The sequence below is a fragment of the Elgaria multicarinata genome, chromosome 4 (genome assembly GCF_023053635.1).
Source record: "Elgaria multicarinata webbii isolate HBS135686 ecotype San Diego chromosome 4, rElgMul1.1.pri, whole genome shotgun sequence".
In the NCBI taxonomy this organism is placed as follows: Eukaryota; Metazoa; Chordata; class Lepidosauria; order Squamata; family Anguidae; genus Elgaria; species Elgaria multicarinata.
Window position 1 is genome coordinate 68,061,453 of NC_086174.1, and position 117,434 is coordinate 68,178,886.

The 117,434-nt window shown below is 41.9% G+C and overlaps 1 protein-coding gene across 1 annotated transcript; it reads right to left on the reverse strand.

The window, feature by feature from the left end:
• Window positions 1–7,065: 7,065 nt before the first annotated feature.
• On the reverse strand, window positions 7,066–89,554 carry IGF2R (insulin like growth factor 2 receptor). The gene is made up of 48 exons (XM_063124476.1): window positions 89,341–89,554; window positions 83,364–83,494; window positions 73,832–73,956; window positions 71,357–71,455; window positions 69,799–69,931; window positions 66,108–66,228; window positions 65,306–65,423; window positions 64,376–64,538; window positions 62,751–62,922; window positions 60,360–60,463; window positions 59,116–59,280; window positions 57,721–57,861; window positions 56,998–57,144; window positions 55,636–55,773; window positions 54,643–54,784; window positions 51,859–52,036; window positions 50,258–50,373; window positions 49,623–49,788; window positions 48,144–48,320; window positions 44,756–44,857; window positions 43,880–43,981; window positions 43,066–43,225; window positions 40,790–40,957; window positions 39,853–39,996; window positions 38,814–38,992; window positions 37,582–37,669; window positions 36,184–36,402; window positions 33,158–33,291; window positions 31,910–32,007; window positions 31,377–31,513; window positions 30,079–30,269; window positions 29,311–29,437; window positions 27,991–28,119; window positions 26,918–27,183; window positions 25,296–25,502; window positions 23,369–23,518; window positions 20,869–21,030; window positions 19,833–20,040; window positions 18,869–19,015; window positions 17,350–17,584; window positions 15,679–15,818; window positions 15,046–15,163; window positions 14,687–14,833; window positions 13,224–13,408; window positions 11,773–11,959; window positions 11,067–11,222; window positions 10,153–10,222; window positions 7,066–8,955 (listed from the first exon to the last, which is right to left on the reverse strand). Exons 1-48 carry the CDS (start codon window positions 89,505–89,507, stop codon window positions 8,539–8,541), a joined length of 7,476 nt encoding a protein of 2,491 aa, XP_062980546.1. The 5' UTR covers window positions 89,508–89,554; the 3' UTR covers window positions 7,066–8,538.
• Between the last annotated feature and the right edge of the window lie 27,880 nt (window positions 89,555–117,434).

Here is a 117,434-nt window from a genome sequence, read left to right on the forward strand (position 1 = left end):
ATTCTGCTCCAGGTTTCAGTCAGAACACTGAAGGAGCTATCCAACTTCTTTGGAGTTCTGACTGCTTCTGACAGGAACCTGAAGTGGATTCACTGCTCCACTGACAATGGAACCACCAGCCACCACTGGATGGCCTTCAACCCGGACAGCCATCTGTTGGCGACGCTCTAGCTTTGGATTTCCTGCGCCAAGCAGGGGGTGGGCTAGACTGCCTCCAAGTTTGGTTTCTCTGCCCACGTTATTTTGGAAGATAGAACTGCAATCCTAAGTATCCACACTTGGAGGTAAATTCCATTTAAATGAATAGGACTTACTTTTGTGTAAATGTAGAATTGAATGTGGTAGTGGACAAAAAGAAAAAGTTAACTTTCTCTGAGGAAGCCCTTTATGATGGAGTGTGAGATCTCATGTTCGAGAGGCAGTATGCCTATGTACACCAGTTGCTGGGGAACATGGGCAAGAGGGTGCTATTGCACTCATTTCCTTCTTGGGGGTTTCCCGTGGGTAGCCTGTTGGCTACTATATGGATAGAATGCGAGATTAGATGCATCCTTGGTCTGATCCAGCAGGGCTCTTCTTATGTCCTTACGCTCAAGCAGGCAGTGTAGCCACTGATGTTGCTTGAGAGCTTTCTATGCAACCACATAGACCCACCGCAGCCTCCCCTCAAGTCGTTTCTAGTCCAACATACTTCAGCCCAGTTCAGAATATGATTTTTATGATCAGTTGACAGCCTAAATGGAAGGAGCAAGTCAGCACAATGACTTCCCTTGATACCAACCAGATTCTTTTAGTACTAAACAGGCAATTGATGGGAGCAGGTCCGTTCCAAGCATTTCATCCCCTGTCTCTCTCTGACCCTGCTCAGACAACATGCTAAGCCATGGTAGATAAGCATTTTGAGCTAAACATTATGGCTTAGCATGTGTGAACCATGGCTTAGCATGTCATGTGAACCATTCCTAACTATGATGGCTACATAACCATGGTTTAAATACACTCACTAACCATTTGCTGCAAAGGCTGTCCTGGGTTCAGACAACACGCTAATCTATGGTTCAACAAACAACATACACACAACCACTGGGTGGGGTTAGCATTTGTGCAAACCCTGTCAAAGAGTATATATACAGTAATTTCCATCTCCTTGAATTAGCAATGTTACACCTGTAAATCTGTGATAATTGAATTGTGTAATCATTAAGCAATTTGAAAGGTCACCTTCCCTTTGATGATAAAAGCACCTACCTGAGAAATGTTGAATACAATTCAGCATTGACAAAGCAAACCTTTTCAAAAACCATCGTGATTCCCAATCTGCCCAGGCAAGCTGCAGTAACCTTTAGCCACTGCATATCTGGAAAGTAAACAGTAATACATAATTTCTCAAACAGCTCATTGCAGGAAGATGATTAATACTGATGATATAATGGATTATAGTTCTCCAGGAAACTGGCTGTAAATACACACACACACACACACACACACTTCTGAGCAACGGAGAGCTCCAAGAACAGCATTACAATTATGATCAGATAATATTTTATTTCAATTGGATGAGAGCACATTGGAGTCTTGTGGCCACTTTGAAACATTGGATTATTATTTTTACAAATATATAAGAACACATTGGAAGCAAACAGGCATTCTTTCAGCAGGCAACAAATCCACCTGAGATAACAATTGCATCCAAGATGCTACATCTTCAGACAACTTATAGCTCCAAAAATGCATTCTGTCTGTCAAATGCTTTTAAGCTCAGATGGCTCTCTCATTGTACAATATTCCTCAAGACCTTGGATGCACTTTTTGCACCATAAACTGTTTTACTGTGTTTTCAGTGCAAAAGCCAAGAATTATGTCCCAAGATTCTCTGCAGGGAAACCAAGAGCACATGTCTCCAAATGTGCAGGACAACTGCCAATGTGCAACCCATAATCTGAGAGTTGCACCACAGCATCCTTTATGACGCTTTTTGAATCACAAGTGCATCCACTTCCATTGCCCACTTTGCACTGGACAGTCAGTACCAACTTAAATACAGTACCCCAAGTGATTGTTTCGAATGGACAGATGTATCCGAAAGCAGAGGGAGAATGGGAGAGAGAAAGAGTTTAAGGAGGCCCCCTCCATCCTCCTGCAGAAATGATGCGTGCAATTGCCATTCTGCAGATAGAGAATCTTACAATCTTTCTCCTCCACTGTTCTGGATCAGGGTAATCAAAATGTATCCGGTGGTGGTGGGGAACCTCTGGCCTGTGAAGGACCCCCCATTTAGCCCACTGAGGCTTGGGCTCCCTCTATAGGCCCCAGCCATTTCCCTCCCTAAGCCCTATCCCCTGGCCTGGGGGCTACCAGGAGCTTGGGGAGGAGTTGGGGAGGGAAATCCCCTTGTTATCTCTAATCACAGTCAAGCGAGAACATGGCGATTCCCCTTACTTCATTGGGAGGGGAAGTAATGCACTAAGTGCTTCTCCTGTCATCCCCAACGGGGGAAGGTGGTTTCTTTGATGAAGTGGCAGATGGAGAATGCTGCTCTTCCCAGCTCTGGCTGTTAGCAGGTAAAAGCTGGTGTTGTATCCCAGTAAGTACATAACATCAAATGGAATAGAGAAGTATGGATCAAAGTGGACTATCTTCAGCAATACAGTCAAATGGAAAATAGAAAATAGAAAGCTACACAAGAGTAGGATGAAATCAGCAACAGCCAGGTTGAGGATGAAGATGTTGAACTTTGTCTTTATCTTACGGAAGAGAAGGCAGAAGACAATCCCATTCCCCACCATTCCCAAGATGCAGATGGGGATACAAACAGATGCTAAAACCATGCCCAGATAAGTGATCTCTTCTGAAAAGCCTCCTGGTTGGGTCTCATTTTGCTCCACGGCTTCAGTGGTTTGAAAGGACAATGTGCTTAATTCTGTCATGTTGACGTATGTCTACAGTGAAATCACTCCCCTGGCCCTGTGAAAAATGGATACAAACATAAGGTTATTAACTCATTCTATTTTTGCATTTTGGTGGGTGGTGGGGGTGAGGACAAGGCCTGAAGCCCACAAATTGCCACACTTGGTCAAAAGAGGAGGGAAAGTCACTTCATCCATTAGGCCGGGGGTGTTGAACTGCTCCCAGATTGTGGAATGGCCTGCCAGGAGAGATTCGTCAACTTAACAGTCTTCCAGAATATAAGAAAGCCATAAAGACTGATCTCTTCCGGCAGGCCTACCCAGTTGAATTTTAAGATGTGCTTTTTAAAAATAATGTGCTGCTTTTAATAATGTATTAATTTTAAATGTTTTAATTATTTATATGTATTTTGTGGTGTTTGTATTTATGTTGTACCCTGCCTTGATCCAGAGGGATGGCAGGTAACAAAAATCACCATTATTATTATTATTATTATTATTATTATTATTATTATTATTATTATTATTGAATCTCTTTTAGTCAGAGGGTGGAATTCCATTTCAGAGGAGCTCTTGAGAGCTGCATTCCAGGGTGGGCAGGACTGACGGCAAAAGGCCAAGAGGCCCAGAATACCAGTATGTTTTTCTCTTAAACTCTTATTGCCAGTAACTAAGTATTTCAACCTTTTAGAGTTGAGGAAAAACCCTGCAAAAGCTAGAAAACTACCAGTCAGTGGTTGGGCAAAAGGGGGCTTGGCCATCTGAGGACCTTGGGAAGCCAGAATTAAACCTGGAATTTAACCCCAGAATTAAATAGAAGAAAACCCAGTTTTGCCCCAGTTCCCTCTTGGCCAGAAGAGTGGACATATTAAGGCTGTGAGTGCCAGAAGCACTCAAGTTAACTATTTTGTCTAAGGGGAAAGGAACTTCCTCTTTTACCCCTAGAGATAGAGTATTGGGAGGGGGGAGTTGAGGGGGTGATAGTGGTGGCAATTTAACTATTTATTGCATCCTAAGCTGTAAGGCAGGGGTGGGGGAACATTTTCCAGCTCATGGGCCTAATTGGTGCTGGGCAAGCACCTCAGAGGGTACTCCACTGCTGGCACACAGAGCCACCATGATTGCCTACGCCTTGTGTGCTCACACGCCGGAGGTTCCCTATCCCTGTTGGAAGGTGTGTGTTTTTTCTTTTTACTGGAAAATCAGAAAAGCTATAGACAGAAAAGGACCAGGTGAGAGAGTGGGGGGAAACTTCTACCGCTGCCATCTTTAGCCATGACCCACCCCTGTTGTACAGATTTATTTGCATCACAATTTTAAGCATTGAAGTTTAAACACACACACATCTCATTCCCCCCCTCCCCAATGTAATGTCAGGGTCAGAAAGGGCATAAATACTCATCTTTGCTTTTTATTGCAGGGATGAGGTGGGAAGGCTACTGCTGCTCAATCACAGCCGAAGGGCTGAATTTCTCCTTCATCTCCTTATGGGCAGAAATCATGCCACAAGCCAGAAAAAGAGCCAGTCAATAGTGGAGACAGAAAATCAAGGCATCCAGCCACCAGATACACACCAACTGCTTCACACGTGGAGACAACTTGTGCTAGTAGAAGATCCAAAGCAAACATACTAACCTTGCTTGTGGAGGGGATAATCCTTAAGGAAGATGGCAATGATTTTCGTGTCTCTGTTTTGGACACACTCTTTGCAGAAGGGTAGAGGAAGAATTGGCAGATAAGGTGAGCAGGCTTTTCAGCAGACTACTTCCTGTCATATCTGTGGTACAGATGCATGCTAATATACACATATAGTTCCTAGTTTCAGATGTGATGTTCCACTGAAATGGCTGGGGGCATTGAGAACTGAGGCAAAATTGGGCAAAGACACTGCTGGAAACTACGTCACTGGAAGTCGTCTCCTGGTATACACTTCTGCATTTTTGGGAACAGAGCTTTCAAATCCTAATTTATTTAGGCTACTTCTACATTACTTATATGATTAAGGAACTAAGAACTGAGAGTTTTTTTAATAGCCACTGGTGGCAGACTTGGTAACTTTTTCTACGCAGCTCTGAACTCCTTGTGGATGTGGAGACAAAATGTAATCAATGATAATTACCGCCTAGAAATTCTTTTCTGAGGCTTCCAGGTAATCGAACACTTCCCCCTCAAAAGAAATGTTCTTGCTCAGTTCTGCATCCATTCTTGTATTACTTAGAAGTGTGGTGACCCTACATCAGCCTTCCCCCAACCTGGTGGCCATCGTTTTTTGGACTTCACTCCCATCTGATGCCATGTTTCTCACCTGCCCAAGGGCCTCTACTTCCCTTGCTCGGCTTCGTCCATTTTCGTCTGCTGCCCCTTACGCCTGGAACGCTCTTCCAGAACATTTGAGAACTACAAGTTCAACCACAGCTTTTAAAGCTCAACTAAAAACTTTTCTTTTTCCTAAAGCTTTTAAAACTTGATGTTGTGCAGACTTCTACTGTTACTTTCTACTGTTAGTTTTTCCCTACCCAGTGCCTGCTTACCCTACCCTGTACCTGTTTGCATTCTCTTCCCCTCCTTATTGTTTTACTATGATTTTATTAGATTGTAAGCCTATGCGGCAGGGCCTTGCTATTTACTGTTTTACTCTGTACAGCACCATGTACATTGATGGTGCTATATAAATAAATAATAATAATAATAATAATCAGCATAGCCAATGGTTAAGAATGCTAAGAGCGGTGGTCCAAAAATCTGGAGGGCACCACGTTGGAAGAGGACTGTCCTACATCATATTAACATATTCATGACAATATGTGGCCCTCCAGAGGTTTGGGTTTACAACTGCCATCAGCCCTATTGAACATAGCCAATGGTGAGAATTATAGGCTAAAAACTCTGGAGGGCCACAAGTTTAGAAGAATGTATCACTTTCTTCAAAGCTAAACCCAGTGGTCTTCAACTGCTCCAGATCCAAGACCCACCTTGGACTCCCAACCTGCAACATGGGACCCACTATCACAATTACTCAACATGGCAGCAATAGCTTTGCCATGACCCACTTTGCTTTTGTGTGACTGCACAGATGGCCACTTGAACTATAATTACAGATAGCAACCTATTCTTCATAGTCTGTTCATCACACATGTACTTTTTAATGGAGGGGGAAACAGGTGGTCAAATTACTATAGATGCAAGTACTGCCTTTCTGAACGAGGCATCCTTCTTTGCTCATACATCAAGGCAGTAGTACATTGACAAACATTGTAGGCTGGAACAAAGTAGCAGCCCTGCATAATCTGTGAAGAGGAATGCCTCTTGAGAATGCAACTGAAGAAGCCACAGCCCTAGTAAAATGAGCCTGTACTGAACATGGTGCCAGAAGCCTGTCTAGAGCATAACAAGATTTAACTATGCCAGCAACTCAAATGGAGAGTCATTCCTTGGAAACGCAGCTCTTCTCCCCCCCGCCCCCTGTAGCAGACAAAGAGCTTCAGGATTTTCTAAAAGGAAGGCAATGAAACAATCGCTTTGCCAGGCCTTTGGCTTCTAAAATAGTATTTCAGGGTTTTTTGGGTTTTTAAAATAATCTCCTTTTGTTTTTTTATGTTGTGATTTTACTGGATGTTATTGTACAGCATGCTTTCAGGGGCCTGGTGGACAGCAAAAGTGATGCATAAATAAACAGCTTGAGTAGAGCACTCTGGCCAATCCTTTCTACAGCAAAAGTGAAACTGGTAACTTGGTGTATTGCCCCTTTCACCTGATTGGTGGAAGTCCGGAAACATATACTGAACAAAGAGGAAGCGGAGGGATCTTCCAGGTAAGCCGTGAGTCCTTACCATTGTAGCTTTATCGCCTGTAGAGTTAGCCTGGCTTATCACTGAAGATCTCCCCCATCCTTTTTCAAGTGGTTAGTAGTCAGTCCTCTGCAGAGCAGCCAGCCAGAACAATACTTAAATGAAGCCCTTCCATGGTAACGCAGTGGACTGTCTGTCTTTCAAATCATTTGACAATTTCATTCTAACTACATATTAGTGACTTGCCAGATCTTTAAACTGTGCTTTGCACTCAAGACTATAAAAATAATAATCCCGCCCCCCACTTTCCATATTTAAAGGCCCATTATAAAGACATTTAAAATTATGAAAAAATCATTTTAGCACATACATTCCTAGGGAAACATAATTCAGCTTTTATTGAAATTGTTTGAACACCTTTGTTACATTAAATCCAGTTCCCAAGTGGAAATCAACCTTAAGGAAACCAATGCAAATAGGAAAAGGTATAAACAAGGAAGAGCTTCTGGCCAGCACAAGTACTGGTACGTTGTCTATAGAAACTCACTCATCACCTGTGAGCCCCTTAAAAACATTGAGCAGATATGTCAAGTGCTGCGAGGAGCTCTTTGTTCAGTCTTGACAACAAGGTTGTTTAATTACCGTGGCTCCAGCATGTAATGGCTACTGGAATGTACAGTGATAGTACCCAAAGGATGCTCTTTTCGACTCTCGTTGTTAACGCACCTAGTACCAAAGGAAGAGTATGTGTCTGTGCAATTAAGGCTTTTGTGGGCCTGTGGCTTTAGAACAGACATAAATCTCTCTGGGGGGCAGTGAAGCTGATGTTACAGAAAGTCTGTAAGTGGCCTGGAATAAATCAGTTCCATGTTGGTCTGGTTATGAGCTTCTTCCAGAAGGGACGGAGTCTTTTTACAGCCCCTGAAGCAGTACCACATTTCAAAAAGGTACCAAGTTCTTTTCTCTCTCTCTCATCACAATGGCATTTGGTTAGCCATTGGAGCTGCAGCAGTGAACATCTGCCTTCCTCACTGCTCTTAAAGGGGCAGAAGGCCACCTGGAATGGCTCCACCCTTTGTTCGGCTCCACTAGTCTTACAGGGGAGCTCTGGGGTGTTTTACCAACAGTTCTGTAAATACTGATGAAAGACTTCATATGATTGCTACCAAAAAAGACTTATCATGCAAATAACAGCCACTGTTCCAAGGCTAAAGCTATAAAGGTCCGTACTTTCCAGGAAAAAACACTTTTCAAATCGTAACAAGCCATTTTAAGTTAGGATACAGGAATCAAATGTACAGGCGAGTTTAACAGACCAGCTCCAAAATGTACATCAAAGCAACCTACCAAACATACAGAGAACCCCCTCATCTCCGCTTCATGTGAATCTGTAGAACAAATACCCTGCCTGCAGGAAGAACACGTTGCCGGTTATTATTATCATCATCATTATTTCCGTGAACCTGAGTAGTGAGAGCAATAAATATAAAGGAGAGTGTTAAAACGCCAGTCTCATCTTGAAGCGGAGGGGTCTTCATTCAGATCTGATCCTACCTTTGGAAAGTGTTGCGTAGCCTCTACCATCTACAGAAGGGGAAGAGTGCAACTTCTGGCTGAGGAGGAGCCTTACCATCGTTCAGTTGGCTGACTGGATGCTAGAAATCTAGTCATCATTATATAGATCATTGGCTCGATCCTTCTTTTCTCTCCCCACCCCTGCTTTCCCTTTGAAACATTTCCCTGCAAAAGGCATCTGCAGCTACAGTCTTCATATTTGGTTGGAAGTGTTTTGTCGTCCCACCTTAATATATACACAAGGAATTTTGACTAGGCACAATAGAAGGTTAAACGTTCAACAGGTCCTCATCGCTATCATCATGGAAGGAGGCTGTGTTGTTCATTGAGTTCTGTAGTTTCCGTTGGCCAAAAGCGATTCTGCCTTTGCTATTCTTGCTGCCGTTAAGCAGACCAGCTTTATCACTGCTTGAAAGATTGAGAGCCTTGCTATGAGGAGGCTGACTTGTGTCCGAGCCTCTCGTCTGGGCGCCTCTGGCTGAATGAATCTTCACCTCTGGTATGGTTAGAACTTCATCCTCACTGTCCACGTCATCTATGTGGAAGGACGTGAGGGCGCTTGGTTTCACGGCTTTACTGGTGATGTGGCCGTTTTCTTGCCCTTCGTTTCCCAACTTCTGATTCGGCGCAGCAACTTCTTCCATGAGCCATTCTGTTTCAGCTTCGTTCACTTCTTCTGTGTTTATCTGTCATATTCAAGAAGGTGCAGTTAGTGAACAGCATTTGAAACACTTTCCATAACCGCTCTGCCAATGTCCATGGCAGATTTGGTCTTGGAGAGGATCTATCACTCGGGCTTTGTGTGCAGAAGATCCCAGGTTCAATTCCTGGCACTTCCAGTTTAAAAAAGGGTGTCAGGAACAAGTGATGGGAAGGGACGTCTGCCCCAAGCCCTAGAGTGCTGCTGCCAATCCAAGTAGACAATACTGGGATGGATGGATGGATGGACCACTGATTTGGTTCCATACAAGGCAGCATCATATGAACTACCATGTGTTTCATTTTCCTTCTACTGACAACTTATTTCTTACAGGTGTACAAAGGTTTAACTGAACCAATAGAAATTTGCTTCAAGTTAATTGTTCTTCAAAGGTTGCACTGTTAGAAACCCCTAAAACGGGGTAAGCAATCTGGTGCCTTCCAGGTCTTTTGGACTCCAGCTCCCACAAGTCACAGTCAACACGGCTAAGGATCAGAGATTATGGGGCTTGCAGTCCAAAACACTTGGGAGAGCACCAGGTTGCTTCCTTCTGCCATAGAGGAACACACAATTTAAACCAGAGGTGGACAGCTTGTGTCCCTCCAGGTGTTCTGACCTACATCTTCTGTCATCCCTTGCAATTGGCTATGCTGGTTAGGACTGATGAAAGTTGTATCCCTCCAAGATGCTCATGAAGACCATATTAGGAACTGGAATTATTTCAATAAATCTTTGTACACCTGTAGGCGTTTGGTCTGTTGATAATACCACGGTGTTTCTCTCTTGCTGTTGCACTTCTCTACCTTCCTATTACAAATACTTGTTAGCCTGGAAAATGAGCTCCTTAATAGTCACAGATTTGGCTAATATCTCCTAACACACAGTCTTATGAGATAGCCAGATGTTCGGAACATTTCCCCAGATACGAAGCTTGGATAGATGGAAAAACTTTCATAGGTTTCTTCCAGAATTGAGATGATATGGGGGATTAACAGTGGATCTCAGTAACAAGGTGTTCTGAACATTCAGGTTTAATATAATAGGATTCGATATGGGTATGTTTTGGGTAAATTACATCCAATCATTTAATTCCTGAAGCAATTCGTGCATACATGGAATTGCGCATCCATGTTTTCAAGCAGAGCAAAACCTCTGATACACCTATATGCATAGGAACAATTACCTTTGTATACTTATAGGAAACACTTGAAGTTCTCCGACAGCAGTTGGCTATTCTTTGCTTCATAGTCTCTCTAAAAAACAGGAAGTTAGTGTCACATACTTTGAGTAAGATATGAATTATAGATCCACTAGTTTATTTAGCTCCATTATTAACTGTGGGCCCAGTCCTGCTCCAGATTTTACAGCAAGAGCTGAAAAGTAGATATAGCTCACATTTCCACTGTAATGACTCAGAGGAAAGTTGCAGGATGTTTGGATGAAGTGAGCACTAGAAGGAGTTTATACCCGGAGCAAGCTCACCCACCACCCAATGCAAATATTGCCCCAGAAGTCAGTGAAGGAAAAAGGTGTAAGCAGGTGAACTTGCTGCAACTTCATGACGAGCTTGTGCATCTCCCCTATGCAAGATCCCAGCTGAGATGCCACAGGCTGTAAGAGAAGAGTGAGGCGGGGTGGGGGGTGGGGTGGAGAAGAGGAAGGGGAAAGCTGGTGTTCTAGGAAAGGGGTTGCAGGAAGACAGGAATAGATGCTTTTGAGGAAGGAGCTGAAAGAAGAGAGGAGGTTGGCTTGATGGTAGAGCAAAGGCGGAAGGCTGTTTGGCCACAGTAGAAAGAACACTTGTGCCAAAGGAAGAAGCATCCACTAGGATCTGGCCATTATGGGACTATTGTCGCTGGTTGCGCACTACAACTGTTATGGCACAAACGCTAGTCTGTTTGGATTAGCAGTGATCAGCATAATACCCGCATGCATTTGTGAATACTGAATACATGTCGCTCATATGTAACTTGTGAGCGACATGTACATATTTTGAATCCACATAAACTTCATTTATGTGGATTCAAAAGCAGCACGAAAAGCCAGGAAATTATGAAAAAGAATAAATCCCCCTACACTTCCCTCTTTCTGCCTTACCTCCTTTCCTTTTTGTAAAGCAACAGGACCACCAGGCAAACTGTGAGAACCACAAGGAGCAAACTCAGTAGCGCACCGACCGCTTGGCTTCTTCCTGAGAGGCCTTTATGGAAATTATCTTCCACGTATGTTTTGTCATTTGTAGTCTCAGAGCTTCTGCAGGAGATATAACAAACAATCTTGGGGTGACATATAGAGCGCAGAAAGGCCTTTCTGCTCAGCCAAAGCTCAGTCTTCCTGCTCAGTCCTGTTTCAATGTTTTACGTTTTAATTGATTGTTAAGTCTTTCTTTACTTTTACTGTTGGTTTGGATATTAAACTGTATTGCAAACTGCTCTTGGATAAATGTCTCTGAAAGACAATATGCGTTAAATAAATGTTTTAAATGTCTTAAACAAATAGGGTAGAGCTGGCCTCTGACTGACCCCCAACACCCAGGAGCAACAAGAGTAGGGGAAACTCTGCCAAAATTTAACATAAACATTGTTAAGTCCGTGGTATATGATTATTATTATTTTAACTAGGGGGATCAATCAAGGTTTGTCTTCATATGAGATCTGCCAATCAGAAGCTTATGAGAAAAATGACTAGATTACTATGGATACCACTGGATGTTATTCCAGATATGTTTCCAATGCGAACAAAACCTCTTCTATTCCTAGGAGTAAGTAGTTAGAAGTCTTGTTATTCTCAAGGGGTTACTTACACCAAAGGACAGACTGCAGAGGTGTACCAGGTAAACAAGTACTGGCAGTCTGATGACTCATGGAGGAATTCAGGTATGCCTTCTTTGGCCTGCTGACTGCACTGGAAGAAAATAGTGGAGGACACAGTCTTTGTTTGGTCTCTGCCACATTTGGAGTCGGAGGAGAACACAACATCCAAATCATCATCTACAAAAGGAGGAAAGGTTGAAATGGTTTGAAACTGCAAAATCACAATTTGAATATTAATGTGCTAGAACACTGTTCCCCAAACTGGTACCCTGCAGATGTTTTGGACTACAACTCCCATCTGTTTAGGAATGAGCTGGGAGTCTGAGATGATGGGCATTGTAATCCAAAACATCTGGCAGGCACCAGTTTGGGGAAGGCTGCTCTAGAGCCACAGAGAGGAGACAATGCCACATTACTGAAACTGTTTGGATTAAAACATCAAACCTAATTAAGATTATCTTAAAAATTAAGGGTGTTCCTTGGGCTTGCAGGTAACCAACACTGTGCTGACACCTGCCTTAGGATCTAGAAAGCACTTGTTGTATGCTTTCTAGATCCTAAGAAACCTGTATTAATGCCTTGATAGTACAACATCACTTGGACTACTTTACTTTTCTGGAGCATAGCCTGTAAGGTCAGCTTGAATGACCGGAGGAACAATTTCAAGAAAATGTGAAGCAAGATCTCCCAGTTTAGAGGAAATGAAAGGTGTTCCTTTGAACAGCTAAAGTGCCAAGGCCCACTTCTTAATTGGTACATCTCATATGCACTCCTAAAGATATATGGTTAACATCTGTGTGCACCTCAATAGGAATATTAACAAAAGTATATGCATTACAAAGGGTCTTACTCATAACAAAATCATGCTACTGACACCAACCATTTGATGTCATCATTGTACTTGTTCGCACAGGGAAAAAACTATACTGAACTCCAACCCAGCTGATCAAGTAATTTTACTAATGGGACACCTGGGGCTGGGTTGGGCTCCTTTCTTGGCTGGGAAAAAAAGGAGGAAGAAGTTTCTCTAGTCCAGCGAGCCGCCCTATCCTCACCCCCTGGGTCAGGGCCAGGTCAGAGAGTCAAAACAAAGGAGACAGACAGAAGAGGATATGAAAGGGGGGATTTGGTGTTTCCTGACCCAAACAGCTAGGAGAGTAGGTGGGGAAGTGCTTTGGCAACTGGAGGGGGGAAGGGCAGATGGTATTCTTCATGAGAGGTGCTGGATTAATGGCTCACCATTTCCTGAGCCCCAACATAAACCCTTTGACAGCTGTACTCTACTACTGCATGCAAAAGCTGTAGACTCATTGGAAGCCAAAAAGATAACGTTTGAAATATTTGGAAAGCAACAAATGAAAAGCCATGAAAAACCAAGGTATCTCTCACCACGGTTGTTATAATGTGATATAAATTATTCTTAGAGTAAATAGGTATTTACCTTGAATATAGTATTTAGCATTGCTAGAAGATGCAATTTTCCGAAAATAGGAACCTGATGTTTTAACCTGGCATATGCTGGCTGTCAAGCATTTCGGATGCTTTGAATCAGTGATAGCAGAAAGTTGAATCTCATAAATGTAGGTATCACCATTTGTTCTGATATCACCAGAAGCATTGTACAGTCTGAAACGGAGCAGGTTTGAAATTAAACACACATGCCACAAATGAAACCAGAAGTATAACTAAGAAGAAAAGCTTCAGGATTAGCCAGTCATTTCAAGCACCTCTTCTCGCACGCTGATTATAAAAATTTTTTATTCAAGATAGCCCACCACATGCTTCCAACTAAAATTTCATGGCCACTTCCACCTAACAAGGGGACTACCATGGCTCATCTCCAACTAAGCCAAACTGTCCTATATTTAGGGGTTTCCCACAGGCAACTGTTTGGCCACTGTGTAAACAGAATACTGTGCTGGATTGACATTTGGTCTGACCTAGCACAGCTCTTATATTTTTATACTTTCAGGTATGTTATGCTATCACTGAATGCTACAGCCATCTTGATCAGTGTTTGTAAGATTTTCACTAAATCCCATCCTTCACCTATGTACAGGAGTACAAATGTTTTATAAGCCTTGGGCCCAAGTTACAATAGTCTAGCTTTCATTTTCCCAAAATGTACTCCTGTGCCTCATGATATTAAAGCAGACACATTCTCTATCGTGGGATTATTCTTGACTTTTAATCAACAAGAGGATACTCAACTATGCCCCTCTGCCACTGACCCCCCCTTCCCAAATAAGTCCTTATTAAAACCAAATACATTTATCATGTCCTCAGTCTCTTTACAGCAAGCAACTGTCTTAAAAATGTTTAAACCAAGTACCACATGTACACCCTGTTCCAGTGTGGGCAGGGCCAACCTTTACTCAAGGTTATGACATAGATTTCAAAGGAGCTTACAATGACCTTGTACGAAAGTGCCCTTAAAAAATAACCCAACCATTTCAAATGTCTCTCTCTCCCAAATTTGCCTAAAATAGATTTTACTCATCAATATTACCAAGATAAAACAATGTTTAAGAATTAAATTTAGACACACATCTGTTCAACATAGATGAAGATCACCAGCATAAAAAATACATAAATGGGTTGATTTATTAATTAGAGCACAAAGTCCTTTTACTTAAAATCTAAATTAAAAAAATGACAATCATTCCTCTTCGATTCAAAATCCACTGGACCATTGAAAGCCCTTGTTTCCAATTACCTACTGTCGCCATCTGAAGCCTCATCCTGTTGTGACAGTTTGCTTACGTTTTGGTTGTCTGCTTCCGATTATTTTTTTATCTGACTCTCAGCCCATTTTAAAAAGTAACTAGTGGCAACTAGGTGATTGGATTTTAGTAGCCCTGCCTTTCCTACCAGCTATATTATATGCTGGGGGAGATTACTTACTTGTAATAAATGTCACCCAAACTGAAATTCTTTCCTGTTGCTGGATTTATAATCGTGCCATTATTTATTCTTACTTCTTGGGGCTTTATGGCACAAGCAGCCCGAGTTTCCCACGTGACGTAATAGGCGCAATTTTCTTCATCAATCCTAACAGGAAGTATTTGAAGAGCAAAACATTTCTCAGCAATAAACACAAGTAGCATGACAGAAAAACAACAGTTAAACTTTAAAAAAATCATATTTACTGAGACTAAGCTTAAACATCAGGCAATGTGTCCCTCCATTTTTATAAAATTGCACCTCCGTTAACAAGTTTTCTTATTAAAGAGAACAAGACGTCCACCAGCCCTATTACCTACCTACTGAATTTTGGCATGCCAACTGTTTTTCCACATTTCAGTTCTATCACGGTAGCTGCTGTTTTGTTCCTCTGTGGACATTCATGGCCATTGGAGTAACTGACAAGAATTTTACCATCTGAAATAAAGCACCAAGTACTTGTAAATTAATATTAAACGAAGTCTGAATCATGTTTCGGAAAGTGACAGGAAACATAGCAAGCAATGCTTTGAAACCAGAAATAAACCAAATTATTAAATCAGTTGCTTGTTCAATATTTGAGATTTTGGGGGATAGTTAGTTTTTTTCAAGTATTAATGGAATTAATCTCTATGCCTTTATACTGAGGAGGGGGCAGAGCCCACATCCTATGGAGCTCTTGCAGCAGAATTTCTACCAATTAAAATGGAACCGGATTGCACCGATTGATGTAGTTAACTATGGAAACATTTTTCCATGAGTCAGTTAAAAGTCTGTCCCAAGAAGCCCCACTGAGGAGAAATATAAAACTACGCATAACACAGATTTCAGATGTTTACAGAAATGAAGGCAGGTAAGCTTAATAAAATGCACACATTCTTTTTTACATTAAGGATTTGCTACAGCTGACCACTCAGTCATTCATGGGAAAGACGCAAAAAAAGATACTATACCTGCTGTCACATTAAGTTTCTGCGTATGTACTAATCCCAGAACTTGCACAGCCCCGCTGCGATTTTTCCGGCAAACACTTGCCCGTTCGGGGCAACCTGAGGGTCCTCCATGGACTCTCTGACAGAGATTCATGTAGTAACTATAAATAAGAGAAAGGAAAGAGGCAGCTTGACATTGTAACTTGTAGAGGCCCCATATCAAATTAAATAAGTCATTTATTTAAATAATTTCTACCCTCTGCTTCAACCAAATAAGATTCCAAAGGATATGTGCTCTGTACAATAACCAAGCTGAGATGCTGCACCAAGAAAAGATAAATACTGCAACCTATGTAAATTATTCCAAGTTTGCATAATTGCTCTAATTTTGCATAACTTATCCTGGTTTTGCCCTGTCACGGGGGAGGGGCAAAGAGCCATACAAACCCTCAAGCCTGGAAATTTTATTCAGCAGACTTCCCTGGCTTGGAGATTTCAGCAGCCCACTCACTTTTTTGCATATTTTAATGGTCATAGAGGTAGGAAAGTTGTTTTTGTTACTTAGGTAGCTGAATCTTGTACTCAGTTACTACATCCTGTGCTCTTATGCCACCTAGTGTGCATGCACACACATACATGCTCAGAATCCAGGGGCTTGGACCCCATCCTGCTTCGCCACTGCCACACCGCCAGATTCAGGTGATGTGGCGACCAAAGGGGCCACATTTTTAATTTAAAATAAAGAGTACAACTTGGGGGTGGCAGGGGCCACAAAACAGGCCAGAGGACCACATGTCGCCAGCTCCTGCCCTAGTCCCTGGGTATGGCTTTGCTTCCACTCCACTGAGCCAGGGAACAGGCAGATATGCAGGCCTGACTGTGCCATGTTGGCCAATGGGCCCTCTGGCTGAGACTGTCATATCGTACTCATAGCCTGTCCATGTATGGTAAATGAACTAAACCATACAGAAGCAGAAAGAAAGGATTAAAATGTTTTAAAATAAAAAAGCTTCTCCTTCAGGTGAATATTTGGCAATTTTTTTCTTGGACCTTTAGAAGAACTTCCAATAGCCTCCAAAAGTGGATTGTTCCATTAGTAAGGAGCGTTTAACACTTGAAACTTTTCCAGATTTAAATTTACCACCTCTTGTCTGGTTCTGAAGAACACTCCTCCACTTTACTTCTAATCATCTAGGCACTACTACCAACTGGCTTCATCACCATTCCTCCTAGACATAGCTTTTTCAGTCAATCATGCTATTTACCTCTTAAGCCTTCTATATATCTTCATCGTTCTCCTCTGAATTCTTTCCTGCCTGACCATTTTTTTAATCATGCCAAACACAGTATTCCAAGCAGCAAGCTGAATGGCACCAACATTTCTGGCTAATCTGTGCCCCTTTTCAATTGGTAAACTTCTGCTATGTCACCTTGAGATGCATGTTACTCCTACGTCCCCAGTTTGTTGAGACCAAATACTCAAGAGCTAGAGAAATCAGCTAATCAAAAGGAGTGCAACACTAGCGTTAAGCATGCCTTTGGCTCAACAATTTCAGTGTAATACAGGCAGCCTCTTCTGTTCAACCTGTTGCATTTACAAGATATGCAGCCACTTTGCAAATGTGGAAGTAAACTCCCCAATTAAAATGGACTAACGGGGTGGTTTCCATTAGAATTATAAAACAGACTCACGAGCTATCCTTGTCGGGGAAGATCCACGATCCTGTGAGGGAGGAAAGCATCCTCAAATCATAGGTTTTGTGGTTTTGAACAAACTTGCATTCCATTTTCCTTGGTGGACACACAACTTGTGTTTTCCATTCAAATGTTACAGCACAGCCAAGTGTCTCGCTCAAGAGCTGAGGGTTCCCATCACCAGCGCTGTCGTCACACTTGAAAATAATAGTCGATTCCCGGTACCCCGATCCTGCATGACATAACCAGAAGTTTACAAGCAATTGTAAATTTTATTTATTTATTACATTTATATACCACCCAATAGCCGGAGCTCTCTGGGCGGTTCACAAAAATAAAAAAACATTCAATCCATGCCTACCTTCTGTAGCCAAATTATAATTTTAAAGGACTTTAGCTATTTCTGTATAAATTCCTACAGAACTGGAGATAGTCCAGGCTGGGCTGAAGGATGCATCAATGTAGCACTCAGGAAAATAAGCGGATGTGTCATGTAATCCCAGGGACATCAAGTATCAAATCAAAATGCAACCTATTTGTGTTTATCACAACGCTGTTTTCTGTGCTGATTATACAATCTAAAAGCTGCTCAGTTGATATCTGCAACTGAATTTATCCATGCATAACAGAATAATAAGCAACTCTGAATATAGGAAGATGGGGTTGTTGACTTGAGTAAAACTCTAAGCACAGTTATGCAAGTATGCCCACAAGAACACCGGTTCACACAGTGGTACTGGCCTGCCTATCCACGTAGAATTTGTAGCACATTGGTAGCTGCATGTGGGTATGTCAGCTCTTCCTATTGTCAAAAGATTCCCTGCCTAGTTATTTGGAAGTGATTCTAACCTACTCATAGGTAAGTGCTTAATTTACAAGTCTGTAAGAAGGAAGTCAAACAAGATGAAATTAATGGTCACTGAGACAGCTGAACACAAGAGTATATGCAAGTGTTCAACATAATGGAATCACAGAAGGGAAGTGGATATAAGAATCCATGACAGCCCTTGGGCAAAGCCAGTGGCAGCACCGGGGGGGGGGGGAATCGGAGGAAAGCAAAACGGAGAAAGATGAATTTCTGTGGGAGGGAGGGTTTGGCCCATTTGAGATTTCTGAAAGGGAGATGGTTTATTTTACTTCATTTCCATCTTAAATACATTTTCTCCGAGATAAGTCCTCTTGGATTTTGATGGTATTCAATTTCAAGCATGTTTGAAATTTAGCCAGTAAACTAAAAACTGTACTCTGAGTGGACTCTAAATGGGCCTCAGTTCCATGCAGAGCCACCAGGAGTGCTTTATCAGATGACCTCAGTGACTGGGCAGGCTGGTACGGGAGAAGGCACGCTCTCAAATGTCTAAAAAAAGTTGAGCAGAAGTGCTGTAATATAGATGGCTGATTTTTCTTTCTTCCTGCAGTTGCTGCTGTATTCCTAGTTATTATTATTATTATTATTATTATTATTATTATTATTATTTATTATGAACTTGTTATAACAATGTGTACCCTTGCTTACCACTTACGCAGAAGCCCCATTTTTTGTCTCTCTCCAAGTTATCAGTAGTGGCACACCACAACTTCTCTTGCCCCTCTGTAGTGCACGTGTCATAACTTTTACCCTTGTGTTGGAAAGGGAAGACACAAAGCTCACCCATTTCAGTCACTGTAAAGAAAAGGAGGTTTGAATAAAACATGTTGTGAACTGTATTTGTGCTGTACAAAAGGGCTGCATAGAAAACAAACCTTTCATGAGCAGCCTATATCTTTCCACTTTTGACAGCCCCTACACCCAACATTAGGAAAAGCAGCAGTCCATAGTGACTAGTTATGCAACTGATGACTGGTAAGAGCAGTTTCTCATATCAAGCTCATGTATGATGAATGGCAATTATTCCATGTTTTTCATGTGAACTTTTCCTGAGATTGTTCCAGTTGTTCCTGTTGCTCACGTCTTCTGTCTTTGGGGAGGGGGGGGAATGGCCAACACACAAGATTTTGCAATGGCCAAAGAATGGAGGCACAAGCCTGCAACATGCATCTTGCCAACCTCTCAAGTGTAATCTGCAAGCTGCATGCATGCAGATATTCAGCATTATGAAGATGAGCACATGTGATGGTGTTTTCCTCCTCTCTTGTGCCTATAAGCATGGAGTCAGAGACTGGAAATGACCCAAGCAGCCCCTGGAGGTACACCTAACCCAGTGCACTCCAGCAAAGTTCAGCCTCAAAGTTTGCCAAGGAAATGTGCCAATGGCTACTTCAATCTGGTTAGTCCATGGGGCAAGCTGCCTTTCTCTCAAAACTGCTTCTTCAAAAAGGACTGGTACGAGGATGACTGAGCGACAGAAATGTTACCTATCTGGAGCTTTAGGGGCTGGTCAGCGCTCAGTCTAAATAAACAATGGTGTGACTTAAGAGCTGTCGCAGAGATAGTGGAGAAGCCTCTGCAATTCCTTGGTAGCCACTTTAGAGATCCTTACCTTGAGGGCACGCATCACCACCCTTATACTGCAGAATAACAGCTTCCTCTTGATGCCGGTAATCCATTTTCATTGCCTTTCTGTTGCCAAACGAAATAGCACTGTTGCCAGAGGCCAGGCATACGGCTGCATCTTTGCATTTTCCTTGGGGCACCGCTGCTGCTCCAGAACACACCCCTAGACTGTAAAACTGGTACCCAGATGAGACCTGTGTGGGCAGCCAAGGCCATACCATTAGCGAATTGCAACTAAGGTAAGTGAGAAATGCTGAAGTGTCTCCACAGACCAAAGGTCAGTTGATTGGGAGCAGAAACCTAGCCCTGCGTCAAATGGTCATGTATAGCTGCTTAAGGGCAAAGGAAGGAGAAGCACAGTGAAGACTGCCACAGACCATACATTTACTCTGGCTGGCTGCCATTTGTGGACAAATGATGGTTTCAGTTTCAAGCAAGCAATATTTTAAAACTGCATGCTGATGCAGCTACTCCCATACTAATTTAAGATGGTGGTTCTCCCCCCACCCCGGTTATTCCCACTGTTTACAAAAAGGGGTTTCCACTGCATTTCTTCTCTTCCACCTAGAAAAGCAGGCAATGCTCCAACCTGGAGTTTCCATCTTAGATGAACGAAAATATTTGTCCATACTGTGGTATCACCTAGGCAGGTACCCCAAGAAACATTACTAGGTCTTCTAGCATTAGTTTAGAAAGAACTTAGAACTAGCAGGTGCAAACTAGACTCATAAAGAGCTGCACATCCAGGGAAAGAGGCAGCACAAACTGAAGTTAGAAACAGTGCATCTGGATCCTTTTTGGGGAGGAGAAGTTGCCAAGAGTGGTGTATACTGCTATGACGACTCAACTGGAGGTGCTGAGGACTGAATCTGGGACCTGCTGCATTCAAAGCACACATTCTACCACTCAGCAACGGTGTTTAATTTAGCATGTAGCCATGACCAATTTCTCCTTTTACATCACAGAGGAAAAAAGGTGACATAGGCTATACAGCTCCCTGACCAGCCATGGGAATACATCACCTGGTAAGACTTTCCAGAAAGGCTGGATAGGTTGAAAGAGTAGTGCAACTGCTCATCCGTCACTGAGCAGCCCGAAACAGCCACTTTATCAGGGCATACAACTGGAGTGCTCCATTCAAATATGTATTCGCAGGTGGTCTGCTCTATCATTTTGGGCTTCCCCTGTTACCAAAACACAAACAAGATCTAGGTCTGAGAAACAGACGCCTAAAATAAGAACGATAGATACTAGCACGAAAGATCGTGGCCTTTAGAATATGAACATGCACAGTGAAGTAACGCATCATACTAAGTCAGGTTTAATGTATATTATATTGGGCTTTGTCTGATTTAAGCCTATCAGTTCATGCAAATCCTATTTTCTTCGCATGCATGAATACATCTGGTAAAGTATCTGGTCTGCATAGCTAATAAAAAGCTGATCTGTACCCATTATTCTCTCCTTCCACCACCAAAATGTTAATACAGTTAATACTCTGACTGTAGCTCCACTCTTATGCTAAGAGTCACAAGGGAACTCATGCACTCTGGCTTCTTCCCCATGTCCTCTGGAAGTGCAAGAAGCCTAAGATCATATATGGGAGGACTCAGTGATGCTACTTCCCACATCAGTGTTGCCCCCGCATGGAAGATGGACCACCACAAGAGTGGAAATCAACTTTTCCCATGTGACTGAGGTTCTTGCAATACCCACAGGTTCCTGGAAACGGTCATGCTGCAACTTTCCCCATGCCCTGATTTTTGCGGTTTTATGCTGACTTCACTGAAAATCACTTAGAGTTATGGGCACAGACTTTCTGCAATCTGCAGAGCTTACAGTCAGCGTCTCTGATTATATGCTCAGTTTTATATTGTGTTTTTAATGTTTTTATTAGTGCTTTTTTATTAAGTCATTTATTGTTGTACACTGCCTTGAGAGGGCTCCTGCCCTGAAAAGTGGCCAAGAAATATTTTAAAGAAATAAAGTATAGATGACTAAGTGTCAAGACATAAAGCACGTTGTTGAAAGTCTAGGCAGACAAGTGCAGCTGGCTTCGAAGTCTCATCTGCCTAGACTCTCATCACTCCCACGAGGTACAGAAAACACAGAGTTATGGAATTTGCTGCCCAGAGTTAAAAGGAGAGAGAATCCCCAAAACCAGATCTATGCAAGATCTCATGATCGCAGGAAATCTGGTGGGTACTCAACATTTCATGCACCTCGAGAAGATTTGGTGTGTTGCACATCTCCTTGTTTCTTTCCTATAACTGCTACTCCATATTCAATCCCCCACCCTGAAGCTTCACACCCCTCCTGTCCCCTCATTCTTCATTAAAATAATCAAATGCTTTGCAATCCTGAATTTTGCAAGAGCAGCAAATTATACAAGTTTCCTTTCTATAATGGGTTTTGTTTGCAGTATTGGGATATACATTGTGTTGCACCCTAGGAAGACGCCCTAACATTCCAATTTGGGGGAAGCTTCTCAGCTCTTCAGAGAGACATAACAATGCACTGTTATCTGAGAGACCAGAACAACATGGCAAGAATCAGACAGCTGTGCATTTGTTGACATATAAAACTGGCTTTGCGTGGTACCAGCTTTGGCATGTGACACAGCCTACTTAATTTCCTAGAAGCTGCTTTCTATATGTTAACAGAAGTTTCTATGCATTGATTAAGCTGTGTAGACCATGACTGTGGAAACTCACCATACTACTATACTCCTTGCCATGTCTTCCTGTGTAAACCACTCTCTCGAGCATCTCAGAGTGCAGGACACAGAATAATGTGCTCAAGTTACAGGAAACCAGATTCCAACTGGACAGCAGGAAGATGTTCCTGACTGTTAGAGCAGTACAACAATGGAACCAATTACCTAGGGAGGTTGTGGGCTCTCCCACACTAGAGGCATTCAAGAAGCAGCTGGACAGCCATCTGTCAGGTAAGCTTTAATGTGGATTAATGTATTGAGCAAGGGGTTGGACTTGATGGCCTTGTAGACCCCATCCATTTCTACTATTATATGATTCTATGATAAATTTATACCCAACTGGTGTCTAATAATACCCTAGGAAGACATAGGTTCACGTCTTCCATTCACAAGCACCTTCTATTGCAAATAGTCCATTAGATCTACTATTTGGGTGGGGAAGAGTCAAAGATGCTTGGCTGCAGCAAATGTTTCACTGTTAAGGAAGATTAACAGTGTTAATCTTTCACTATTAAGGAAGAGTCGTATCTGTACGCTGTCCTGAGATCTTAATGATATAGGGCAGGATACAAATGTTTTAAATAAATAAATAGTGTTGAGATGGGCAAGTAACTACAAAATTGACAAACTTTTCAAATTTCCACAGCAAACCCACCATAGGCTCTGAAGGTATCTTCCAACCAGTGTTTGGAATGGATTTCATCATCCTTTTGCCACCATGCTTGTGAAATTCTTTTTCCAGAACAATGACTTCTACCCGCCCCGTCTCCAGGCTTAGCAGTGAACAAAGTTAAGATGGTTCTTACCAAATTTTCTCCTCTGTTGCAATGAAACACAATGAGAGAGGAATAGTTGAGGCTTTTATCGTCTGGACATGGAGTGGTACTGTTAAAAGCAATATACACTTCATTCGTTGCAGTGTTGAGCTTGGGAGGTGCAGTGATGCGGCCAATATCCTATTTGAAAACAAAATAAATTAACCCGGTTATAGTAATTTAATGTATCGCTGACCTGACTTTTCAACAAGCAAGTTCCATTACTGTCAATGATCATAAGGCAATCTGAAATGTTTGCACGACAGGGCAAGGGATGACCTTAATTGCACTTTGGGGCAGTGATGGTCAGGGCTGGAAACAGGAATTAGAGATATTGATGAGTTGGAGGTGTTAAGAGCAGTTTAACAATCGATGAGGAATGAGATGGCAAAGGAGTTGGGCTACATACTATGTGAGATTACAGGCAGGCTATTGGATTTTTGAAGAAAAACCTGCTCCTCCTATTGAAAAACTAGTACCAGCAGGGATTTAGATTTAGATTAGTTCATCAGGGAGATAATTAATGTACTGCAGACAAGGAGATTTTAGCTGGGGAAGCATTCAAACAACGTCCTGTCCAACACATCCCTGCCCAGCAGCGAAATGGTCCAGAACGCCACTACTTCCGTCTCCCACCTCACGGCATGTGGACCAGTGAAAGCGATTTAATAGGAGGGGCTGATTCATGGTTTTCCGCCTTTCTGTGTTTAGCCCACTCCTTTGTTCCACAGTGTAAAAAGTGGATAAAGAGGTGCTCAAGGAACCTTTAGAAATACAGAGCCGGAACCAAGGAGTCCATGCTTCAGAACTGGTAGTGAAGCAAATTATTATTATTATTATTATTATTTATTTATATAGCACCATCAATGTACATGGTGCTGTACAGAGTAAAACAGTAAATAGCAAGACTCTGCCGCATAGGCTTACAATCTAATAAAACAAAGTTGGCACGTTTAGGGCAATGCCACTTTCACCTTCACCCCATAAGGAGTTGAAGGCATATTGTGCAAATAAGCCATTACAGTTTAGGACAACTAGACATTTCACAACTTCATTCAGGCTTAGGGTGAAATAATAGCCCCTTCTTTTCTTAAATGCTGTTGCAATGTTTATGGACTGCGATTCAAGAAGGTCTAGTTAAGGATTACCCAAGGGAATGACCACGCCAAAGAGACCTTTTCTTGCCATTTCTTTTTTTGGACATTTTTTAAATAGCAGACACAGGCTATATCAGAAATTGTTCCAAATAGTCCCATTTGGTTTTTGAAATGAGGCGTGGGGAGCTTCTGTTCAAAAAATAAAACACCCACGTCCAAAGCCGCCTTGAGTACAAGGATACAAATTGTGCAGTTCTTTGGCAACCGTGCACCACATGAGTCGCTTTGGGAAGGGAGGGGAACGTACTGATAACCAAACCTACCTCCCCACCCTCACACCACCAGATATTTCAGATTCTAAATGATAATAAATTAGGGTGACCATATGAAAAGGAGGACAGGGCTCCTGTATCTTTAAGTGTAATGTAGAAAAGGGAATTTCAGTAGGTGTCAACTGAAGAGGGTGAAATTCTCTCTTCATCAACACAGTTAAAGCTGCAGAAGCCCTGCCGTCTTTTGTATCTGGCCATTCTACTATAGCTAGTGTAGCTTTAACTGTTGTGATGAAGAGGGCATTTCACCCACTTCAGTTGACACCTGCTGCAATTCCCTTTTCTATATTACCATTAAAGATACAGGAGCCCTGTCCTCCTTTTCATATGGTCAGCCTATATAAATAATAGAACCAATGACCTGGCTAGAGAGAGGTCCTTCTGAGGAATAAAGAATCCGAATGAGCCAACGAACTAGGTATGCATTCCAAAATCGCAAACGCTTTTGCTAAAGGGGACTGTCTGATGCCAGCTGATGACAATACTTACCACAGGAGGAGCAGTCACTGGGACCATGCAGACAGCTACTCCAGGGGGACAGTTAACATCTTTGATGGAATTCAGGGGCTGGCAAATGCTTATATAGAAGTCTGGAGTAAGGTCAGACGAGTCATCAAATGCCTTGTAGGAATCCACTTGATGGTTCAAAGCAGAGAGGTCAATGATTGTGCTGCCATTTGTAACTGAGCATTCCACCTGTTTGGGGGCAGTGGGGGAAGGAAAGGAAGATTGATAAAGCAGCACTTACAGCCATTATTCGCAAGCAAAAACTGAAAATCATTTGAGTCGTCTGTAAGGAGCTCCTCTTCCCTTAGAGCTTCTTCCCTTCTATCACGGTACAGTACATGTCAATGTGACTATTTCATTCCAACTGGAATCTTCTCTCAAAAGTCTGGCTCCCACCACTTTGAACGTATGCTTCCAAAATCATTCCTGTATTAGTTTTAGACTAGATCTGGAAATACATGCTAGTGAAAGCAACTGACTTAACACACGATCAGGGGATGAGTCATAAACAAAGCCAGATATTTACTTTGCTGATAACATATTGGTCCAAACAAGAGCTACACACTTTGATTAGCCCATCCCTCATAATATCTCAGCTTCATAGGAGACTATGTATGGCTCAGAATATGATTCAATTCATATCAATCAGAATTTATATTATCCAAAACACAATGATACATGAATGTAAATAAGATCTCTGTTCAACTACCAATAAGACTCCTCCTCCCAACTTAGCGGTTGCAGCAAGAGTGGAGACATAATGTAATCCCTGAACCCCAGATGGCATTGTAGGGCTATGAGCCCTCACATCACCCTACTCGCTAGCATTCAAATTTCCTCTTCTCTCCTCCCCTGGATCATTGGGCCTGATTATAATTAATCTGGGTAAGGCTGGCAGTTCCAATTTCAATGGGGCAGAGATTTCATTCTGGATTTTAGTTACAACCATCCAAAAGTCATTTTGGAGATAGGGTCCAGCACTTGGATAGCTCCTTTAGATTTCTGGCTGGTTGCAACTAAAACTCAGAATGGAATCTCTGCCCCACCAAAATTGGAGCCACAGCCTTCCTTGTGGTTAAAATTAATCTAAACTCTGTTTAGGATTCTGTTACCTTAATCTTTGTATCTGCACTGTGCCAGAGTTATTGGCTAGAAACGCATTTGGCAAAAATGAATGTTGCAGAAAAATTTATACCATATCTGTTTTACTGTTGTCTTCTCAGACCTTCTTCCAAAAAAAAAAATGAAAAAGAAAAAAGGGGGGAAGCAACCACCAGCCTGCAACAAAAAGCACAAGGTAACATGGATCTCGTGCAGCCTTCTCCAATCCAGCACCCTCCAGAGGTTTTGTATTATTAGCTCCCAGCATTCCTGACTATTGGCTGAACTGTCTGGGGGCTGATGGGAGCTGAAGTCCAATACACCTGGAAGGCACCAAATCAGGGAAGGCTGAGTGGCCTGAGTTCTGCACGACCTCAGAACCTTTGCTGAAAGTGGAGGATTTAGCACTTGCTTTCCCCAACTTAAAACGCCATATGCAAACAAAGCCGCTAACTGTGCCATTTTCGGATAAAGGAACCTGAAGAAGTTGCCAATTCCCTTACCGCACTCTCTTCTTCACAGGCTAAAGCAGTGTGCCAAGAGAAATAGTAAGCACAAGTCGCCTCATCAAATGATAACAGGAATGGCTGGCTACCAGGCCCCACATCAGACCTGCACACAAAGCTGATATAGCTTGTGTAATTCAACCGTGGATCTGCAGGGCAGGAATCTCCTCCTCCATAGACAAGTTTCAAAACTTCATCTTCGTAAGTTAATGTTTTGCTCAGTCTTCCAGCATTAACGGGTGGTGCATTAGTGATGCAGACACCTGTTCACAAGTTCAAGAGGGCATCGTTAGTGGATTTTTGGGACAGAAGGAATTTTGAGTTTGAGTTCAGCAGTTTTGAGATCCTTTCCCAGTTTGAGAAATTTTGAATGCGACAAGACAGTGACTATACAAGTTCACAGCAAAATTAACTCTGAGGGCTTTAGTCAAAATGGGTGCTATCTATAAATCAGTGCAGTACAAACAGGACTACCTCTTAGAGCATTGGGTTGAAGTTATTCATGGACCCACTAGGCAGCCGTAGCGTAGTCACTTGCTCTCAGCCTCAATTCCCCATCTGTAAAATGGGCAGAAAAGTGGCCAATTGTCCAGGCTTATGAATACAGAAATGCAATGCTACCTAGCCTCTTAACACAGGCTGGATTGAATGCCTTCACCAGATCCACTGTCCTGTCAACAATGGTACTGGGCATTCAAGTGTGGGCATAATGTTAAAAGCATATGCATAGGTCCATATCAAACCATCCGTATCCCAGATATTGACTATGTGATCTGAGCGTATGTGCTGGATTTTACCCTTTAATAATGTTACGCCAGTGGGTACATGACTGGTAGCAGCAGATGTGGTACAGACGGGAAGGTATGCTCTTCTTGCCCACCACAAGGAAAAGAGTAGATCTGGGTCAAGAGTCCAATGTGTCCCATTAGGTACATAAAGTAGTAGACCTGTTAGTCAGATTACTCAAACCCAAGCTAAAGACAGTTTCATGATCCACTCCCTCCATCTTATTCTTCATGGGCTCAACACCAGCAACTGAGCAAGTTCCTGATGGGACAAACTGAGCTTACCAACTCCACTACCACATCGACTTCTGGCTTCATCATCACACACACTTAACCGGAGAGTTCTGCGGTTTCTGAAGTCAGACACAGCGTAGCCATCCTGCCTCTTTAGAGAATTAAGGTCAAAGTGGTGGCCTGGAGGAAAATGGATGAGGGAAAGGGAAGGGCATGGAAGAGATGAGAATAATGTTGCTTGTCTACAGAGAAAACCCAAATTTAGAATCAAATGTGTTAATCAAAGTCAGCAAAGATGCTCCAGAATTATCACCTTCCTTCCAGCAGGAGGAAGGAAACCAAATAAAACAAATAGAGGGGGATCCAGTCAAGACCACATGATTGTTGAGAAGTACATCTGTGATGCTTTAAGCATAATTGTGAATATGATACATGCACCATACAGGTACACGTATGAGGGAGCTGTGATTGGTTGCAGCTCCATGTAATCTGTGAAGTGGCCCACAAAGTAAATTCCACCGACAACGCTATTAATCTAGACAAGGAAAGGAAAGGAAAGGAACCTCTTGTGCAAGCACTTGAGTCATTGCTGACTCCTAGAGGGACGCCTGCTTTCACTGACGTTTTCTTGGCAGACTTTGTAGCGGGGTGGTTTGCCATTGCCTTCCCCAGTCGCAGTTACCTTTCCCCCAGCTAGCTGGGTACTCATTTTACCGACCTGGGAAGGATGGAAGGCTGAGTCAACCTGAGCCGGCTGCATGAGAACCAGCTTCCGCTGGGATCGAACTAAGGCCGTGGGGAGAGTTTCAGCTGTAGTAACTGCCGCTTACCACTCTGCGCCACACGAGGCTCATCTAGACAAGTAACATAAAAACTATTGTGGTAGTATCGATGGCTTATGCTTTCCTTCTTATCATTGGCCACAGTCTCCCCTTATCTGGAGGATCTATCCGACACCCCTACAAGTAGGACAGGAGGTTATTTGGGCATCTTGTCTTTCTCTCCCAGGGTAAACAGTCCTACCCTGCATAACCAATTTGATCAAGGAGGGTTGCAGCTCCATTCTTCCCACCTGGATGATATGGGTGCACAGATTTTCCCACAATCTGACAAGGCAACACATACAAAATCTTAGGAACACAGAGGCATGCACCAGTGGACACAAGCAAGAGCATGTTAACTGCCACAGGGATTTCTTTCACTCCTGCCCACATCCTTAAAGAAGATTCAGCACTGCAGGGCCAAAAAGGATCCTGCATTCAGATTGGCCTGCATTCAGAGGGACTGTGAGCCCAACGCCCATCCCTGCTCTCTCACTGCTTATTTCGGTTACTCCAACCTATCAGACCTACATTTGCACCAAAAACTTACCTGTGCGAGGGTTAGATACTGTGCAATTGTTGTGCACGTTGCTTTTCAGAGGACATGCCGCCGCTGTGAACCACATAAAAACGTACTCGCAATCTTCAATGGCTGTTATTAATTCTGGCTTGGAGTTCTAGACAAAAATTAGGAGAGTGTGTGAGCATTTGCAAAGCTTCTGCAGAGGGGTACTACTGATATTCCACAAAACAGCCTTACCATTTGGGGAAAGCAGCAAGAAATGGCCATGGTGACCACAGGGGAGTGGCCTCCCCCACCTTCTACAGAGGATCCTATTTATTTATTACATTTCTATACCGCCCAATAGCCAAAGCTCTGTGGGCGGTTCACAAAAATTAAAACCATAATAAAACAACCAACAGGTTAAAAGCACAAATACAAAATACAGTATAAAAAGCACAATATCTACGTTATTGTGGCCAACACTAATGAACTGGAGGATGCTGAGGGGTTAGTAGTGGAAGCCTATCACCAACAAGCCTATTCTGGACTATGCTCTCCATTTTTGTTTCCTACACATGCAACCCATATAGATAATTAGTTACCCTAGGATGAGTTCACATACCCCAGGATAGCTTAGACACAGCTTCATCCTTCCAATGGTAAATTTGTGGCCCAATATTGTCTGTATTTGCTCTACGTACAGCATGCAGGGAACCAATTCAATCCAAGGAGCTCTAGTTTACTTTGGAAGTCAGTGCAGCTCTTCCTCACCCTTTCCAAATGATAAAATCCAACCTACTGAGGCATACTTACAACTCTGTTTTCATCACACTTGAAGCGGATGATTGTAGATTTCTTCCGGATCTGGTCTGGACACTTGTCTCCATTGATGTATTTAAGAACAAAAACTTGATTTTGCCGTTCGAGTCCTTCTGCCACTTCACCCAAGTTTATATATTTAGGTCCATCCTTCAGGCAGGCTGCAGCATCTGGTGGACAAAAATCTAAATTTGGCAAGGGGAGGAGAAAAAGAGGGGCAGGGGGAGAGAAAAAAAAATAAGCAACATGGTATTGTTTGACATCCACACAAACACACTTGCTATTTTTCAGCATACGCCATGTGCTTACGTGCTTATAAAGATCTACCCAAACCACCCCACCTTACAACACCTCACAAGGAAGTTCACAAAAAAGTGTGAACTGGCTTCTGAAGGTCTGGATAGCCCTGAAAATTGGCATATGAGTAAAAGAAATGAGACCTTCTTTGGAGGACCCTTTCTGGGTGCCCCCCTTCAAACCTAGATGAGCAGGCACCAGAAAAAGAGCCTTTTCTGCTATGATATTCTGCTTGTGGAATTTTACAGACAAAGATGCTTGCCTAGTGCCTATGTTAGTGTATTTTAGGTACCAGGCAAAGATTACTGCATTTTTCCAAGGCTTGTGACTTCTGATGTGCTTTAATTTTTCCTGCAATTATTTTATTGTACTTTATGATCTTTTGTAAAACCACTCCTAAACTTTATTTATTTATTTATTACATTTTTATACCGCCTAATAGCGGAAGCTTTATAATTGAAAGATATATATATATATATAAAAATGAAGATATAGAAACATTTAAAATATATTTATTATTTTAAGTATGTAAGAGCTGTCAGTATTCCGAAATGTGCAGCCAATAAGGGGGGAAAGCCTCCAAATTTAGGCTTAATTTACACAATGTAATTCGGTGGCATACTTTGCTGCTGAACCTGAGATTCTTTTATGCGGAACATGGTGGCTGTTCTTTCAGAATTCCACCCAGTCTTTTCCACAAGGTTTCTGGGTAACAGCATGCTCTGCTTCTCTGCATTGAGAGCCACCGTGGTGCAGTGGTTAGAGTGTTGGACTAGGAGTCGGGAGATCGAGGTTCTAGTCCCCACTTGGCTACGAAAGCTCACTGGGTGACTTTGGGCCAGTCACAGACCCTCAGCCCAACCTACCTCATAAGGTTGTTGTTGTAAGGATAAAATGGAGGGGAGGAGGATTATGTATGTCACCTGGAGTTCCTTGGAGGAAAAAAGGTGGGATAAAAATGTAATAAATAAACAAACAAATAAATAAATTCTTACCGGCTCCTTTATGTGGCACTAAAGATTTACATATATTGATGTAATATTTCTCTGTAGATGTAGTTCCTGAAATGGCTTCCCAGTTTTCCTTATGTCGTGTCAGAGGAGAGAGATCATAAGATTTGCCAGTATTGTCTCTGCAACAAAACACAGGGCGTTTTATGGTAATAGTGCATTGAAGATGCCATGCAAAAATGCCTAAGAAGAGTATGAGAATGCTGAGGAAAGAATAAAACCAAATGTCCAGTCCCATCAATTTCAAACATATAACTTATCGTGTACCATAATGCCACCCAAATTCTTCTGATAACTGTGTTGAGCATGCCATCTCTTGCTGCCTGAAGCACCTGGATATCTTGGGATCCAGAATCTGTAGAACAGGCTGACTTTTGACATCCACCCATCTCTGCTCAACCCAGTTGTTAGGGATACCCTCTCTTATTATAAATATCATTAGATTGGCAAATGATAATGCCTAGTAAACAGAATGGACAGGATGCATTATTTGAGCACCATGGGGTTAAGCAACTTACTTATAGGAGCATTCGATAGATTTGAAAGGTGGGCACGCCAAAGGAGTGTTCCATTCGAACATATAGGTGCAATCCTCAGTTTCCTTCAGAAATACAGGCTAAGAAAATAAAGACAAAAACCCTTATTATGTATGCAGGCCAACATAACCATCAGGGCTGAAAGTTTGCAACTTGACCCATCAGTGCTCAAAGCGACTGATTAAAATGGTAATCATTTGCAATGGATGGAGCTGTAAAATTTCCGGAAATTTTGAAGCTGGGGGGGGACGGGGGACAGTTTTTTCCAAGGGGTTTCGGGGGGAAATGGAAATTTTCAGAAAAATTGAAAAAAAGAAGCAGCAATATTAGCACTTTTTACAGATTGAAAGTCACTTTGTTACTTTAAGAACATAAAATGTAATTATGTACAAGTTGGTTTGGCAGAAAATTATTACATTTGGTATATTAAAAGTACAGTGTATTCAAACAATTATTACGTTTTTTAATTTTTAACTTTTTTTGGTAACAAATGGAGCTACAAGCTCCTGAACTGTAAGGAACATCTAAACTGTAAGGAACCTCTTTGGTTTTGCCAGTTTATGAGCAGGCAATTTTTTTAAAAAAAAACAACAACAGAAGAAACCATCAACATTAGTAACAAAGGAAATTATTTACGTCTCCGCTAGTCCTCCACAGTGTCAAGCAGACATAAAGCACACATTCCCATAAAAAGAACTGAGAAAAAGGGGGGGGACCAAGACTCAGTAAATATGCATGAAATTTAATCAGACTCATTTTCTGAGCTATAGCCATCATTATCAGTTTCAGTCTCTGCTTCATGGCAGTGCCCCCTAGAGGCAGAAATGCATCTTGCTCCTGCATTTGAGAGTTGTAGTCTCAGTTTGCAACCTAGGACTTGCTTGTTCTCAGTGCACAAAAATTGTAATAATCTGATACTGAACATGGTTTTAGAAATCATTTGGAGAAGTCTGAACACCTTGTCTTAAACATTTTATTCATCATGCTAAAATAAAACATCCCATAATCCATTTTTCTTCACACACACACACCCAATTTTTCCAGTCTTTCAGAAAAAAACAAAAAAGACTTGGGGGGGGGAAACCTTTTTTTCTGGATTTTTCCATGTTTTTTCCATACTTTCATATCTCTAGTTCTCACACCTGGCACAATAGTTTGGTTACTGTCCTGTTCTATACAAATATGGCATCTCTCTCAATTATACAGTCTGAAAGACAAAAGTCTGCTTACCTCCAATTTTGGATTAGGATCACAATAGAAAAATATGGCTGTGGACCGCTTATATATCTTGTGGCATGTCTCCCCATTGGTGTAGTTAATTTTGATAAATCCATTTTCATAAGTCAGCTTTGTAGTATGCAAACCTAATAATAAATCATATAAACAGAGTATTAATTTTAAAAAAGCACAGTCTGGTTATGGAAACATTAACTGGACAGATTTAAGCTAGTGTCAAGGGTCTAGCAGGATTACTTTACATCTCTGCCAGCATCCAGTTTGCTAAGTACCACAATAAAGAAATGACAGCTCTAAAATAGGAAAGGGAAGCTTTTATTTAGACCCTACTCCCATTTCAGCATGTTATATATGAACTCCACTTCCACCCATATCCATGTTTTGTTTGCCAGAGACAGCATACAGAGTAGGGTCAGAGACAGCCTCCTCCCCACTGAGAGAAACACTAGGCAGATGTAGGTCAATTTGGGTCAATTTCTTCTGGAAGGAGACCTTGATGCTTCAGGCATCTATCTCTACAGAGTTGCGCAACTATCCTCTCTGATAGTTTGGATGGTTTTAAAAGGGGGTTGGATAAATTCCTGGAGGGGAGGGCTATCAATGGCTACTAGTCCTGATGACGATGATGATGATTTAGATTATTTATATACTGCTCCCCATTGAAAAATTTCAGAGCGGTGTACAAGATAAAATGAAAATAAAAACAGAATAAAAAAGTTAAAACAAAATTTAAAAGAAGCAAAAACAGAGATCCAAGGCTGCATATTAAGGAAAGGCTTCTTGGAATAAAGATGTTTTCAGGAGGCGCCGAAAGGAGTACAAGGTTGGCGCCTGCCTGACCTCCAGAGGCAGGGAATTCCACAGGAGGGGTGCCACCATGCTGAAGGCTCTTCCCCTGGTGGATTCCAATCGGAGGATGGATCTAGGTGGAACCACCAGGAGCAGGCCCTCGGATGACCTCAGTGACCGGGCAGGTTGGTAAGGGAGAAGGCGCTCTCTCAGGTATCCTGGTCCCAAGTTGTTTAGGGCTTTGTACACAAGTACAAGAACCTTAAACCTGGCCCGGTAGCGAATAGGCAGCCAGTGCAGTTCCCTCAGCAGAGGAGTTACATGCTGGAAAGGGGCAGCTCCAGACAACAGCCGAGCTGCAGCATTCTGCACTAGCTCCAGCTTCCGGAGCAGCTTCAAGGGCAGCCCCACATAGAGCGCATTGCAGTAATCCAATCTTGAGGTTACCAATGCCTGTACCACCGTGGCCAAGCTATCCCTGTCCAGGAGAGGCCGTAGTTGGCGAACCAACCGAAGATGGTAAAAGGCACTCCGAGCTGTGGCGGCTACTTGAGCCTCCAACGACAGAAATGGGTCTAAGAGTACCCCCAAACTACGAACCTGTTCTTTCAGAGGCAGAGCAACCCCATCCAGAACAGGCAATGAGCCTGTCTCCCGGACTCGGGAACCACTCACCCACAGGGCTTCTGTCTTGCCAGGATTCAGTCTCAGTTTATTGGCCCTCATCCAGCCCATTACTGAGACTAGGCACTGGTCCAGGACCTGCACAGCCTCACCTGATTCAGTTGTCACAGGGAGATAGAGCTGCGTGTCATCAGTGTATTGATGGCATTTAGCTCCAAATCCCCTAATGACCGCTCCCAATGGCTTCATATATATGTTAAATAACATTGGGGGCAAGATGGTGCCCTGCGGCACTCCATAGCTCAATTGCCAAGAGGCTGAGGACTGGTCACCCAATGCTACTCTCTGAAAACGACGCCGTAGGTAGGACCGGAACCACTGTAACACAGTGCCTCCGATGCCCATCCCACGGAGTCGATCCAGGAGGATACTATGGTCGATGGTATCAAACGCCGACGAGAGATCGAGCAGGATTAACAGGGTTGCATTCCCCCTGTCCCTCTCTCAATAAAGGTCATCCATCAGGGCGACCAAGGCTGATTCAGTCCCGTAACCAGATCAGAACCCAGACTGGAATGGGTCTAGATAATCAGTATCCTCCAAGAGTGCATGCAGTTGCTCCGCCACAACCCTCTCAAGTACCTTCCCTAAAAAAGGAGTGTTAGCAACTGGGCGGTAGTTGCCTAATACCATCGGGTCCAGGGTGGGCTTCTTCAGGAGTGGTCACACTACTGCCTCCTTAAGGACAGCAGGGAACTGATCCCACAAAATTGGGCAGATAGTGGCATTGGACCTCAACTGGAGCTGCGCTAACAACAACGTCAAGCTCGCTGCGGAGAGAAGCGATCTTGTCCTCAAAGTGTGATGCAAAAAGGTCACAGCGGGTCCTCGATGGGGCCAGGGGCCCATTTGCTGGGGAGGATGTTAGCAGCCCCCCGACCACCCGGAAGAGCTCCGCTGGACGGCTACTCAAGGACACAATGGAGGCAGCAAAATCAGCCTTCTTTGCTGCCCACACTGCCACGCAATAGGCACGATTATGCGCTCTACAACGTGCTCCGTCATCTTCGCTTCGAGTCTTGCGCCATTTGTGCTCTAGCCGACGTCCAGCCTGTTTCATTGACCGCAACTCCTTAGCATACCAAGGAACAGAGCTGGCTCTACAGGACTGGAGAGGGCACTCAGGTGCGATCAAGTCGATGGCTCTCCGCATTTCACCATTCCACAGTGAGGCTAGGGCCTCAGCTGGATCACCAGCTCTCTGCACTGGAAAATCCCCAAGAGCATTCAGAAATCCATTGGATTCCATCAGTCTCCTGGGGCAGACCATCCAAATGGGTCCCTCACCCTTGCAGGAGGGTAGTAACGCTGTGAGTTCGAATCTCACCAGGAAATGGTCAATGATGGCTATGTGCTACTTCCAGTATCAGCGGCAGTAAGCCTATATGCACCAGTTGCTGGGGAATATGTGCTGTTGCACTGTGTCCTCCTGCTTTGCCGACGGCTGGTTGGCCACTGTGTGAACAGAGTGCTGGACTAGATGGACCCTTGGTCTGATCCAGCATGGCATTTCTTATGTTCTTACGATAATCAAGTCAGAATTTTACCTGCTATCTTTTTAAAAGTGGTGTCTTTCTTCTTGATTTGGCATGAAGACACAACATCTGAATCTTGCTTTGGTTGGTTGCATTTTCCCGTAGGTAGCCCATCACAGACTCTGAAGTAGTAGTCATATTCATCAGTGCTTACTTGGATATCCTTCCCACGAAGCGATGTCAAGTCATACACATGATCGTACCTTGGATCTTTCACTTGACAGTTGTCACCTTAAAGAACCCCCACATCAGAAAAAATAAGCTTACGAAAAACAGCTACATACTCTTATCCTCAAATAAAAAGCAAAATCTACCAAAGATATGATTCACCGGAGATATCCAAGAACTCATTTTAACCCCTACGATCTATCTCACAGCTTGACTTTTGAAAGTCAAGCCACGAGAAAGATCTTTCCTACAAAGGTGCCCATCGGGTTGGATTGGAATCTGTGTTTGGTGCTTTTAAATTCATATAGGCTTCCGCAGGAATCTAAAGGTGCCCTGTGCTGATAATTGGGGGTGTGGGGGCAAATCTCCCAACCCCTTGCCTAGGACTGTATTGTAACAACAACCCTTGGCAGAGGTTTTTGAAATCATATAGCCAATGGTCAGTGGCTGTAGGCTCTAAGTAATTCCAGGACAGTAAAAAAAGAAGAAGCTAAACACTCCCACCATGACCAAGATCCTCCTCAACGTAGTTTGCCCACTGCCATCTCCATGGCTCTGAACGCAAAGGATGTGAAGGGACTCAGGATCCCTGACATAATCCAACCCTGGCAATCCATACACGAAGAGCCTAACTCTGGACAAGGAATGGGAATGATTCCTGGAATGATCCCTCCCAGGCAGTTAAAGGGATAGATTCTAGGGAGGAATAAGTGGACCGACATCCACAGAGATTGTCCAACTTTGAATCTTTTGTTGAAAACTTCAGTTTACATGGCCGAGGTCTTTCAAATCCAAGAATAAACCCACACAAGCACAGAGTTTCATTGCTTTTAATCAGGGCAAGGGGGAAAAACAAGCAACTGTAATCAACACAATTTCTTTGCCAGAATAATGCATCTACCTGTTCTGCAGTTAAAGGACTACTTTGAACTTCAAATTTCCCATATAGAAAGCACTTTGGCAAAAGACTGTGTGTTCATGGGGATAGTTGCACATGATGTGCTGCATACAGTTGTCATGTTCTCCCTTATAGAAAATGCTTCACAAGTAACCAGTTCTGTCATGGATCTGGAATTATAGTTGACGGAAGAACTGAAGGCAGATATTGCATTTCAGTTCAAGAAAGAATCTGCCTATATTCGCTCATTTCTTCTTGCATCCCAACTATAAAAATACTTTTACCCAAGAGGCTTAGATATACAAGGACGTTAAAGAAAATATTCTTCATTAAGCTCTACTTGCCTTCTGCTCTGCGCACAGGGCAAGCTGCTAGCGTTCTCCAAAGAAACACAAACTCACAATCCTCTTCATGTTGGAACACTGGTGACCCCTGGGCATAAAGATGAGCTTGTTGGCAAGTTTCCGCAAAACATGATGTTCTAGTGGTCGTCTTCTATACATTCTCTACAGAATCTCCACCCACCATTAAGCTATTTAACCAGCACACCCAATTCATTCAAATTCCATTTGGTGAGAAAACCTGTGATCCCAAAAGATTTGCCGTTCACGGGATCTTTGGCTGAACCAGTTTTGTTGTACAGTCAAGGCTGCTTGATACAGTTTGTGGAAATCTAAGTTTGGGGGGGGGGGGGCAGGGAGGAAATGTTGAGCTGCACTTCAGACTTTTAGCACACCTATGGTGGTGGTGGTGGTGCACCTGTCCTACATCAGGATGTAGCTGAAGACAGCTCTATATGGGTTGAACTGGGACAAGCCCATGAATCTACTGCAATTATGTGAAAGTTCAAAATGTCTGCAGGAGTGCTGTCCTCAACTTTCTGAATGAGCAGCAAGAACTAACACTGCTATTAATTACCATAATTAATTGTACTTCAAAAAGAAAACATTAAGAGTTCCTCATCAGCATTATTATTAGGGTTCTATGCATTGGCTTCCTAAATAAGCTGTTGTACTTTCCAAGCAGTTGGGGACATGCAACGCTATCCTAGATAACTGTACTGTTTAGCATCACATAACACATAAAATATTGTCATTATTTTTTTATTCCTTTAGACATTGGCTGGGGGGGAGGGGAGAAGAGGGTCAAATATTGTGGTTAAGGCAGCCTTGAAATTCCACCTTGTCTGCTCACATAAGCAGCAATGACTCCCAAGCAACCATCTGAGCAGCAAAAGATGCCGCTATGTGGCAGTGCTTCACATAAGTGCACTCAGTTCCTTCTAGCCCTAGAGGGCTACTAGCCCTTTGAGGCTAGAAGAGGGGAAAGGGCAGTGCATGCAAGCACAATTCAAATCTCTCTCTCTCTCTTTTTGGGGACAGAAATCCTGAGCTGCACATGTGCAATGAGTATAGGAACTACAGCAATGCTAACAAGTTTGAGATGGGGGTGGGGGGTGGAAGACAGCCCCTAAGTAAGCTTGCAAGATTGCTACAGGTAGTCAAATTATTACCTCCAGACATTTCAATATGAGATTTCACACACACCCCTCCAAAACACACACACACACACTTACTGTAGCTTGATCGCAGAGGAAGATGATCCGTGTTGAGTACTGCTGGTTATCTTTGCATTTCTCCCCACTTGAGTACACAATGCTAATGGACCCATCCGTGGCAGCTTGAGGACTTATCTGAATCATACCAAGACTCTGGCCCTTATCAGCATATTTCACACAAGATCCTATTATACCACCTGCAGCAAAAAGGAACATTTCAACATATGTTTCCATTAAACGCTGTACTGATCTTTTTAAAACAGGAAGTCAGAAATAATTTAGAGTGCTTTCTCTTTCTTAATGAAGTCAGCCATGTTTGGGCTGATCACCAATTTCGCTTGTTCAGCCAACAGGTCCTACTGAAGTGGGAACTTTTAAAACACTTCCCATGCAGACAACTCCTTTTAGCATAAAATTACCATAAAAGTTAGCTGTTTAAAACTGCTTATTTTAGCCATAACATTCACTCCATAATTTCAAAAATCCAATATATATTTGTCACTGTTTCTCCCTAGTAGAACATACATTCTAAACTTCGAAGTTTGATCCTAGGATGGCATGAAAGTAAAGGCAGTTTTGAAAGGCCAGTCACATCTATCCTGAAAACATATTAGGCTCCCCATAGCTCACTCAGTGCAGCTCTGTATGTCAGTATCTCTGCATCCATCAAAAGGCTCAGAAGCTGCTCAGTTGTATTTCATCAACATACTATTGCAGCCTTCCCCACCCGCTAAGGGCCATGCAGAGAATCATGGGAATTGCAGTCCAACATATCTGAAAGGGCTGGCCCACCATTTGAAGTGACAAATTAAAGTAAGGATCACCTTATCAGAGGTTACTCATGGTTGTGTGAATTTGAATCCCAAGTGCTCTTAGCACTCAATTGCCAGGTCCAGAGCTACAGATACACCCTGTAGTATGCTGGTGTTGAAGCTCTTTCAGCACAAGGGCCGAATTCCATTTTGGAGAAACTCTCAGGGGCCACATTTCAGCTTGTTGTACTGACAGTCCCTTAGTTAGCTCCAGTGCACTAGTCAGATCAGTTTAAGAGCCTTACCAGGGCACCCTGGTATGGGCGGAAGGGGTTTGCAAACGCTGAGATAAAAAGTTCGCGTTTTTGCATCTTTTGACGTATCCAAGGCAATCCAAGGTTCGCTCACTCTGCTTAAGTCTCTCAGGTCATACTCATTGCCAGCAGAATCTGAAAACACAATGAGGAACCGCAAAACACTTGATTAAACTAGGTCCACCTTATCCAGCAAACAGTTAGCAATCCATGTCAGATTGTCAAACAGCAATAATAATAATAATAATACCACCATATTGAGACACAAAAGAGGTACACTAATGAAGAAAGGCTCAAGTCCTGTAATACGTAAGGGGGTCAACAATAATTCAGTACCTCACTTTGCGCAACTGGACATTTTCCACTAGCACAGGACCACCATCATTGGATACAACCCAATGTCCCTACGCCATGCTACTCAAGCATGTTGCAAGGTTTAACACAATTATTTGGGAATTAAGTATTTTTGTGACCTCTCATGGCAGCCATTTTATGTCCACCGATAGCACCCTCTCAAAATTACAAACACGTCCACCAACCCAAAAGGAGCGGAAACTCCTAACCATTAACTACCATTCATGAAACATAAAATCACCCATTCTAGACTATGACCCAGCAAAATGTCTAACAAATGCTATTCAAACAACCCAGGTTTCAGCTGTGGGAGCAGATCAATCCAACTTCCAGAAAAAAATGCAAAATATGGTTTCAGAGGGCTACAGAGCTTCATGGGGCAGGGGATAAGGAATTCTTCTTTTTCCTACCCTGGACACAGTATATGCATTTTCAAAAGACCTCCAGAACATCCAAGAAACAAATTCCAGCACTTCTTGAATGAACAAAAAAAGTGCCATCTGTAGGATAGCTCTATCATCAAGGCAGGCTGAAATTAGCTTTCCAGGGGATCGTTCTACCTCAGTTTACTTACCTGTGACTTGGCAGGCAACTGGAGCAGGTGGGCAGGCTAAAGGTGTGCGAAACTCAAAGAAAGTATGATTAATATTCAGTGCTGAATTCACCTCTTCATGCACAAATGTGGGTTCTTGATGATAGGCTTTACTGCAGATAAAGGTAACTGTGAAAGTATCATTAGGTCCTAAAGAGAGAGAGGGGGAGAAAACTTTGAGTCAAGGCATTCCACCAGCTAATTATATGTCATTTTTTAAAAATTGCACACATACTTGTCACCCAGACCCTTATTCCCATGACACTCATATCCATTATTTCTTAGATTTATGAAATGCACCCTCTGCCTACCAGATTCCGGGGGTGATGTATATTGAAAATGTGGTGTGTTTTTGTGTGCGTACAAGAATCACAGGGGGAAAGCCATAGAATGAAATAAAAGCAACACTAAAAATAAAGAGTGAAACTTAAATAGCCCAATGGAACAGAAATATTTACTGCTTGTCTAAATAACGCACAGAGCCAACCTCATATCCTTCAGGAAGGTGCTCTACAGTTGGGGTGCTGCTACCAAAAAGGCCTTGTCTTGAGTACCCATCAACCTAGTCTCTAAGCTGAAGGACATATAACAGGGTTTCTGATGATAATCACAAATTTTGGGCAAGCTTGTATGGAAGGAGGTGGTCCTTCAGATATGCTGGCCCCAAACCATTAAAGATTTTGCAAGTTAGAGGGCAGCCCCATGTAGAGCAAGTTATAGTAATCTAAAAGAGAGGTAATTAAGACATGAATCACCAGGAACAGATCTTCTTTTGCCAAGAAAGGGTGCAGCTGACGAACCAGATGAAGTTGGGCAAAGGCACTCCCACCCACCATGAACACCTGACCAAGCAGCAGTGGCAGATCCAAGAACACCCCCAAGCTGTATACCTGATCTTTCAGAGGGAGTGCTACCCCCATCCAGAACTGGTTGTATTCATAATCCCAGGTTATATTGTCTAATGAGCAACAGGACCTTTGGATTGAGCCTCAGTTTGTTCACCCATTTCCAATCCCACATAGTTTAGGACTTCTACAGCCTCCTTCACATCAGTTGAAACTGACAGACAGAGCTGGGTATCATCAGCATATTGGTAAGGCCAAAACTCCCCAAATCAGGGAACTCCACAGACCAAGGGCCAAGAGGCTGAGCAATAGTCCTCCAGCACCACTTGCTCAGTACACCCACAGAATCAGAACCACTACAGAATGGTGCCCCCAAGCCTCATATTAACTGTGCATCACAGGAAAATACCACGGCGGATAGTATTGAATGCCGCTGAGAAATCCGGTAGAACCAACACAGTCACACTTTCCCTGTCCAGTTCCTGGCATAAGTCATCTATTAAGGCAACCAAGGCTAATTGTGTCCCAAAATCGAGCCTGAACTCAATCTTGTGCCCCATAAGCAATACGCGCATTCTACATCACATGTCGTAACTGCTTACAACTTAAACTCCACACTTTCCCTTGGTCTTTCAGCCCTAATCCTTTTCCTCTGCAGAAAAAAGCAGGGTGGGGAACAGAGGTGACACTGAAGTCCAGTGGCCAACAAGCTGCACCCAGTCCCTCTGCTTCCCTTGTATGCTTTCCCCTGGATTATAGAGAGCAGTACACGTTGTGATGTGCTGTAGATGTATACGATGGAGAAACAAGACTGATATACGGAGAATGCAGAGGCGGGCACAATACTGGGGACAGACTAGCATTTGAGAAAGTGCCGATCAGCTTGAAGAAGCAGAGAAGTTGTCAAGAGAGCGAGGGGCAGATGCAAACCCTACATTCATGACTAAACATGATTTGTTGCTTGTGACAACTGGCCTGATTTAAAATAAATAATAAATCTTTACTGTTTTACAAGCAGAGCAAAACTGATGTTCTGGTAATGCCTGAATGGTTACTTTCCTAGCTTTGCTTTTGGTTAAACATGTAAAAGACTGTTCTCTGGAACTTAATATAAACTTTGCAAGGTTATCGTCAAAATTAAGATACGGGCCTTTAACAATTCCAGAGACTGACATATCATGGTTGCCAACCTGCTGGGTAGCCCCCAACCTGCATTAAAAGAGGACTGCAGCCTGATCAGGATACAGTGTTTCTCCAGTCAAGGCCATCAGTATCCCCATATTCTAGCTTAAAACACGCTGAGATGAGCAGTGTATTGAGTGACAAAACTAAGCCACTTGAAACACTGCCTGCTGAGATAAACAGCACCAACAGCTATGATGTCAGTCCACATAAGTTTCACAGCAACTGTACCTGTGTAAGTAAGAGACAGATATCCTTCTGTAGAGAGTGTAAGAGTTTTGTTCAGTTTCACCAAAGGAATGTGACTCAGATCAGTCGTTTCACACCCACCAATTGAGTCATCTGGCTTATCCTTTGCCTCGCAATTTCTTGCTGGTCCACAAATATTTATCTAAAAGATTTAACATACAATCAATAGACTTTAGCATATGAATATTCATTAGCTGCCCTGAGGACTAACAATCTGCTAAACGGTGGGCACGATCTCAGGGCCTGGCTTCTCAAGGTCCGATTACCCCTGCTTGCATTTCCACTTGCCCCACTCTATGCATTGCTATCAGGACATTGAAAGAGCATCTTTTAGTGCTTGTTCAGCTGCTCCAAAATAATACAGAATGGATATTTGATATTTGAGTTTGCCAGCAAACACGGAAGATTCTGATTCTATTACAGGGGCACGGAAAACTTCCTTAGACCGAATCAGGCTATTGGTCCCCCTAGCTCAGGGTTGCCTTCCTTTACTCTGCTGGGCAGGGGCTCTCTAGGGCTTCAGGGAAGGGCTTCTTTCCTAGCCCTACCTGAGCATGCTGGGGACTGAGCCTGGGAACTTTTGCATGGAAACCACGTGCTCTACCACTGAGCGACAGCTCTTGCCAGGACTCCCATCTCACCATTTTCATCAGCACTGAAAGCAGTTTTGAATGCTTTCTATGCTTCCATCATTACAAGAGGCAGCAGCCCCACCCCACCCAATAACTAATTTAATGCTGAAAGAGAAGCCAGCTTAGGAACAGGAAATCTATTATTGGAAAAGAAAACGCATTACCATGTAACTCTTCTTAATTCCCTTGACTAAGTAGCCTTCTTCCGACGCTAACGGTTTCAGGTTAAACAGAAAGCCAGTATTGGGATCCTTTACAGAGCAGGTCTGCAGGGGGTGGAGGGAAGAGAGAAAAGTGACATTTTATCAAGAGGATAGACTTGACAAACAAGAGACACACTCAAAATACTTGCAGCCTTAGAAATAAGTCTGTTAAGGGAGAGGCACCTTCCATATCAGCTAAGGTTACCTACAGGCCAATCACAAGGTATTCTCCAGCAAATACGTTGTGTCATAAATACCTTATGACAGAGGTTTAGCATGCTACAACTCAAGAGAATTCAATGGAAGCATGATCACTGGTGACCAGAGGTTAAGTCTTCTCACAGCACTATTATCCAGAGACTGTGCTTTGTGAGTCACATCCACCATCTCTTTCTGAGTGCTCAAGGTTATGCCATCAGGGTCTCATGCCTTTCTCCAGACGCATGCAGTCAATGAAGTTTTTTAAAAATAGGATTTTCAAGTCATCATCCCCATCCACCCCCATCTGCAACACAATTAAACCTGCAATCCTTTAGGGACACTTCGAAGTAAGTCTCCTGTCCACTATCCCAGGGAAAGGGGCCAGTTCCAGAGGTGGGCACCCTTCCCGTCAAGGCTTTTGCAAGCAAAATCAAATGCTCACAAAGGGCTTGAACTTTTGCCAGTGTTCAAATTGGGCCCACTCAAGACTGCAACCCTGTTGAATCTCAGGATGCTCATGCACCCCTACTTTCAAGTAAGCGTGCAAAATGATTGGACTGCAAGGATTCATATGTAGCTATGCAAATGGCCTGTGGATAAAATCCACATATGGCCTGTATACTTCCTGCCTCTCACCTGAGATTCGCCTTTTGTTGTTGTAACTGGACAGGCAGCTTCAGTTTCCCACAGAAACGATGCAACGCACTCTTTTATCTCTGCGAATCTCGGGCTGCTATTCTGAAAATACAGGAGATCAGGAAGTCAAAGCAAGGAATACAAAGTACAGCTTAGGCTTCACAAGCACCATAAGAGCACATTCAGAGTTCGCTTCAATTCTGGTACCACCATTTGAGAGGGTACAACTTCACCTGTTCTTGCAGTAGCAAGAAGAGCACCATCTGTGATACTTTATGAGGATTATGGTGAACTGAAGCTTTTGCTATGACAAAAACCAACACATTCACATTGGCTTTGTGTCAACACCATGTCTTTTATTTTTGACATTAAATGACTTAGCAGACAGCTGAACATGGTAAATAAGTAAGCTGGCTTACTTACACCATGCTAGCTTTCAGGTGTGTAACACCATTCCACACAAACTTGCCAGGTTTCATGAGGAAAACCATTTTTAAATGGTCAAATCCAGTAAGCATCCTTTAAGATTGTGATTGTATATGGCAGAGGTGCAGAACTGAGGGCCAGAAACAACTCTTTGGGATTCTCCAGGAGGCCACGACCCCTTTGCCCAACCGCCAATCCTTGAGTGCTTTCCTGGCTTTTGAGTCGCTTCCCACCCCCACCCCCTTTTTAAAAGTAACTGGCAGTAAGAAGTTTAAGTTCAAATGTTCCGGTACTTTCGCCCTGCCCCTTTAACTTTTGGCCCTGCACACCACTGGAACGTGCCCCACCACCACAGAGTGCGTCTCCAAAATGGCCCTTGGGCTGAAAGAAATTCTGCACACCTGGTAAATGGTCATTCAATCTGTTCATAGGGATGGTACCGATTCTGCCTCAACCAAAGCCAGCTCAGCTAAAAGATCAGTTCCTTAAGGCTGAGGGTGTATGTGTGTGAGAGAGAGAGTACTCCAGCGTCTTTTCAACTGCCCCCAAACATACACATACATACACACACACACACACACACGTTTTTTCAGAAATCCAGAAAACTGAAGGACCTCCCCTATGATCAGTTTCATTTGGAATAGCCCTCCCAATATTGATGCTGGGTGGTTTTTTTCTGGGGTAGTTTAAGTTAAAAAGTATTTACATTTCCTATTTTAATATTGGTCAATCATACATATAAACAATTGGTGATGATTACATTTCAGCTTGAGTTACTGTTTAAACTGTGACTGAATAAAATAAATTTCATATTTAACTAGTAGAACTATGAAAAGACAACGCTGACATACTTAACATCTGCATGTCTGTAAAAGCTTGTTTGGATATCTTTACACAAACTCTTTCGAAACACCCATGGAATGGGGTCCAGTGAGCATTCACCTTTGTCTGTGATGACAGCGAAAACATTTTCAAGTATTCTCAGTAAGTTCAGTGGCTGGAATTGCAGTCCAATCTGACCTGCCCAAGGGGCAGTGAATTCCCTGATGTCAGTTTGTTTAGCTTGAACAGAAGGTTCATTTCTGAATCTCGAAATTGCTACTACTACTTGCTAAACAACGTATATAACTCACATTACATCTGTTTGGGGTAACTCAAAGAGAACTAGCTCCCTGCTCATTAGCTAGAATTTCCAGGAGGGAATAGTGGAAGGACACAGCACCATTTGCCCTTGCTGAAATGGTCTGCTACCAAATCCCACTGCCATATGGTCAGCCATTTCTCAAAACATGTAGGACCTGAAACTGAGGGAACAATCCAAGGCGTGTTTAGACAGGAAAAAAGCCCCTACAACTCCCAGCATGCCCGAGCCAGCTAGTGTTGTAGCATGAAGTGTTCCAGTTCAGCATTCCAGCCATGCCCTTTTGCAGGATGCACCATTCCATCTCTTCCCCTGTTGTTTTCCATTTTTCCCCATACAAGAGTCATCCAGCATTCTGGGCCCAGTGAGCATACTTAAACCTCACCGAGGTGCTTATGGTCTTTCCTAAAGCTATTTGTACTTCTGCAAACGTTGGGGTTCCTCCACACCTGCTAAATCCTCCCTTCTAGTGGGCAGATCATTTTGGCTACATAAGGATAGGCATTCTGACAACTGAGCTTACTGACAGAACGTATGATGCAGGGTGGGCCATCCGTGGTGGAGAGGGGAAGAAAGGAGGTATCATATTTGAAGGAGGGACAAGATTCTGAGGCAGGTAGGTCTTTCCTCTATGACAAGTCAAGACCCAAGTAAATTGAATGTCTCCTAGTAGCAGACCCTCACTGGATTTGGGGGGTGGGAGTGGTTCCCCATCAGGATTTGTCAAGAAGGGAGTTCAGAAAGAACAGCTGCTTTGTTTCAGAACTGGGCATGTTTAGTCTGGAGAAGATTGAGGAGACATGATAGCACTCTTAAAATACATGATAGCACTCTTAAAATACCACAGAGGAGGGCTAGGATCTCTTCCCAATCATCCCAGAGTGCAGGACATGGAATTATAGGCTCAAGTTACAGGAAGCCAGATTCCAGCTGGACATCAGGAAAAACTTCCTGACTGTTAGAGCAGTACGACAATAGAACCAATGACCTAGGGAGGTCATGGGCTCTCCCACACTAGAGGCCTTCAAGTGGCAGCTGGACAGCCATCTGTCAGGGATGCTTTAAGGTGGATTCCTGCATTAAGCAGGGGGTTGGACTCCTTATAGGACCCTTCCAACTCAACTATTCTATGGTTCTATGATTCACTGTGCTCGGCTTTAGAGAAGGTCAGGAAATAGCAAACATATGAATGACTAAAAGACTCTCCGCTCATGGACCAGTGGAATATACTGGTGCCAAGTTGCCCCCGCCAACGTTTAGAAACCCACACCCCACCCTGTTCAAAGAATGTTTGTCATGGATACTTCTTTTATCCACTCCTCTCTGATCACTCTGTGGCTAATTGAGAGGATTAATTACATAGTATCACTGATGGGGTCAGATTTGATCATGGACTGCCAGTTGTTTACCCTTAGATTACAAATTAAGGTGAGGGTCTTTTTTGTTTACTTAAATTTAAAGTAAAAATCCATTATTTCAAAGCATACAAACTGTCGTTATTTTCCTTAGAATTTATCCACTTTCTCTCCCAATAAATCTCCCCCCAAAAACCTAGATCATTACCACACCCTGCCCAACGTAACTTGGCAAATTCTCAAGAAAAACCAGACTCCACCCTTATGAGTTGTGCCATATTGACTTAAATTGTACTTAAACCACTGGCACGTGGAGATCATTCAGGTCCAAGCCATGCGACAAGAGAGACTCAAGAAAAGAACCCAGATATCTATCGACAAAATGCCCTCTGCTCTTACATATTGGTCACCAACTCAACACCCTGAAGCTACAGCGTGAAATGAAGGATGTTCACTGGGAACTTACAAGAGTGCCCGTGGAGCAGGTAAGATGGATGAGGCTTGAGAAAGGCACAGTCTTGCCATCCGCCCTGGTGCATAGAGAGCCATCTGTGTAGTTTAGAAGGATGCTGCCGTGCCCTTCGATAAATGGGCCTTCGCTGGCAATCCCAAGGTTACTGTTGGAAATTTCAAGGGAGCCCGTCTGAAAATAGAAAAAGAACGTCATTCTTGAGAAAAAAACCAATATATTAAAGATAGATCACATTGTTTTTAAATAACAGGTATAGGAATTGATGCAGTCATACTGTGAAGAGCTACTACCAGATTCCGAGTGCAGTTCTATGGGTTGAGCCCTCGATGATCGTAAACCCCTGAACCTGGAGGCTTGCAATCTCACCCTGCATTTTTGCTCTTGCCCTACGATTTTGCCCAGCTAGCTGGGGCTAAGCGGAGGTGGAGGGAAGAAGGCGGGGGGGGGATTCTTCATAGGACAGCTACCCTGGTCTCCTCCCCTCCCTGCCCACAGAACCACCTCCTTTCTCTCTCAACAAGCTTGTATTTAGGAATCCGAACAATCCTCTGACGTCCCAGACACTCCCTCTGCCAATCTTTTAATTTAGGAAATGTTCAAACTAACTAACACACTCAAAAGCCTTTCCTGCTGGGTTGCAATCAGAATTACATACATAAAGGAAGAGAAAGGAAGTTAAGGGAAAAGAGAAACGAGGAACTCCACAATAAGAGCACTGAATTGAGATTGATCTGAATTGAGATCTAACCCCAGTGAGATTAAATAAAATAAATAAGCTGTATTCAGCAAATTGTTGGAGAGGCTGCGGGGGGAAAAGGAACGTATTTACATATGTGGTGGGAATGCAAATATGTACAAAAACTGTGGGAAATGGTGTTTAATGAGATAAAAGAAATTGTTGGAATGAAGATTGATGAGACACCCAGTGTGGCACTACTATCACTATATGGAGATTTAAAGTGTAACAGAGGCTAAAGAATTGATAACAAACCTGCTGACAGCAGCGAGATTAATTCTATCTAGGAACTGGAAGGTTCAGGGAGATTATTGTATTGAAGAATGGTATAAGGAAATTTGGGATATTGCCATTAATGATAAATTGACATGTAATATTAAAGTAAGAAGAGGCATAACAAATACGAATGAATCTGAGGGAATTTGGAAACAGTTCCTGGTATATGTGTTCTCTAAGGGAAGTGGAAAACCACCACCAGAAGAAGTAATGAGATTTTGGAAGCAGGAATAGATCCCAAAGGGTGAAGGGGAGCAACTGTATTGTATTGTATTGTTTGATTATGAATATTGACAAATTACAAATGTTAATAGTTGAGCTTTGGTTTTTCTGTGTGTATTCAAAAATTTTTGATTGATTGTTTATGTTGATGTATTTTAATTTGTGTTAATATTTTTTTTAAAAAAAATGAATTGAGATTGAGTTTAGACTTTTTCCTTGATCAGCATGGATATACTCACACCCACTCCTTTCTTGTACGTCATTTCACAGACCGATGCCCGCATGTTACAGCCTGGGATGGGGTTCAAAGGCCGGCAGACATTTATGTAGTATTTTTTTAGTGCATCCTGGTCAGAGTTGTCCATTGCAAACCAATTTTGCTTTCTGTCTCCAGATAATGATAAACTGAAAATGTACAAGAAAGTATTGAGCTCTGAAACATCAGCTCATATTTTTTAATAAAATTAGAATAAGCAAAACCATTTTCTCAAAAGTAATGCATCACTCATTTACTTCACTATTCCTGCATCTTGACTTGTCTATTCACGCTTCTCATTGCAATGAACTAAGCAAACTAAACATCATGCTGGTTGCAGATTAAGGTTACAATGTGGAGCGGGGGGGAAGTTTGAGTTCAGGATACCTATTACTCAGGAATACCAGTTACATGACAACTAGAGCAACCTTGGACAATCCTTCGGAATAAGATGGCCAAAAATCTCTTCCATTTATTTCAAGATTGTGGAACTCAGTGACAGCACTGCTGATCTCTGTTAAGTATGAAACATAAGCTCATGCTTTTAGCTCAGAATAACATACTAGTCAAGAATTTCCATCCATGTTTTATGCTTAGAGTTATTGCTTTCTTACTTACCTTGAAAGATCATATTGCTCCATGGTATGAGGATCTGTTACAACACATTCTGTGGGCATCTCTGGACAGGCATACTGCGTGTACCACTTGAAGTTGTAGGTAAAGTTGCCTTCTTCCTAAGTTGTCATGATTATACACATGCACACAAATAAATAAATTAAACAGCTGTAGATGTTCAGCAACATTATGGCTAATTTGAAATTAGAAGTTGTAAGCAAGGTTTTGCCATTATACTTGAATGTTCAGGCTTCCGGAATTTAAGAAAGCCATGAAGACTGATCTCTTCCGGCAGGCCTACCCAGTTGAATTTTAAGCTGCCTTTTAATAATGTATTCATTTTATATGTTTTTAATCAATTATATGTATTTTATGATGTTTTGTATTTGTTGTTGTTGTTATTATTACCATCAGAAAGTCTATTAGAATCTTTGTCAATATATCCAGGTTTATAAATAACGCAATATGCAAAATGCAGCAGCTAGACTGCTGGCAAGTACATCTTACAGAGACCATATAACATCAGCCTTAAAGGAATTGCACTGGCTGCCTATATGCTTCCGGTCAGAATTCAAGGTGTTGTTAATGTCACTTAAAGCCCTAAATGGCTTGAGACCTTGATACGTAAGGGAATGCCTCTCCCTATATATGCCTGCCCGAGACCTGAGATCTGTTGAAGGAGCCCTTTTCCGCATCCCACCAACGCAACACATATGCTATCGTGGGACATGAGAGAGAGTTTTCTCTGTTGTGGCACCACGGCTGTGGACTGCCCTCCCCTTGGAGACCCGACCAGTACCAGAGCTGCCTTCATTTCAGCGCCAAGTAAAGATATGGCTTTTTAACAAAGCCTTTGATGGCTAAATTCACCAAGCTTGCACAGACCCTTTCAGCACTCTGTGATGCTAAAACAACTCATTTCTCCACTGAATTTGGCAATGCAGTTGCTGCAGGCCGTTGCCTGCCCGTCTTATTAATATCAGAGTCAATCTCTTGAAGCCACTAAATATATTAGTTCTAGTACTAGTGTACAATGCCCTAAACAATTTGGGACCAGGATACCCGAGAGAACACCTTTGCCCCTATCAACCTGCCTAGTCACTAAGGTCATATGAGTGCATGCTCCTGGTGGTTCCACATGGACCTATAGTCCGATTAGAGTCCACCACCAAAAGAGCCTTCAGTGTGGTGGCCCCTTCCTATGGAATTCCCTGCCTGTGGAAATCAGGCAGGCACCAACTTTGTATTCCTTCTGGCGCCTCCTGAAAATGTTGTCATTCCAGGAAGCCTTTCCTCAATGACCAGCTATGGTTTTATTTGCACTTTGTTTCTTTAAAAATGTATTTTAATGTGTTTTTATTCTTTTATTGTATTTGTTCACTGGTCCAAAATTCTTGAATGGGGAGCAATAAATATAGTAAATATAAAAATTGTAAATAAATACTACAGAAGGAAGATCTGGAAAACAAAACCCCACTGAACTGGAATCTCCCCTGAAAATACTTGCAGCAGGTTAATTTCCCATTAAGTTAAACTATAGGGGCTTAGCTAAGGATGCAGTACAAAAGCACAAAGATAAAAAATTACTCATATTCACTTCTTACCTGATATTCAGGTAAACCTGTGCCTGCATCACGATCACACAGGAAGGTTATATGGGTAGACCGCGGTGTTTGTTTCTTATCATTGTAAGGTGTACCATTTTGATAGTTCAACTGAATCATTCCATCATAATAGGTGAGTTCAGAGCTGGGCATTCCCAGACTCCATTTATCTTGACCACTAAAAGAATAAATTGTCACAACTTCATATAGGTTTCCTACATGTACCAAAGCATCTACAAGATCCTCTAGGACAACCGTGCATAACAGAAATGAGTGCGCTTTACAAAATCTGATTGATACATTAGATGACTGACAGTCCAATCCTATGACTCAGCTTTATCTGTCATTGTACAAACAACCATTTGTACCACTGTACACACAGGAGCAGTCTGCTGCCATTTGCACCATTGCTGCTCAAAACCAATTAAGCTGTACTGCTGGAGTGGCCCTGTACAGCAACAATTGAAAGGGAAGTTATCACCTCATGACAGCACTGAGAACTGATCGGCTATGCATTAGCAGTTTACCAGATTGTGCTACTCATGTGTAGAGATCTAAAATTTCTGGAAATTTCAAAGACATGGAAAAAAATCCATTTTTTCCAAGGGGTGTTTCCGGGGGAAACAAAATTTTTCGGAAAAATTGAAATAATGCAATATTAACACTTTTTACAGATTGAAAGTCACTTTGTTACTTTAGGAACATAAAATGTAATTAAGTTCAAGTTGGTCTGACATAAAATTATTACAATTGGTATATTAAAAGTACAGTGTATTCAAACAATTATTAAAAATTGAATTTACTTTTTTCTCTCTTTTTTTGGTAACAAATGGAGCTACAAGCTCCTGAACTGTTAGGAACACCTGAACTGTAAGGAACCTCTTTGGTTTTGCCAGTTTATGAGAAGCAGGCAAAAAATAATTTAGAAAAACAACAACAGAGGAAACCATTAACATTAGTAACGAAGAAAATTATTTATGTCTCCCAAAGTCTTCCACAGTGTCAAGCAGACATGAAGCACCCATTCCCATAAAAAGAACTGAGAAAAAAAAGGGGGGGAGACCAAGATTCAATGAATATGCATGACATTTAATCAGACTCATTTTCTGAGCTATAGCTATCACTATCAGTTTCAGTGTCTGCTTCAGTGACAGTGCCCCCTAGAGGAAAAAATGCATCTTGCTCTTGCATTTAAGAATTGTAGTCTCGGTTTGCAACCTAGGACTTGCTTGTCCTTGGTGCACAGAAATTGTGATAATATGATACTGTACATAGCTTTTAGAAACCATTTGGAGAAGTAAACATTTGAACACCTTGTCTTAAACATTTTATTCATCATGCTAAAATAAAACATCCCATAATTCATTTGTTTTCTTCATTTTTTTCAATTTTTCCAGAAAAATACCAAAAAAGGCTTTGGGGGGGGGGGGAGAAAAAACCCATCCCCCCACCCCTGAATTTTTCCAGCCCTTCTCATCTCTACTCATGTGCCAGAAACTGTTCCCCAGTTTTACAAGAGGTTTCCATCCAATATGCAGACCCACAAGCCAAAATCAACAGTGGGACAAGCTGGTCCTTGTTCACATGTGTATCGTAATTTCTGGTGATAGAGGGATGACATCTACAATACAAATGGTATTAGGACACTGCATATACAGTGGAGATTACAGATTGGTACTGAATGTCGCCCTGAGTGCTTCGGCTATAGGCCAACTCATAAATAATAGAAGGAAGTGCAATAGGATTCTATAAGGTACTTAATAAAAATCAGACTCCTCCAGTTTTCTGAATGCCACTGAAGTGTGTATCCAGGAATGCTTTAAACTTGCATTTCTTGAATACGTCTCTCCCCTACCCCTAAAAACTTCAAGAAAGAAGAATTTTGAAACTGAGAGGAGTTGCAAATGCAACTCATGAGATCGGGGCTGACTTGCTCTTTAAAGGAAAATATAAAAGTCAGCTGCAATCCAAACATCTACTTAAGGTAAGCCCAAGGGGTTGTGACAATGGGATGCTTGCCTTCAAAATAGTCTTCCTCTTGTGATTTAAGACAATGTATTTTTAAGGCCACAGCATCTAGCATAGTCTCAGCTCTTAGAAGGGATCCCAGGCACATTTTCTCAAAACTAAGTTCCATTAAATTCCCTAACAACTGTGTTATGGGGACAGAGGCTTTGCAGCGCAGTCTTATGCACGGTTACTCAGAAGACCGATTGTTCAATGAGGCTTACGCCCAGGAAACAGTATACAACAGTATATACTGGGATCTTTAGTACATTGCTGGCTGAAGAACAAAACTCAACAAGGGCTTGCCAATGGTTCCTCATCAAACTGGAGGAAGATATCAAGCAACAGAGATGATTGAGGACAAGAAACTAAGTCCTATAAGGGAAGATTGAAGGAATTGGTATATTAATACTAGAAAAGAGAAAACTGAAAGATAGGATAGCATGTTTCAAGTACCTAAAGTGTTGTCACATAAAAGAGGGCCACAACCTCTTCTCTATCACCCAAGGCTGTAGGACACGAAATAATAGGCTTAAGTCACAAGAAGGGAGATATAAGCCAAACATCAGGGAAAACTTCCTAACGTTCAAAGCACTCAGACAATGGAAGCAACTGCCTAGAGAGGTGGTGAGCTCTCCATCTCTGGAGATATTCAGGCAAAGAAAGGACAGCCATCTGTCAGGGATGCTTTAAACTTGATTCTTACACTGGACAAGGGCCCCCTTTCAATTCTGATTCTAGGCAGCCCACACAGGAAAAGGAATAAGCAATCCTTACTTTTTCTTTACTTGACATGCTGCAGACTGCAACTCACACGATGTGTTCGACACATTGCTACAAATACTGATGTAGAAGGTATAGCTAGTTGTATTTATTGTATAGGTCACATTCATCAGTGGCGATAAGTCAAAATAAACCCCTAAGTAGAAATAAAATCCTTGTTCAGTAAACAATGTATGAGTGCCCTTGATTCAAAGACAGTTCCCACAAGAGCAAATACATTCAAATGTGATTTAAGACTTCATGTCTTGTGTTGGTACTATTTATAGGTAACTGTTTAATATATACACTATATATGCACACACACAGTAGCCACAAACTTACAACAGTATCAAATGATGGCAGTCTGTCAGCAGTCATTAGCACTTGCTACAGCAACCCCAGAAACTAGCTCAAACAAACATTTCTCGGATGGGACTGTTCTGCAGAACTCTCTTCCACTCTGGAAACATCAGTTTGGCCTAGTTTCTGGGGTTTCTGTAGCAAGCGCAAGCTTCCCATTGTACTAGTAGTCATTCCTACCAGTGCAACAGCCTCATTGGATACTGTCCATTGTGACACTGTAAAGTTAAGAAAATGCCTAAAGCAATGTTTCGTTCCCAAGGCTCTACTGCTAGCTATGCACCAGCAGCCATTCATACATATTCAGTGTCAGAACAAAACTTATCCTCTTTAAAAAAAATAAATTAATAAATTTAAAGGATGGGGAAGAAAAGGATAAGTGAGGTTTAACCCACTTTAATTTGGTTTAGTAACTAGGGCTTAAATAGGATTCAGATTTCATTCTGGATCAAGCCTTCTTTTCTTTCTTTCTTTCTTTCTTTCTTTCTTTCTTTCTTTAAGGAGGTAGAAACAGCTCCAGCCTAGCTATAAAGGAAAAGTGATGCAAGATGAATAATGCAGCCAAATGAAAGGCTGAAGATGCTGAAATAGAGCAACAGTCCATGTCCCAGCCACTGCAAAATTATTTTGAACAGGTTAGTCACCTACCTGCTTGAGAATCAGAAACCCTGCAGTTGTTCCCTTTCGTTTTAGACAGGACACAGGCGGCAGCCGTATGCCATTCAAACTCATACAAGCAACCATCAGGACTAGAGTTAATCAAAATAGGAGCACTTTCCAGGTCACCTGGCAACAGAACAGTGAGAGAAATGCTGAACTCAATGGCCAGCCAGACATCCAATCATTTTCAAGAGGCTGATCAAAACGAAACAAAAATGACCAGAGGCTCCTCTGTTCAACTCACTTCTGAAACTACTTGATCCAGTTTACAATTAGTTATTGGCGCAAGCCAAGAGACTTGTTAACTCAGAGGAACCACTTGCTTCCATGACCTATGAGTGACCCCGATACAATTTTGAAAGATGGTCAGTGCCATATTATTTCCTACTTCATCTCCTCTCAACTGAGAAGCCCTAACCTTTTGATTCTCTCCACATGCAGAGACTCAAACAAACTGATGGCCATCTTTCACCCATCTCAGTTATATGAATTCCACATTTGAGATGGGGCAGCCAGAACTACATCCCATTTTAGGCACTGGTGTCCAGTTTTTGAAGATGTGGCTTCTGGGAGCAGCCACAGTTTGAGAATGGTTCAGAATTCAGACTTTAGAATCAGTTGTTTTTCATGGAATAGATGGGCCAAAGGAAACATCCAATTAATTCTCAATACTCCTGATGGAAAGTGTTTCTAGAAGAAGTTTAAAAAGAGTCAAGATGGTGGTAGTGTTTGATTTAGGAGACCTGGCTTCAAGTCCCTAGTCAGCCTAGTTTGGGCCAGTGAATGCTTTGGCTAGTCACTCTCTCAGCCTAGCCGATCTTAAAACATTGGGGAATACTGTGCCGAAGATGTGTGGGTGAAGGCTGGGGCTGTAATAGAAGTGGGTTAAATCCAACATCATGCAAGTGGAAGTCAGATAGCACAATGGGGTTTTTCTCCCTCTCTCCTCCCCTTCTGCAACCCTCCACACAACCCAGAAATCCACTCAGAAGGGCCTCTCATCCCAATTTTTAAGGGTGCATGATGGGAGGGGGAATCTTCCTCCTTCTGCTGAGGGAAGCAGTTTCATCAGCACAATGACCCCCACTGGACCCAGCCCAATGTATATTATAGGTGAAAGCAGAAAAAGAGGCAGCCATTTGGGCAGGTTTAGTGCAGCTCATGGGCCACATATTGAGCAGTGCAAAGCAGTCCTTGCAGTTGTGGAAAGGCAAACCAATTCTGGACACCAGCACTGATACTTTCACTGTTTTTCCAAACTTCGTGGAAGTCTCAAGTTTGCAAATGTATTAATAGATCTTGGTCTATTTGTGTGTGATTTTATTTTTTAAAACAACTCACAGTACTCACCAGGCTTGCATACAAGGAGTATCTTTGTTTCAGTTTTCTTGTTTAGTCCACATTTGTCACCATCTGAATAAAGAAGCTGAATATTCTCCCCAACTTTTGTGGGAGCAGACATAAAAGTCCCAAGATTTGTCGTACTATTGTCTTTTCCTAAAGCGCCATACACAAGAGAAAGACAGACATTTGCTTAAATCACAAGTTTTATGGAAATTTAAGTAGGAGGCTTAGTACAAAGACAAACCAAATCCCAAAACAAAACACCAAGTCAAACATATCCTATAAATCTAATGTGAAACCATTTTCTGCAGGAAGCTTTACACAACTTTCCCTAAAACATTTAATTGTCATCTCCAGCAGACATCCAGTACTTTCCTATTTTCTTTCACCACTTTGCCTGCTAATAGATTAAAATATCCATCGTTTCCTGTAATCAACAGTAGTTATAAGGATGTTAAAACCCTGTTTACTGAGCTTCTCAAAATACTTTTCAGGCAAGCTGCTTAAGGGGGCTTCATGCATTAGGACTTTTATGCAGAGACTGCACTGGTGACCCAAACATTTCATACAGTATTTTAGATATAAGAGGTGGAAGAAATGATAACATTAGAGATCACAAATTCTGCAGCATTTGTTCTGCACGCACAAAAACAAATGTCTATCAGTTCTGCAAGTAGATAAACAGCATAGCCTATATGCAGGGATGACCAGGTTCAATCATCAACTCACCAACAGAGCAAACAGATGCTTCTTTTGCACAGTTCATTGCGTCTCCCTTTTGAAGTACTTTGTGACAGACATTTATGAAAAAATGTTTCTTTTCTTCTTCAATGAGGTTACCATCTACAGCTTCCCAATTCTGCTCCAAATCTAGAATTAAGAAATCCCATTTTAGAATCTAAAATTTAGTTTAAAGCCCCTTTAAAGGCCATATTGTCTAGAGGATAAAATTGCACAAATGGTTTCCCAGCAAGAATGGCCACAAAGATGCTTGGCTGTGACAATCATGTTTGAGCAATGAGCAGAGTGAACTTCTGAAGGCTATTTAGTTTCTTCTTGTAAAGTGTTGTTGTTTTAAACACAAATGTAGCAGATAAAATGCATGTGTCATGCAGTTAGTAAAGCTGTTTAAGGACCCACCCAGAACCATCAGAGCAAAAGCTTGGTTTTTACTCCAGACAAGAGAAAAGATAGTCACAATTTGACAGATTCATTGACCTGGTTTATTTATTCATTTTTTTATATATTTAGAGTATTTTTATCCTGCACCTCAGCCAAAAAGGCTCCCGGAGAGGCTAACAATTGATCAGTAAAGGAGACTGGTTGAGTCAGTATGTTGACTGATGCAGCACATCCTTTACTGGTAAGGTACAGAGTTTATAGAATAGCAGTGGATAGGCCTTATTGCAAGCACCACATAAACTGGGGTACGATAAAACAGTAACAGCTTGAAACAAATTGGTAAATATTATATTAACCCATGACGAAGAGCATGAAGGCTATCTATCTGCCTACAAAGTCAAGTAACATCATGGGTTGGGTTGGGAGTGTTCTTTCCGGAGAGTTGTACACATCTTTTCTTCTCTCAAACCTAACTATTACTATAATCTCAGATCTTCACTGCCACTTTTGTCAAAGGTTGCAGCTAGGGCAAAACATGGTAGATCACTCTGAGCTATGGACAAGAGCAATATGCCAAGTATATTATATTAGGGCTTCAAGGGCTTGGCTGGTCTCTCTATAGGATTTTTCAGAATAGTTTAAATGCTTGTTTTAACTGCCTGTGATACATTCCTCAGAAAAACACTTGACTACTTTTGCGACCCTAAAGTTGCATTGAATGCATCCAATTGAATGCATCAAATCCACATGTGCACTGTGTTCAAATGGCCAGTGATACACCATAAATGACAAACTCTTTGTTTTGGAAGATTACCAAAGTCTGATTATTGGCCAAGCAGACACACTCTCTGGCATTATTTAGGATTGTTCTTAAAACCAGCTAGTTAAGTGTATATATTTTTTTACAGTTTTCAGTATTACCTATCAAGACATCTGAGGTAAGGCAAAACCAATAATTAAAAATGTAGTGTGTAACTTAACAACGTTCAAAGAGATCCGTACCAGAATGACGAATCAGCGGTGTCAAGTCATAGCGTTTCTTCTCATCAGCAACCATGCAAGGAATATCTTCCTTTTCTCCAACACACGCATATTTGGTCTGCCAGGTGAAGTAATACGAGCAGTCCGTTTCAACTGCAAATTCTGGCTTTCCTTTGCCATCGTTGTCTTTGATAAGTTCAGAAAAATACAGATTAAATGGATAAGCAAGAACAAGGAAAATATAAAAAATATAGAAGACCAACATATGAATTAACACAGAGCTTTATAGCTACAGACAATTCTGGAGGAGCTAAAAACCAGTCTAAAAAATATTAAAAACCTAAGAAAGACTATTCAACCTAGCATCTAAAAAGATGTGAAATTTGACGCTATGGACTCTCATCAGCTAGAACAGCTGATGAGGGTCCATAGCAGAAGTGCTACCAGCAATCTGGTGGCCATCCATCTGATCATCAAAAGTAGTGTAGCCAGAGATGGGCCTTTAATACTGCTCTTCATAACTGGGCAAATTAATGTGCAAGCACAGGGACACTGATCAACAGTCACTGCTTTCTACGCTTGCAAAGTACTCCTCCTGCTTGCAAGGGAAGCAGCAGCAACCACTTCCCTGCATGGCACAGGAGAGAAGAGCCATTGCAAGCACAGGCTTTACCTGGTGCCGACATGGTCATCTTTAGAGCACCAGGTAAAGACCACCCTCTACTCTCAGGCATTTAATGGTATATGATGAGGCATCTATGTCTGCTGGTTTAGAACAGGTCTATTAGAAAAAGCATTTTGCATTTATACTGTTTTAAGGTGTTTATATTGCTTTAATTTTTCTTTGTTATACATTTTAGACTATTTTTTATTATGTTGCATGTTGAAATTTTATGAATTGTTGTAATCCACCTGGAGAGCTTCGGTATAGAAATGAAATCTCTAAGTAAATACTATACGGTATGCAGAATGCAAAAAGAAGGAACACACATCTCAACTAATTCCTAGCCCTATAATTCTCACATTTCCCCACAATTTTCATATATGAATTCTTTTCGACCCTCCCCCTCACTCAAATGGTTTTAAAAAAAATAGAACGGAAATTTTGGCACAACACTAAGATAAATGTAACATATTTATTTATAAGTATCTATACTAGCACATGACTCTGGCCCTCTAAAAATACTGTTTCTAACATCCAAAGCAAAAGCAAACATGTTGCTCAAAGCAAACCATAGATATTAGGTAACTAGCTTGTTCATCACCTGCTGTTTGATTGCATTCAAAGTTTATGACAGTCATTCGCTGGAAACCAGAGCTGCAAGTATCTCCTCCAGGATAGGTTAGAATGAGGTCCCCATCAGAATACCTGATTTCAAAGCCACAAGATTCTAATTAGATAAGGACTTATCAGAAGCCCACCATAAAAGGAAACCAAATAAAAATGGCTTATATGAGATGAACAACTTGGACTTAAACAGCCACAAAGGTTCAACTTCGAAGCATTTATTATCCATTTTAAGCTCAAATTTTAGGAATCCGACTACATATTCACTAAAATTGTCACAGACTAAGTTCTCTAACTTGTGCACAGCTTCTTGAACTTGTCATGCTCAGGTCAGGTTAAAAAGCACAGTTGCATCAAAGCAATATTTTCAGACAGGCAAATGGAACAGTGTATCTTCTGGATTATCTTGCTTTATTCATCTATTGGACCTATATACTCTCCTTCTTGATACTCATTTCTGTCTGTGCCCTAGCTTTGTATTCTTAGATAGAAGAATTTCAGCTACTCCCTTCTACCACCACCACCACCAGTAAATTATATGAACATCAGTGCAATTCTATACATGTCTACTCTGACGCAAGCACCACTGAGCTCAATGGGAATTCCACTCATGCAAGCGGGTGTAGGATTGCAGTTCAAAGGATATATACTAGAAAAAGGACTATTGCTCATTATACAGTATTTATTCTCTGTAGTTTCAGGATTGCCAATGTTGCAGTTTTGCCATAAAGGTTTCATAATCCAGGGGAGATATGGCTGGCTCGATAGAGAATATATTCACACACACGTACATGTGTAGATATGCATGCACATGCATGTAGAGAGAGACAGAGATAATGCTACAATTTACTTTGAAAAGGAGGCAGCATGGCTTAGGTACTATGCCTGGCACAGCCCCCCCCCCTAAAAAAAAATTACATTCAGGGCCAAGAGTCTGAACACACGGACCTGGTGCAGTATAAGCAAGTTTCACCTTTGTTCCAGGCCTGAAGCATTGCTTCCACAGTGTTTTGTTGTTGTTTATAATGTACACTGAGAAAACACACATGGAATTTCATTTCTCAGATGAAGTTAAAGCACCAACACTTGCTGGTTCTTATTTTACTAAAAAAATATCCCTGCTTAATGTAGAAACCATTTCTCCCCTCATTAAGCTTCAATTAAGTCCACCGTTATTTATTTATTTATTTATTTATTTATTTATTTATAGTATTTCTATCCTGCTCCTCAGCCAAAAAAGGCTCCTGGAGTGGCTTACAATCAATCAGCAAAGACAACAATCGCTGCCCTCAGGTTTACAATCTAAAAAAGACAAAATACACAAAAAGGCGATGGGGAGGGAAAAGGAACTAAAAATTAAATAGACTGTCAGCAGGCCGGTTGGGAAGGCCCTGCTCCCCACTGACTACATCTCCCAGAGGAGAAGGCCCTGATGTTCCCTTTGCCTCCTCCCTCCCTCCTCTTACCCACATAGGGCATGTCTAGACCATTATTATTATTATTATTTATTTATATAGCACCATCAATGTACATGGTGCTGTACAGAGTAAAAGTAAATAGCAAGACTCTGCCGCATAGGCTTGGAGGATCTCATGATATTCTGCTCGAGAGATCCTCCTCTTTGTATAGACGCATGCGACATCCCAGGAGGAATGTTGCACCCGCCATTTTCTTTCTTTTCTTTTTTTTAACAGAGATGAGTGCACTTGCGCTCCAACAGAACTGTAAGTTCTGTGGATGCACAGGGATGATCCCGGGACGATCCCCGGGATGAACACTGTTCTAAACATGGCCACAGGCATTGTTGTCAGCCCTGTGAGGGTTGGGTGGGGATGGGAGTCCAATTGGAGCAGGCTCCCATGTTCCCTTTGCCTGATCCTTCGCTCCAGAAGTTTAAGACAGTGTACTGTTACCACATACTTCGGATTAACTAAGGGCTCATCAGATCCTCAACTCTCTGCTTGGGCCTTTACTTGGTTTATACTGCAGTTAAGAAAGAATAGGCACTCTGGGGGATGAACAAACAAAATGAAAGCCTCAAGGCAAGGACATAAAGGAAGAAATATTATAGTTCGTGTTTAGAGCAAAAGTGAACAGGTAACAAGGCTTTTTTTGAGGGCTGAACAGTTAAGTACAGCTTTCAGTGTCATGAAAATACCTTCATTCAGAAATATAATTATCTGCCTAATCAGGTTTTTTTTTCTTTTAAAACTTTAAGTGTCACAAACACGCAGCAGTGCCAATGTCTGGCAGGACTGTCCTTCACACGTAACTTTGGCAATTCCCTGAAGTCTCTGCACAGCATTAAAAAGCTTTTGCTTTTAACAGATAATGCTTATGAAATAGCTTCAGAGAATTAAGTACTGACCTGAGGGTTTGATTGGCAAACCTTCCTGCCACTTTGTGCTGTTTATTTTGAGGTTTGAATTGGCAGGATGAAACATATTCATCATTGCAGCTACCTCCAGTTGTTTTCCCACATACGTTCAGGTAATAGTGATACTCTTCATTGTGCTTAGCAATGTAAGGTGACACAGCATCTAAAGAAAGGGAGACTATGACTGAACCACATCTTCAGTACAAGTATGTAGGCAACTATACACACTGAAATAAGCAGTTAAAGCAATAACACTTGAATAATCAACCATTACATTGTTATGACCTACTTGTGTGTCACCGCATTTATCACTTTCCACATGGTTGCATCACTTTTCAGCTCCTTCCATTAGCTACTTCAAAAGCCCATGCAGACACACCCTTAAAGATTCAGCTGCAGGACGATCTAAGCCAGGGGTGGGCAGAAAGTAGATTCCCAGATGTTTTGGATTTCAAGTCCCAGTAGCCCATGCCAGCATGTCTAATGATCAGGAATGCTGGGTGTTGAAGTCCCAAGCATCTGGAGACTTGCCCCCCTAATTAAAGCCACACATTTTGTTTATGTAAACAAATATTGCAACTCCAGGTTCCTTCACAAACAGCATCTTTCTTTTTTCTTTCATACTCAAATTCAAACTATAAGCTATGAGCTACAGCAGATAGAAGAGCAACTCCAGCTTTAGTGAAGATAGGTAGTATAGTCCTGCATGGCATTGTACCCACTTGCATTGGCTTCCATATACGTTTCCGAGCCCGATTCAAGGTGCTAGTTTTAACCTATAAAGCCTTACACGGCTTGGGACCACAATACCTGATGGAACGCCTCTCCCGACATGAACCTACCCGTACACTGCATTCAACATCCAAGGTCCTACTCTGGGTGCCTACTCCAAGGGAAGCTTGGAGAACGGCAACAAGAGAGAGGACCTTTTCTGTGGTGGCCTCCCAATTGTGGCACAATCTCCCTGACGAGGCCCACCTGACGCTGACATTGTTATCTTTTCAGTGCCAGGTTAAGACTTTTCTCTTCTCCCAGGCATTTAGCAATATGTAATTAGCCTGGGTTTGTTTTTGTATGTTTCTGTGGTTTTAAGTTGTATGTTTTTGTGACTTAAAATTTTTGTATATTGTTTTTAAGTGTTTTTATCCTATGTAAACCTCCCAGAGAGCCTCAGCTATGGGGCGGTATACAAATGTAATAATGATAATGATGATGATGATAATAATAATAATAATAATAATAATAATAATAATAATAATAGAATTGTTTGTGTTAAGCATGTTCCTATCTATAATGTTCATTGTATAGGAATAGCTAACCTATCAAGGAGAAAGCTGAGTTAAAAGCCTTCTCACTGATCTACTAGTGCTGTATGAGCAGAAAGATACATAATGGAAACGAGTGTGTCCCCGTCCCCCCCAAATTTCCCTGTGAGTTCTAGTGGTGACACAATCCTTTGTGAACAGTACCACATGCCTGCATTAAACTTTCATTCCCTCAGAACTGGGGCTTGCTAAAAAGCAGGATGCTGCACAGCAGACATTGAAACAGCAGCTAGTGAGTTCTTATTTGCACAAATACCCTTGTTCCATCTTTAAGAGAAGGTGGATGCTTACCTGGAGGTTGTTGGAGGGCTGTCAAATTCACATAAATACCATGCTGTTCATTGGTCAGAACGCAGTTGTTACTCTCTAAGTAGTCCCGTTGACAGGCAGACTCTGTGACCCATTCAATCTCATACCGGCAGTTGCTTTGAGCAGTGAGCCTGGGCTGTGTGTCCTGATGAAAAGGGAAAGTATAAAATAAAAGTGCTTCATTTAGGCAGATCCAAGGCACAGCCCCATAATTCACAGTCTGAAGAATGAGGAAACATAGGCACACACCTGTTTCACACAAATAATAAGAACAATGTGCAACAAGATTGACCAGTGTCATAGATTGCATCAAAACTCTAAGGAGATGAGGTGCACCCTTATGGCTTAACTCGATCCTGAACTCCCCTGGTGGTGCAACACATATGCACCACTTGTGTCTAACATACACTCACGTAATACTTAATGTTTTTACTGAAGTGACAGAGCCAGCCCCACTATTAAGCAGTGACTTTAGACAGCTAATTTTGGGTGTCCTGAAAGGGAAGTTCAATTCATTATTGGCTCCATTCAGAAGTCACCTTAGACCATTGCTTTAACCACGGTGATTAAGCCAGAAAGCCAGGCCGTGTTGAGAAGACCCCCTAAAACCATGGTTTTAACCACGGTGAATAAGCCTTTTTGCCTTAGTCACTGTGGTTAAAGCCGTGGTTTAAGGTGTCTTCTGAACAGGGCCATTGTATTTTTACTGACAGGGAGACACAATGGCATTTTCTGTCTCAAATGCCAAAATAATCTGACCATCTTTGGGTACTGTGAACCTTGACTTGGGGGAATGGGGCACATTTGCCTCAGGCAGCAAAATGCCTTGGGAAGTGGAAATGCACCAGTTTGTTTATTTTAGGCCTTAGGAGTTGATGCATCAGTTTCTCTATCCAAGCAACAAGCCCCTACCTCTCTTCTCCTTCCCTGTGGGCACACAAAAGTAATCGTCACTGCCGGATCATGGTCGTCACAGAAGTCTGGCCTCTTGTCGCTATTTTCAAATTTTGTTTCATACCTCAGCAAAAGCCTGGAAGACAAAGCCACATTACATTCAACAAGAAAAAGTAGCAGTTCAAGATGGTAGATTCATGAAGAATATGACAGTGGAATGGAACAGAATACAGCTACTTTTGTAATATTTTCAAATAATTTTAGTTTAGGTGGTCGCTTGCATATTAGTTTGATACTGTTCTACCATTTGTAACAAATGCAGGGAGGGAGGGGAAGAGAATTGGACTGCTGTTTGGCATATAACTCCCAGAGTGGTGTAGAGTCAAAAATAGAATTACAACACACCAGCATAAAAATAATAACATAGAAGTACAGAAACAACAGCCATAAATCTAGTAACATCAGAAATGCTAGAAAATAAAACTAAAAATATTTATACAAACATGTTAATAACTTCTTTGGCACTATCTTCCCCTTACCCAGGAAGAGTAAAAAAAATAAATTTAAAGTGCAAAAAAAGTTTCTAGGCTGTTCTTATAGTGATTTTTAATTGTGCCCTAATGAACGTTAACATCTTTGGGCTAAATTAATTCCTGGGCTGTAAATTAAAGAAAGTTCACAAAAGAGAACTCTCAAGGCATCAACATTCCCAATAGCTGCACAAAAATTAGAGGACTGAACTTTACATTTTTACTTGTCTATTATGTGTCTTCGATCCAATGCTAATCTCTTAAAACTATCACAAGGACTTCAGACATACCTGTCTTTATCAAGCTTTTGGAGTGATTCTTTAGGATGCCCCAGGTCAAATGCATCGCTACCTTTCAACAGACACGCTGCACTGTCATCAGGACAATTCTTGTCTTTACCAGATGACTTCCCTGTTAATACAATGTCAGATATTACGCCAATACCATATTTTACATTATAGGAGAAATAAGACCTGAAGGGCACAATCCTATGCAAATTTAGACAGAAAAAGTCCTACAAATCTCAGCATTTCCCAGCCAGCATGGGGCATGCGTACAACTGTTCCCCAACACACATAGGTTGGAACCTTAGCATGTTAACTCCTCCCGCCCATGCTCCCCAGCCCTGCAACTATGTCTTCCAGCCAGAGAAACAAAATTCTCTACTCCAATCAGTGATCTGTTAAAGGTTTGAAATACAATTTATTCTCTCTGTTTGAGTAATACTTTTAATAGATCAACTCAAAAGATGCACAAAATGGGAGATTTCTTCACCAGGCAAGAAGTTACAAAAGGGTTGATTTGATGTTGAAGTCTGGAAGTCCACATCACACCAGCCTATCCTTGCTATTTCCTATCCCACCCACCCCCCAATCTGTTTTTTTGTAACATCTTGCCTGACAAAGAGATCTGGAGACTTCAAAAGCTTCAACATGTGGGACCTTTGGGTTGACCGAATAAAGCAGGGGTCCCCAACCTTTTTGGACCCATGGACACATTTGGGAATTTGAGAAACTGCTGTGGGCACCAAAACAAAACACCTAATCACTGGATCGCTGCTTTAGCTTCTACCTGTCATCTCTATGGAACTTAGGCTGCTTCCTGTTCAACAAAATGGTTGTTTCGTGTCTATTGGTCACCACAATGTCTCTTTAATAAAGGATTGTCTAACCTGGTTAATTGCTGGCGGCTAATGCTTCTTTGAAACACATGTTTTGGCAATGTTCAGGAGTTGCTTCTTTTTGAAGGGATGTTATTAAGCAGATAAATTTTGTACTTGAATAGTCTTTAATATTTACTGATATACATGCTCTTTTAAATAATTTATGTGCTTCATGGAAATTAACAAATGGATTCCCTGCACCCTTTTGACATCAATTACAAAATTATCATATAAATGCCACCTTCAAATATATAGTGATTTGGATATTTGGTTCTATTTTGCTGAGGCCTATGTAAAATTGCTAAAAAGTTGTATGCATTTCATATAAAGCCATGTACATATATTCAACACACACACAAGAATGGGTGCCCACGGGAACCACAGTGGGGATCCCTGGAATAAAGGCATTATCCTAATAGGGAAACTGGTTATGTTTGTAAGTCATCTAGAGAGATTATCCTGTAAGGCAGCCTAAAACTCCTTTAAATAGAATTGTAGACAAATCTTGAGTCCAGATATATTAACCCTATCAGGTATTATGCTTAGGGAAGATTTCGACTCTCAAGCTATTATTAATAACTCGGACAAGCGAGTCATGCTTGTTTCAATAAAAAGGGTTGATCTATGGATTAGCTATCAATTAATATTAGAATATAAGCAGCATCAAATATTTTGATTCAATATATTCAAGTGGGTCAGTTTGCACAAATAGCCCACTGTGGCTTACTTATTGTACGATGGTTAAACAGCCCTCACATAACCCAACAACAGACTATTGTTTATACTAGGGTTGTTCAACCTTCACATCACCCCTGCTGCCTGGGTTTGCAAAACATGACAACCTGCAGCTGGGCACTGAATTTTTAAATCCTGCACAGCACACACGGCAGCCCACTGTGGCTTAAATAAGCCATGATGGGCTATTTTGATGGTGCAAAATGAGTCATTATATTATAGGGAAAACGTCAGGAGAGAGGCTTAGAAAGCAAATTTATCTGAATAGCAAATCCTGTAAGAAGCAGGAACAAGAGGGAATGTACCTAGAACATTTAACATCTTAATGGAAAAGAAATACATGATGTAGTAGAATAATGGAAAAGAGACTGGGAGTCTGGCAATATATTTGGAACACATGGGAGGTGTTTCCTATAAAACTCATCTTAAGAAAAACTCAGTATAATTTTTATCTATATTATATCTCAGCCCAACCAGGTGTTGGTTTATGGTTTAAAAAAAAAGTAATACTAACATTTACACTTTGCAATTATTGCTTATATTCCTAATGTATTTGAAGTCTGATTGTTAGGACATATGTATGTGTTAGAAAGAAAAATCATGATTTATTCAACTCATGTTGCAAAGATACATACATCAAAAGTTTTGAAGAACACGAACACACATAATGTAAAGAACTGTCTGCTTAGATTTTGGAAGGTGGCTATAACAGAAAACCGAACTCTTTAAGTAAAATTAAACTAAACTAATATTCACATGGATTTGTTTTATATAACATGGTGATGAATTTTGCCTACATACCATAAATTGAGACAGGTATATGGGTTCAAAAATGTAGCTTTGAATACTGGAAAAAATATAATTATGATTTGAATGATCTATTGGATCCTCTTTCCTTAATGTTGCTGTTGCTTTTTATTATAAATAATTCATCTCACCCTTCCATTTATGTAATTGATGCAATAGCCAGTTTGGGATATACATCCCAAATGCAAATCTTAAATGTTGAAGGAGTTGTTTATTTCAGACAAGAGACATCAGGTAACTTTAGTGATTTGAGTCACTAGAGGTTGCAACTACTTAATACAAGAATTATTCAAGAAGTTTGGCAGAGATGGCCAAACTTATGCATTTGTAAGAGAAAAATCAACAGTTTCATTTGTATTGGACTGGAAACCTGATAGAATATTTGCAAGAGTTGGAAAAAAATGATTTATATGTCTTTGAATTCAATATATAATGTCGGGGGAGTTAGTACACAATACAGTGCTGGATGAGAGAAGTAATGATGATATAATGTTACTGTATTTAAGGAACTAACTAGTAAGAACAGATAGCCCATATGTCTGACATGAAGAATGTCTTAAATGTAATACGGCCTTGTATGTTGTGTATGTGTGATTTTAGTAGTAGTATTGTCTTGTTTGTTAAGTTTTGTCTTTTGGTGTAGAAAACAATAGAATTGTTGAAATAGCAAAAGAATTCTGCATGCATTATGCCAGAGCAATTCCTCATAGGAAAAAAAAACTTGGCCATGCCTGGCTCCTTTGTTAGCAAAGTTTCAAAATGGTTGGTGAATTGGCACAGGGCCAAATACCATTAGCAAGTCACTTGAAACAACTGCCTGGGGACTCACTACGGACTAGAAAACTCAGTACCCCAGCTGCCACCTTCGGCTCATAAATACAGGCTAAAAGCCTCTAAGTAGCAGACTTGAAGCCTTTTATGAGAGTTGGGATAAGCAGCGGAAAACCAATGGAAAGAAGCATAGCAATTATGAGGAATGAGAGACAGAGAAAGTACAAGCAAAGGAAGATTTTTAAAAAATGATAACATGGAGTATCTTGGATGGAACAGAGGATGTTTCTGAGCTTGGGGCTCTGAAACATGCCCGGATATTCTTTTACCACAGGAAGAAAACATGCTTCAACCTGGTTAATAAATATATACCAGACTGCTCTCAGAATGGCTACTTTCAAGTCAACACACATGCGTACACACAAACACAGACAAGTTCGAATCAGATTAAAAAAACAGAAAGCAGGCTAAACTATGGTATATTTCATGTACACTAAGGTTCAGACCTATGTTTCTACAGATATTGATGTACAGCTCCACGTCCTCATCCGAGTCCTCTACCAAGTAGCCACCAGAAGTCAAAATCAATGGGTTCAAATCACGTTTCTTCAAGTCTTCATCAAATACATAGCAGGGCACCTAAAAATGTAAACATACCAGTGACAAAGAGATTACACTATCTCAAAGACATTACAGGATGTAATTCTGTTTGTCAAACACATAGTCACTCCAGTCCAGCAACAGAGATCTGTCCATGTTTCAACATGCACTCATTCAACAGTATTGGGTAAAAGGCGGAATACTAATAAATGAATGAATAAATAAATAAATAAAGGGCACTCAAGCAAAGCTACTAGGTATTGCACACAACTAGAGCCAGGTTGAAAGGTCCTAGAAAGGACCACCACAACCTGGAACCCCCACCCCACCCCTGTGGCTCCTCTTTACTCACTAGCACAAACACAACAGCACTGAGAAGCAGTCACCTCTGCTACCTACATGGCTTGTGGCAGGCAGCTGTAGGGCACCTGCGGAAGTCACATGGACCCCTCCAGGGTCAACGGAGACTTCTGGATTGAGGCAGCAGCAGCCAATCACCCTGGGAAGCCAGCAATCACACGGAGCAGCAGCCGATCGCCCTGGGAAGCCGGCAATCGCGTGGGGAAGCCAGCAATTGTACTGAGGACAATAAGTTGTAATAAGTACAACTTATTACAACTGAGGAGTTGTAGGTTGTATGGTGAGCCTAGGGCTATGCAAGAAAATGGCGGATCCATCATAAAATGGCGGATCTGCCATGAAATGGCCTCCATGATTTGGACTTCCGAATCCAAGGCCTGAGGCTTGCACAGTCCTACTGCCAACTCTCTCCCTGCCTCCCGCCTCATACTCTCCCTTTGCCAGATTTACTTATCCTGTTGAAGGGGGGCAGGGAACTGCCAAGCTTAAGGCTTGGTAATTGTACTGAGCACCTTCAGAACTGGTCCCCAAAATGAATGGATAATTTAAAAGTGAAACAAGCAAAATTAAAGTTTTACATAATACTTTAGTTCAGGGATGGGCATCTTCTGAACCTCCAGATGTTTCAGCCTACTATTCCCATGATTCTTCACCACTGGCTATGCTGGCTACAGCAGAAGGGGGCTGTAGGCTGAAACATCTGGAGGGCCACATGTTGTCCACTGTGCTTCGGTTGAATCCATGACATCACTAGAAACCTGACAATAAATGGTTTTCAGAAGCACTGGTTTTAAACAAAATGGATCTTTGGATCTTTGAATTTGCAAGATAATGGGAAACTGAGACTGCAGTCATAAAACATACTAGGGCAACAATCCCCAATTGGTGTCCTTCAAGTGTATTGAACTACAACTTCCAGCATTCCTAGCCACTGGCCATGCTGGCTGGAACTGATGGGAGTTGACGTCCAAAACACCTGGAGGGCATTAGAAGGTGGTTCTAGTGTGTCAGGCCCCTTATTGAACCTAACTGGACTTACTTCTGAGTAAACATGCATAGGATTGCAATATACATCACTGAATGTTTGCCTAGAACTTGTATTACCTCTCCTGTTGATTTGAACAAATCCTTTTTGCAAGCAAGAAACGTTTTCCACTCAAAGTAGTGCACGCATTCAGTCGAAGTCACAAATTCTGGGGAACCCTAATTTAAAAAGTGGTGAGATAAAACATTTGACATTTCACACTTTGAAGCAGAAAACAAAGCTTAATTTCATCTAACAGCTAACACACTTTAAAAGAAACTAATCAACAAAAGCTAGAATAGTGCTCTAGCAGGTAATTCACTGTTGATTGATCTTTTTAGACATGAGCATATTTCATAACCAAATGTATAATGAAACTGGAATGTGGAAATACATACATACACACAGGCCAACAAGTAAGATACTTGGGAAAACAAGCCAGTGTAATCATCTGGGAACTTAAGTACAGAGCAACTATTCATTGCTCAATAACAATCATGCACCAATTTATCTCCAGTATTGTAGCAGTACTACTAGTAGTAATAATAATATTTCTTCTGGACTATCATTTTAAGCTGCTCTGGCAGCCAAGTGTAATTAAATTAAAATAAAATATGATGAATATTTAGCCAGTTAAGAGAGTGCAGTTTTTCAATACATTGTTCAATTAAAAACTGGAATATTCAGGTTGGCATGGATATGTTTGGGCAGTACATTTTTTAACTGAATTCACATAACGTAGAAGAGCTAACACAATATACATATAGATTTATAGAGGCGTGGTTTCTATTGGCATATGTTTAGAATAACAGACTTCATCATAATAGCTACCCATACCCTTTATTTTCTATTGCTTTAAATGCTCTTTTTAATCTAACTTCTTTGTATTTCTCAGTATGTTTGTATTTGCATATTTAGGTTGGTACTTAATAATGATATTTTAAAAAATATTTTAACAATTAAGACTAAGGTGTGGGTTTTTTTAAAAAATGAGAATGTTTGGGAACCCATGGGAAAATTTTCAGAAAGAGATATGCTGGAGCGTGTTCAGACGAGGGCAACCAGGATGATCAGGGGTCTGGAAACAAAGCCCTATGAAGAGAGACTGAAAGAACTGGGCATGTTTAGCCTGGAGAAGATAAGATTGAGGGGAGACATGATAGCACTCTTCAAATACTTAAAAGGTTGTCACACAGAGGAGGGCCAGGATCTCTTCTCGATCCTCCCAGAGTGCAGGACACAGAATAACGGGCTCAAGTTAAAGGAAGCCAGATTCCAGCTGGACATCAGGAAAAACTTCCTGACTGTTAGAGCAGTACGACAATGGAATCAGTTACTTAGGGAGGTTGTGGGCTGTTCCACACTAGAGGCCTTCAAGAGGCAGCTGGACAACCATCTGTCAGGGATGCTTTAGGGTGGATTCCTGCATTGAGCAGGGGGTTGGACTCGATGGCCTTGTAGGCCCCTTCCAACTCTGCTATTCTATGATTCTATGATTATTGTCCAAAGTATACGAAGAAGTAACAAGACATAGGTCATAATGGAAATGAATGAATGAAACAAAGCTGGGAAAGAGAATTCTCTGTATTTATTTATTTATTTTATTTATATGCCACCCCATAGCTGAAGCTCTCTGGGCAGTTTACAAAAGTTAGAAACAATGAACATTAAAAACTATACAAAATTTAAAACTATCAAAAAATATTAAAACAGTATAAAACAGTATCCATTTTAAACAACAGTTCTGGGGCCTATTAAAAACAAACAAACTTAGCATATGTTGTTAAATGCTGTTAAATGCCTGGGAGAAGAGAAAGGTCTTGACCTGGTGCCGAAAAGATAGCATTGTTGGCGCCAGGTGAGCCTCATCGGGGAGATCATTCCATAAATGGGGGGCCACCACTGAAAAGGCCCTCTCCCTTGATAGATATCAGATTATGTGTCTATAAATTCATGTACAAGCAATATTATACCCCTGCTGTAATGTCTACAATGGTTCTAGTGGTAACAAATACTTGCTGGACATTTAAGAACAGAATAGGGTCCATTGCTCACATGCGCCAATCTTCTTTTTAATGGAAGATTATTTGTTGTCTAAGAGAAATACAGGATGTGAGCTACAGCTAGCCCCAGTAATGTCCCTTGGGGGACGTTAAAGATCAGATCCCGAGAGAATTTGTTGTAATGGTGAGCTGTATGTTAATGGACACAAAGAATATGTTTGTGAAAGCCTGGCAAACAACTTCTATACCTTCAACTGAACAAAAGAAAAAGGAAATTTGGACGATCAAGTGGATGAGCAAGGTAACAACTTATAAACTGTTATGGGAGGGTAATATGACTCTGTACAGATCTGCCCAAAAAATTGGATGCTGTTCATTAGTTACTGGAACAGATACAGACTGGGTAATCTTATGACTTTGGATTTATTGAATATTTGTTGACTTGTATTTGGAAACCCATAGAAAAATGAATTAGGATTTGATTTATTGCAATCACATCAACATTCTTGCATATCTTTTGAAATAAGTATTTAGCAATGATGCCATACTTACTAGACTCTTTCCACAATAGAAATTGATGCTGCTTTGTAATGTGTGCTGAGCACCTTGTTGTGAACAAGCCTGGGTAGTGTTGAACTCCAAAAGCAGTTTAGAACTTTTCATCAGTGAAGTGTCACCTGAATCAGAAGAAGAGCAAAAAAAGAATATTATATATGTATAGTCTTGCCTTTTAGGCAAGTAATTTAGCAATAAATACAAAATGAAAATTAAGAACTAAAATACATACAAAGTCCCCAACAATACAATGCCAGAATAACAAAAAAAATAATTAAAGAATACTAAGCACACCATGAATAGTTTATGTACCAAGGCAAAATATTATGAAAACAAGTCCTTACTCCACCCTCAATGTGCTGGCCAGTATAAATGTGCACATATCAAAATGGAGAAATAACTCCCAGAGACAGATGCTGTTTAAAGGAAACTTGTAACTCCACCCTTATCACAGACTTTGCATATGCTCTGATTAGACTAGAATAGCATGTGCCTATTCAGACAACTATGACAAAGTTTGAGATGAATCATTTTCCTGGAATTGCCACCTTTCGTCCTTTCACATTTTACAAAGCATCCAGATAATGCTTCCAAATTGTTCACTCACCATGTTTTCTATGTTCCACTCCTCTATTTTTTTAAGATCCAATTTGTGGTGTTTCCTTAATATATACCTTATGAATATAGAAAAAATACAGGAAGGGAACACAGAACACACTGGGAGTGAATGATTTGAAAACATCATCTGGATTCTCTCTAAAATGTAAGAGGATGTGTGTGTGTGTGTGTGTGTGTGTGTGTGTGTGTGTATCTATATCTACATGAAAATCAAGACACAACCACAGTTCCAGCATGTCTAGTGTGGGCAAATTCCTCTTAATGCTTTGCAGGGTTCTTGCGCCTTTAAAAAAAAAAAACTCGTAGGAGGCTCATCCGGTTTATTGTATTTCTATTGATTGGTGGGAGGCAGGGAGAATTCAATGAACAACTCCTTATTGAAAGTCTCCCTGTGGATTGCCCCAGGTCAGCTTTTCCCCTGCTAGGGCTGAGAGAGGGATGCATCACTAGGCAGGTTCACAGTATCATTTTCCAGTGGTTCGCAGCACTGGTTGTGCTCCCATTCCATAACCCAATCCCCAACTCCTACTTTGTCATGTGGGTTGTTGCCATGGTTAACAAATCCCACAGAAAGTGTGCGCTGTTTTGGGTTGTGGGTAGTTTGCTAACCATGCCACCAGCCCATCCTCGCCAGGTTTGGATGTCACAACAACCTATGAGCAGGGGTTGGGTTATGGAAAGGGCATCTGTGGGTGCATAGCACATGTCACAAACCATGGTGGCTTAAGCCTCCATGGCTAAAAATTACCATGCAAACCAGGTCACTGATTTCGTCTTAGTTTTAAAATACTTCTGTAAAGTGGCATTATATCGCGATTAAAGAAAAAATATATAATAGAAAATAGACCACATTAGGAAAAGCATTAGGCAACTCAGAGAAGGGGGGAATGCTCAACAATTCCTCTACCCAGGATCGATTGGAAGCTATAAAACTGACTGAGCCTGCAAGCTATAAATGTATTACCAAGGAGCCTAACTGATTGGAGGTTAATTGTGAGCAGACATCACATAAGGGCACTGGTCATGTGGAAGGGATTACTAATGAATATAGTGCTATATGAAATGCTTTGCGCAACCCGTTTTAAATTCAACTTCCAGCTACTAGCAGAAAAGCAATGCCCCTGTAGCGCTCAATGGTAGTGCTCCTGGTATAGAAGCATCCATGATGCAATAACCTTGAAGGAGCTAAGCAGGTCAGGCAAAGTGCTTTGATGGGAGACCACCTAGGAACCCTGTCTATGCCACCCTGAGTTCCAAGTGCAAAAGCAAGGAAAACCTCATGGGGGTTAGGGTTAGGGTCTACAGTAGACAACTTCACGAATGCTATAAAGTCCTGAGGAAGAACGCAACTGCGTTCGAAACGCGTAGGCACCTTGGCACTTTAATAAAACTTTTGCTAATATTTATGTTTGAAGATTATTTGGTTCCACCCTTGCCTTTAGCTATCTTTTACTCACCCTGAGTTCCAAACCAGGGGTGAGGAAAGAAAAAGCAAGATGGTGACGATATTAAGTAGCACACTAGTTCTTAACACGATGAACCAAAATTGCACTAATCATATTCATTTCTCAGATCCCTTCATTTCAAGTTTTGATCACACTTGTATTCATTTAGACCAAACAGGTTAATAAATCATCTATGTACTAGCTGGCCATGCCTGTAACCAGAGGGCTGGAAGATTAGTCGGCTTATTTGCCTGAACATGACTGTTTGGAAGTTGTGGCAACACACCCTCATATAAAATCAATTGTTAAAGCAGTGATGGGTAGAAGCTGGGTCTGGATTTTCTGGTAGATCTCAGGATGATTTGTAATAGATCAGCCGGAATTTCTGACTCCCAATTTACAATGGGAGCAACTAAATCACACATACAATGCCTAAATCAGGAGTGACCCTCAGGGCCAGGATACATACTCCCTTCCCATGGCCCCATTCACTTTCTCCAAACAACAAATCGTTTGGTGGTTTCCTGGTTTTTGGGCCATTGCCCCCCCCCCATTCTGAAAGATTGAAATTATTATTTAAAACATTTCTTGTCCTCTTTTAAGGCTTAGGCTAGATCTACACTATTGCTTTACACTGGCATTACAGTGCACTGATAACAGTTGGGGCACATTAGGCATTCCATAAATTGCTTTTATGGTATTATTTCCTGCTTTTTATTCCACATTCCTGCTTTTTATTCCACATTATCCAAAATACCGCAACAAATGTCAATGTGTATAATTACGCAAGAGGGATGTAGCGTCACCATGGTGGCATCGTTATGATTTGACACAAGGGCCTGGTTCAGACAACACGCTCAACTATGCTGCTTAACCACAAAATGGTTAAGGGGATGCATGCATTCCCTTAACCATTTTGTAGTTAAGCAGCATGGTGTAGTGTGATGTCTGAACCAGGCCAAGGTGTAGGTCTGGCCTTCGTTACTGGCAGTAAGAGTATTATGTTAAAATATGCTGATACTTTTTATCTACGCGCTGTAGTAGAATTTCTAAGATGGGAATTACAGTAGAGTTTCTGGGATGTTGCAAAAAGCATGGGAAGGTGCCTCTTGCTACAAACAAGCAAGAATTTGTGTTACCTATAGCAAGCAAAGTCAGAACAGCCTAACAGCCTAAGCCTCCTGATAAGGCAGGCAAGCACCACTCCTTCTAGAAACTTTGACTGCCAGTATGTAACTTTAAAATTATAAGATAAAAGGGGAGGCTTGCAGAGGACTAGCTAGTTGTTTGTATAGCATTATAAATACAAAGAGCTTCAAGGTCTCCCTCCCTGCATGGATGGGAGCTCCGTCGCAACAGTGTTTTCTGACTTGCAAATAAAGGCCCTTAGCTTTGAGAATGCTACCTGAAGTCGTGTTGGTGTTTGGCCATTGCTAAGGAAAATCCACGACAACACCTTCTGCCTTTGGCTCTGAGAGCCTCTCTGAAACTAAATCTGGCCCTCTAACTTCAAGAGGTTCCCCACCCCTGCCCTAAATTATACTGCTAAAATGAAGGAAGCTTGTGGTAACCAGGGGTTGATTTCTGTGTGGAAGGACTGAGAGCTCCATTCATATCTAGTACTCAAAATGAGTTCCTGGGCTCCAAATTAATGTTAAGAGTATGTCTTTTGCACCAGGCTCATTTCAGGATGTCTGGATTCTAGTTAAAAAACGTTAACGCACGGTTGGAAACTTAAGGAGGGAGAATGGTATTATTTAGAGCAGACTTCCTCAACCTGGTGTCCTCAAAAGGTGTTGGACTACAAGTTGAGGTTGTAGTCCAACACCTACACATCTGGAGGGCACCAGATTGGGAAAGGCTGGGCTCTGAAGAGATGAGGGGACTTCTGGAAAACCTGAGCAATTGCTCTTTTGTTCTTACAGACCTCAAGGTAAAACTGGAAATAGGCATCTATCAATAAGCAGAAGAAACAAGCTACATTGAATTTATCTTGATTATTATTATTATTTATTTATATAGCGCCATCAATGTACATGGTGCTGTACAGAGTAAAACAATAAACTGCCACTTTATCCACTAAGTCATCCCTATAATATCAAGTCAAGGATTGCTGATCCTCTAGTTCCTTCCTCCACTTTCTGTAGGAAAAAGTTATCACCCACACATGTCAGGATTTTCTTGGAAGGGCCGCTTTTGGCAGTATTGGTCTCCCAACAGATGTCAGGGTAATTGAAGTCCCCCATCAGTACTACATCACACTTCCTTGAAACACTGGCAACTTGTTTATCAAAAGTTTCGTCCTTGTCTTCTCCTTGATTGGGTGGTCGGTAGTAGACTCCGATTATCATGTTCTTTTTATTCCTTGCCCCATTTATTTTAATCCAGATGCTCTCGATGGGGCTCCCAGTCTGATCCACCTGTATTTCTGTGCAGGGATAGGTATTTTTAACATATAGTGCAACTCCACCTCCCTTTCTATTTCTTCTGTTCTTTTTGAACAAGTTATACCTTCAATTGCTATATTCCAGTCATGGGAGTCATCCCACCAAGTTTCAGTTATACCTATCAAGTCGTATTTGCCTTCATGTAATAAGAGTTCAAGTTCATTCTGTTAGTTTCCCATGCTCTGGGCATTAGTATATAGACATCGAAGACCATGTGTTTTATAGTCTGGCTTTGTTCCTACATTGTTGCGGACACTATTTTGGGGCACTATTGGAGCTGTTCTCTGTACTATGGTGCATTGGCCTTCATCCATTGTTGCCTCAAAATTTATGTCGCCCGCCCCCATAAGATTCAGTTTAAAGCCCTCCTGATCAAGTTCTTCATGCTGTGGCCGAACACATTCTTTCCAGCCCTTGTGAGGTGCAAGCCATCCCTTGCCAGCAGTCCATGTTCCAAATAGCATAGCCCATGGTCCCAGAATCCAAAACTCTCATGTCAGCACCACCTTTGTAGCCAGTCGTTCATCCGGAGTATTTTTCTTTCCCTTTCTAATCCTCTTCCAAGAACCGGAAGGATGGATGAGAAAACTACCTGGGCCCCAAAGTTCTTCAGTTTCCTTCCAAGAGCTTCAAAGTCTGAAATGATTTCTTCGTAGCTATTCTGGGCCCAATAGAGTGGTGTTTTGTTTTGCTTTTTAAAAATACAATTGAGATTTAGGTGTGTGCCACCCACAATTACTTTAGTACAAGAAAGAAATTTCATCTTTTCAATTTTAACACTTTCATCCTCTAGTGACTGGTGGGAGTAATATGGAGCCGCTGAAGATGCTGGTGTCTGTTTCTAGGATTCCTGTCGCAGCTTGGACCTCTGCCCACTCAGAGTGAAAACTGATCCAAATTTTGGCTGGCTCTGCCTGTGCAAATAGGAGTTCCAAAGCAACAGCATTGCTTAAAAAGAATCCAACTCCCTTTTTTCTTCTACAGCTAGGGACAAGAGATGGAGACAGTCTGTGGCTATGTCTCCCCAAAATGAGAGACTGACTCCAGAACTCAGCTTATATTAAAAACTACCACAGCTGTGAAGAAAAGCCTTGAAATTATCCAGAAGTTAATGTCTTCTTGAGTCTGCAAAATTATGTATGTTATGGATTTGTGAAGCACTCTTTTTATATAAGTGTACGCTCAGATATTGAATGATAATAATTTAATTGATAGTTATCGCTACTTGAAATGACACAAGCAATTTGCCATATATTCTTGAGACTTCAATGCTTGCCGTCGTTACAGGTCAGAAATAGCAACAGTACTTATTTTGTTTTCCTTACAGCCACCCTGAAAGGCTTGCCACCTGTTTACTTTTAAAGCAAGAAACCAATAATAATTTTTTTAAAAAAAGTGGCTTCCTCAAACCCTGAAGCATATTCCCAAACAGCCTGCGATCCTATCCCAGGCATTCTATCCACAAAACATGTAGATTTTAGACTTTCCATATTCAGAATATCCCCATTTGGGGAAGTTTTCTTAGGCATATGCTTGGTTCACATGGGGGCACTGCCAATTTATTTATTAGAACATCTGTATCCCGCACTATTGTCACTGGGATCTCAGGGCGGCATACAAATATAATCAGAACTATATAAACATAAATAATTTACAGAGCTAAAACGTATTAAATCATTAAAAAATAAAACTGGTAGAAAAAATTAAAATCAGTAAAACAATTAAAATCAATTAAAACTATGTGTAACCTTGGGGAATGTAGCCCTTGAAGGCTTTGATAAAAAACCATGTTTTAATTTGCCAAGGCCTGTTGGGCTCTACTATCACCCTGTAGAAACAGAAAAATACGAATGCAAATTTGTTCAAAAATTATGGAAGATGGTGTTTATTGAGATTAAAGATATTGTAGGAATAAAGACTGATGAGACACCAAGAGTGGCATTACTATCGCTATATGAAGATGTAAAGTGTACTAAAGAAACTAAAGAATTGATAACCAATTTGCTGACTGCTGCAAGATTAATTGTATCAAGGAACTGGAAGATTCAAGATTATTGTATTGAAGAATGGTATAAAGAAATGTGGGATATTGCTATTAATGATAAACTGACATGTAATATTAAAGTAAGAAGAGGTATAGCAAAAACGAATGAATTTGAGGGGATTTGGAGACAGTTCCTGGTATATGTGTTATCTAAGGGAAGTGGGAAACTGCCTCCAGAAGAGGTCTTAAGGTTTTGGAATCAGGAATGATCCCGAAGGGAAGGGGGAGCACTTTGTTTTCTTTTTTGATTATGTTTATGGATAAAATTTATATGCTAACAGTTAAATAATCAAGTAATTTGTTATGTATTATGACTTGTTTATGTGTGTGATGTTGTGTTGATGTATTTTATTTAGTGTTTAATAAAATTATATTAAAAAACAAAAAGGAAACAGAAAAATACACCGTAAACAACAGTGGGAACCCTTCAGGCTTGCAGGGTCTACTTTTGTTTTTGTCCTGAGATCCACCAACTGGGACCTATGGTGAAAGACATACACTTGGCATTGAAAAACCCTGAGCCCAGGAATTTGTGTTGAGTACCAGAACTGAAGAGAGCTCTTAGTCCTTCCATACAAAAGCCCACTCCTGGTTACCGAAAGCCTTCTTAACTTCAGCAGTATAATTTATAGCAGATTGGGAAGGAGTTATTTTGTTATATGACTAGCCCACTCCTTCTCTAAAAGACACCCACTGCACACTAGAGTTGGACCAGCTGTCATTTTCTTCTTACCAATAAGCTTCTAGGAAATCCCAGATTTCCAGAACACAGTATGAAAGTCACTTGTTTCTATAAGTCTCATATTTACATAGCTGCCACAACTCATTCTCCACTCCAAAATGGAAACAAGGAGCTTCTCTAACAGTCTGATTAGAATATTCTAAGTATCCTGCAAAAAAATAGCATAGGAAGCATGACAAAGTCTCAAACGACCAAACTATTTTCTCCCATTACACAACCCACTTATTCTGGAGGCCAAAATTCTGCCCCTGGCACAAACAGCAATAAATACAAAATCCTAAATACCAGTAAATCCACAGCACCTGGAAACCTGCTGCTCTCTAGAATTTAAGGCCAATCCAACATTTATATACATCAAACCAGATTTTTCAAGTAAAACAGAAGTACACTACTAAAGTTAACAAGCTAATTCGTTTAGTTTGCCACCCACTGCCAGACTTCCCAACTACCTCTACCAGAGCCCAAATAAGGGAAGCAAAACTTAGGTGGCACTTGCAGCTCATTAGATGCAGGGTGAATTGATTTAAATCATGAAGACTAACCAAATTAAATCAGTGATTTAAATCAAGTTTCCCATTTTGTAATTCACATATTTTCTGAGCAGGAACACCTACCAACTGGTTGCTATAGCAGTTTGCAACTAAGCAGAGCCTTTATTAGATTGGGCATGATCCAAAACCTCAGGTCTTAACTTGCTGCAAAGCACAGTTTCTCTTTCCACATCAGAGCATCATGAAGAGTAAGGGTAGGTAGGCACAGTTCAAGGAGAGACTACAGATTAGCAGGGAGAAAGGATTTTGCATGCATAGTGCTCCAAATTCTATCTCTGGAATTTCTGGCTGAAAGATCATACAGCTAATACACCTAGGAAGGATCTCCCCTGCAGTCAGATAGGACTGGGCTAGATGAGTGATTTTTCATTATCGTTCTGAAAAATCCCTGTGCAAAATGAAGACCTCCTATGCAACGTAACATTCTAGCACATGAGCAAAAAGAGTTACCCCCTTATGCTAGAACCCCACTTTCTATTCAAAAGCATTTTCAGAAAGTTGTACAATTAGTGTTAATGGATTGTGGGATTTAAATGAAGAAACAGGAACCCTGTCCCTTACACAACATTCTTACTTGGTTGAACTAAGAAGTCGGGTGATGCTTGTTTTATGTCTCTCAACCGAGTTGTTCTTTGGCCAGCTGGCTTGCTTTCACACAAGGCAAACTTTAGTAAAAAGCAAGAGTATGTGTTTCCATTTGTGCTTTTAGCTATTTATTGCTTACTTAGCATTTTGTTATTTTAGAGTATGGGTTGTATAAGGCCACCTAATGGGTCCACTACAGAGGTTAGAAACCATTGAATTTCTGGGCTGTGTTGGCCATATCAGGTCTATTTTCTCTCACTGATGTTAGAGTGAGGACAAGGATTTTGAAGGAGGGATACTGAGGGCTAAATAAACCCTAATTCCTGGGGGAAGCAAGATCACAGTAATTGAGAAATTTGAAGAAACACTAGCTATTTCCTGGTAGTGCACATACACATAATGAGTCATGAATGAGAGGACACAATTACCTTGTTTGGACATGATGGTGATGTTAGGCAGCAATTTGTGGATTAATTAATCTCTACAAATTGCAGAAATGTGCACTGTAAATGAGCTACTTCCAGTTTCCAGCAGTAATCTATGAATGCCACATTCATAGGTTGTTACCATGATGTCCAAACCTAGGCACTTGGGGTTATTCATGAGTTAATCAACCCCAAGTTAACCCAAGAACAAACCATGGGTTAACTTGGTATTGTTTAACCCACAAACAACCCCAAGTGCCTGGATTCAGACATCACGGTAACAATTTACAAATGCAACATTCAGAGGCCATTGCTAGAAACTGGAAGCCATTCACGCAGTGCGGTAATTTGTGGGTTACTTAACCCATGAATTGCCACCGAACATTATGTCTGAATATAGCCCCATTCACTTTAATAGCAAGCACTATCAGGTCTTTAGGCCATTATACACCCTTTACATATTCCCATCCAAAATCTCCAATTTATGTGCCTTGAAGTCAACCATCATATGTATAGCATGAGAATGTGACAAATCACAAGGACAGGAAGTCTTCAACACAAAAGAGAGAAACATTAACACATATACAAACAAAGAAGTGGCAAGATGGCATTCCGTGTTCTGAATTCCATATAGTAAATAACTTCATATAGTAAACAAACCTTTGGACTTACCTACTGAGAAATTAGATTTACTTTTTAGGTTATGTGCACAAACAGTACTGGATTTTCCACAACCTTCGGTATTACCACAGAGATTGATCTTATAGTGTACTTTACCAGGATCAACAGCTTGCCAAGTAAAACTGAAATAGAGAAGAAAGGTACAGGTAATGGGTGTTGCCAACAATGCTTAATACTTAATTCAGCCGAAATAATCAAGAGATTACACAAACAAGCAACGTTTTTCATTCACACTTGAATGCTGAACAGCCTTTAACTGCACTGCTGGGAAGAACAGACTAAGGATCAATGCAGGTTGGTGTTACTCCTGTATCACTGACCACCTTTTTAAGAGACACATTATAGGTTATATTTTGAAGCAGTTTAACCAAGATAAGAATTTAATATCAGTAATCACTGGCAACCCATCTAGTGCTGGGGAAAGCCACCTCAAATACACTGCATAAAACAAAATGTGTCTTCATTACTTTTACCTGGAGAAATGAGCATTTAATGCTCAGGAATATAGGAAGCTGTCTTATACAGAGTCAAACCACTGGTTCTTCTAATTCAGTATGGACTACAACAAGGGCAAAGAGAAGGTAGATCACCAAGTGATTTGCAGTACATCGGCAAGGATCTCCAATTCATAATGGCTTAACAGTAACAAAAACTATTTGTTTAACAAATTTGTTTAACAAAAGTAATAGTAGATTGCTAAAAATCAAGAAGAGTAGATTTTTGTGTGAAAGGTTTTGTATTTGAGCTCCAATTCTGGTACTGAAAACAAATTCTTTGTCTGAACATATGCTCAGGGGCACCTAGTTCCTTAATTCTATGTTTGTTTTTCTGAGCCACTATTTTGCACTTGGCCCCTATATACTACATAGCCAAGGCAGCATGCCTCTATATACCAGTTGCTGGGAAACACAAGTGGAAGGGCACTACTGCACTCATGCCTTGCTTGTTGTCCACAGTGGGAACAAAATGCTGAACTAGAAAGGCCTTTGGCCTAATCCACCATGGCTCTTCTTGGACTTTTATGTTCCCATTTTATACTTTAAATGATATCAGAAGAACTGATGGGAGATTATAGTCCATAACATCTGGAAGGCACCAGCTTGCCTATTCCTGCAGAAGACAGAGGAAGATGAATACATGGGACAGTGGAGATTAGCCACATGTACAGAGTTAACAGAATAAGGCTAGAGGCTTAACATAAATGAAGTCCGAAATTCTGTATTAGGCACTGGCGCAAACATAATGGTGCCTGCTCTTGCAAACAAGCAATTTTAACAATAGTTAATGTGCTCTAATAACCTAGGATTTGAAACCCTAGCAAGGTTTAAAATCTCCTTTATCCTCTATGTGGGCCCAAATGCATATAGCCTCTGCACCATATCACTATACTTCCATGGTACTGCCAACATGGGGGCTCTACACATTTGGACTATGGTAAGAAGCTTTTGAAGTGTTAGTATTTCCATATGGGACAACACCATGGAGAAGAGCTGCTGGCACCACTTACACAGGTGGGGTAATATCTGAAATAGTCCTAATTCAACTGTTAAGGTTTGAGGGTGAAATATGTACTCCATTAATCTAGGAATCCATATTCTAATAATGGGGAGGTGGTACTGAAACCCTCCCCTCTACATCCTCAATCTATGATGTCCTTTAGACCAAACTGGTGTACCTTCCAAATGTTTTGGACTACAACTAACGGCCTTCATCATCAGCCATGCAGACTGGGGCTGATAAGCCTTGAAGTCAAAAGCATCTGGAGGGCACCAGTTTAAGAAAGGCTGCTACAGATGCTACTGCTGTAGGAACTATTTTTCTGTGAGCTCACGTGCTATAAAGTCTGATCATGCAGTAGGCCAGAACACATGGGTCCTTACCACTCACTCAGACATCACCTCAATCCTGAAGGCGACAGCACAATAAGGATACTTATGATTGACCCAAGTCATATGGTGTACCAAGAATAACTTGACCCAGTGGATTTCAAGTCATGGAACTTTCCTTCAGGGACAACTGGTTTTGTCTGTTTGAGGGATAACTAAAGCAATCTTAGTATACTGACACTCATGTGGCAGCAGAGATGTGGGATGAAACCACAGAAGTACTGCTCTGACACCACTGCTATAACATCCAAATTCACAGAGCTCAAGCCATAGCAAGTACCAACCCTCTTTTATTTAGGAAACATGATGGCGTTAAATGGACACATTTAGAACACTAAGCCCTGAGCTCATTCAATTCAATGGTGCTTTGCAATAGACTTAAAGACTATGAAAAGCAAAGATCTTATTGAAAAGTTTCCAAATTGACTGGTTTAAGTAGATGAGGACTGCTTACAGCTACAAATAATCAAATAATTAGCAACCATGAACAGTTAAAATTATGAGAAACGTATTTATTGTTTAATAAAGTGCCTTTAAGCTTAAATTTCTACATTGTTCAGAACTGGCATTTAAGGAAACAGTCTAAGTGTTTCAAGGTTATGCACAACAAAATTGGGAGTCTCAAAGACTGCACTTAAGGGAAAGCAAATTTAGAATGTTGGCAGGAAAGCAAGAGAGAACAGGATATAATATATAACCTTTTTTATTGTGACACAGTGAACTGAAGCCTGAAAGACCATGAAACTATAATTGCAAGTTGACACACACAATAGATGAGATAAGAGGGTGGAGCTCAAAGCATTGGTACAGCCAGTAGTGCTTAATGCAGCATTATCGTTCTCTACACTCTAAGCATCACCTATTTATCATTTTTGTGACACACTACTTGTAGAAAGTGTGTTCCTTATGTAATCTCAACTTCTAAATTTCTGATTAAAAGAGTCAATACATGCTAAATAATCTAACTGAAATAAGCAAGTATTTCCCCCTAAAACTAATACCATTGACAAAAAGGTACCGCACACATCCGGTTGTCAACATCAGAATTAATCTGGGTTCATTAGTTTCAAAAATTGATTAATCTCGGTTTTATTAAATCTCTGCTCTATATTAGTCAGTGGGCAGTTCTAACTTTGCAGGTATTTAAGTGAACACATGCCATCTGTATAGCAACCTTAATAGACCCACCATGTTCTACTTTACAATAATTGCTCTATGCTACACTGCTTCCCTAATACAAAGGATTGCTATACTCCTTAGAAGAATAAAACAACACCTTTTTGATAAAAGATCTCCAAGTACAGCACACCTTCACACAAAGAGCCGCTGTTTGAAGCTGTGCTTATTCAACTTGGAATATATTTTTGTACATGACATCAAGAGTGCTCTTCCCACTTGGATTGTGAACAAGATGCATTCAGATTATAAGTAAGATTTTATTGTTATTAGTCCTACAATTCTACAAGTCAAGATAGCTTTTGTCTCCAGCACAAGAATGTGACCCATATTTCCAAAGCTTTTAAATCAGAAACATCTGCCGAACTGAAAATAGCCAGTGTGGTGTAGTGGTTAGGGTATCAGAAGATCTGAGTTCTAGTCCCCATTCCACTATGAAGCTCACTGACTGACTATGGCTACCAATTCTCAGCCTAACATACAACATCGTGTGGACAAAATGGTTATCATGTGGACAAAATGGAGAAGAGGAGGATCATGAACACCACCTTGAGTTCCTTGGAAGAAAAAAAGACCAGATACAAATGTAGTAATAAGAGATTCTCGTGCAGCATAGTGGTTAAGAGTCAATACTGAGAACTAATTCAGATCTCACCTCCCTCATGAGCTCAACAGGTGGCACAAGCATTATTCTCTCAGGCTCAACATTCCCATTTGCAATATGGGACTAATAATGCTGTACAACTGCTAAAATGGCATCATTTAAGGCAGGGTGAGGAACCAGTAGCCTGCAAGATATTGTTGGACTATCCACCATTATCTGGTCAGGGCTGATGAGAATTGGAGGAGTCCAACAATATCTGGAGGCAGGAGATTCTAGCGAAGTACCATCTCACTGAAAGTTTGATAGATATTTGATTGCTATCTTCATGAGCCCAGAGGGGAGGGCCATGGCTCAATTTTAGGGCATATGCTTTGCATGCAGAAGGTTGCAAGTTCAATTCTCAGCATCTCCAGGTAGGGCTGGAAAAACTCCTGCATGAAGCCCTGGAGGGCTACTGCCAGCTTGATGGACCATAGGTCTGAGTGAGTATAGGCAGCTTCCTATGTTCCTAGGAGATTCTTTGATAAGCAGTGAGAATCACTACAAAAGTGCAGTCTTCCTATGCAGCCCAAACGAAATGTGTGATTTAATGGTGGTGGCATTTCTAGAATTAAGTGTGGTGATAACATCCCAGCAGCAAGGCAAAGAATGTTTGGGATACCTAAAAAGTAAAGTAAAACCTGCTTTATATTATCCAGAGAGCAAACATTAGTGAAGATGTTGAAGATAAAATAAGGTCAGTTTTTCTGCCCTTTTTCCCAATGGAAGGCTGCTGAGATGGTACAGAATAGATTTTTCTGAATCTTCCCCCCTTCCCATGTAAGTGGATGTTCATCTGAGAAAACTGGCTAAAGCTGCAATCCTTTGTACATTTCGACAGAAAGAAACCTTACAACTCACAGCATGGAATACTAGGAGTTGTAAGGTATTATTCTATTTAAACATGCATAGGATTGCATCCTAAGGCTGTAAACCTATGCATTCTTAACTGGGAGTAATTCCTTCTGACATCTTCTGGACCTTACTTCTGAGTACCATGTATAGGATTGCACTGTAAGTAATGGAAGACTTAGAATCTGCATGAAGCATGAATGGTGACTGATACTCCTTCCCCACAGAAAATCAAATCCACTGAACTTTTGGGCATTTATTTCCAATCCAAAAGGAACAATTAGTATCAGACAACTCCTCTATGTTCAACTGCAAACAAAAACCAAGTTACTTTCCCCCCACTATTTAACTTGCCATCTGCTTAAATTGGAAGTGGAACAGATTCTTCCTGCTTATATTTCCAGCCACACCCAGATTATGTTAAGCTTATGCAATTTTTTTGACCTCACTGGAACCAATTTTCTAAAGAGTTACATTCAAATGCAATACTAGTTACACCCCCTTATATGGAGGAAGGCCTAAGCCAAGCAATTAAGTTAATTTTGCAATAACATCTTTGTAAGGAAATTTTTATTCAAATATGTTTTGGCAATTGTAACACATTGCAGTTTTAAAAAAGACTTCATTACCATCTAGAGGAAAACTGAATAGGAATGAAAGCTAGTTTAATAGTTGATGGAAAGTCATAGAAGCAGATCACTACCCCTCATGGAAAAGCATTAAACTCATTGCTTCAGCATTTGTATGATACAGCAGTTGATACCTCAGCAAAACAACTTGCAGAACGAGAGCTCCTCCTTCCATAAAACCGCTTTCTGCACTGGCCTCCTGATAAACTCCAGCATTTGTCTGATAAACACTGCTGGGTGGGCTGCTTTAAAAACGAACAACTCAGTCCCATTCGCTGTGGAACAGGCCTGGTTTGCAAACTTAAATGGAAGGCAGCTTTTGCCACAAATCCACACCCAACATGTCACAGGTGCGGCCATCGTAATAGAAAGTAGTACACTATTTAAAGCAGACTTGCCAAACCTAGTGCCCTCCAGGTGTTTTGAACTGCAGCCCCCATGATTCCCAGCCAGCCGCTGGCCACGCTGGCTCGGAATGATGGGAGTTGCAGTCCAACAAACCTGAAGGGCCCCATGTTGGGGAAGGCTGGGATAAAAAACTACTTCCAAAGCAAAACACGAGAAGCCTTTTAAATATCTTTGCAACGCGTATGAGGAAGTCCAAGCAGCGTTTAATGCTCGTCACTACCGCCCGCTGGACAGAAAAAAACAGTAAGACAGAAGTAACTCTGTTTGTGATTCTACAAGCAGCCCTCCTTGTTGCCTTCAGTTTTCTAACAACACACCGCTCCCCGCAAACGCGCTGAGCTAGAAGGCGAGTCCAAAGCGGGGCTGGCACTCACCGGCACAGCTCGTGATAATTGAAGTCGCCCTGGGCCGCTACCCCGGCGCTGCCTCCCTCCTGACCGGGGAAAAGCAGCAGCAGGAGGAGGAGGAGGAGAAGGCAGAGAGGCGAGAAGGGCCGGAGCGGGGCAACCCCCCAACCTGGGGCGAAGGCGACGCGTCTCATGGCCGCAGCAGGGAAACCGAGAGCGACGGCAGGATTACGCCGCTGACATGATCCAGCAAAAGAGGAAGGCAACAACTCGCTAGTGGGTCATGTGACTCCCGCCCCACCACTCCAGCGCCACTCATGTGACCCACCTCGCGCCCGTCACGTGGTGGCAATCATGTGAAGCGGGGCGTGAGGAGGGGCTGGTCTCCCGGGGGGAAGACGGTTGAGCGGGCGAGGCTGATAGGCCGCAGCTGCTGCTGCTGCTGCTGCTGCTGCTGCTGCTCTAGCGCCCGCCTCTAGCCAAGGTGACGGAAGCGAAAACGGAAAGTCCAGAAGTGATCCTTGAATACGGCTCCGTTCACACGTGCGCGTCCGCCACCTGATTGGACATCACATGACTCAGCATTTGCCTCGTAGCGCGGCTGGATGTGTTAAAGTATTCCCATGGGGGATCGTGGGGCGGATGCTGAGTTCCAAGTGTAACGTTGAGTGTCAGTTCTGCCAGGGCTGATACACACGTGCAAGTCATCCTTCTCTTGGTGTTGCAGTGAAGAACATGCACGTGTGAATTAGGAGCCATGACTCTTAGAAACTCTGCTGCGCTGATTGAGGGTCTATTTCATTTCTCTGTTCTGCGGAATAACTGGAACACCAGTAGCAGGTGGTATATATAGGCTGCAGCTACTCAAAGAGAGGAAAAACTTCCTACATGCATAGAGGCATTGTTCTCAACATTCCAGGAGTCTCAGAAAGCAGATTCTGGGGCTTATTGAATTCTTATAGTGGTTAATTTGTGAGTCTTAAAAGTTACTTAAATTAATTTTGTTCATAAGTGCTTCATAATAAGTGTTCTAGAACAGGACATTTGCCACCAGTGTGTGTTCTCCAAATGAGTTTCATTCGTTTTGCTCATCCAATACATTTTACCTTATCTGTTAGTACTAGTCATTCATATCAGACATCCAACCCAGTTGTGTACATGTTTATTCAGAGCTAAGCTTCATGGAGTTTAATGGACTTGCTTTCAACTAAGTGTGCGCAGAATCAATTTGCAAAGTGCTATGTAATCTTGATTGTGTTCAGTCTTGCAAGAAGCTTGTGAAATATTGCCATCAGAATCAGTTTGTCTGAGGATTAGACTCTGGTCATGACAACATGCAAACAGATTAGACCTAGAAAACAAAGCCGTGGCAATGTTTAAAAAGCTAAATCAAAGACATCAGATACGCAAACAATCCACTACATCAGAGCTGGGGAACCTCTTCCCACCCCCACACACAGACATGTTGTCCATTGGCCATGCTGGCTGCAGCTGATGGGAGTTAGAGGTGCTTTGAGTTCTGACTGAAACCTGGAGCAGAATTACCAGCCCACCAGCCTCCACTTCAGTAAGTACATGGACTCTTTCCTAGGAGTACGCTCCATTGAAGACAGTGGAAATTACTTTCAACTAAACATGCATAGGATTGCACTTCTAGTTGGGAAACGATGTACTCCCAACATGAAATCTAGGAAGAAAATAACAGCAGTACAAACTACAGAAAGCATAGGGCCTCTGCACCACATTCACAAGCAGGCATACCAAGCATAGAGCAAGTTGCTGACAATGCCTCCATGTGAGCCATGCATGTGCTGGGCCAATCCATATATGGTTACAGCCAGAGAATGAGACAAGAACACCAGTGTCGCGCCACTGCATGAGCTACTGTGGTGCAAACAGCAACTGCTGACAACTGAGACTCCAAGGATCCCTGCACACTGCAGTATGAATCATCTTACACCATTTATAGAGACGGCTAAGAACTATTCCTTTGATTGCAAAGGTAAAGGAGGGAAAGTAATAGAGGTGAACCACTCAGCTCTCCTGGGAGGAGACTTCCATAAAAATAATATCCAGGCCTCCTTGAGAAAAGGGTTCAATAATAAGCCAAGCCATTAATAATACACTTTTCAGCCAGCCCTGATAATTCACTACATAGAGTACTGGGATGGGAAACAGGTGAGACAAGTTTGAGCACACACATCCACAACATAATGGTAGAAAGTAAGGCTAAACTCATCTCTCCCATGCCTGGCCACTGGCTACTCATGAGTGTTGCTACTCATGTCAGAGGTAAAAGAAGGAGTAGGCAGGACTAGAACCCACGCTCCAAGAGCACCTCTCCAATCATTCAATCACAACACCAAATAGAAGGACATCTCATGGCAGAGCCAAACATATGTTCCAGGCCCAAGTGGCTTGGAGGAACTCTAATCCTAAGAAGCAGCACATGTCTCACATACAGCAGATGTGAAGTTTGAGCTTAGAATTTATCTCCCACTAGAAAATGTTGCAACTCACCTAAGAGTGTTTTGTGTGTCATCTCAGTGTGCTGTGTACATGAACCAATTGACTGCCTCTTACAGAACAACCAAGATTGCATCACCCAGCCCCTCTTACCTCACCTAGGCACCCCTCCTCCCCCCATCACTTTTTTAATTGGCTGGGCCTGCTGGTTATTTCCCCAGCAGACCTAGTTATCCACATTCCCTCTCTCTAACCCTAGCCCTTCCTGCGTTCATTCATTACATGGTGGGCTTTTCTTTTCTACTGTAGGCTGTTGATCACTGTATCTACTTCTGAGTTTGTCACAGCATTGAGATGCGAGCTCTATACAAAGCACTTTTCCTTCCCTGCTTTTCCGTTACGTAACCAATAGGTAGAGCTGAGCTTTAGCAGAATATTGCAGTTACACAAGAAGAAAATGCCATTTTCCCCGTGCTAAGGTGATAGTCTGTATTTCCCCAGTCTAAAAAATACTATGGGAAAGGGCTCTGAAAAAACAAGTGGAACTGGAGGAACACAACGTTGGGCTCCATCACATCAGCATTTTATCGCACTCTCGTCATGCCTGGTTTGCGGTTTTGCAGCCTGGTATTTCACATGATGCCATACTTGTCCAGGGGCGGATCTACACAGCACACTGAAGGCGCTTGCGTGCGCCTGCAGTGCGCCCCAAAAGCGATTGTGTAGATACTGCCGTGGAGGAGGAGGCGGCTGGGGAATCCGGCCTCCTGCTGCCAGCGAAAGAGCCACTCGGCGGAAGAAGGCGGGGCGGAGAGTGGAAGAAGCTCTCCGCCCCGGGTGGCTCTTTCGCCAGCAGCAGGAGGCCGGCAGGGAGGTGGGCGGCAGCGGCGGCAAGGACGCGGCCGGATTCCCCAGCCGCCGCCTCCTCCGCCTCTTCCTCTGCCTCTTCCAGGGCAGGATCTACACAATCGCTTTCGAGGCCCACTGCAGGCACATGCAAGCACCTTCAGTGCGCTGTGTAGATCCGCCCCAACAATCACCCCCCCTCTTCTCCATTTTTCCTGATTACCTAGAGCTCTTTACCTCTTTCGATCTCTTTCATACTTCTTCCTCTGCAACTTCTCTCTGCTACTCATAGACATATTTTTCTTTCTTCTCAGTTCTTTTAACCTTTCATTTTCCTTTTTTTGAAATTCTGGATCCTCCACCTTCTTCTTTAGTCTCATTTTCTTCATTCTTTCAGCACTAGTGCTCTTTTTATTTTCAGTTGACACATTCATTCTGCATTATCTGCATAATAAGTGTCACGTATGGGACAATAAATAAAGGGAAGTATAAACTGTTTAAAATACAAAATTAACATTAAGAAAATATTTCATTGTGGACAACATTATCTTTGTTTTAAATCTGCTTTACTACATTTTAAATGCTACAAATAACATATATAACCTAAAAAGTGCACTTTTTCATGCCACGTATGGGACAGCAAAACTATATGCAAATACTTTTGTAAGCCGCCGTGAGAGCCTTTTTTGGCTGAATGGCAGCATAAAAATTCTTAAATAAATAAAATAAATAAATATGCATAATTAGCTATTTATCTGCTAATAAACACACAGTTTCTAATGTTTTAAGATGTAGGCAGCTACTTTAGGACCTTACCTTTCCTATCAGAATGAAAACAACACTTAATTCACTGTACAATACAATACTAACACTTAATCAAATGTAACCTCATTTAGCATGTGACTGAGCTTGACAATGGTAGCCATTTTGAAAACCAGGTTGTGCAATAATAATAGCAAAAAAATTATCTTTCATCATCAAAATACCCTCTTTCCACTATTTATAACTCGATACAAAATATTAACTAATTTTTCATTTTGAAATTTTATGTGTTTTGTCCCTGTTTCAGTGTTTAGTTATGTGTATAGATTTTTTAGATATCTGGATGGTGTTGAAACCATCTAAATAGTTTGTAAGATTTTGAGAATTAAAGGACTGAGATACTTGTGTATTTTTGCTTGTAATACTGTGTGCAACATACTTGAAGTATTGTTTAGTTTTTTGTTACAATTTTGTTACAATTAGTTTTGATTGGTGAAGAGTGGTTTAGTGGTTAGCCTAGAATCAGTGAGAACAGTTGGTAAAATTAAGATAAGAAGGAAGTAAAATATTAAATATTAGCTATTTTTATTATTTTCAGAGTGTGTTAAAAGAAATTGGACTGTTTTAAAGTATTTGGGGATGCTATTTTTCCCCTCCTGAAGACGTGGCACTGTCTGCTGGCTCTTTGCTACATAATTGAGTCACCTTCTAGCTCCAAAGAGAGAGGGACCTTGTGAGTCTTGCTGCTGAAATTCTGCAGAAAACTCACATTTCTTCACTGTATACCAGTAAAACTGGGAGAGTCTGGTGTGTGATTGCTCATCAGCCTTTTTTTGCTGTGGAGGCCATAGTACTAGAGTGAAAGTTTATTTCCAGTCTGGAATAGTGCAATATCGTTGCAATGTCACAGCGCCATCTACTGGCTGTATATGGAACTTCCCCACAAAGGAAATTTCCCTCTCCACAAGGGCAGAGGGTGGCACTTGTATTGTATCAATCATAATTCTGCAAAAGACTCCAGAAGAAGAAAGCCTGGTAAGGTTGTGGGGGTTCTCCTTTAATGTAGAGAATCCCCAGGGAGACCCAACAGCCAGGTTGAGCTTGTTTGCTAAATAGGAGAATTGCCTTCTGCATTAAAATTAGGCTGCAATTCCAGGGGAAGGTGGACAAGAGGCAGACGTGAGGCCAGATGGAGGGTATTGCCCATAAAAAAAACAGCAGCAAAGCCTAAATAAATAAATTTTGACAATTTTTTTTTTTTTAGAAAAATTAATGCACTCTGAAATATATTTGTTTTACTCTGGAACCAAATTTAGTTGAAACCTTAATTAAATAAATATTTGAAGTCAAAGAGGGGTGATCAATAGGCCATGGCAGCTTTTGAAGGAAAAGATTCTTATAATGCTTTTAAGTTACAGTTTGCAAGTCAAATCAGATGGGACAGATAAGAAGAGAAAGGCAGAGTCGAAGTAAAATAGATAAAGATGCAGAAGCTTTATCTAACATATTTAAGGAACATGCAGAGAATTTAGAAGATAAAAAATACAGGATGGAGAGGAAGATCCACAAAGGCAAACTCTTGAGGAAAACAAAAACAAAAAAAGAATGATTGAAATTGTGAAGAATTTTTAAAACAGCATATGAGCCATTTTGTTGAATAAATTGCAAAATGCCTGCTTGAATTAGCTAATCACAAGACCCTGAATACACATCCGTGCCTAAGATAGTAGGCTGGGAGCAAAGTTTTGTGTTCTGAGTGCAAACTCTGCCCAGCAACAGCGACGTGGCGTTTAAACGTGTGACTCTGAAGTAACCTCACATGAGTGTGACTCATCTCCATTGTTTGTATGCTAATATAAGGAAATACCTTAAGATTGTTCAGGGCCAGACCCTGCAGGGCGTTAGCTTGCTGGTTTCTGGTCTTTCTCGAGAAATAAAGCTGAGTTGTATCCGCCAAAGGTCTGCGCGTCTGATTCCACTCAAGGATAAATTGGCACAGTCCTCCAGGGGAACGAACCTCTTTCTGCCATTTGGGCAACAATTTTGGCCAAGCCAGGAGCCTCAGTCCTGGACCACCTGCGCTCTCAAGAACGTCCGATTCTGCGCTTGGAAGTGATCACCGGGTCCATTTGGAGCCGCCGGCCAGTCTTGCGGACGTGAGAGAAGCCAGAGGCTAAAGGACGGGTGTTCCGGAGAAGGGAGAATCAGACCAGACCTAGCGGACCAGGGAGCCGTCGGATGCGACTGGCCAGAGTAAGTATTCTCTTATCTACGCGCCTGTACCGGTTGAAAATGGGGAGTGGCTCCTCAACTAAAGTAGAAAGGAAGAAACTCCATTAGGATGGATGTTAAGGAACTGGGCAAGGTTTAAAATGGATTTTGGGGTTAAAATGACCAAGAACAAGTTAATTGTATTGTGTCAACGGGACTGGCCTGTGTGTTGGAACCCCTAGGGCCCAGGGAAGGGAATTATGACGTCAGGATGGTGAGAAAAGTGCACACTACTTTAGGAGGACATTACGATCAAATCCCCTACATAGACCCATGGTTGAATTGGATTAATTTGAATCCCCCTTGGTTGGTAAAGTGTAAAGGCCAGATGTGTAAAATAATGCTCGCGAGCGCGAAAAAGGGACTCCAGTTGTGTCAGGAGGAGAAATCAGTTGTCCTCTTGCCGCCACCGGACGACCTGATGGAATTTGCATCCATCAGTTGGCTTAGGGCTCCCCTACTCACTGCAGGAGGAGCGTCGGGCCAGGGAGAAGAGGAAGCAAATGCTAATGCCTTCACTTTTGAGCCCAATCTACCCATCCCTAACAAAAAATAAGGAGGTCAGGAGCCAGATCAATCCGTAATACTTTCAGCCCCTCTGTTTAACAGGGCAATCCAGAGGTTAGAAAAAACCATGCAGGAGAGAGAGCATGTGTTTACACGGGGAGAAAGAAGAGGGAGACGGACCCCCCTCCCACGGGATATTTGTGCCTTTTGTAAAAAGAATCATAGAATAGCAGAGTTGGAAGGGGCCTACAAGGCCATCAAGTCTAACCCCCTGCATTGAGAGATATTGGAGGTGGGAATGTCCTGACAGGAAGAAAATTGAACAGGGTTTTGTAGGCTATGGATCCCTGACTAAGGCGGAAAGGCCAAACCCTATACGAAGTTTTAAAAAGGGATCGCATTTTGGATGGGTAGAAATATATTAAAGAAATGAGAAAAGCATTTTTAGAATTGAAGCAGGCACTGGTTCCCCCCCCCCACTGCATTGGGTCTACCTGAACCAGGGTGACCTTATTGCCTATATGTTCATGAACAAAGACGGGTAGCATCTGGGGTGCTGACCCAGAAGACGGGAATGGGGTAGAAGCCCATAGGATATTATTCCCGAGTGTTAGATCCAGTGGCTAAAGGGAGTAGCCGCCACCACCATGCTAGTAGAAGAAGGGAAAAATCCTTTGTTTAAATTTTTGCAACAGAATCCCAAAGGAGTTGCTTCAAGTCAAGAGCGTGCGGTGGCGGCGGCCAGAAATGCAGACCGGAGCCCCGCGCCGTTGTAGCAGCAGCAGCGAGACTGGCTTGGGTGCGGGGAAGGCGACCGCTTGAGAAAACGGGCCCGGGAAGCACGCTTCCTCCCCACGTGATGAGCGTGCCTTAAGTCCCGCACGCGCCCTGAAGCCGCAAAGACCAGCCTTTTCGTGTTTCAACTCGCAGGGTGCCTCCCCACCTCTCTCATCGCACATGCTTTGTCTGCCCTCCGCAGCATGCCTTCACATGTTAACGCAGGTTTGCCCCAGCCCAGCTCCCTTTTCCAGATGTATCTATGCCATTACAGGGCCAGGCATGAACCCTGACCTAGCAGATATGATTAAAACCTGCCAAGATATTGGCACAGCCTCTCATCATGCAGGCATTTTAGCTGCAGCTTTTGTAAAAAGAATCAAACCAAAAAGAGCTTGTACAGAAGACGAAATTCTTAGTATAGAGCTCATCATTACGAAGGCCCTCAATTGGAATTTGAGTCCCCTCACAGTTGTGTCCTGCGGGGATCCGCCGGCGAGGAGAGCTCGGCAAAAGAAGGCGGGGTGAAAAGCGGAAGAAGCTCTCCGCCCCGCCTTCTTTTGCCGAGCTCTCCTCGCCGGCGGAGAGCTCTCCTCGCCACCGCCACCACCAGCATGGACGGCTCTTTGTCGTTTCTTTTACAGGGAAGTCACACTATAGTTTTCGGGGTGCACTGGGACCGCATAGAAGCGCTCTGGGAGCGACGTGCGGATCCCCCCCTGGCTAAATACATACCTGCAAGTTGCATATCTAAACGAGATCTATGAAATGCTACTGCCACAATATCCCCAGCAAATATTTGTGCAAATAACTGAGCTTTTAGATCTCTGTGTTCTAGATGTGAGCTGCTTAGGATACACCTACGGCATACTAGCTGCTTCTGCTTTATATCACTTCTCCTCTTGTGAGCTGATGCAAAGGGTTTCAGGTTATGAATTATGTGACATAGAAGATCGTGTGAAATGGATGGTTCCCTTTGCTATGTCTATCAGAGAAGTAAGGAGTTCAGTGCTCAAACGCTTCAAAAGAATTCCTTCAGAAAATTTACACAATAGTTGCACGCCAGCACAAGCTTATGCAGATCTCATAGCAAAGGGAAAGAAGCGTGCACTTCAACGGCTTGACATAGACTTAGCCGAGATTTGTTCTCCCCTCACTAAATTACAGATCGAACGTCTTCTCCAGACGTCTGTAGCATTGCAAATATCAATAGATGGGTTTGTGGGGATCTTTTCTTTTCATCTCCTCCCTAACCCTCGTTTTTCCTGTGTATTGACTCATCCCTTCCCGCTGCGAGACCTCCGCTCTCACACTCCACTCCCCCATGCCCCCACCCTGTATGCAGATGGGGGAAGAGCCGAGGCGCAGTGACTCACTTTAATCCGGCCACTCAGCAGTGGGAAGCTATTTTAGTGCTACAAATGTATCCGCTTTCAGAGTTAAACCTCATTCTTGACTCCCAATATGTGTGCTTTGTTATTGCTAATTTACCTGGAGCATATGTTACTCCAAAGGTTGACGCAAGTCTCTGTTGTGGTTAGGTTTTTAACCACAGAAGGAAAAGGACTCTAAAGAGTTAAAAAAGATGTCCTTGGCCAGATTGTCTCTGCCAGGAGAAGTCCAGTATGAAGCAGATTCTTCCCTGGCCTACGTGCGGTACGAGATGTACAAGATGAAGAGACTATTGGTTAATTGGGCCAAGGAGAAAAGTGTATTTAAGAAGTCCATGTTGTATGGCTACTTACTGCTGGAACTTACTGCTGGAACTTACTGCTGGAACTTACTGCTGGAACTTACTGCTGGAACTTACTGCTGATGTTATACTGCTACGTTGTTGCTGTACTGTGAAAGGACTGTATATATGACCATTTATTCTGTAAGTAATTTATTTAGTGTCAGTATAGCTTCTTACTGACCAAAGACCGTGAGTGCTTCTTTTTATTCCTAAATTCAAGCTGAAACCATTTCCAGACTCTACGCTGCTGCTATTTCGCACTCTGCTATATTTTTGGGTAAGCAATTACCCCGATAGGTTATGGGCCCAGAGAAAGTCTGGAAGGCATAATTTTTGGTTGCTGGAAAGCTTGAGAGCAAAGGAACGCTGGAGGGAAAGACGGAGTCGAGCTCAGGCAGTTCATCGAGCTCAGACGGGTCTGTATCCAGTGTGAGTCGCGCTCCAGCCCAGCCGGTGAGGATGGCCCAGGTTCAGATGGCATCCAGTATTCCGGTGGAACGGCTGAATGAGAGAAATTACTTAACATGGTCATTCAAGATGGAAATGTTTTTGAAGCGGGACAGATGTTGGAACGTCGTGAGTGTCCCGAGGCCGGTTGGTCAGACTGCTCAAGAAGCACAAGTGTGGGAAGAGCAGAATGAAAGGGCCAAAGCAAACATTGTCTTGAGTATGGAGGACTCGCAAATTGTCCATATCAACAGAGATGAGACGGCAAGAGACAGCTGGAATGCGCTGAGACAGATTTATGTGCGTGCGTCGGCAAGCACACGGCTGAGCCTCACCAGAGAGCTGTATCGGTTAAAGTTGGAGGAGGCTGGAAGTTTGGCAAATCATCTCCAACAGGTGAGATCTCTATTTGTCCAGTTGCAGGAGGTCGGAATCGTTTTTACGGAAGAGCATAAGTGCTACCTGATTTTGGGGTCGTTGCCTCAAAGCTGGGACATTCTGACAACCAGTCTGGAAAGTATGAAGACTGATGAACTCACTCTTCATTATTTGACGGGTCGTTTGCTCCAAGAAGAGAAACGGCGTCTTTCCAGGAAGGAGGAAAACTGCCAGGAAAGGGTTAAGCAGTCAGCCCTTGGCAGCAGAGAAAGAATGCAGAGAGATAAGTGTTTCCAAGACAACAATGTGGAGAGAGCCGCAGTTGCAGTAAGAGAGTGTTATTTTTGCAAACAGCCGGGTCATATCAAACGCTTCTGTAAAAAGAGGAAGAAGGGAGTTACACAGGCTGGAGAGGAGAAGGAATGCTCGAATGCATTTGTTTCAGCCACAGTGAGGTGTAACGAGGCCCAAGAGGTTTGGCTGATTGATTCTGCGTCGTCCAGAACAATTTCTAATAATCCAGAGGCGTTTCGGAAGTTGGAACCAAGCAAGGTGAAGTCAATCACGCTTGCAGATGGACGAACGTCGAGGGTGGAAGGAATTGGCTGTTGCTACGTTCCATGTCTGCAAAAGGAGTGTGAACAGGTTCTGTATGTTCCAGATTTAGATTTTTGTCTCCTTTCTGTTAGTGCTCTAACGTCTGAAGGATACGTTGTTACGTTTCAGAAGAATGAGTGCCAAGTGATTAAGGATGGACAAAATGTGGCACTGGGACATGTTAAAAATGGACTGTTTTACATGGGTGCAGGTAAAGAAAGGGTGGCACAAACTGGTAACGTGCCAGACCATAAAAATTGTGTTCATGAGTTGCACAGGCGTTTAGGTCATGCAAGTTTTAAAGTGTTAAGTCACATGCCTCAAGTGTGTACAGGGTTAAGCTTGCGAAACTGTAAAAATTTCTTGGATTGTTCAATCTGTCATCAGACCAAATCCCGGGTGCAGAACATCTGCAGGAAAAGTGACAGGGTGTCACAAAAGCCTTTTGAACTGGTGTTTATTGACTTGGTAGGGCCATTCACGCCTACACAAGGGGGATCCAGTTACGTGCTTGTAATTCTGGATGATTACACACGCTTTAGTTGGTGTTATTTACTGAAGCGAAAATCAGAAGCTTTTGAAACTTTTAGGGATTGGAAAACTTGGGCGGAAAAGTTCTTTAACAAGCCCATTATTTCTGTGCAGTCGGACCGTGGGGGTGAGTTTGTTTCTGGAAGGTTCTGTGAGTGGTTTAGGAAAACAGGAATCACACACAGGTTAATAGATCCCCAAACTCCTTTTCAAAATGGGTCAATTGAGAGAAGAATTGGAGTACTTCAAATGAAGAAAGATTCTCTCATGGCTGATGCAAACGCTGAGCAAGATTTGTGGGGAGAAGCATTTTTAACCGCAAACTATCTGTGTAATAGAACCTGGAGCAGGGTTACAGGCAGTTCGCCTTACTGTTTACTTTTTGGTTCAAAGCCAGATTTGTCTCACTTGAGAACATGGGGGTCTTGGGCATACGTGCATATCCCAAAGTCCAAAAGGTCTAAAGGTGAAACCAAGTCTGTGAAATTACGTTTTGTGGGTTATTCTGGCATGCAATCCAAATCTTGGCGATTTTCCCTAAGTCATGGGAAGGTGGTTGTTTCTAGGTCTGCTACTTTTCAGGAGGCAGGTTGGGACAGGATTCAAGGTTCCCAAGTTCTGTTAGAAACCGTGAACAACCAGGAGAAAACAGTAACTCAGGGGTTAACTTCTCAGAGCCCTCACATCTCTGAGAAGAGTGTTTCCACTCCCAAAAGTGGAAGGGAGGAGGGAAATGAAAGGGAGGAAGAAATTTCCAGTGTACCTCGTCGTTCACAAAGAAAAAACAAAGGAATTCCACCTTTAAAGTATTCAGATGAATTCAGTGTGTGTTGTGTGAAGTCTGAACCTGAGAGTTACAGTGATGTGTTGAAATTGTCTGAACAAGAGCAAGAAAAGTGTTTTCAGGCAGCGAAAACTGAAAGGGGGTGTTTTCAAACACATGTGTCTGTATGCAAAGGGGCAAGCAAAAGAGTACATGATTGTGGAGCTAGTGGTTCGTCTACTGGTGGCAGGGAGTTCCCAAGACCACATTCAAGAAAACTCAGCCCAAAGCTGCAGGAAGGGTTGAAACTGAAGTCTCTGGGGAAAGTTAGGTGTTACCTTGGTGTAGAGGTAGAAAAGTTTCCAAAGGAAATTACCTAAAAAGCCAGAAGCAGAAAGTTTTAAAATTGCTGAAAGTTTGCAAGTTGGAAGATTGCAAAGTAGTTCAACGCCCCAAAGCACAAAGTTTTTCAACAGTGCTTGGAAGAAGAAGAAAAGAAAAGCTTACATATAAATAAGTCTCTGGGAAATGTAACACACAGAGAAATGTACACAATGTTGAGATTGTTGTAAACATGTAAAGTTGATTTCTTACAGGTGAAATGTAATGAAATGTAAATTGTATTTTTTCTGTAGTTAAAAATGAAAGGGTGTTGTGGTTAGGTTTTTAACCACAGAAGGAAAAGGACTCTAAAGAGTTAAAAAAGATGTCCTTGGCCAGATTGTCTCTGCCAGGAGAAGTCCAGTATGAAGCAGATTCTTCCCTGGCCTACGTGCGGTACGAGATGTACAAGATGAAGAGACTATTGGTTAATTGGGCCAAGGAGAAAAGTGTATTTAAGAAGTCCATGTTGTATGGCTACTTACTGCTGGAACTTACTGCTGGAACTTACTGCTGGAACTTACTGCTGGAACTTACTGCTGGAACTTACTGCTGATGTTATACTGCTACGTTGTTGCTGTACTGTGAAAGGACTGTATATATGACCATTTATTCTGTAAGTAATTTATTTAGTGTCAGTATAGCTTCTTACTGACCAAAGACCGTGAGTGCTTCTTTTTATTCCTAAATTCAAGCTGAAACCATTTCCAGACTCTACGCTGCTGCTATTTCGCACTCTGCTATATTTTTGGGTAAGCAATTACCCCGATAGTCTCATGGCTCTTTCCGCCAACACTCCTTTTTGTTGCACATAACATGGCTTGCACATAACATGGCTTGGCCCCATGAGGGCGAGGCTATGCTGCTGTTCTTACTCCAAACAGGTCCTTTGTGGATCCCAGCCCGAGCGGTCAAGGTTGCACGGGATGTCTTGGCGCCAGTCCCTCAACCCAGTTCCAGAGATGACAGAAGTATCCTTACGTCCAGTAGCATGTCGCCCGCTTCATTGACCTCAACACCATCCACTGACATGGGGTCAAATCAAGAGCCTGACAGACCAGGCTCAGAGGCTTTTGCAGCAACAGCAAGTGGAACCAACGCCAGAGAATTTATGTGCTGCAATCTTTGCGGCTTTAGCTGCAAATTCGCTTCTCATTGTCTGTTCTTTATGCATGCTCCTCTTCCCTTGTCCTGTGGGGGGGCACCTCTCTTAACATTTCAACCTAATATGTGGGAACAGTTAGCCCGTGCGATTCCCACTGACTCATTGTGTCTGTCTGAAACCTTAGATATGGAAGCTTTATTGGGCTCCTGTTTGATCCCAGTGTGTACTCCCCTAGAAGTGTTCCAAAATATTACCGGTCTTGGCCAACTATTAGAAGGCAGCAATGACACCATATCATATGATCCAAGATTGGAGTGAAGTTGTCACCCGACTATCCCCCAGGGTTGTTTCATTGTCCACCCCCCACCTAGCAGTCAATGCCACATCCACAGTCATCGGGCTGCTGAATGAAGAAGTGAGAGAGCTGTGCCATGCTGTCCTGCAAAATCGGGCAGCCATTGACTACTTCTCCAGCAACACCTGGGCTGCGAAAGCATAGAGGGCATGTGTTGCTTTAACCTGTCGGACAATTCCCACAAAGTACAAACTCAACTTGGACGCTTACAAACAGTTGTAGCCCAGATCAAACAAGATGTGCCTGGATACTGGTGGGAGGGATTGTGGTCGTGGCTCCCTCTCGGTTGGCTGGGTTCTCTCTTGAAGTGGGATATTGTATTAATCACTGTATTAATAGTCGCCTGTTGTTTTATTCAGTGTATCCCAAATCTTATGCCAATGTGTGGCCACTGCCAGCAGAGAAATTCCGCTTTAGAACCCTTTTCCCCAGGCCAAGTACAGATGTTGTATAAACAGCTTGCTCATCATGTCCCTGAAGAGTATTAAAACGTGGCTCTTCCTGCGCGTTAAGCAAAATAATAATAATAATAATAATGAGGAATTGTAGGGCTGGCAGATCTGGACTTCCATATGGCAGCACACTGGGGTCAAAGGTCTGACCCCCTGCCTCCTTGCTTAACACATTCCTCTCTTATCACGTTCTTTTGTTCCTTTCTTATCACGCAGGAACAAACCTCTTGTTTACCCCTAGCAAACGTCCTGTTTACTCCTGACCTCACACAGGAGCAAGGTGATAATTAAAAGGCTCCACATAGGAAGAGGTGGGGGAGAGGAGTGGAGGAGAGAAAGGGGGAGAAAAGATCTATATAACCACACTGCATGTACAATAAATCAGACTCAGATTCTACCCTCACACATCGGTGTACGAGTCTCCTTCACAAAAGTTCCCTCTAGAGCTCTCTGAAAACATGAATAGTACTGCTATTGCCACTCGGTGGCAGTACTATGCTGTCCATATTTATGCATTTAGTGTATATCTGTATTTACTACAATGACGTTCTCAAATATTATCATAGTACGTAAGGGGACCTGGAAAAAAATGACATCCTTTCTTTCTGATTAACCAATCCAAAATAACTATCTACTGTACACATAATCATTGGTGAGGATTAGATTCAGCCCTACATGTACTGTTACGGAAATCCACCCTTAGACCACATTGCTATGCATACTTACCTAGGATAAGTACCTTGTAAGTCAATGGGGACTTATGTCTGGGTAGACATGTATCAGACTGCGTTGTTCAATGGCCACATTTTGGGCAACTTGTGGCTTGTGGGCGTTCAAGCCAGAGCTTGTGCATTCCGAAGGCATAACGCAGGGATATTTTTAACAATGTAAAGGCAACAAGGCCAAAGCAGGAGAGACCTAGGGGGGATCTACACTACTGCTTTAAAGCGCTTTATAACAGTTTTGACAACTGTTGGGGCCCAGGACACACTGCATATACAGGTTTCAAAACGTTTTCAAAGTGCTTTAAAGCGCTTTAAAAGCAGTAGTGTAGATTCCCCCCCCTATTTAAAATGTTTTAAAAGAGATGGAATAAATCAGTCTGACATTAGTTAGTGCTCTTGAAAGTCCATGCAACCTGTTTTCTTTTGCATTGTGTTCTGAATGGCTTATTTTAATATCCAAGGATATAAGAATGAGGCTTAGAACAGTGAGTCGAAGTAAACTTGTGCCAGGTAGTAGAAAGGTAGTAAAATATACATCAGATTGTTCCTTTTGAAATATTCATTCTTTTTGATCAGTACCTTGACAGTCCTTTAGAATTTATTTTCTGATTCTGTGATAAAGTGTTTTTGTTTCTGTTTTTTAAATAAGTAAAAGACATCTTTAGGAAGCAAATATGAGTCATTTGGAGTATTTGGAGACACTAGAAGGACAGGAAGAGGCAAAAGGTTGCTTTCAACAACTAGTACCAATGCCAGTTAATATCTATTTGATGTAACTTAAACAACTTTGAATGCATAGAAGGGATTACGGACTTAAACAAGGTCTTTGTGAGATGCTAACCACCAGACAGCTATGATTATGAAAATGTTGTAGGTTTACAAGTAGCTGCAGTGACATTATATGTACTTCTAAAGAGTTGCTGGGGCTAACTGCCGCCTCTAGCATATGATAGGTGAAATGCCTATATATCATTGGGGATAATCCTGATTAAATTAATATTGGTCATGGCTAGACCAGGCCTATATCCCAGTATTGTCCCAGGATCATCCCTGCACATCCAAATGACACACAGGGGATCCTGGGATCAGGCAGGGACGACACCTCCATTTGCCTTGGATAATCCTTAGGTCTAGCTAAGGCCATTAACTGTTGACTGAAAGTCATGGGGTCCATCCAAATAGTGTTTTTTTTAGCATTTAATTCCACTTTATCCACCAGTGTCCCAGAAGAACTAGTCTGGACACATTCCCCAGACATGCATACTTACCCTCTCCTTCCAGAAGTGCAGGCTCATCTGTTTTACTTATTTTAGGAACATAGTAAGCTGCCTTTTACTGAGTCTGACCCTTGGTCCATCAAGGCCACTAATGTCAACACTGACTGGCAGCTCCTCTCCAGGGTTTCAGGCAGGATTCCTTCCTAGCCCTACCTGGAGATGCTGGAGATGGAACTCGGGGCCTTCTTCATGCAAAGTGTATGCTCAACCACTGAGCTACAGCTCCTTCCTTAATGAGTGCTAGATGCATACCATTGCACCTGATGCCCACGCCACGCTCCTTTTGACCATTCCCTCCTGTTGCCTTTTCCACTGCCACCAGGAGGTAGTCCTGTTTTTATGGGCTGCCTCCACCAAACCAGTCTTAAAACTCTATAGTTTGCAAGTATCTACTTTAGGTGCGATGGGAGCTGGCTATTTGATGTGGTAACGCAAAAAGAGAGAAAACATTTCAAATACCAAAAATTGATTTTTACTAGAAAAATATGAATAAGGAAAAAAACGTTTTAAATGGATTGGACACACAGAGACACTATGTAAAAGACTATAGGAACAATAATAAAACCATTGACAAATGCATAAAGGTGACCTAACTAGACCATGTCCCTATGTTATCCGGGTCCCTTATCCAAGCAATATTTTACAGTCATTGTTCCAGTTCTCTCAATACGTTCTCCAGTTCAACAGCTCTTTCTTTTCTCTAGAACTCAAGGCTTCTTTCCATCTTTCTCTCTCTCCTTTCTGCTTCTTTGCCCATCTGCCTTTTTTGCCTTAATCCCCCCTTAAAATTATTATTTTTCTCACTAACCCCAACCAATCAGGAGAGTAGTTCTTCATCTCTCCAAACTAAGTTTTAATTTCCTGGGTTAAAATGAAAACCTCTCTCTCTTTCACTTGATCTTCTGTTATCCTGTCTTCCTGAGCAATTTTTCTGCCCTCTAGGTTTAGACTGAACTTTGGCCTCTAAAATATTAACCTTTTGGCTAAAACACACATCTGCATGCATCAAAAAGATTTAAAGCTTATCTACATGAGTGATTTATTGCATGCTTGTGAAGTTTGCAGGTCCTTTACACAACATTGTCCATGTCCAGAATGTCTCCTGCACATAATCTCACTTTTTTAAAAAATCAGAAATAATGCAGTATTTAAAATTATTGCGGGATGTCCCCTGTGTATCGTCCTGCCATAGCACTATAATTCTGCCATTAGGTAATGTTATTTCATTGAACATAATAGATCATTGCTGAGAGGGGAAGTTTTCAATTCAAAATCACATGGTTGCTATCTAAAGAAGACAAAATGCAGAAAGACTCCAGAAGAAGAAATGCTGGTAAAGATGCAAGTTTTTCCCTTAATGTAGAGATATCCTTAACCCCACAATATCATAATGCCAAACTAAATACAAGAATGGAGGTAGTTCTGTTCTTTCACATCTCTTCTCCTCTCCTCCAGTAGAGCACTTATCCATACAAAGAATTAGTGTGCAACTTCCAACCTGGTGAGACAGCATCTTGTGGAATTTTATTACTCCTATCCCCATCATATTTTTGGGAAAGAGCATCTGCAATTATGTTATCTCCTCCAGGCATATGCTGAATGTTCATTTAAAACTCCTGAACTTTTCAAGACTACCTCTGCAAAATAGAGTTGGAGTTTCACATAGTCTGAATCCATTGTAAAGCATGATGGGTCACTCCATAGCATAAATTCTTGTCCATATACATAAGGTCTGGACTTCTCTAAAGCCCACACAACTGCCTGATCTTCTCATGTGATTTCCTGTAGCAGATCATGTGGAAATAATAAGCCAATCTGAACACGCTCCTTTTAATTTCAACTCTCTAATCTTTCTTTGGGTTGGACCCATCCCTCCTATGCCAAATAGATCTGTTTTGAGGTTTGCATGTGTACATTTCCATCCTCTGCCAAAAGAGTGCAGAAAAGTTGAATGTGCACATAGGACCAGCAAAAACATCTGGCCAGATGTCACATAGGCATGGGCTTGGTGGTGGGGAATATAGTTCCATTTTATTATATTTCCAGATAATTACATACATTTGTTCGACAGACAAATTCACTCTGCCGTGCGCTGATAAATGCAAGCCTAGTAATGGTAATTAATTAAATTAAAGGCAGATGGGAGTAAAGAAGTAATATTTTCTTTCTGCCGTCATCTATTACTTTATCTGCTGCTGTCACCGTTCTGGGAGATCGCAAATTCCTTCTTGACTGGACTCCCTCAGAAGAAAATGTTTCAAAACACGACACTGGATAATGATTGGTAAGTACTGCTAATAAATTATATTCTTTCTTTCTTTCATTATAAGGTAATTTTGGTTCAGCAATTGCACTTTGACTTACATTTCCGTAGGCAGGATGAATAATAATAATAATAATAATAATAATAATAATAATAATAATAATAATAATAATTCTCCTCCACCTCCTCCTCTTCTTCTTCTTCTACTTCTTTTTCTTCTTCTTCCATATTCCTGTGCCCCTACTTTTGCACATCTGCTTTCCTCTATTTGTAGATCTCTTGATGTTTCTTAAGAATGTTGCATCATGTGTTGGAGTCTATGCAAACAAAGCAGAATGCACTTATAAAGAAGTGGTTTATGAAGATCTCATCCATGGTTTATGAAGATCTCATCCAGGAGAGATACGTCTCCCAAACATATTATAAAGTGTGCCATAAAAGGAAGGAGTAATCCTTTAAAATGAGAAAGGGTTACCTCTCTACTTCTTTCCCTAGTTTCTACCATTTGGTTGTTCTATCTGTTCTTTGGATTAGGGAATTTGCTTCTGAATGAAAAAAGCTGATTTCTGACTTGATTGAAACTTTTAATGTGACAGAGTTACAGCTATTTATATTGGTGGGTTATTGACAACTGGTGGAGAATCCCCCAAAAACTGTAGGTGTGTATTTTGTTTGTAATACCTTTTCAACACCTATTCCCTATTCACACAGTTGAGAATTAAACATGTTATTCTCATCCCCATTGGCACATACACAGATTTCCCAAGAATATCCCTGCTTCACTCCTATTTATACAGGCAGCAACCTATCCCCACTGACCCACACTAGTGGAAACATACTGTTTGCTCTTTGTTGTACACACCCACACCCCTTTGTTGATCCTGTAGAAGAAAAGAAAGAGGTCTGTAACAATAATAAAAAAGAAACAACTTGTGCGGCCTCTCTTTACGCACACCCCCAACCAATGTTCTTGCTGTTATTGTGGGTTGCTGTTGTGGACCCTCTCTGTTCTGCATTAGAACTCAGTGGAATTAATTCACTGAAATGAGAACATTTTTGGGAGTAACATTTGCTCCACACATCAGACTATTTGGCCTTTCTTTCTTTCTTTCTTTCTTTCTTTCTTTCTTTCTTTCTTTCTTTCTTTTTTGTGGCCAATGTAAATATACTAGTGTGGATGTGAGAGAACCGTGTGAGTGAATAGTGTAGGCAATTCCCTTTTTCCCTGAAAAGTTGGAAGGCAGAAGCAGCTCCTCAGTGATGTTGTTGTACATGGTACACTGTGGGCTCATCTACACCAAGCATGATATTGCACTATGAAAGCAGTATATAAAAGGCAGGAGCCACACTACTGCTTTATAGTGGTACTGAAGTGCACTGACAACTGTTGGGGCTCATGACACATCTACACCAGGCAGGATATAACATGATGAAAGTGGTCTGAAAGTGGTATATGGTAGGTGTCTACGGGCCCCAACAGTTGTCAGTGCACTTCAGTACCACTATAAAGCCATAGGGTGGCTCCTGCCTTTTATATACCGCTTTCATAGTGCAATATTCTGCTTGGTGTAGATGAGTCCTGTGTTTCTAAAGGTTTTGCAGGGGGAGGGTTAAGAACGTATGGAGAGCCATGCTAGATCAAACCAAAGACCTATCTGATCCAGCAGTCTGTTCACATAGTGGCCAGCCTGCTACCTGTGGAAAGCCCTCGAGTAGAACAGGAGGGCAACAGCCCCATCCCACCCCTGTATCCCTGCAGCAGGCATCCTGCCTCTGAGACTAGAGGTCATACATAGCCACCCTAACTAGTAACCATTGATACATAGCCTTATCCTCCGTAAATGTGTCTAATCCCCCTTTAAAGCCATCCAAACTGGGGCCATCACTGCACCTTGTGGAAGCAAATCCCATAAATTAATCATGTGTGCTGTCTGAAGAAGCACTTCCTTTTATCTGCCCTGAATTTAATGGGAGGACTCCTGGTTCTCGTTTTATGAGAGAGAGGAGGGGTGAGGGGGCAGAGAGACGTGTCTTCTTATCCACTTTCCTGACTCCAGGCATAATTGTATACATTATCATGGTCTCCCTTACTATTTTTCTAAGCTTAAAAGCCCCAAACATTGTAACCTTTCCCCAGAAGGGAGTTGCTCCAGCCTTTTGATCATTTTGGTTGCCCTTTTCCAGCTCTACAATATCTTTTTTGAGGTGCAATAACTACAACTTTTCGCACTATTCTAGCTGTGGTCACACTCTAAATTTCTCTAAGGGCATTATGATATTGGCAGTTTTAATTCTGATTCCTATTCTAACTATCCCCGACATGGAGTTTTCCTTTTTCACAGCAGCCACCCTCTGGGAATATTTTCATCAAGTTATCCACCAGAACCCCAAGATTTCTTTCTTGATCAATCACTGCCAATTCAAACCCCATCAGTGTATATATCAAGTTAGGATTTTTAGCCCCAATGTGCATCACTTTACACTCAGGGGCTGTCTTGATGACAACACATTGGCGCCATGGAGCCCAAAACTCTGTGTTTTTGCTTCTGCAGGGTTGTGCCAGGTAATCCCCTTGCCAAGGAGCGAGCGTGGGGTTTACATTGATCACTGAAACCGCCGTCGCTGTCGCTACCGCCTGTCCCTCCCTGGCTTTCCTCCCCTTCCTTGCTTCTCCGGATTGGGACTCTTTGCTGTCATCATCCCTCCCTCCCTCCTGCCATGTCCCACCTCCAAAGATACAGCCGCTGAGGAGCCCTCCCCGCCTCATGATCCTGACCCCACGTGGCTTGCTGGGTGTAATTGCAGAATGGGGTGGGGGCAAAGATGCTCTTCTCTCCACACCGGAAGCAGTGCTGGGGCATTCCAGGGGCCATCCAGCTTGCCGGCCCTCACCCTCACCCCTGCCAGGGCAGATGGCAACCAATCAGGGGTCACAAGTAACGGAAGGCAGTAGTTATTAAGTAGTACTATATAAAGTGCCAAAAAAGGCACACAACTACTCCAAAAACCAATAAAAGGTGATAATTATCAAATAACCCATTTATTTACAATTTATAAGGATATATAAAACCAACTGATGTGTCTCAAAGTGGTTAACAATCACAACATTGGGTACTATAATAACCAATAATATATATCATACATGCAAGAGTACAAATCTAATACAGTCCAACAATATTACAGACTTTTATAACATTTAGCACCTGAGACAATACCATCAGAATAATATATGTACAGAAATAGGGTATCTTCTCATTTTCTATTCTATCAGCATTGTCAATGCATTGAATGACAGGTATTTGCAATTAAACTTCCCGTTTTTGCTGTTCCAGCTTCTTCGGACTCAACGCCATATCAGGTAATACCCTCATTAGAGCTGTTTCTGTCTCGGGGAAACAATCCCTCCAGTAAAACTCGGCTTCATTGTTTGTTCTAGTCTTTAACAGACCGCGAGCCGTACATATTCTGATGGTATTGTCTCAGGTGCTAAATGTTATAAAAGTCTGTAATATTGTTGGACTGTATTAGATTTGTACTCTTGCATGTACGATATATATTATTGGTTATTATAGTACCCAACATTGTGATCGTTAACCACTTTGAGACACATCAGTTGGTTTTATATATCCTTATAAATTGTAAATAAATGGGTTATTTGATAATTATCACCTTTTATTGGTGTTTGGAGTAGTTGTGTGCCTTTTTGGCACTTTATATAGTACTAACCAATCAGGGGTCACCATCTGCCCGCCATACCTCCGCTGTGGCTCTGGAGTGTGGCGGATGCGCTGTTTTCACCTCGCCCCAGAGGAAAATGATGCGATAAGTCCTCAATGTTTTTACTTTGGAGCGTCAGAGGAAAGCCCCGGGATGGCTCTGCAGTGGCTACTGCATTGTATAAGCATCCCAGGGCCACCGTGGAGCCATCCTGGGGCTTTCCCCACTTATAGATAGTCCCCTGGTTACGTTGAACAACATTTCAATGCCCATTCCCCAGATAGGAAAGATGCTTTTGCAGTTCTTTTCAGACCCTGTTTGTTTTAACAATCCTAAATAGTCTGGCCACCTCACTAATCACCCCTAACTCCAAATCATTAATGAGCTATTTTTTAAAAAAAAGCACGGGTCCCAACAGATCCTAGGGGAACCCGCTCTCTGCTTTCTGTTCTTTAACTTGTTACGGATCTATAAGATGACCTCTCCCTCATTTCATGAACGCTAAGTTTGCTCTTTATCAAAAGCCTTTTGGAAATGTAAGTAATTGTTATTCAATTAACAAAGGAGTTGCAAATTTCAATTATCTTTTGTGTGTGAAAGCCACAGAATACCATCTGCAAGGAATACCAATGTAATGCTAGTGAAGATTCAGCAGATGGGTTGGCATACAAGACCATCCCAATATGAACAGCGTTTTTAGTTTGGCACGAATTCATCCTCCAGGGACAAAATGGAAAATGCAACTGACATTGTTTTCCTTGTTTGGTATTGCTTAAGGCATACAGTGAAGATCCCCATGCATCTGGTGAGACACATTGGCTTTTTGTTGTTTTCTAGTCCTGGGGAAAACTCTTTCAACTTCATTCAAAGTTGTCTTAGTACATTGAACAATTCCCTCACCCCATAATAATCCAGTTTTTCTGATTCCAATTAAAGAATTTGAATCCCACCACGTTCTTGATGATATAATTGGGAGAACAATGGGGTCTAGATGGACTGTAATAATTCAGTGTGCAGCTGGTATATCACATTAGAAAACTAGAATGGGGTTGTCGTGATGGAAGTGCAGAAAAGGGCAATTAAGATGATCAAGGGGCTGGAGCATTCCCCTAAGAGGGAAGGTTACAACAGGGATTGTTTAGCTTGGAAAAATGAAGGCTAAGGGGAGACCTGGTAGAGTTGTAAAAAATTAAGCATGGTGTGAAGAATATGGAAAGGGAGACAATTTTCTCCCTCTCTCATAATACTAGAAACCGGGGTCATCCTATGAAGCTGATTGGTGGGAGATTCAGGACAAAAAGAACTGCTTCACATAGCTAACCTATGGAATTTGCTACCACGAGATGTTACAATGGCTATGAATTTGGGTGGCTTTAAAAGGGGGTTAGACAAATTCATGGATGGGAAGGCTATCAATGGCTACTAGTCCTGATGCTTCTATGCTATCTCCAATGTCAGAAGCAGTAAGCCTATGTAAACCGGTTGCTGGAGATGTAAACCTATTGCACTCATGTCCTGGTTGTAATCCGAATTCAGATTAGGAGCAAGACACACTGAGCATTAAGGCTTCCCTTTCCACCATTTTGTTTTGGGCCCAAATCCCCGACTGTACTCTGGTGTGTGTGTGTGTGTGTGTGTTTAAAAAGAAAAAAAGTCTTTATTGCTGTAAGTGGAAGCTTCTCTCCCGCAAACCCCGCCCCCTCGGGGGGATTTAGCGGGGAAATGGTGGAGGTTTAATAATCCCTCCCAGTTTATGGTGGTTCCAATACAAATTACATTACATGTAGTTTCTACATGAGGCTTTTAATGTGCACTTGTGATTGGTCATTCACAATAGTTTGTGGATCCTTTACATGATGTTATCATCCTTCATGGCCTCTCCCATGCTTTGCAACCTTTATTGTGTTGACTATTTTATATACTAGAGAGATTTATTATGAACATAGTGTCAGGCAATTATTATTTTCTAATATAGAATTATTTACTTAATTTTATTATATTCATATTTTGCCTTTCTGTCAGGAACAAAGGATCTCCCATTCTTTACTCCCACAATGATCCTGTGTGGTAGGTCAGGCTGGAAAGATAGTGACCGGCGTCCTTCATCCAATGAGAAATGTGAGGCATTTGCTGGTCCTCCTCGGGCAGCAAAATGCCCTTGGTCAGCACTTGCTCTGTGTGTGTGTGTGTGTGTGTGTGTGTGTGTGTGTGTGTGTGTCCCCTGTTTGGCTGTTGTGTCTCAATGAGGCAGTGAGTCCATCTATGGCTCTTTCTTGATTGTGGTGTGTGTGTGTGTGTGTGTGTGTGCGAGAGAGAGAGAAAGAGAGAGAGAGAAAAGGCACTTCAATGTGTGTTTCTGTTTTCTGTGTCTGTGGACTGTAAAAGGCGATTGTTGTGTTTATATTTGAGTTCTCTTCCATGGCAGAAATATTAGCCTTTTCCTTCCTGGAAAGCATGGAAGATGATTTTCACTAAAATATGTAGTGGAAATGTTTTTTGAATTATTATTGTACATGGCTGATTCTGTCTGTGTATGCATAAATGTTTTGTGTGAGTTCAGAATTGGGGGCAAAGTAGGGGTGCCCACTACGGACAGGCAGCCATGGGGCCCAACATGGAATTGATTCGGTCTTGGTTCTTCTACCTAAGGTATTAGTATCAGGCCAAAACGGCATATATTTCTGTTTAGTTCTGGGACAAATTGGGTATATTCCCTAAAGAATTTCCCTTGGTTCTCATTGACCACCACCCCGCCACTTCCTCCAGCAATGTACTAACTTCTACAGCTGGATTCCAGACATAGAGATGCCAAATTTGGACACAAGTCCTCCTACAAGTTGCTTCCAGACTAAGGGAATCGAGAGAATCCCTGTGGAATCATGGAAACCTGACCTTCAGATTGGGGTCATAGATTTCTCACATTAAAGAGCAGCATTTCTCAGATAAGGTTTTGAAATCACACAATTTTAAAAAATAAAGAAATGGTTTCCTTTTTTGGCCTGAATAGCAAAGACACATGTAGGGAAATAGGATGAATCCCTTTGATATTTTGTATTTTTGTAGTGTACATTACTCTCTGTATCAGTTAATTAGATGGAGATTGCTGTGGTAGTCTCAAAAATCAAAGGATCATTTGTTTATTTGAAGCATACGTACCTTGCTCACCAGCCACAAAAGCTCCCAAGAGTAGCTCACAATCAATAAGAAAAACAAAACAGTCTATGCCCTCAAGATTACAATCTAATAGACACAGTGACACAAAAGGAAGGAGAGGAGGATTGGGAGGCAAGAAGAAAAAAGCAGATTCAGACACCAGTTCAGTTCCAAAGTTCTTATAATGGCCAGCTGGAATGGAAACAGTACAGGGGAAGAGGAGAGAAAAGTTACTAGTCTCTCAGCTGACCTGGAGGAGTGGTCCTGATTCCTATCTCTCCTTCTGCAGCAGCCTGATGGAATGGCTGTTTTCAGATGACAAATAAAGGAAGGAGGAACCTGATGGAGATACAAAGAAGGAAATATGCTTTATGTATTAAATAAAACCATGCAAGCTTAGAAGAAAAGGATCAAAATATCAGATATAGTGAGAGGACCCACTAGTTTGCAAGTAGCTGGAGACCTGCTTGCTTAAATAAAAAGATTTAACATCACTGACAGGGTCTGCACAGCATGACAACCTATCATGGCTAACTAACCACCATGGGTTGTTGTGTCAACTGACCCCACAACACTTCCTGCAGGATGGCTTACTTTTCAGCAATAAGCCACCCTGATAATCCATGACTTGTTGTAGGGCCAGTTCAACTCAGAATGGGTTTGCTTGTTGTCCAAACCCAGGACAGCCACTTCACCATGGGTTGTGGTGAGAAGCAAAAACCCCTGCCACTCTTGGCAATTGCACCTACCCGTGTCACCTTAATCCACCCTCACCAGCAACTGCCCCTCCAATGATGCCAAATGGAATTTTGAAGGGGCTGTCACTCATTCACCAAATGTTTTTATTATTATTTTGGCCCCAGGAATTTGTGCAAATGTGTTCCTAGTTTTTATTATTGTTATGGTTGGTCTTTTACAAGCGTGTAACTTCACAATTATGGCTGCCTGGTATGTGTAGCTTTACCTTGTCAATGTCCATGTAGGTTGTCAAAGGGAGCAAAACATACAAGGAAATTGACCAGGTGAGACTGCATATAGGATAATTTGTGCACTATTGACAAGAACCTGGAGAAGTCGGTACACCAACAGTGGGAGGGATGGGACATATCTCCTCTTTGGCACCGTGATCCTCTGGGTTTTAAACGTTGAACTGACACTTGTCCATGTCCCATTCAATGCTTCCCTGAATCTCCAGCAGGTCCAGAACGGTCTTGGCTTTCCGCCTTTTCACAGCTCCCTTTTGCAGTAACTGTAGCAATAACTGCTCCGAATAGGAGTCATGAAAAGGACAGGGGGAGCTAAGGACTCCACTTTCTCAAGCAGCTGGAGACTACATCTCCATGCTAGGTACTGCTACATGTGTTACATTCCTGTGTGCCGTATACTCAGGCACAAATGTGATGCTATGGCAGAAGAGCTGTGTTCCCATTAGCCTCTGTTGCTGCAGGCCTGTAGCATCCTTTGGTGAGTTGTGTTGACCTTTCCATTGACCACAGTGTAGGTCCTACCAGCATAAGGGTTCTGCTCTCCCAATGATATGAAGGTGTCACTGTGCTGGTACAGATTCACTGCATTGCTGCACCGTTGGGGTCCATAGGCACATGGAGGCAATGGAAGTGATGAGCAATTCTCTCTCTATCCAGTGGCCCCAAGCTGGGAACTGAATCACTCTGCTAGCATTTCTATTCTTCTTAGTATACTGGACACATGTCAGGAGTTTTTCCATGTACTGATTTTATGGAAGAGGGGTTTCAGTGGAAGATAGATTATATTTTTGTTCATTTTCTTCTGCCCTGAAGCCTAGCAACAAATCAGTTGGCTCCTTTACTTGTGCCCCCGTACCATGCTGGGTTTTTCTTTCTCTGCCTTTCTAGATGTTCCATTATACAACCACTGGGCAGTGCTGTAGTATAGTGGAATTGCACAATTCCACAATATTTTTATAGCATTGTAGAGGCCATTCAGAAAAACACACACCACAGTTTTCCTGTTAGAAAAAAATATGTGATAATGGTTGGAAAGCACAGGTGAGGTCCTGGTGGATGCCAGTGTTGTGTAAAGGACCTGTGAGGAATCACAAGCACACAGAAGGACTCTTTATGAGGGGTGAGTGAATGGCTGCTTCAGACAGCAAAATGTCTTGGGCTGCACCACCTTTTCTGCATGACCATTAGGGGAGGGGTGTATAATGTCAGGCAGAACTCTGGCCCACCCACCAGCCAAATCGGGCTCACCAAGTTTTTATTTATGGGAATGCATGTATATGGCTCCATAGGGCTTCACAGGGCCAATAAAGACGATTCTGAAAAAAGGGAAGGTGAGAACAGCTCCAAAGCCTAGATAGCTGCCCTTTCAGTTGTTAAGTGATCTTTAGAACAGGGCTGGGGAACCTCACACACAGGATCCAAATCCGGCCCTCTGGAGTTCCCCAGATGGCCACATCCCCTTCCCCCCAATCCCTGATCATTTTGTGGTTTCCAGGTTTTTGTGCAGTTTTTTATCTCCCATTCTAAAAGTCCGGAATTCCTCTCCCAAGGCTTAGTTACTGGCAGTAAGAGCTTTAAGCTAAATATGCTGGTATTTTGGGCCCTGCCTCCTTTGGCCTGTGGCCCC

Excerpts from the sequence above, each read along its gene's own strand:
- IGF2R (XM_063124476.1), bottom strand. The coding sequence starts at position 89,507 with ATGAGACGCGTCGCCTTCGCCCCAGGTTGGGGGGTTGCCCCGCTCCGG. Across the intron at positions 66,229-69,798 it reads CAATATCTGTAGAAACATAG|GGAAGTCATCTGGTAAAGAC; the intron begins GTCTGAACCTTA and ends TTGTATTAACAG. Across the intron at positions 55,774-56,997 it reads ACTCCTTGTATGCAAGCCTG|GTGACCTGGAAAGTGCTCCT; the intron begins GTGAGTACTGTG and ends TTCTGTTGCCAG.